The following is a 140,995-nucleotide window of genomic DNA, read 5'->3' on the forward strand; positions in this document are numbered from 1 at the left end:
ACCGACTATACATCTCTAGGAGGTGTGTTCTCAAGGTGAGCATTTCTCATGACAAGATACTTTCAGAAGGCAGCGCTGTGCTGAAGTGCTGAGCTCGGCAGAACTTGTCTGTTCCCATCAGTTAGCACAGCGTCGTCTGGCCACTGCTCTGCGTATTGATGGTGTGTAAACGCGCTTATGTAAGGAAAGGAGAAACAAATATACAACCAATGCAGTGCTGGCTACTAGTGCCCTTCGGAGTATGCGTGTTTTGGATTGTGCTTTATATACAACACAAAATCCTCCCTCAATAAATTTGTACAATAAGTTGCAAGCTCTTTGGAGAGCAGCATCACAATACACAATATGGATATGCATTTATTTCATCTTCTTTAACTGGATCGTCACTTCCTATTACAGGGATCCATCTGTGTTCCAACTAGACACTAATGGTGTATGCTAATGGGACACCTGGTTGATTTTTTTTTTTTGCCTCTAAAACAAAATTATCTGTGTTTGTATGAAAGCCGTGACTTCTCTTTATTAGCATCACAGTTGGAGTTGATTGTCCGAAGTAGCCCCCTTCCGTAGTCTCTTCTCCCCAGAAATGTCCAGACACATCCTGGTTGCTATTACGAACCTTGGCTCTAGGTTTGAATCTAGGCTGTACCTCTTATTAACTGTGCAACTTTGAAGAAGTTACTTAATAAGTTTTCTCATTGGTAAAATATGGATAATAGTGCCTATCTCAAAAAACTGTTCAGCAAATGAAAGGAGATAATGCACAAGTGTGTGGCACGTAGTAGCTAATAAATGGCAGCCACTGTGATAATGGACCACCCAGTTGCATTTGATGATGTGCAGGCAAGGCTGTGTGGTCCACCTAGGGGAGCACTCTGAAGGTACCCGTCACAACACGAGCAGAGGCAGCCACCCAACCACAGTGCTGCCGTCAGGAGGTCAAAGGCCTCCTGTCGTGGTCTGAGCACGGGTTGGAAAAGAATTTCCCGACACAAGGCCCAAAGTAAGGGAGATAGAGTTTATTAAAGAGAAGGGTCACTGAAAGAACAGCAGGCCGACTTCCTGGTAGCCAGGGAAAGTCGACAATGAGCATGGGTTGCTTGTCTATTTTTATAGCCAGGGAACCTGTAAGTCATCTGCTGACTGGGCAGAGTGTGTATACTTTCAGTGTGCTGAGCGGGAGAAAAACACGGCAAATGTCTTTCCTTATATGGGATGGGAAAGGGACAGGGCATGCTGCTGGGGAGGGCTCTGGGACATTGCAGTGGTCACAGTGTGACAGAGTGATAGGAGCCCTGTAACTCTTTGTTCAGGCAATATCGTCCCTTTGAGTTTATCTTGTTCTTTGTCCTTGGAGCTCACCACATTCCCCCCTCTCCTTATTTACAGGGCCAATTCTTTGGCCCTATTGGATACCCTGCTCATGTCTACCTACCTGCCTAGCTCCTTCTCTGGCATTCAGGAGCCCTTTTTGTGAGGAGAAGGGGCGACAATCTCTCTGGCTGCTTCCTGCTGGGCAGGGGTGTCGTAGGGACCCTGGGTCCCAATGCCCATTCTCTGTCAGGGTATGTTTACAGAGGGGATGAGAGCCCACAGAATGATAAGGCGGCTTGTTCCAATGTAGTCCATGTGCCAACTGGCTGGTACCCTTGTTATAGCACCATCTGGAATTAAATCTTTCGAACCTGTTGGGAGATGAACTTAGATAATGTGTTAATAATGCAGGGGTCAAACGACGAAACAAAGGCCATCAGGATTAATGGTCCCAACAAGGGCAATAGCCATGTCCATATCTGGATCCCCAGAGAGGAGACGAGGCTGGAAAGCCAGCTGGGGCCCTGTCCTGCTCTCTCTTTTAAATCTTCTATTCATTTGATGTTTTTCTTTAGAATCTGAAGGTCTTCTTCAGTGTGGCCGGAGGTATTAATATAGAAGCAGCATGTCTCACTTAGTAGGACAGAGACATCCCCGCCTCAGCTGTTATAACATTAAGGGCCCTCCTATTTTGTAAAACCCCCTGGGCCAGAGAGCCTGGGGCTGACTGCTGTTCCTCGGTGGCTGCTACCGCTGCCTTCCAAGGTTGCTGGACCATGATGGTGAGATGGAGAACGCTCCTCTAAGGGGTACGCCTGCAAACCAGAAGAGCCCTCTGAAGACACTGTGTATTATTTCGGGGCCGATCAAGAATTGGGTTATCATAAGCACGTCCCCCTTAATCAGTGGTTTGTTTTTGTCTCTCCCGGGCAGGTCTTAAGGCCTCCTCGAGGAAGGACGCAGGGTTGGGAATGCCTCCTGAGGAGGCTAAATCCTTTGTAGTCATGATGGTAGCCTCTGGGACTGCAGCAGTAATCATACAGGAGCCCCCAAAGTGTGGGAAGATCCAGATAGACCCCGTTGCCGCATAGAGACGAAAATCCAGTGCCCCTTAAGGACTCCCCTGCTGTGGGTCCCCAGAGCCAAGCCCTGACCTTTTGGGAGTTTTCCTCTGGAAATAGACTAGGGTCCCGTGGCCTAGGATTATATTGGGCAGGCCAAACTCCAAGGAAGTAATCATTTATACATAAAGGGGAGAATTCGGGCTCTGACTGATGATGGGTATGACAGGGGGATTGGCATAACAAATTTCTGAATATAGCTGAATTATGTTATATTTTGGAGGAGAATCTTGCTGGGAGGTTAAACTAAGTAAGTGTCCGGTGCTCACACCGACCCCCACATATTTAGTTCCCAGGGCCGAGCTGTTCATGGGGATATGGTCTTCGTTAATATATTTATTAGTCGCATCTCTCCTTGAATTTCCCCAACACAAAGTGAAATGACTTTCATGTACATTATATTTATTTTCCTCTGACCAGGGAATCCCACTCCAGGCTAGTCTGATTAAAATTGAGGGTGTAGTTACACAGAGAGTCATTAAACCAGCCCCAAATGGGTCCCCAACCATCCGGGTTTTGGAGACAGAGCTGTGCCTCGTCTTGCCCAAGCTTGGGCTAATGCCCATATCCTGTTTTTCTCTTCATGAGTACAACAGGGGGTCAGGACTACACATGAATGTCTCACCAGGTCGGGTCAAAGGCTATAGTGAGGGCCTGAAATTCCTTAATAAAAGTGGTGGGATCCTGACGGAAGGAACCTAACTTGTTTTGAATTTGGGAAATGTCAGACATAGGAAAGGGAACATGGACTCCAATAGTGCCCATGTCTCCATTTACTACTTCCCTTAAGGGAAGCATATTAGAATCTGTTTCCTGGCGTTGGGCAGTCCACGACCTTGTGTGGGGAGGGGAGAGGAGGCTTTCTCCCTGATAAGGGGGTGACTGATGGGGAGCTGTGGGTTGAGGGGGGGGCAGGGGCTGAAGCAATGAGGGTTGATGGGGTGGGGGACAGGAAAGGTCGAGTAGAGGGTCGTCTAGGAGATCTGATGGAGAGGGAGACAGAGAGGGTCGGGGGGGGATAAGGCGGGAACAGAAAGACACAGGTGGCATGAGTCCCTCAGATCCGGATTCTGACTAAGGGCAATAAAGGTCTGGACATAAGGAACCTCTGAGTCCTTTCCTTGTTCCCGGCAAAAGAGATGAAGTTGGAGGATCGTGTTATAATTTAGTGTGCCATTAAGAGGTCATTGTTCTTGGTCCCCCACTTTATACTGGGGCCAAGCCGTGTTACAAAAGAAAATGAGCCTCTTCTTTTTGAGATTTTCAGGGTCAAATTTTCCCAGTTCCTGAGGATACAGCCGAGGGGTGAGTCCGAGGGAGGCTCCCGAGACGAACCAGAACCCATTCTTAGCCTGTACGCCGTAGAAAGGGCGTACTGAGACTCACCGGCTGACAGAGAGGCGTCCCCTTTGTCCTGGTGACCTCTCCGTGCGACTAAGGCACAAAATGGGCCGACTGTCCCAACAATCGCATCCGACCGTGAGAGGTGACCCCTGAGCGTGCGACTAAGGCACAAACCATGCGACTAAGGAACCGTGAGACTCGAGCAGAGAAAGGAAAGAAAAGAGAGATTCCCGGGACCCACCGGGTGGCTCACCGTTTGGCGATTCCCTGAAACGTGAAAGGCACTCCTGGGATGGCTCAGAGGCAATGCCTAGGCTCCTGTAAGTCAATCCGGACCGAGAAAAAGGTGAAAGTAACAGAGGAGACAGGCTGAGGAATCGGCCTCGTAGTCCTGCAGGGAAGGCGGCGGCCAAGGGGAGGGGGCCCAGCGTTCTGCTTGAACCAGTGTGTGCCTCACGGTGCACGGAAGTTGCCTTGCTGGGGGCAGACGCTCTAACAGCCTGGTCTGTTCTGAGACCCCCTTATCCTTTCAGGGGAGTCTTCAAGCGGCAGGCGCCCTGATGGCTTTTAAATGCCCTGACCCGTGCCCGCACGATACCAACCGGCCCAGTCTGCAGTCAGAAGGAAGACAGAGGGACCCTCACCCGTTCTGGGCGGCAGTTACTGGGGCGAAGTGAGCCGTGGAGCCTTCGGAACACACCGGGGTGTGGCTCTGGCCAGAGTCCTCTGTTGTTTCCCCGGCAACTTGCCTGTTCACAGAGGGTCCTACGGAATGAGGAGAGGAGGTGGGGGAGGAGATCCCCCCAGGAGATATTCCTGTATGGGCCACCAAAATGTCGTGGTCCAAGCGCGGGTTGGAAAAGAATTTCCAGACACAAGGCAAAATGTAAGGAAGATAGAGTTTATTAAAGAGAAGGGTCGCTGCAAGAACAGCGGGCCGACTTCCTGGTAGCCTGGGAAAGTTGACAGTGAGCATGGGTTGCTTGCCTGTTTTTATAGCCAGGGAACCTGTAAGTCATCTGCTGACTGGGCAGAGTGTGTATACTTTCAGTGTGCTGAGCGGGAGAAAAACACGGCAAATGTCTTTCCTTATATGGGATGGGAAAGGGACAGGGCATGCTGCTGGGGAGGGCTCTGGGACATTGCAGTGGTCACATTGGAACAGGGGTGAGTCCTGTAACTCTTTGTTCTGGCAATATTGGCCCTTTGAGTTTACCTGTTCTTTGTCCTTGGAGCTCACCACACCTCTCTGCTACTTGCCAGGACTCCATTAGTGTGTAACATCATCTTTTTTATTTATTGAGGTATATTGATTTACAATATTATATTAGTTTCAGGTATACAACTTAGTGATTTGGTATTTTTATAGATTATACTCTGTTCAAAGTTATCATAAAATATTGGCTCTATTCCCTGTGCTGTACATTACATCCTTGTATCTTACTTCTTTTCTACCTAATAGTTTGTACCTCTTGCCCCTCCCCCATCCCTCTCCCCTCTCAAACCACTGATTTGTTCTCTGTATCTGTGAGTCTGTTTCTGTTCTGTTATATTCATTCATTTTATTTTTTAGATTCCACATATAAGTGTCTTTCTCTGTCTGACTTATTTTGCTGAGGTCCAGGTCCATCCACATGGTTGCAAATGGCAAAATTTCATTCTTTTTTGTGGCCGAGTAATGGTCCATTGTATACACATACCACATCTTCTTTATCCATTCATCTGTGGACGGACACTTAGGCTGCTCCATATCTCGGCTATCGTAAATAATGCTGCTATGAACATTGGGGTGCATGTATCTTTTCGAATTAGTGTTTTCATTTTCTTTAGCTAAATACCCAGAAATGGAATTACTGGATCATATGGTAGTTCTATATTTAATTTTTTAATTTTTCTTTATGCAGCCTGCACTGGCCTTCACTGCCTTGGCCCCTGACACTAGGGGAGGAAATCATCCCTGGGTAGAAAGCATGGAGGGTCCCTGTGCCCCTGATTGGCATGTGCACCGTGGGTCAGAACTAACTTGATGATAATACCTCCCCTCTTTCCCCTTCTTTCTCACTCGTACCTTTCTCCTAGAGCCCTCTTGTCTGCTGTCCTGCAGGATACCTGGGAGCTTAGCTCTTATATTGGATCAGGTAAACAATGGGTGTTAATCACACTCCTAACCCACACATAAATAAATTGGTGGGAGGCCGTGTTTCTTGTATTTGTCTAGTTTGCTTCCTGGGAAACAATGGCTCTCTCCTTTATCCAGCACTAACTAATTTCCGGAGTCACTGCTGTTAATGATAATCTGTGCTGTCCACGACACTGTATGGCTGGCCAACCACTTATACTTTTACTGCCAGTCTCTCACGAGGACAGGCTATGATAAAAAGAAAATATCCAGGGAGATCACTTTTTCTAGCTGTCCTGTTATTGGTGAAAAAATACTTCCTTTCCTATGCTTTCTAAAATCACACACAGCCTTATTTTATTTAAACATACAGACTTTTTTTTAAATTTTAACAAAGATCCTATTTCAGTGGATAAAACATAGTTTAATCGACTCCTGTTCATCCCATTGGAGAGGGAGGGATTCCTGCCCAAGGGTTCCTGGGATAGCCAAACATGACACCAACACTGGACAGGTGAGATCCACAGCAGTGCATCCCAGCCCAGGAGAGGACACTGCATGCCATGAAGAGCCACCCAGGAGCAAAGTGAACCTGTAGTGTTAAGAGAGTGAGGTGACATCTGGTTCCTTTGGAGGATGTGATTGGCCTGTTTGAGTAATCTACTGCTGGCAGGGAACTGAAACTCACTACTCCAGGTGAAGTAGGATCTTCCTTCGGTTTCCTTGATTTGGAGGCTTACTTGGCTGGGACCTCGTCCATAGGAGCAGAGTGGGGAGAGGAACTTCCTATTAGGACATGCAGGGCCCTCCCAATCTCACCACATATCAAGGCAACAGAGAATATTTCATTTTAATAATTAATTATTAAATTAATGATTAAATTTAACTTAATTTTAAATCTAACACCAGACATGTGAACCTCGTGAACCTCTCATTCTCTTGGTGTATAAAACCAGAGCAGGTAAAAAGACTTTTTCCCCTACAAGCTACCCAAGGCTAGGACAAGGCAATACTGTGAGAAAGAAGCAATTATTTGGTATCTTCAGGCAATGAGACATTTTATTTCCTTTCCTGAAATATGTATACCGTTCTACTCCTACCACCTAGCTTCCAGTCATTGATTAAGAGGGGAGGGAGATAAGTTTATCTGTTTCCCAATTTAGATCCCCTCTCAAAACAACAGAATGATTCATAATTTTCTTATGTACTCCGTAGCCACTACTTCACAACCTCTCTCCCACCCATTGTTGAAAAACGATTTTCTTTTCTTTCATATTTCATGGCACCCTTATTTATATTATTAATATCTATACTTTGGACAACATTATAAAGCCTTGGAAAGTCAGTGCATGCTCTGTACTTTGCAAAGGTCATTATCAGAAGGATAAGAACAAAGGAGTGGCCTCCACCTGCTCACCTCTGCCACCTTGGATTTGACGTCATTAACACCGCTGCCTCTTTGTCAGGCACTGCGGGTGTTGTGATTGGGAGAGAGAGTGTGCTTCCGTGAACACAGGACGTGCAGGAGGCATATTGGATTCCTTTGCCTTCAGCATAACAGAGGAGGTGGCCCCAAACACCGTGGGAAGGCTCCTGATGCTGACCTGGGGGTGATCCCCTTCTCCCTGGAGCTCCGTGGCCTCTGGGCTTGGCCTCAAACAGGTAAGTCCCTTAGGTTCCTCAGCTGGGATGGCCTGGGTTCAACTGTAAGCCTCCACTGATGGTCTTGGGGGCTAAACAAGGTTTTTCCAGTGAGCAGAGCCATCTCTTGCAACTGAAGGGGACACAGCTGAAGGTGAAAAGAGTGGGCAGTGTCTAGTTTCAGGTGGCGCTGTTGTGTGTCTTGACTGTGGATGGCTATCTTTACAAACTTCAAGGGAAGCTGCCTGGTTAGCTCCAAGGTCTTGGTAGGCCCGGGCCTCTTTCCCGGGTGTCTCGCCACACCTGGCGCGCCCCTTGCAGCTGGTTGGGCCAGGAGCATAGCATCAGGTAATGAGAGGCTGGGGCCGGTGGATCCCGGTCACCATTTGCACTTGGCGTGTCCGTGGATCACTTCTCTTTTTGCTGGTCTGGTTGAAGTCGCTCTGAAAGATCGCTGCGAACTTGAATTACCACGTGCTCCCTTGTGCAGGTAGTAAGCAAGCTCACTGCACGCTGCTTTACCCTGGGTAAGAAGGCAAGGCAGACGCGCGGATGCGCAGCACGGCCATCATTTATCAAGACAGCTCTGCATGGCTCCGCATCTCGCGGGCCTCCTGTGTTCCGCAGGCCTGGCCGGCAGGGGGCTGACCCACAGTCTGCGCAGGCCCCACTTCTGCTCCACAGCCCCCGGGTAGGGGGCTCTCAGAAGGGAAGGGGGCGCAGATTACCCTCCCTTCGGTCCTTTGCAGCCAGCTGGGGACGAGCCTGGGGTCTGGATGCGGACTGCGCGCATCCGAGGGCACCGAGCCAGATGTGGTGGCGCACTCGGGAGGGGCCTCCCCTAGCTTCGTAGACAGGCCCGTTCACCTTCGCATCCCTTGACCTGAGCCGAGATGCTCAACTGCTCGCCTTCTTCTGATCCTCCACCTAAACCACCCCGTGGGGCCACCTTTAAGCCTCTGCTGCCATTGTGACCTGGCGCCGTCACACCGCCCTCTGCCCCCAAACCCCGCAACCGCGCTGACACCCTGGGTGGAAGCGCGGTGCGCTTGTGTCGACTCCACCTCCATAGGGAACGGCCCACCCCTCTGGGGGCAGACCCAAGGGGGGTTTCTTAATTACAAAATGAAAAATTTCACATGTGGGCCCAAACTGCTTGGTTTTACGCTGGAAAAGTAAGAAAAGGCAGGCGTCTGTTTGTTCAAAAATGACAGCCTCCCTGAGCTGGAAGAGACTTCAGAAGTTATATGTCACAACCCCCTCATCATACACAGAATTGGAGAAACTGACCATGGGTGTGCACAATCCAGGTGGCTTACCCTCTGGGTAAAAGGGGTTTTGGCCTTATGACACGCAACAGTGTCTTTAAACTCACACCCTGTTGGCCGTTGCAAACTTTTCTTACGTGTTGAGGTGGCTCTATTTTTTTCCCCCAGATAAACACGAAACAACTTTGATTTATCATATAAACAATTCCAAGACGTCCTTGAAGCAAGTTGTTTATGTAAACAGATACAGATGAAAGCTTCATAAACTCCGTTCTTGCTGTGGCTGCGTTTGAGTTAGTTCCATTTGGAGCCAGATAACTTGGCCACATCAAATTGAAGGGAAACAAAAATGAGCTGTTTTGTTACTCAAAATACCCCTTCTGGTTAGAAAGGTTTGATCCAAATCTAGAGAAGCCTGCCTATGGGACAGGCCTTAATTTTTTTAGACCAGAGTTGATGTAATAGGGGACAATGATATCTTGATAACTGGATTAATAAATCTTCTAAGGCCAAAGGCACTTGTAGAAAAATTATCCTGGTAATAAACGTGCACGTGGGAAACTTTGGTTCCCTCCATGCTGGATGAGAAGTATCGTCACCTTAGACCTGAGTCAGAGATTTCAGGTCCTGAATTTTCACAGACAAAAACCAGAGTCAGGATCAGGTTAAATTAGTGGCCAGAATTCTGGGGGTTCCTATGAGTTAATCAGCTAGCAGTGGGAAGGGTCATCAAAACTGACACTTGGGGCTTCCCTGGTGGCGCAGTGGTTGAGAGTCCGCCTGCTGATGCAGGCGACACAGGTTCATGCCGCGGTCCGGGAAGATCCTATGTGCCGCGGAGCAGGTGGGCCCATGAGCCATGGCTGCTGGGCCTGCGCGTCCGGAGCCTGTGCTCTGCAACGGGAGAGGCCACAACAGTGAGAGGCCCGCGTACCGCAAAAACAAAAACAAAAACAAAAACTGACACTTGTATACTGAAACACATTCCCATACGTCACATTTTACTTAGAGCTCTGGTCAAGGCGTTTCTGATTACAAGGCATTTTATTCAAATTGATCACGTGTTTTTGATTTGGTTTCATATGGGAGTTGATGTGATTAACTAAGTAGAGACATAAGAATATGGGAACTAATCCTACTGGGTTAGATCCCTGGACCATTCAGCCCAGTATTCTCTTATCGACAGAAGTACCAAAGGATGGATCATAGGAAAGCATTGTCTTCCTTGACTAAATTAAATTTCGGTAGAGTCTGACTTCCTTTAGTAGTATTTTAATGTACCAGTTCTTAAACTTGTTCAAAACCCTTTAATAATGCATTTTGTTTATTTTTGTGATAACTAGTGTTCCATGCTGGATGAAAGAGTTCTTCATGTTTACTTATTTCACTTGAGTTTGAAAGAATGTCCGTTCTTACTTAAGTTTGAAAGACTGTCCCTTCATCTAGCTTTGTCACAGTTGGAAAGGAAATGGAAAAGAGATGCTTCTCTCTGGTGCAAGGCCCTAAACCAGCCTGGCCTACAGCAGGCACTGGACGCTGAATAAAGATGACCTATAACGCGTATCAGTCTGTGTTGCACATCTTCCTCCTCCGCTTTTTTCTCCTAACTTTCTCAACGACTAACCTGGTTGCTTATTCTACCATTATGTCCTTGTTTTGACTCTCTGATCTGTACGTGTTCACCTCCTGGTTATGAACTCTTCCATCATCTCTCCTTTTTTTGACACTGACCCTGGAGACCGTCTTGGGACACAGATCATCTGACCTAACCTAGTCACTGGTGTTTTTCTACCTAACGTGCATGATTTCCTTCACCAGTTCCAACGCCCTCCCCATACAACCAACATACTTCAGTCTTTCAGATGAAATTCTACAAATATTCACTTTATCCAAGTCACTCATTATTTTATGAATTGCAAACTTGAATTCTTATGATTTATCTAGTAACTCAGATTCAAAAAATGTCACATAGGAGCTGAAAATGAGGCAAGCAAAGGTACACTGCATGCCTTTATCGTCTAAACCAGGTGACAGCCCAGTCAAGCTGTACAATCCTGGGAATGTACAAATGAAACAAAACCACGCGGGTGGGGGATAGGAGCAGGGGCTCCTCTGTATTTGATGGGCGTGGCGAGTTGACTGGGGATTTACCAGTTTACCAGATTCCCAGCACATACATGAACTTTCAAGGAGTCAATTCACTTGTTGTTTTTCCTTTTCAAGTAAGGTGATATTACAACTTCTCTTTCTCAAATGTAATTATAATTTTGTCCAGTCCTTTCCTAGGAAATCATGTTATAGGTCCATTCCGCATCATTAAATCCATAGACTTCGCTCTCCCCTGTAGCTGTGGCACAAATGGCCAAAGCCATCACAAGCAGAAGCTGAGCATCGAAGCACACATGTGTGTATCCTCTGTGTACCGTCTGTATGGAGCACCAGAGTCCTTTCCTTATTCTTTCATTCAATAGCTTTTTTTATTGAGGACCTATTATGTGTTCTAGACACTGAAAATCCAACAGAGAATAAAGCAGTTTATAAAGTTTTCCCTGTACAATTTATATTCTTGGGGGAGACAATAAATAAGAAAAAGAAACCGTGCAGTATATTAAGGATAAATGCTAAAGATAAAAAACAGGAAAAAGAGATAGGGAGACCAGGCAAGACATCACAGGTGCCATTTGCTCAAAAGTCTAAAGGAAGAGAGAAAGGCAGCCTGGAGGATCTCAAGCAGAAGAGCATCCCTGGCCAGGAGAACAGAAAGGACCAAGGTCCTGCGAGGCCGTTGTGTCCGGAGAAGTGTGAGAAAAGAGAGAGCAAAAGAGCTGGGGGGTAGGATAGACCAAGTACTGACTTCTGGGTCATGGTTGGGACTTTGGATTTTCTTCTGAGTTAAAATGAGAAATAGATGCTGTGTTTCGAGGAGCATGCTGTTTATGTTTTGAGAAGATTACGCTGCCTGCTGTGCTGATAACAATGCAAGGGTGTCATGACAAAAGCAGAGGCCAGTGGCAGCAACCTAGGTGAGACATGCTGCTAGTGGCTGGGACCAGGGTGGTGGCAGGGGAGGAGTGAGTTGGAGTCAGAGTCTGGATACACTCTGAAGGTAGAACCAAAAGGATTTTCTGGCCCACCACGTGTAAAGTGTGAGAGAAAGGGAGGAGTTGAGGATGACTCCAAGATTTTTTTGACCCACGTAGGCATCCTACCAGGTCTTCTCAAATGTTCAAAGACTTTCTGATTTTCCCAGGAGTTTAGTAAGCATTTCTACATAATAATAGTAATAATAATGTTAGATCTTATCCAAATGAATAGTGCTTTATAATTTTCAAATTATCAAAGCTTTATTTGCTATGTTAGCCTGTTTGTTTCTTTGTTTTCTTGATTTATTTATACATGTGCACATATATATATTTGCTGATTATAATTTTTCTCTATATCTGTTTCCACTTGCAAAATTTTTTCTCTTACCTAAAGAATACCAAGAACCATTGCGTTATTTTAGGAGAGATGCTGATAGCTTGAGCCAGGGTGATGGTGGGGCTGGCAGGGGTTTGGGGAGCAGCGGGAACAGTGAGAAGGGGTCAGAGTCTGTATATATTCTGAAAGCAGAACTAAAAGGATTCTCTGGCAGGCCCGATGGGACATATGAGAGAAAGGAGAAGTGAAGAATATAAATTGTCCTAGTGTGTTAATGATAAATATCTTTTTATCACTGATGAGAATGAAGAATATTAGGTGATATCATTACTTTGTGTGTGACTCATTCAGCAATGATTATCTAGTGCCCTCAGTGCTAGAGACACCTCAATGAACAAGATGGGCAGAAATCCCAGTTCTCAAGGAGCTTACATTTTAGAGGACAGAAATACTTTGTGTATATATATATATATATATATATATATATATGATGTCAGGTGACAGTAAGTGAGGGGTCGGGGGACAAGAAAGGAGGATAGACAATCCAGGAGACTTTATATGTAGTTAATTCTTAGAACTTCTTAACTAATGTATGGGATTTTTTTCCTATGTCTATTTCTAGTTAACAGCTTGATACTGGGAAATGCATTCATTTTATCAATTTGACTACCAATAAAATAGAATATGGGTTACATAGTATTTCTAGGTTCTTCAGAGTATTAGAAGAATTAAGAATGGTGCCCTTGAGCACTTCAACAGTGTTCCCCAAGGGGATAACAGAATACTTTAATACTGGGTGGTATACTTGGTCAGACAGTAGTCATTGCAGGCAACTGGGTTTAGACATCTACTTACCGTCACCTCTATTTAACCTACTCAGTTTGTCCTCATTAGGGCTCTTCACTTAGAACACCATTATAGCAATCATATACTGTATTTTTAGCATCTTATATAAATTTCCCCACAAATGCCCGTTATATAACCAGCTCCCCTCCCCCCCAGGCTCTCCTCCAGCCTCTCACAGATTTATATAAGGGGCGAGGAGGGGCGTATGGGGGGGATCCCTATCCAGTGACTGCAAATGTTCGTGTCCCAGAGATGGTTCTCCCTCCTCTGGACAGGGCTGGGCGTGCACCACCCAAGTGTGCTTCTGATCCCTCTTCTCAGCAGCCTTCACCTTCTGCTGTTATATTTTCATCAGGTGTCACATTGCTGTGTTCCTGTGTCTGGGAGACTCTCTGCCTCCTCTCACTGTGTTCAAACCAACCCCTAGGACTCAGCTCCAGAGGCAGAAGGCACCTGAAAGAGAGTTCCACTTCTAGCATTTTTCAGATGGCAAACGAGGCTCAGCAAGGCCAGGGGATTTCCTCCCGGATATAGAGGCATAGACGCGGTCAAGACCAGGTCTCTGGATTCCCTTTCTAGTATGACTTCTATTAAAGCAGCATCTTCTCAGGTCTAAGAGTCCTCGTGTATGTAAAACGAGGGGTATGCAAGGTGGCTCTAAAGTCCCTTCCATCTGTGCCTTATGTACTGATACGCTATTATTGGGTATGTACTGATTGTTTCATTTTAGAATTCACTGTTCTCAATGCATTGACTAGAATGTTACCAACTGAAATGAATCAGGAAGAGGACATAATTTTGCTTGGCTCTTTTAAGCTTAAATTCAATTTCTGTTTTTTTAATGGTAAGAATGTGAGGAAACAAATGGTAAATTCACCCACAGTAAAAAAAAAAAGAAAAAGAAAAAGGGGTTCAAATACACACCTTCAGGTGATTTGTGCAGAGGAAAAGCACTATGTTACGTGATTCTTAAATAGTTTATCTAACTATACCAGGAAAAGTCTCCTTCTGGTGCAGTGGGGCGGGGGAAGGCAGGGATACGCAGGGAATGATGGTGATAAGCATTTTCCAAATTAGGAAATAGATATGCTTTTCTTCTTACTCTCTTACATAACTGATCTATTTTAGAAGACAACACAAAAAAACTGAAATGAAATACAAATCTCATGATTTTACTACTTTGTTAGCAAAGACAGAAGTAACGCTGGAAGGGAAAGAGAGGAGAGTTTCACCCCATCCTATTCCTCTTGGCCCGGAGGATTTTTTTTTTTTTTTTTTCCACAGGATTCCCTCTCCTCCATGGCAGCCTGCTGGGTGAGTCAGAGACCAAAGTCCAAATTTTAGAAAATGAATGAAGAAAGATACTAATTTTCTCTCCTCTGAATTTAAAAAGCAGTCGCATCAAAGTACATCTCCTCTTTTGGTGGCATAGCATGACAGACAAGTGACCGGTCTTAGAGTCAGTGATCGTTTTGCCCCAGACTTCCTGATTCAGAGGGAAATTGTGCTGCACACAAAGGCCACAGAGGCAGTACAACCTCTTACATAAATAAGTTACATAAATGAGAACCAGTTACGTAAATGTATAAACGAGCAAACAGGAATTATAACCATTCACAAATGCCAAGGAGAACACGGCAAGATTCCTCCTACAGTCCCATTTTTCCCCCTTCACATTATCATAATTGTACTATTTTATTTCACACCAGAATCAGATATGGCTATTTGTCACATTTATTGGGGAAAGAAATTCCAAAGGATAAATGATGCTTCATATTATTTTCTGAACCATATATTTTACTTTTGGGGGAAATTCCCTAATAAAACCTGATTTGAACTATACTTGATAAGAAACATAAGCATGTTTATCAACTTATACTTCTTTTGTGTAATCATGAACACATGTATTCATTACTATTGTACATTTTGCAAGCGGCTCTTAGGATAGGAATACATCACGAAAGTAAATGTCCATGGGCATATGGATATTTGTTTTACTACTTATGGTTTCAAGTTTCAGATGAGTATGTGGGCATCTGACTAATGTCATTCTTCTGTTTATGGAGGGAAGGCAGTGATTCAGGGGTCTAGAATTAGATTCAAGGTTGTGCTTGTGAATCAATCCCAATACACCACACTTCAGATGATTAGGAGTTGCTCCTTGGGTCTCAGCTGGTAATCTGTTTCAGGTTCAATGTGGATGTTGTCTTGGGGGCAGTGTATCTACGTCTCTGAAGTCGTGAGATTTGCTAATTATGTAGTAGAAACACATGTAACTCAAAGCAGTTTTGAGCCTAACTGCCTGTTCTCTGTAAAGAGGGATGTTGATTAAACGTTAGCCAGTTTCATACATAGTATGCTCAGGTTGAGTCCCTTTAGCTCCGTTTTGAAAATCTCATGTGAAATATTTTTATCTAAGATCTAATAATAGTGGAATGCGAGTAAAGTGATCTTAAAACGTTTGTATATTATTAGCTGTGTGATTTTGGGCAAATAACTTTCCCTCTCTGGGCCATTGTTTCTAACCATTTGAAAAAGGACAGCATTAACAATCTAGTACCTTATAATCAAATCTATAAATATTTTCAACGGAGAGCTTTAAACCCGCTACCACCAAGTTTAAAGGAAATATAACCCATTATACAAAAACCAGATCATTTTCCTTCTCTTCTGTGGGCAAAACTGCAGACCTTGCTTGGGTTGCAGTGATATGACTTTCCTGTGAAAAAGCATTCACCTGGTGTTTTCTCTTTAAAAATGCCAAATATAGGCCTTAGCCAGCTGTTGGGCAGTAAATGAGATGTGGAGAGGAACCTGTGGGCCTCCTCCCTCGAGATGGTGGGGGGGGCGGGGTTAAACCAGAAAAGCAGCAGTAATTTGGCACCAGGGAAAACTGTCTTACACTCTGGAGGGAGTCGCGTCAGGTAGGTGAGTAGAGTTATTTTGTTCCTAAAGTTGACCTACTCTAGACTTGGGGAGTCACAAAGTCATCAGACTGACTTTGCGCGTTCCTAAGCCCTCTGCCTCTACGTGTCCATCTGTAACTTGGGCATAAACTAGAGAAAACGCAGATGAGCACCTACACTACACCGGGAGGCTCCCAGGGGCCAGGAAGAGGGGGCGGGTCCCCACTCAGGTGGGCGTTTATGTCCGGGAAGGGTGGGCAGTTTGGGCCTCAGTCCCGCGAAGCCTGCTGCCCGGCAGGAGAGCACCCACGAAGCAGGGATTAGGGGAGAGTCCGCGGCAGGTGCGGGGTCGTCCGACGGAGATACCAGTGGGGCGAGGGAGGTCTGGGCTCCTTCGGGCTTTGTTCGGTTACAAGCCAGGCCCTTCTTCCGGAGAAGCCAATTAGATCCCCGCTGGGAGATCATCTGACCTCGCGTCTCCCGCCAGGAGGGGCTTCGGGAGGGGCTGGACAGGCGGTAGGATCCTCGGGGACCCGGTCGCGGGGCGGGGGTTGGGGGGGAGAGTGCGGGGGAGTCCCGGGCGCCTCCGCGCAGCCCGGTCCCGCCCCGCCCGCGCCCGCCAGGCCCCGCCCCCGGGGCTTCCCGGGCGCGCGCCGCCCCGCTGTGTCCGCGCGCCACGCCCCCCTGCTCGCGGGCCGCGTGCGGAGCCGCGCGCCCCGGAGGCTCCGGGACCGTGGCGGCGGGCGGCGGCGGCGGAGCAACCCTTTGCGGGCCATGTCTTCTCCGGTCGTAGCGAGGAGCTCCCAGGGAGAGAGCCAGGAGGCGGATCCCCGGCCGCGGAGCCGGGGCCGGTTCTGGGAAGTGGGCGGCGGCGGCGACCGGCTGGAGCGCGCGGCCGCGGAGTCGGAGCGCTGGGAGCTGCTGCTCCGCCGGGGCGAGCTGCTGGCGCTGGGCGGCCACCTGAAGGGAGCGCTGGAGGCGTACGCGGCGGCGCTGCGCCGCGGGGCCCCGGTCAGGCCCGAGTGCCTCGGTACCCTGGTGGACTGCCTGGTGTTCAACTACCGGCTCCGCCACGGGCTGGGCTGGAGCGCGCCCCCGGCGGAGGGCGCCCACCCCGGCGCCGGCGGGCTGCTCAGCTGCCTGGGCTGCCGGGGCTTCCTGAGCGAGCCGGTGACCGTGGCCTGTGGCCACAGCTACTGCCGCCGCTGCCTGCGGAGAGAGCTCCGCGCCCGCTGTCGCCTCTGCCGGGACCGGCTGCCGCCCGCCGCGGCCGCTGATGCTGAGGGGACCTCCCCGCGGCCGCCGCCTCTGGCCGCCGCCATCGCTGCCTCGGGCTTCAGGACCAGCGTCGTTCTCAACCACCTGGCCGAAAAGTGGTTCCCGGGCGAGCGGGAGAGAGCCCGGGCGGCCGGGCGTCTCGGGGAGCTGCTGCACCAGGGGCGCTACCGGGAGGCCCTGGCCGCCGCCTGCGAGGAGCTGCGAACAGGTGACCGCGCGGGCCCCGCGACCCCACCCTCCTTTCCCCGACGGGCGGGCGGCCACGAACTCGTCTACGCCCCCGGGAGGCTTCCCGAGGCCGGCTGCCTCTCGTGGGTCGGGTCTCGGGGTCCTGGAGGGTGTGGGAGGGGGCGGCGCCCCAGGGTGCTTCGGTCACAGTGGGGATCGCCCTCGAGCCGACTGTGACGCGGCGCGGGGTTCCCTCCGCTGCGGCCTGGCGCTGTGGCGGGCGCGCCCGGAGTGGAGCGGAGCGGCGCGGCGCGGGTGGCCGGGCGAGGCCGCCCGAGCGCGGGATGGGGAGGGAGTTGGGCGAGCCTGAGCGGCTGTTCTCTTCCTGCCGCGCTCTTTCCGGTAATTGGCCGCTCGGGCCGGGCCGGGTCCGCCACGGGGAGACGCCAGCCGGGGCGGGGAGAGGATCCCCAGACGAGGCTGGGTGTGCAACGTATACCTTGGTCTCCCACAAAAGTCACCGGGGCAATTGGAAACCGCTGGAGGCAGAATTGCATAAGCGGGGGGCGGGGGGCGTTGTGTAACGGGTGACGTCCGGTGGGCGTGGCAGGAGCTCGGCGCCCGCACCCCGCACCCGGAGGCCCCGTGGGCCGCCGGGCTGCGGAGGTTGCTCCGGGTTGTTCCAGTCTTAGCTGAAAATGCCTGCCGACCTGGTTCCTCTTGATGATTTCCCCGTGTGTGTCAGGGCGTGCTTATTTCAGAAGCACACGTGTGCTTACTTTCGAAAACACCTAGTTCACGGTAAAGATAAAGAGTCAGCCTCTGATCGAGTTCGTTGCCACGCTTGTTTCCCTTTCCCTCTTGATCAAGCTGTGGGGAAAAGGCCTTGAAGAGCTTTTGTCTGTTTCTTCGCCTCCAAGAAGCAGTTTCGGCCTCCTAACTTAGGCTAGCACTTTTCTTTTTGGGCTGTGGAAAGGGACGTTGCCGGAGTTAGTTCGCTGTGTAAAATTAAGAGTTGTTCTTTAATTCGGTGGTTTTCTACCAGGCGGATTTTACTGCCCGCCCCCCAGCCCCAGGGGACATTATCTGGGGCAATATCTAGGGAGATTTCTGGTTGCCACCCCATGTGGGAGTGGTGCTGGTGTATCTAGTGGGTAGAGGCCGGCGATGCTGCTCAACATCCGGCGATGCACGGGACAATCTCCCACACAAAGATCAGGCCCCAAATGTCAATTTTGTCACTGTTAAGCCTTGTGTTAAGTAAGGATGTTTCAAGACTAAGGTCTGTACAGGCATGGAATAACACTTGGGGAAATAATCCCCAAGAAAACAGACTTCCAGAATATAAACTGATGCTAAGTATGAGGTGCATTTATAAACTGTAACAAAGTATCTTGTTGTAGGTCTTTTACACTAAGTGCCCAGTCACTTTGAGCTAGTTAACTGTGTTGAGCTGTTTAATACCTTTAGAGTTCAAAGCACAAACTTGGCATATTTTCAGTATCTTTATGGGAGTAGCAGTTATAAAATAGAATGATAGATCCAAAACAAAAGAGAACTATTTGGAATGCAAAATTCCAATACAACTCAGCCTCTCTGGGTGAATAGAGTATGAATGGTGAAGTACAGACCATCTAGGACATGGTCCTCCTTTTTTTTTTTTTTTCATTTATTTATTTATTTTTGGCTGTACTGGGTCTTTGTTGCTGCGCGCGGGCTTTCTCTAGTTGCGGCGAGCGGGGGCCACTCCTCGCTGCGGTGCGCGGGCTTCTCACTGCGGTGGCTTCTCTTGTTGCGGAGCATGGGCTCTAGGCATGCAGGCTTCAGTAGCTGTGACACGTGGGCTCAGTAGTTGTGGCTCGCGGGCTCTAGAGCGCAGGCTCAGTAGTTGTGGTACATGGGTTTGGTTGCTCCGCGGCATGTGGGATCTTCCCGGACCAGGGCTCGAACCTGTGTCCCCTGCATTGGCAGGTGGATTCTTAACCACTGCACCACCAAGGAAGCCTGGTCCTCATTTTTTAAATGAAGCAGAAGCTGCAGCAGTGAAATGACTTGTCCACAGTCACACACAGCCAGCTGATTGTGGAGGCAACACCATGTCCTCCATTCCTCCTAAATGTTGAACCAGGGTTCATCCTACCGGTATAACTCATCCAATGAAAATGTTTAACATAAATTTCCAAGGAATTTTTTTGTCACTAGTGTAAAATAAAGGATGAAACTTACTGACAGCCCTGTTCAGTATTAACTCCCACTGATTTAGTGGTTTGACCTCTTAAATTAGGCATTTCATAAGAATTCAGGTCCTAATCCATGGAAGAACACGGAGTACATTTACTAATTAAGATTTAGCTTAATGTTCTATGACCAATAATCTTTTAATTAAAGAATATTTGGGGCCTGGAGTTGAGGATATTATTTTTAACAGAAAAAGACTGAAAGATCTATTCTTTCTCCTTTTTTCAGTTTGCATAGCCTGCATGTGGGAATTCTGTCCACTCAGCTGCTTAATTCTACTTTAGCAGGACTAGAACCCAAGTCTCCTGACTTTCACCTCATCAGTCTGTTTTCCCCTCATTTTTAGGTCTTTCAAAAATCATTAATTCCATAATCAAAAATGTGTCTGAATGGTACTAATGAGGATAACTTTTTTCATCCTTTGAATTTTTAGTGCAAAGTAGGAGGGAAAAAATCTTAGAGCTAACAAATTATAGTTGGTAAAGTACAGATATTATGTATTTAACAGTTTATGGGCATAAATAAAAAAGGTTTAGTAGAGTTATAAATGTACTTGTAGAGTTAAGCTTTAAATTTTTGAGAGCCAGGCATTTGAAATGTATTTATATAATTATACAGCTGTAGTTACTTAAGATACTTTCATTATTGTTAACAATGGAAAAAGACCTTCACTATAATTTCTTCGTATAATTCTTACAATGAAACAAATACTATTAACTAGAAAAAATAATCTAGTCTACAGTTAGCCCACACACATCCAAATTTAATCCCTGTCAACAAGAAAGGAAAGTTAGAAAACCTTTGCCAAAATCAGAACGTTCCCATTGAGATTACATAAGTTTCTGTTGAACTGAAATATATTTAGATAACATTTAATCCATTGATCTTTTGGTATTAACTCTCAGATGTTTCATAACTTTGTCTTTTTAGTATTCAAGGATATTATGTAAGTCTTTTCTGCATTGAACCTTTATACTTAAGAGTCTTTTGAAATAATGCAACTTTGCTGTGCTCTCTTTTATTTTTCTTCAATAAAGATTTTTTCCCTTTTTGTTTTTATTATCTTATTTTTGGCTGTGTTGGGTCTTCGTTGCTGCGCGCAGGCTTTCTCTAGTTGCGGCAAACAGAGGCTAACTCTTCACTGTGGTGCGCCGGCTTCTCATTGCAGTGGCTTCTCTTGCGAAGCATTGGCTCTAGGCGTGCGGGCTTCAGTAGTTGTGGGCTTCAGTGGTTGTAGCACATGGGCTTAGTTGCTCCACGGCATGTGGGATCTTCCCGGACCAGGGATCAAACCCGTGTCCCCTGCATTGGCAGGTGGATTCTTAACCACTGTGCCACCAGGGAAGTCCCTCTTCCTTTTATTTTTAATGAATTTTTACCCTGACTTGCCATTCTCCCCCCCAAAAGAACACCAACAGAACAGTATAATTTACAGTTTGAACTGGTTAAAAAAAAATAAAAGTCGTAAGGAGGAGAATATTTTATTTGAAATACTTGGAGAAGGAAGGTTTTGTTTTGAATATTAATTATGTAGTCCTTGACTATTACCAAGTATTTTTAAATTCTTTGTCATTTCATTGTCATAAAGAATCCTGTGGAGTACCATTATCCTCAGAGGGAAATTGAGACACATAGGGTTAGAGAATGCAGTACAGCCTAGTAGTTAGAGCTGTGCATGCTGGTGTCTGATGACCTGGGTTTGAATCACAGCGCGGCATCCACCTGCTCTCTGGCCTTGGGCCTGTGTTTGACCTCCCTGTTTTGCTTTCCTTATCTGAAAAGTGAAAATAGTGTCTACCTCATAGAAAGATAGCAACCATAACAACAGCCTAGGGCTGTTGTGAGAATTAAGAGTCAAAACAGGTGAAGTGCTTTGAATGGTGCCTGATGGATAAATACTCAGTAAAAATTAAAATATTTTTAAAATGTAAAATTTGTGCTCCAGCAAGAAGGTGATTTAGCTAAAATTGAAATCTAAATCTTATAATGTCAAGTCCTGCTCTTTTCTCTCTACCACATTAATATTACCAGAGTGAGGGTTAAATCCTGATTCTCGCCTGCATATGTTAATTAGTAGTAACATTTTAGCATACATCAATAAAATATAGACATTGCAAGGCTTTCGTTATAAAAAGGTAAGTCAAATTATAGGTAGATACTGAATACATTTAAAGAAAATGTAAAGGGTTTTTAATATCTTAGTCAACTAGGTTAACATGAAGAGATTTGAATTTAATTCATCAGTAAACTTATATATGCCCTAACTTATTCTGCAAAGTACCTGAAACAGTAAACATTGACATTTATATGGTGCTTTATACTTCACTGAGTATTTTCACTTCCATTATCTTAACTGATTCTTACAAAAGATCATGCGAGATAGGAGAGCATGTATTAGTACCCCTAATTCACAGATTAAAGGGCTCCAAGAATTTTAAGTGACTTTTTTTAAGGCAAATAAGTAACCAAATTAGAACTGAAGAAAAGAGCTCCAAGAATTTTAAGAGACTTTTTAAAGGCAAGCAAGCAACTGAGTTGCAACTGAAAGCAGAAATTGGGCATGTGAATATTGCTTCTAAGACTGAAGTTGATTTTAAAAATTAGCATATAAAACATAAATCTTAGGTGTTCTTGCTATTAATTTAACAAGTATTTGTTCAGTGCTTACTGCATACTAGGCATTGTTTTAGATGCTGGAAATACAGAGGTGAGCAAAATCAAGTCCCTGTCCTTATAAAGTTTGTATTTCTTGTTTCTTTTAAAATTGCAGCAAATTGGTATTTACAGTATTGAAAATCACCAGAAAAGGGGCTTATTGCTTAACTGATTTCTAACAAACTGAGCCTATATCCAGTATATCTGTGATTCATCTTTCCTTTAATTCAGAAGTCACTTGAAGGATTTTTGCAGTGCCTCAGGGTTACTATAAAGATCAGTTATAACAGCTTATTCTTATTGTTACAGATGAAAAGGGGGGTATATAAATAACCCTTAAGTGCTGTGTTTTAAATAATTTCCATGTTTTTACTTTTTTTAATTCGTCAAATAATGAAAGATTTATCAAAACTCAGTTATCATAGATTTCTCATTATTTTTATATTAACCTTTGGTTTATTCGGAATTGTTTTTCTATTTAGTGGAATATTTCTAAGAGGCTTAGATATATTCAAGTATAATTTTTAACAAATTTGTATAGTATTCTGCCTCTTACATTGTAAAGATACTTTTCAAAATTGTTATGTTTTACTATAGAAGGTGAATGACTTAAGAGAACTATAAAATGCAAGGCAGAAGTTTCTGTTCAGTTTTTTTCTTTGGTAGGATAAGATCATCATTTTCTTTTTTCTTTTTTGCTTCCCCTCCTTTTGTCCAACCTGCGTTACTGATCCCTAAAGATATTTCTCATCCAGCTAAGGTTTATTTGGGTAAAAGAGGTAGAAAATACTTTTCTAATACCTTGTATCAAGAGCTAATCTCATTTATCAATCAGCTTGTTTTGAAATATTTTGTAATATTAACAGTAACTTATTTATTGAACACTCTTGTGCCAGGCACTATGTTAACCGTTAATATGCACTATCTTATTTAGTCCACAAAACAGTCTTAAGATGTAGGTATCGCCAGCATTTTATAGGTGAGGAGACTGAGGTTCAAAGAGTTAGGTAAACTGTCCAAAGTGGATCTGGAGCCAGATCTTCTGAATCCAATGGTTATGATTTTAATTAGTATGCCAGACTACTATTCCTGGACTTTATTAATCAGTCACTAACAACTTGTCAATTGGCAGCTCTTAGTTTAACTGTGATAACCAAGTTCTACCGTACTGAACGTGACAAAGAAATAGAAGCAAAGAAATTTGGTATTTCAGTTAGCCATTGGAATTCCTGAAACAGCTCAACATATAAATATCCAAGAAAAAAGACACTCAAGAGGAATACTTACACATGAACAATCCAAATAGCCAATAAATAGTTTTAAAGGTCAAACTCACTGAAAAAATGCACATTAAAATAATGATGCTGAGTGGCATGGACATATATACACTACCAAACGTAAAATAGATAGCTAGTGGGAAGCAGCCCCATAGCACAGGGAGATCAGCTCGGTGCTTTGTGATCACCTGGAGGGGTGGGATGGGGGGAGGGAGGGAGATGCAAGAGGGAAGAGATATGGAGACATATGTATATGTATAACTGATTCACTTTGTTATAAAGCAGAAACTAACACACCATTGTAAAGCAATTATACTCCAAATAAAGATGCTAAAAAAAAATAATGATGCTATTTTCATTTGTGTTTTCCTAGGAAACAAATACACAGCTTCTGGGCGTGTAAAATAAAGTTTTATAAAAGAAGGGTGAGCAGAATGTATTGAGGACTGTATATCTATATGACTTCCTACACAGTCACTCAACTTTATAGAAAATAAGGAAATAAACTCATATGTAAAAGCTCATAGATATATGTTCATTGCAGTATAGCAAAGAACTATATAGTAATGAATTTTTATATTAGCAAAAATTAGAAGTAATAGGGAATTTTTAAATAGATGGTATACATAGTGGAATAGTTTGCAACCATTAAAAATCTTGTGGATATAATTACATTGACAGAAAAAGCAGATTATACACAGTATATATGGTATATTTTATAAAACTGTACATTAAAAATGTAATCTACACAAACATAAAAAGTACAGGTTATATGCCAATACTGGTTATTTCTCAATTCATGAGAGCATGAAGTGAGGAACTTTAGGGGACAGATTTTAATGAATTTCTTTGTGGTGGGAAAAGGATTTTTAATTCTTAATTTTCTGTATTTTTCAAAGTTTAAATATTTTATAACTTCTGTTATTCAAAACAAGTTTCTTGAAGATGAAATAAATGATGTGTACACTCCTATTACTACCCATCACGTACTGGAAAACAGATGAGGAGTCAGCACTCTGGAGAACTCTCCCTCCACAGCCCATGTGGGGCCTTGGACAACTTAAAACTAGTTTCCTCATTGTAGCAGAATTTTATTTCAGTCTTTTTATTTGCCTAATGACTCACAATATTACTGGGTTGAAGAGAAGAGAAAATGAGGGCATGAATTGAGGAGCTCAAGGGGACAGATTTTAATGAATTTCCCCTGGTTCAGCAAACATTTATCAAAGCCAGGATTTGAGGATACAGAGACAGTAAATACTGGAGGGAGCTCAAAAACAGATTTTTAAAATTAAGTAAATGCTGCTCACAAACAGTAAAGGAACACAATCATAATAGCAAACACTTAAAATAGTGCTTAAAATATACCAAGCCCTGTTCTAAGTACTTTGCACACATTAACTCTCTCTCTCTCCCCTCCCCCTCCTCCTCTCCTCCCTCTCTCCCCCTCTCCCTCCATCCCTCCTTCCCTCTCTCTCCCTCCCTACCTCCCTCCCTCTCCCCCCTCTCCCTCTCTCTCTCTCTCCCCCTCCCTCCCTCCCCCCCTCCCCTCTCTCCCTCTCCCCTGTTATTAGCATAGAGGCGAACAGCAAGAACTCTGGAGCCAGGCAGCTTGGAGGTAGCATCTAGAATCCACCACTTACGGGCTGTTTGATCTTGGGCAAATTACTTAAACTCTCTGTACTCAGTTTCTTTATCTATAAAAATATGGACAGTGTTATACCCACATAGGATTGTTCTGAAGGTTGTAAATTATTTAGAACAGTACATAGTTTGTTGTTGTTATCAAATAACTGTATTAGCTGAAAAAAAAATCATCTCACGTAACTTAAATTCTTGCCCTTTGCTTCTTTGTGTATATTTTTGCATTAAAGAAGTGTGCTTAGTGCATCGCACGGGGAGATCAGCTTGGCGCTTTGTGTCCACCTAGAGGGGTGGGATGGGGAGGGTGGGAGGGAGACGCGAGAGGGAGGGGATACGGGGATATACGTATACTATACGTATAGCTGATTCACTTTGTTATACAGCAGAAACTAATACAACATTGTAAAGCAATCATACTCCAATAAAGATGTTTTAAAAAAAAAAAAGTCTGCCTAAAATTAGTTCAGTTCTTCCCTTTGGGGTAGATTATTTTGTGTGTGTGGTACGCGGGCCTCTCACTGTTGTGGCCTCTCCCATTGCGGAGCACAGGCTCCGCACGCGCAGGCTCAGCGGCCATGGCTCACGGGCCTAGCTGCTCCGCGGCATGTGGGATCTTCCCGGACCGGGGCACGAACCCGTGTCCCCTGCATCGGAAGGCGGACTCTCAACCACTGCGCCACCAGGGAAGCCTTAAATTTTTTATTTTATATTGGAGTACAGTTGATTAACAATGTGTTAGTTTCAGGTGTATAGCAAATTGATTCATTTATACATATATCTATGCTTTTTCAAATTCTTTTCCCATTTAGGGTATTATAGAATATTGAGTAGAGTTCCCTGTGCTATATAGTAGGTCCTTGTTGGTAATCTATTTTAAATATAGTAGTGTGTATATGTCAATCCCAAACTCCCAATTTATCCCTCCCCCCACCTTTCCCCTTTGGTAACCATAAGTTTGCTTTCTAAGTCTGATTTCTAAGTTTCTGTTTTGTAAATTAGTTCATTTGTATCATTTTTTTAGATTCCACATATAAGTGATATCATATGGTATTTGTCTTTCTCTGACTTCTTTCACTTAGTATGATCATCTCTAGGTCAATCCATGTTGCTGCAAATGGCACTATTTCATTCTTTTTTATAGCTGAGTAGTATTCCATTGTATGTATGTACCACATCTTCTTTACTCATTCATCTGTCAGTGGACATTTAGGTTGCTTCCCTGTCCCGGCTGTTGTAAATAGTGCTGCAGTGAACATTGGGGTGTATGTATCGTTTTCTCTGAATATATGCCCAGGAGTGGGATTGCTGGATGGTATGGTAATTCTATTTTTAGTTTTCTGAGGAACGTCCATACTGTTCTCCATAATGGTTGTACCAATTTACATTCCCACCAACAGTGTAGGAGGGTTCCCTTTTCTCCACATCCTCTCCAGCATTTATTGTCTATAGACTTTTTGATGATGGCCATTCTGACTGGTGTGAGGTGATACCTCATTGTAGTTTTCATCTGCATTTCTCTAATAACTAGCCTTTTCATGTGCCTCTGGGCACCTGTATGTCTTCTCTGGAGAACCATCTATTGAGATCTTCTGCCCATTTTTTGATAGGGTTGCTTGTTTTTTTGATATTGAGCTGTATGAGCTGTTCCTAGATTTTGGAGATTAATTCCTTGTCAGTTGTTCATTTGCAAATATTTTCTTCCATTCTGTGGGTGGTCTTTTCATTTTGTTTATGGTTTCCTTTGCTGTGCAAAAGTTTATGAGTTTAATTAGGTCCCATTTGCTTATTTTTGTTTTTATTTCCATTACTCTAGGAGGTGGATCTAAAAAGATACTGCTGCAATTTTCTAAGTTTTATAGTATCAGGTCTTACATTTAGGTCTTTCATCCATTTTGAGTTCATTTTTGTGTATGGTGTTAGAGAGTGTTCTAATTTCATTTTTCTACATTTAGCTGTCCAGTTTTCCCAGCACCATTTATTGAAGAGACTGTCTTTTCTCCATTGTATAGTCTTGCCTCCTTTTTCATAGATTAATTGACCATAGGTGGACAAAAACTCAAGTTTATAGCTGAGGAAACTGAGGTACAGAGGGGTTTGCCAATTTGCCCCCAGTTCACAGCGAGTGAGTGGAGGAGCCAGAAGTTGAACCCAGGCAGTCTGGCTTCCAGCCTCACGCTCTGAATCCTTATGGGATGCTGAGTGGCAGCAGACGCAAAGGAAAGCGTCTTGGAGAAGAGACTGGTGAGCTGAGTCTTACTGGATTAGAAAAAGTTATCCAGACTGAGGGGAGTTGGTTTGAGGTGGTCTCACAAAGAATGATGAGGAAGCTCTGTGAAGAAAGGAGGAGATGTGAGTAGAAAGGCATGCATGGGGCTGAGTGAGCAGCTAGGTCTTGTTGGAGTCAAGTGGGAGGCTCATAATGATGGGAAATAAGGCTGGAGAGGTGGGCAGGACCCAAGCAGGGAGAAACTGGGATGTTGTGCTAAATGCCTATTCATCTGTGGATGGTGGGGATATAGGTAAAACTGGAGGCAGGGGGTGCAGTGAGCAAGCTGCTACAATAGTCTTAATGATATTCTGGAAGCCAAAACTAAGGCGATTAGCAGTAGGATTGGAAGAGACCAGGGATGGATTTGGGAAATATTAGAGGAGATAAAATGGACCACGGTTAAGAGTTTGACTTGGGACGTCAGTGTTACAGAATATAGTGACCAGACACCTTGTTTGGGGGGCGGGGTGTGAGAAGTGTACTGAACTTGAGGAAAAACACAGCAGGCTGTTGGAAATTTGATGCACCTGGAGGTAGAATGAGAAAATTAGATGTGGGATTTAAATCATGCTCAGTACACTTAGCCCAGACCCCATCTTTATACTTCTTCATTTTTCCAACAAATTGAGTCTGTAATGTGCCAGGCACTGCATACCTGCAGCTGTGGACTGAGAGGCAGGCCCGCCTGGTGGCCTATGCAGTGAGGTGACTAGTTCATTTTAGCGTCGGCAGGGCCAGGTAGGAAGCAGACAGTAAATGTTTGTCGCCTGTTTCACACCTGAGTTAATCACACACACGCCAGGCTGATGGCGTTCTTTTTCAGTTGCCTTTTTCGCAAAAGTGGATACGGAGGGCAGACATTCTGTATCCTTAGGATATTCGAAGGGCCCCAATTAGTGCATTTGGCTCTTTTTTTGAATTAAGAAGGATCTGCAGGAAATAAGTGGGGTAGCCCTAATCTCTTTTAAAACATATTGGAGAGTGTGAACTCAATTGATGAGGTGGGGTTTTTCCCACCCAAACAGAGTCATTCAAATGTAGTCCTTTGGGCTTCCCTGGTGGCGCAGTGGTTGAGTCCACCTGCCGATGCAGGGGACATGGCTTCGTGCCCCGGTCCGGGAAGATCCCACATGCCGCGGAGGTGCTGGGCCCGTGAGCCATGGCCGCTGAGCCTACGCGTCCAGAGCCTTGCTCTGCCAAGGCAGAGGCCACAACAGTGAGAGGCCCGCGTACCGCAAAAAAAAAAAAAAATGTAGTCCATTGACATTTGAAGTTCTCAATAAAAACATGACCTATGAGGATTTGGGGAGCAAGAGTTTTAAAATATGATCCTCTTCTCGTCTCTTCATGGGGTCCACCTCTTTTCTAATCCCAGTAGACACTAGCTTTCCAGGGAGTCTGGATAGCCTGAGTGCTTCTGTGTTGAGATGAGAGGGGCACAGTCCTTTCTTGCTTCCCTCAGAGGGGAGAAGCGTTGTAGATTGACTGGGTGCTTTAAAGGCGGAGATCTCCTCCTCCCCTTCCCCAGTGCTGCCCTAGAGAAGCTGCGTAAAGGGCACCACTGAGCAGCGAGGCCTTGATCAGAGGGTGCGTTACTCACGAGGTCCGAATGTGTACTGCGTCAAGTGTCATGCCATGGGGACTTGCTGTAAAAAACAACATGTGAGAAGATAAAAAGCCCAGTGAGGGATCCGTGTGTGGAGTGGGCTGCTTGTTGTGACCGTGAACCCCCTGTCTCTGGAGGTGCTGGAGCACAGGCGGGGTCCCAAGAATGCTGTTGGAAGCACCCAGCTGTGCACGTCCTGGTCGCCGTCCTCTCCAGCTCAAGGGTTTGGATGCTGCTGTAGTGACTGCTTACTCCTTGGACGGCTCTGGTACACATTGCTCTGTTTCCCGAACTCCAGTTGTGCTTGTGAAATCAGGATCACATGGTGCCATTTCACAAGAAAATAGAATTTTCTAATGAGACTGTAAGCTCCTCGAAGACATGGATAAAGTAAAATCTTTTAAACCCCCTCAGGGTCTAGCTTGGACTCTTCATTCTTGATTGAGTAATCACATGGAGCTTTCAGTTTCTATGCATTTTTGTTCAAAGTTAATGATTTACAATTATATTGCTTTAAGAAACAAAAGATGTAATATGCCACATGTGTCTTTTTCTACTGAGGAAGTAAGAAATATTTTCATGAAATATTAATTTTATTCTTGAAAAATTTTCATTGGTATAAATCTGAGGGAACAATAAAATTTGGGTTCTCAAGTACCAGCAACTGAAAAAGGCCTAATTTAATTGTTTAATCTAGATTTATCTGTAGAAAAGCAATGATTTAAAAACTAGAGTAGGGACTTCCCTAGTGGTGCAGTGGTTAAGAATCTGCCTGCCAGTGCAGGGGACACAGGTTCGAGCCCTGGTCCGGGAAGATCCCACATGCTGCAGAGCAACTAGGCCTGTGCGCCACAACTACTGAGCCTGCACTCTAGAGCCCACGATCCACAGCTACTGAAGCCCGTGTGCCTAGAGCCCGTGCTCTGCAACAAGAGAAGCCACCACAATGAGACGCCCACACATCGCAAGGAAGAGTAGCCCCCGCTCGCTGCAACTAGAGAAAGCCTGCGTGCAGCAACAAAGACCCAGTGCAGCCAAAAATAAATAATTTAAAAAAAAATCTAGAGTAAATCAGGGAGCTATTAACGAGTTTTCTTTTATTATAGATTTTGTTTTTCAAATGAGGCATTATGGGTCTTTACACCCTTCCCACAATGAATGCTTTGTTTTATAAGCATACATTTTGGAAGCCTCCAAAGATGAATAGCTTTCAAAGAAGACTCAGGTTATGTCATCTGTAGATGTACTGAAAATTAGTTTCTGGCCTAGACTTCAGTTTTACAGTCTGTGTACCTGTAGTGATTGATTGTAGTATCATAAATGAACCGTCTGAAATTTTGAGTGCAGTTGGATACTAGTTTAGTTTCTCAAGTAGTGATGGAGAACATAGTGAAATTATCAACAAAGTTCTTTTCCCTCAAATATTTGAAATTAAATCTGTCTGAGGACTGTCCAATACTATTTTTGCTAATGGCAGGAATTAAAAATGTTTTTCCTCTTAAAAAAACTGAGTCTTATCAACGCATTTCCTCCAGAAGCAGGATCACTGTGTACTTTCCTAAGACTGTGCCTTGGTCAGTCTTTGTAACTATGGGATCCCATGTGCATTGGTTACACATATGGTCATTTATAAATAGGATTTCAAAACTGGTATAAAAAAGTAAGATTTACCACAAAAAGGCAAATCTTCTAAACATCTAAGACATGAGTCTTTTAAATTTTAACAGAATGACCTATTTTAAGCAAACATTTTCTTAGGGATGATTATTCATATTATAAAAATATTTTCAGTTTTTTTAAAAAGCATAATTTCCTCCACTAAAATAATCTACTCGTAAGGATTTGATATAAATTATAAATCGTAACATACTATTGGGTTGCACCTGTACAGTGCTCGGTTCACTGCCTTTGCTTTGGTGGTTACTGACTAGAATCACTGAGTCAGTTCGTAATCTAGTATGATGTATTTTGTGGGTCATACAATAATCTTTTAAAAATAATCAAACCTTCATAGTATATTTATTTCAGAGCCCAGCGACTTGACTCTGAAAATTTACAGAGCTGAATCATATGCTGGTCTGCGAGAGTTTAAAGCAGCCATAGAAGATTTAAATGCAGTTCTCTTTCAACTGCCAAATTGGCCTGAGGTAAAATTACTGTCTTACATTTGCATACATTTACAAATTTCAACTGCAGGGAATATGCATTCAGTTATGGTTATAAGTTATAATGGAATGGATTGGGTGATTCTTTAAATAAAATATAGAGTTCTAGAAATCTAAGGTCAATATTTTGAGTGGATGAATATCATGACAGTTTTTTAAACTGTAAGAAACCTTTGTCTCCTAACCAAAGAACAACCTGAATTCAAGGCACAGAAAAAAACAGACTTTAATATACAGCATTTCCTCAAAGAGACACAACTGGCCCTATTGCAGAGCTGGATCCAAACTGGTTATCAATGGAGGAGGTTTTATCAACGGAAAGAGAAGGGGTCCTTGTGGCTGAACAGTTGACTGAGGCATTGTGATGGGAACTGGATGATTAGGCTGTGGTTAACTGTGGTAGATGGGGTCAAAGGAGGTTGCCTTGCCCATGCTGTTTTAAAAAAGGACTTGTGGCATGTATATAATATATAATCAGTTTACTAATTCTCCTTTTTATCAAACTGCCAAGGCAAATTAGTCCATCTCCCATATACTTTAAGCTAGAAGTCATTTTTTTATGTGACTTTTTCCTCCATTCAAAGCTGTGCCTTTGAGGACAGTATAGTAAGGATGCTCTAAAAGTTATAAATTAATAAGGAAAATGATTCAAAATTCCATGATGGCATGACTGGTTAGTACAGGTCCAGTGAATGTTAAGAGGGAAAATGATTGTACGGACAGCTTTACAACTATTAAAAAGGAAGAACCCTCTGGACTTATCACTGAAGGGATAAAATGAGAAATGTGGTTTTGAAGTCACTTTCTGGGCCTCAGCTCCCCTGTAGGTGCCTCTCCAGGGCAGGGTGTAAATATGCCTTTAGAATGCCTGGGCCTCCTCAGTCAGTCAGAGTTTGAAAATGAGTATTTCCAAGCAGACTTCCTTTTGTTTTCCCCTTGATACTGATTTTTTTAAAAAAACAATTCCATCCATAAAAGTCATGTATATGTGCTTTTATTGAAGGTCTACTTCAGGAAAGGAAAAGTCCTCCACGATGCTGGTTTTTTAGGTGATGCCTTACAACTGTTTCTTCAGTGCTTAGCGCTTGATGAAGATTTCGCACCTGCAAAGCTAGAAGTAGAAAAGGTAATCAGTTTACCAACTATAATACTTCAAGGTAGGGCTACGACACAGGTCTTTTTACAAATGCCAGTTAGAATCTTGGGTAAGAACATAAGGAGTGTCCGTAAGTCAAATTCAGTAGCAATTTGACAAGTAGTTTTCAGGCTTATATACTTATTAGCATACTGAATTCTTACCGAAATCAAAACATTTCATTCAGAGATAGTTAAATGCATTATTTTTGCCTAGTTAAATTTAGATGTTCTCTAATAGTTTGTTCCATGGGAGCCAGACTAATCATCCTTAATTAAACATTGTTGTCATGATGTTCCTGCTCAGGAATTTTTATTGGCTTCCTTTGCCTTTCATTTCAGGTCTCAACTTTGCTTGCTTTCCGTGGTTGCCAGTGGTATTGCCCCACTCAGTTTGTTTTGCCTTAATATTCTCAGTACTGAATACATCCCTTTCCAAAGTTTGTTCAGCGATGTGTCAGTAGGTGTTAATTAAAAGGAAAAAGGGAAGGGGGGTTCTCCGATCAAATAAATGACTTTGGAAAACATTGGGTCGAACCAAACAGATTTCTTCGGATTTTGTCAAGAGTTTTTGCTTTGCTAGCATGACAACAGCATTCAGCTTTTGCCAGATTTACCCACAGAGCATCTGGGATGACTAGAGTCTTTGAAAAATGTTTTGGGAAAATCTACCCTAATATAATTTCAGTGCCCTGTCATGAGATGCTCCCCTCGATGTCCCCCCAAAGATGCCACATTATTTATTACCTTCGTAGTGTTTCTCAGAGTGTGGCTTTTTTTCAGAATCATCTCGGGTGCCTGGTAAACACAGAGATTCCTGGGCCCTACCACAGACCTTTGGAATTAGAATCTCCGGAATTGGGGCATAGTTTAACAAGCACCTTGGGAGATTCTTATGTACCTTGAAGTATGAGAATTTTGAAATTTTTCTCAGATTCCAAATGCCTTATGAATACAGCTAACATTGCTATATCCTCTATAAGGTTTGTTTGCACGCATGTTCTAGCCCACTGATTTAACAAAAAATGGTTTACTGTTGTGTGTTGTGTGTTTTCTGACTGTTCTCTTTGCTAGAGTGATTGCCCTGGTGAGATTGCAGACTTTTTAAGGGTGTATGATTTTGCATTTTCCATGCTGCTGGATATCCTTATACTTCTGTAAATATTTGTTTGTTCGTTAGTAAGGTCAGGTGAATGCAAAATACCTACTGCCTTGAAATATTTATTTTTCCTCAGTATTTTTTTTGGTAAATTGTGGTATAATGTACATACAATAAAATGCATGGATTTTACAGTTCAGTGAGTTTTGAGAAATTATACAGTCACGTAACAGCACCCCAATCAAGATATAGAACACTTCCATCATCCTAGAAAGTTCCCTCATCTCCTTTCCAGCAAATTCCCAATCTCTCTGCTTGCAGAGGCAACTACCGTTCAGATTTCTATCACCATAGAATAGTTTTGCTATTCTAGAACTTCGTATACATGGAATCATACAGCATATACTCTTTTGTGTCTGGCTTTTTTTGCTCAACATAATGTTTTTGAGATACATCCAGTAATTTTTTTCTTTTTGATTGTTTACCAAGTATCCCATTGTATGAACACACCACAGTTTGTGATATTCACAGTTAGTGGCAATTTTCATTTGGATTGTTTCCAGTTGATGCTATGGACATTCTTATACAAGTCATTTTGTGGACATATGTTTTTATATCTCTTCAGTAAATACCTAGGAGTGGAGTTGCTGTGTTCTAGGATGGGTGTGTGTTTAACACCTTTTTTTAAAATCAGGAAATGTAAAACCATACCCAAATTTTAAAATGTTTGTTCATTAGATGGGGTGTTGCTTGAGCACATACAGATACACACACTTTTGTTTACATTATATATATATTTCCTTTTTAGTTACATTGTAAAGACTCATGAAAAATTATGATTTTTGTGTATTGAGAGACAGTACAGCTGAAAAGCCAAACCTCCAAACTGAGGCTTTAAGAAATCGTCTGCTGTACATATACACACAAAATTTGTTTTGACAAGCAAACATGTGAATCCCTCTCATTTCCTTGTAGCCAGGTTCTTCCTCCGTCTTAACCACCCCCGTTTCTTTGAGAGTTGTAGACATATTCCTGAGAGAAGCACCCAAGATTTTGATACTGCAGCTGCCTCTCATATCAGACAGCTGCCATTTGGTGCCACAAATAATGCTGGGCAGTGGTGACTGACTGTGCAGGTCACTTGTTCAGGGAGAAACTAAATTCAGTGTAAACACATGGAATTTTAGAGTTTAGTAGTTAAAGGTCCAAGTTCACATAAACACTCTTAAGTCCACCTTAAAATATACATTGGGATGAACCATGAACTATTTTGACAGGATAGGACTCACTGATGTTCAAAGGTAATATTTTCCACTTCTCCTAAGATCTCTTCTTTCTACAAACCTCATATTAAAATGTCAACCTTGGACTTCCCTGCCCGTCCAGTGGTTAAGACTCCGTGCTGCCAATTCAGGGGGCACGGGTTTGATCCCTGGTCAGAGAACTAATAAGATCCCACATGCCTCGGGGTGTGGCTAAAGTAAAAAAATCAATAAAACGTCAACCTTTACCTTGGGTACCTTCTCAGGCTACCAAACTCACCACCCCGTGCCTTCCTTTTGAATCATTTATTTGAGGTGATTTGACCCCACTGAGGCACACCTTGGTTTTGCAAGACTTTTTAATCAATATGGAAGTTCTGCTTTTTACCTAACCTGTTCCTTCCCTGCTCATTAAAAATAAAGTTGGCTACAACTTTTCTTTCTTTTAAACTGATGGATAGCCGACTCAGAATATTATATTAGTTCTAGGTGTATGATATAGTAATTTGATATTTTTGTAGATTATACTCCATATGAAGTTATTTGCTACAAATTTCCCCCAAATTCTTAAATATTAGGTAACTTTATATTAAATTATCCTCAACCAAATATTTTATAGTTTTCTTTACTTTTTATAATATTTCTCTTACAGATTTTATGTGATTTATTGTCACCTGAAAACTTAAAAGAAGGCCTGAAGGACTCTTCCTGGAGTTCATTACCGTGTATTAAAAACAAACCTTTTGGTTTTCCTTCAGTAATAGAAGAGTCTCATTGTGCCAGTGAACTTAGCCCAGAGCAGGTAAGGGGGTGAGTAAAGATAATCATGGGCAATCCGTTTAGGTACTTTCAACCTAGTAGGCATTGTCTTAATAGAATTTCATCTATGGCCTTTTATTTTATACTGAAAACTTTTATGTAAAGTATATGCTCATTAATCACAAATTTAGGTCATTCAGTGTCAGAAAACTTTCAGTCTCTTGGAAAATACAGAACATTGTATTTATTTCAGTTTCCTTGGAGTAGGAACTATATTAGCATAACTGCTTTAACCTTATTATGATGTAAGCCAGCTTGATGTCCAGGGCTATCTAAGTACTGGCAAAAATCACTCACTTGCCAGGGTTTTAGAATTTAAAGTTGGTGCTGTTTAAATGAACAATAAAATGAACATTTTAAGACATCAAAATTTCAGTTTGGTTCTGGCGAGAATAAGGATAGTAAAGAAATACAGTTAGTTACCCTTATTTGTTGTATTTTTTTGTAGAATGAAGAAATAGCAGAGGTCACTTCAGAGCCTGTCAAAGGAAGCCTAAACCATGCTCGGTCAGCACAGGCTATAAATTCGACAGACATGCCTGCCAGAGAGGATTGTTTAAAAAGAGTGTCCTCAGAATTTTCACTCTCTGTTCAAGAGCAAGGTGTTCTGCTGAAAAGAAAGCTGTCTCTCTTAGACCAGGATGTGATTGTAAATGAAGATGGAAGAAATAAGCTGAAAAGACAGGGAGGTAAAAATTTCACTACACTCCTATAAAACACATTGATTTATCTAGAATGGCCTTCAGACTTCTTCCTAAAGAAGATAACCCCATCTCTTTGTTTTAATAGAAACTCCCAATGAAGTCTGTACGTTTTCATTAACTTACGGTGACATCCCAGAAGAATTAATAGATGTCTCAGATTTTGAGTGTTCTCTCTGCATGAGGTAAGTATGTACAATTTTATAAAAGATGAATATTTTATATTAATGTAAAGTACAGAGTAGATAAAGGTAATCTACTCTGTAATAATAGGCAATGTGAAGTAACAGAACAGTGGGTTAAAAATCAAAAGATACGAATTTTAGTCCCAGGTTTCCCTTTCACATCTTAGGCAAATAATGTAATCTCTGAACCTTATTTAGCTTTTCCTTACTTAGAAAGTGGGGTCAGGGTTTGCATAGCCTATACTGAAGTCTTGTAAGAATCAGATGACTAAAATATAAAAAGTATCTGGGGAATTGTAAAGTACTATAAAAGCTCTACATGTTATTATTGAGACTCCATGGTTTTAGATTTGGGTAAGAATACAATGATGTATTGTGTGTATAACATTGGATAAGGATTTCCATTATGCAGAATGCTTGTAATTGTAAGACTGATAGTTTAAAAAGAACATTTTCCAGGTACAGAAACTGTGCTGGAGGCAAGGGAACGGTGTAAAGCACCCGGCACTGTCCACACCAGGCCAGGGGTGATGAGAGGTATTTCTGAGCAAGTCCCTTAATTCTGAGTCTTGGCTTCTTCATCTGTGAGGCGAGGGGATTAGACCCAGATGATTTCTGAAGTACCTATACATCTAACAGTACTTCTAGGAACTTCCAAAGTATCATGTTTCAGGAAATAATTATAATGTAAGAAAAATTAGTTTTTCCATATTGTTTGAATATTAAGCCTCCTATTTCTTTAGAATTCAGTGGTGGTAATTTAGTGGATTATTTTTGTAAGGCTTTTATAATCTTGTTAAGAAAACCAATTTTAAAGTGATGATAAAATAAGAATCTGTACAAAAATGAATGAGTAATTATTAATGATATAGTTTACATCATTAATTTTGCACTAAGTCTTTGAAATCTGGTGTGTATTTTAGATGCACTGCACATCTCAGTTTGGACCAGCCCCACTTCAAGGGCGCCATAGCCACATGTGAGTGGTGGTTATGTTAGTACAGCTCCAGGCCCCCAGCGCAGGGTACCTCTGGATGGTGAACTTTTAAACGCTTCAGGAGGATATACTCGTATTTATCACTGCCCCTTCTCTCCCCTCCTGCCCACCAGACCCTCCTTCTTCCTCCTCTACTCTAAAGAGAGATTAGTGTTATGGTTCCATTATTAGTTTGTTCACTTTTTCCAATGGAGTTTATTGTGAAAACTAACATGTATTTTGGTTGATTTCAGGTTGTTTTTTGAGCCAGTAACAACCCCTTGTGGACATTCATTCTGTAAGAATTGTCTTGAGCGTTGTTTAGATCACACACCATACTGTCCCCTTTGTAAGGAAAGCTTAAAAGAGGTAAACATTTTTATGCTTATCTGTTTATTGGTCTTAAGTGTAGCAACATGGTTTGATTTTATTCAGCCATAGCAATGATTAATAGGTTCAGAATAAATTACATTGTATATGCTGAGTGGCCAAAAGGGACTCTGTTTTGTTACCCATATGCTAGTGTTAGAGAAAAGTGAGTTTGGAGAGGGGAGGAGAAAGCAGAGAGGGTCTGAAGGCCAAGACCTCTTACTTAATTTTTTAAACAAAGGAGGTGTGGTCAAGTACCTGGTCGGGAATCTACTGAATTTTAATGATGACAGTATTGGGGAAGCCCAACTGCCCTGCCTCCCACCACCATTTTTAGGCTAGATTTCAGGTCTAATCCAATCCCCTTAACATCTGGAGCAGCTGTGTCCAGTAGAACTTTCTGCATTGATGGAAATGCTCTGTATCTGTGCTGTCCAACATGGTAGCTACCAGCCACATGTGTAGAAGGAATTGTATTTAAAATTTTGTTTAATCTTATAGTTAATTTACATTTTAGTAGGCACATGTGAGTAGTGGCTACCGCATTGGACAGCACAGCCCTAGAAAGAGGTGGCCTGGCGAGAAGAGAGGGAGGCACAGCTTCCCACGTCCCTCCTTGTCTAGGAAGTGAAAAGCACTATTCACTTGCATTAGGAAAATAGCTGCATCTCAGGTGGGTACCTTCCATAACCAGTGGGAGAGCAACACCCTCTCAGTCGTGCTTGAGTGACTTGAAGTCCCCAAAGGTGAGGCCAAAGCCTTCGAATTCTGAGTTCCAGGTGCAGTGGTAGCATTGATCAGGGAGAGTGATTCTGTCCCTGGATTGTTTGAAGAAAAGAAGTGTCTTCCAAATATGAATTAAAAAATTGATAAAACCATTTTGCTATGGAAAATAGTTATTTCCTATACAGAAAACATAGCTCTGTACAGATATCATATGGCATGTATGTATTGTTATAGCATAGCAAGCCTACATGTAGTAAAACAGAAAACCACATAAACAATGTTCAAGTCAGGAAACATAAGATAAAAAAACTTCCTTCTTAAAGAGTCTGTTAGTTATTTCAACTAGTATACTCAGTGTTTTCAGTTGAAGTACTCTAAACATGCTGTCTTTCCTGGTTTTCCAGAGTTTTTAGATACACTCATATATTTATTATGCTTTTTTTCAGATTAACATTTAGATGCATTGCTTTAAATTTAGAGTTCTCTCAGTTTTAAGGAAAACAAAATAAGGATATTATTTAAAAACATAACATACTGTTTAAAAATAACTTTATCCTTTGTCCTGACCTGAAGACACCCTGTATAATATAATTGGTAAAGTCTAAATATATATATTTACAAGGATAAAATTGACATGCTCTCCAGTTTTCTACTTCTACTTGTCATTTCATTTTGCTCATTTTTTCATCTGAATACATTTTAAAGACATGGTTTTTGTAGCAGTATACTAGTCCGGTGTGTAACATTTTCCTGTTGTTGGTATGTAAGTTGTTTGGTTTTGTTGTAGCATACTGTGGTTTGTGTCTTTTGACACTGTGGTTTGTGTCTTTGACTCTTTCCTTAGGGTAAATTCTTGGGAGGAGAATTACTGGATCAAAGGCCGTATATTTATAAGACTCTTATTAAAACCAATTGCCAAATTGCCTAGGTCCCGAGTAATGTACAAAAATAGATTCTTACCAGTACTGTAAGAGAGGCTGTATTTCCCAAATTTAATACATGAGTCTTAAATTTTGAAACATCTTAATTTAATAGAAAATGGTAATGAAACTGCTTTTATAGTATCTGTCATTTGATTAATTTTATAATAAACTATCCCCTGGGAACTTGTTAGAAATACAGATTCTCAGACCCTACCCCAGAGCCACTAAATCAGAAACCCTGGGGTGGGGCTCAGCAGTCTGCATTTTAACAAGCCCTGGTTCATGCTAAACCGTAAAAACCACTACTGTAACCCATTTCCCCACCATTCATATTTCCTGCTCTGTACTTCATCGGATAATGACAAAACTTTTTGCTGGATCTACAGAGAAAAAGGTGCTGGCTTCTCTTTATCTTGTGATTGTCTCCCAGGAGTTTTTCCTCATTACTTTTATTATAAATTGGTATTGGGCTTTTCTGGTTTTTTTTTTTTTTTTAGTCCAAAATCCTGCACACACACTGACCTGGTCCCTGGCCCTATGCAGTTCTTAGTTTAGTTACAGAGATATAATGTATCCCTGTCCATGTAATATAGTGCAGGGTATGGTAACTGCCTTTTATATGGTAAAGGGTTAAGTAACGGACTCTTGGGAGACAAAAAAATAACTAAGGAACACTTTATGCAAAAGGTAGAATTGGAGCCAGACCCTGAAGGATAGTCAGATGGCTTTTGGCAGTTGGAAGAGAGAATAACACAAAAATGCATGAGGGTGGCAGTGTTCAGAGTATTAAGGGAGTGGCACAAATGGACCATTTTATACAGAGGGTGGCTCACGTAGGAAAAGCAGCCTCTTGATAAGGGGATCATTAGTCATAGTGGGATGACAATGGAAGGAAAATCTGAAAGAAAAATTACCTGGAAGCTCTGCCACTGAAATGGGGGACAAAAAAGGAGTAGTTTTGCTTTTCTTAAATAAGGCAAATAAATGCATCATTTTCTTCATTCCTTATCTTACTTTTGTTTCTCAATTCAAATGGTAGTTTCAGATACTTATGCACTGTGAGATGGAACTTGGCCTTTGGTGTGGGAGATGGCAGGGCAGCACTGACTGCTGCTAATAAAGGTGTATGATCATAGCAAGACAAGGGTCTTATATACAGAACTTGGTTCACGTTGCAAGTATGTGTCTTTAATGCTCTTGAGTTAAGCCTCAGGCAGGTTTACCTGTTTAGCACCATCCATTGTAATGGTCCCCCTCACTAATTAAATTAATTCAGAACTGACTGTATAAATATGTAATAAAGGCTTTACTATATCAAGTTAAACTGTTTTGCCTGTTTTATACTGTAGGAAGAAAAGCACTGGAATGTAAAATAATATTGTTTTTCAGTATCTAGCAGATAGGAGGTACTGTGTCACACAGCTGTTGGAAGATTTAATAGTGAAGTATCTGCCTGATGAACTGTCTGAGAGAAAAAAAATATATGATGAAGAAACTGCTGAACTCTCACAGTAAGTTTCTTCTCAGAAAAATTAACAATCAAATTACGGACTACTACCCTTTGAAATAGTAAGGAGAAGCCTCATAGCAAGCTGGGTTCTGTCTTTAGTTCAACCCAGTGTAGTCAAAGGCCTATTTTAAACAAATAGTGGCCAGCTTCCCCTGTCCTCGACAAAAGTTTTTAAAAGTTCATTTGGTAACTTCTAGATGTTCTGTTGGGAGTGACTGACTCAGCTCTTTGCACTGAAGCAGTGTTTTAGGTGGAGGAGGGGTCTCCTCCAGTGACATCAGCCCTGGAATCAATCGGGAATGGAGAGGGGTGAGGTGGTTGCTGGGAACTGCATCCCTCAGGCATCATGGTGGTGCAGGGGGAAGGTGGAGGATAGATGGCCTGGATTGGCAGGAGGGTTAGCCAGTCAGAGGTTTGAAGGGGGTGGGACCTTGAGGCCTGAGACTGAAATTGAAAGGGGTGACTTAGGGGCTAAATTCTCAGTTAATGAAGCTATTGACTGTTAGCAGAAATGACTTAGTATCAGCAAGGTGAGAAACCTGGTGGTAACTTTGGGATTCAGTGGTACCACTAGTAAGAGCACATAAAAGCCAATTGGGGCTGGGTAGGTTGGACATGGTTTTGTTGCTCTGTATAGCTTTCTTTCTTCTACATTTCTTTTTCCTTTCTCTTCCCCTCATGTCTTTTCACCAGTCTCTTCTTGAGTGTCCAAGTTTCTTTCATGGGTTTCTAATTTCTTAACTCTCTTTTTTTCCCACTTACTTTTAACTGGACACTAAAGAGCAAAATTGTAATTTTTATATGCTGTTTCTATTTTTTAAAAATACAGATTAAACATTTTATATTTCTAACTTTCTAAGAAAAAAATAATTGTGCTTGCAGATTTTCTTTTTCAATATCTGTCTACCAGATGTCTTCATTGGGCTAGTGGCCTTCAACAGAAGAAAGGTTTCTAATCTTTTGTTTGTAGAAGTTGATATTGATTTGTCTCCTCATGGAACTGATATTTTATTGTGTGATTTTATGATAGAAAATATTCTGATGTGAGGATTATAAGCCTTTTTGACCAACACTGCAGAAAGCTGGGATATAAGAATGCTTCAGATGTATTTTTGAAATACTAAAACATGGTGAGAGGACCAGACCCCTCACAGAAGAGTGAAATCCATGGATGACAGAAAGAGTAGTGATGTGAGGGAATCTTGCTGTGTACTAACAGGGCTATTCTTTTAAGGGGTAGCTCATCCCCTGGTACTTACAAGTTTTGCTAATTAAGAGGTATACTGGCTCCCCCCCCCCGTTTTTATGTTCATAAGAGTGCTCAATGGTGGTAGAATATACAGTTTTAAAAGTAGAGGAACTAGGACTGGTATGTTAAACGTGTGTATTAAATATTGCCTTTACTTAAGTAATTTGTGGTCTTTTTGAAGAAAGACTAGAAAATATTAGTGGGGGGGGGGAGCCATAATCTGTAACCCGAACGTAATCATCACTGGCATTTCGGCATATATCCTTCCCGATCTTAATGTATATGAATACATTTTAAACAAAGATGGGATCATTTTAATCCTATCATTTCTGTAACTTCCTTTTCTTGTTAATCTGAACATTTAAACATAGTATCATTTTATGGTTACGTCATAATTTATTTTACTGGCCTTCTCTTTTTGCTTCTAGGTTTTGGCTACTATACACAGTGCTATGTTGAACATTCTTATAGTACTTGCAGGAAAAAAGTGAGCCTTTTGGTTCAAAGGATACGAATCTTTCTGAAAGCATTTGATGCATATGGCCAGATTCTTCTTCAGCATGGCTGTGCTGTTCACGCTGCCAGTTTTCCCACACCCTTGCCAAAGCTGTGCACTGCCTTTATCCTTCACATTTCTTGCCAGTCTGGCAATAACAGTGTTGTCATTTTAATTATCTGGAAGAAATGTTATCTCATTGAATTACCTGGTTTTGTTAGTATGAAAATATTTTAATGCCTAAAAATTTTGAACGATTTGCTTTTTTTGTGGGACCTCGTGTTTTCTTATTATCTAAGAGTGAGAGTATACTCTGTCATGTTAGAAATATTTTAAACAGATTTTAATATAAAATAGTAATTATAATCAATTGCTTTGTGATTCATAAAGATACTTAGCTCTGTATGATAACTTCGTATCTCAAATTCAAATTTACTTGTAAGAGGATCACCAACATATTTTTAGGATTAATATTGTATCAATATGAGCTTAAATGAAAAGGATGCTGATTCCTTTTCTTACCAAGAATAAAAATCACCTGATTTTAGAGTGAATTTGCCTATTATTTATTACTGTTGCAGGCTTCACTCATTTTTGTTGTTTGTCCTGATATATAATAATGAAACTTTTTTCTTCTTCAGCTTGACCAAGAATGTTCCGATATTTGTTTGCACTATGGCCTACCCCACTGTGCCTTGCCCTCTTCATGTATTTGAGCCAAGATACAGATTGATGATTCGAAGAAGTATACAGACTGGAACTAAACAGTTTGGGATGTGTGTCAGCGATACACAAAATGGGTATGCTTTTTATGTAAATATTTTTATTGATTTCTGGAATTTTCTTTGAATATTGCTGAGAACTTGCATGTTTGTTGCTTGACCTTTGATGTTAATTGGAGTTTTTCCTTTAGTTTTGCAGATTATGGTTGTATGTTACAAATCAGAAATGTCCATTTCTTGCCTGATGGGAGGTCTGTGGTTGACACAGTTGGAGGAAAGCGGTTCAGGGTTTTAAAAAGAGGGATGAAAGATGGATACTGCACTGCAGACATTGAATATCTGGAAGATGTGAAGGTATGAAAAACTATTCTTTTTCAGCATGCTCTGGTATACTGTGTCCTAGGCATTGTACACGCGTAAAGGCTGATAGGAACATTAACCAGTTCTTCCTGTCAGAGACCCTCAACAATACTTATACAGATTAGCTCCAAGTTACCTTTTCATCTTGCTCTTAACCATCCTGAGTTCCAAGAGAACTTGGGAGACCAGCACCTAGATATACTGTTCATTTCTACTGGCTTGACAGCCAGCACAGTGCCTAGAATGTATGTATTTGCATGGTAATTGCTTAACAATAGCAGTGGATTCAATTGAACTTCCAATCCATGTAAGTTATGAAACCTGCTAATTCCTACCCTTTTAAACTGAATTTATTAGTAGTCAAAGGTGATGTAATCATCAGTAGATTGAACTTTGATGTAAAGGTAAACACATAAAATCCCTGAAGAATTGTTCTATATTAAGATATGCCTAAGATACCCTAAAACTGAACACAGCACCCAACTGTGTCTAACTTTAGGGCAACACAGATAAAGCACTGTCCATATAATTGGTGGTGGTATCTTACCTGTGGAGGGTTACTGTGAAAATTTTCTTGGATAGGGTTAATGCTGCCCTTTTGGTACTTCCAGTACCTACTCTACCATCTGCAGTTCGTTTAGGTACCAGAAAAATGATTTGTGGTACTGTAAATATCAAATGAAAGGCAACTTCCTTTGGAAGGCCATTAGAAAAACATAGATCTTACACTCTCACTTGTTCATTGATCTGTTTGAGCCCTTCATCTCAGTCAGCACTTATTCAGTGTTGGCATTAGGCATTTCTACAAACAGTGGCTCATTAAATTTTCAAAACGCTATGAGATAGCTAGCAGATGAAAGAATTCAGGAGTATGAATTTGCCAAAGATCCTGTAGGTAGTGTAAAAAAATAATTTAAAACCAGCTCCCTGGCTCCAAGTGCTATGTTTTGTCATTATATCATATTGCTTCTCTGCTGATAAACTTGATTAATCTGCTATTACCTGTCCTATCTTATTATAAAGATGTTATGGGGAAACTCTGCTTTGTGCAGTGAGCCAAGAGTATGAGTTGGAATTTTGAGTTGACTGATAGTCTGTGCCTTAGTAATATTTGGCTAATGGAATCATTTGCTAAAAGGTGATGTTCTTTGTAAAACTAATAACCTTATTTTAGTTTTATGTAAATTTACATCTTCATATATTGGATTTGCTGATAAAATTCCTTGAGTATGTGGCTAAACTTATGACTATATATAAATATATGACAGTAAATTAGCATATCAAATATGGATTTGATGTTTAGAAAATTGAATTCTCTATGTCATTGTGGTCTTGTCTAATAATTTTTCTTCTTCTATATAATGATTTCTTGTTCATTCTGGAAAAGCTTCTCAAATTTTGTTTTTTATATCAAAGTTGTTTTTTCCCTTGGTGTAGTAATTCTAATTTCTGTGACCTCTGATGACATTTTAAATTGTTAGTGCAATGAAATTCCTTAACTTCAAAAGCTTGCCTTTAAAACTTCTGCCTACTTCTTAGCTCCTTTTTCTAACTCAGACTTTTATTTTTATCATTCCCTGTTTACTAGAGTTCATGGTTTGGTCCCTTGAATTTTGTAAAGGTAGAAAGCAGATACTTTTTTTTGGTAATAGTTCTTAACAAGTCACAAGTTTATTTGTTGGGGGTTTTTGGTTTTGGATCAAATTTTTTTTATTGAAGTATAGTTGATTTACAGTGTTGTTAACTTCCGTTGTACAGCAAAGTGATTCAGTTATACATATGTAGACATTGTTTTTTTAATATTCTTTTCCATTATGGTTTATCATAGGATATTGAGTATAGTTCTCTGTGCTATACAGTAGGGCCTTGTTGTTTATCCATGCTATATATAAAAGCTTACATCTGCTAACCCAACTTCCCACTCCATCCCTCTCCCAGCCCCTTCCCCCTTGGCAACCCAACCACCAGTCTGTTATGTCTGTGATTGTGTTTGTTTTGTAGATAGGTTCATTTGTGTCATGTTTTAGATTCCACATTAGTATGATAATCTCTAGTTGCATCTAAGTTGCGGTTATTTCATTCTTTTTTATGGCAGAGTATTATTCCATTGTGTATATGTACCACATCTTCTTTATCCATATTCCTCTGTCCACGGACATTTGTTTCCATGTCTTGGCTACTGTGAATAGTGTTGCTAAGAACATAGGGGTTGCATGTATCTTTTCAAATTATGGTGTTCTCTGGATATATACCCAGGAGTGGGATTGCTGGATCATATGGTAATTCTATTTTTAGTTTTCTGAGGAACCTCCATACTGTTTTCCATATGGCTGCACCAACTTACACTCCCTCCAGCAGTACTGGAGGGTTCCCTTTCTCCACATCCTGCCCAGCATTTGTTAGTTGTAGACTTTTTAATGGTCTACACGGGCCATTCTGACCTGTGTGAGGTGGTACCTCATTGTAGTTTTGATTTGCATTTCTCTGATAGTTAGTGACGCTGAGCAACTTTTCACGTGTCTCTTGGCTATCTGTATTTCTTCTTTGGAGAAATGTCTAATTAGGTCTTCTCCCATTTTTCAGTGGGGTTACTTGTTTTCTTGTTGTTGAGTTGTGTGAGCTGCTTATATATTTTGGAAATTAAGCCTGTGTTGGTCACATTGTTTGCAAATATTTTCTCCCATTCTGTAGGTTGTCTTTTTGTTTTGTTTATGGTTTCCTTTGCTGTGCAAAACCTTACAAGTTTAATTAGGTCCCATCTGTTTATTTTTGCTTTTATTTCTATTGCCTTGGTAAGAAAACATTGGTACAACTTGTGTCAGAGAATGTTTTGCCTATGTTCTCTTCTAGGAGTTTTACGGTGTCATGTCTTATGTTTAAGTCTTTAAGCCATTTTGAGTTTATTTTTGTGCATGGTGTGAGGGTGTGTTCTAACTTCACTGATTTACATGCAGCTGTCCAACTTTCCCAACACCCCTTGCTGAAGAGACTGTTTTTTCCCATTGTATGTTCTTGCTTCCTTTATTGAAGATTAATTGACTGTAGGTGTGTGGGTTTATTTCTGGGCTCTACTCTGTTCCAGTGCCAGTACCACACTGTCTTTATATTATCCCACAGCTCTCTTATATTGCTTTCTTTTTTTTTTCATTTGGCTTCCTGTCTGCTTTTCTGATTGGATAATTTCCATTATTCTATCTTGCAAATCACTTACTTTTTCTTCATTATTCATTCTGCTATTCATTGCCTTTTAGCTCAGCTTTTGTCTCTGCAAATGAGTTTTCTAATTTTTCTTTGTTTCTCTCTTACAGTTTCTAGCTCCTTTTTACAGTAATCTGCATTTCTGTCAATAGCCTTTCTTAATTCCTTCCATATTTTCATTACCTCCTTTCTGAACTCGGTGTCTGTTAGAATGAAGAGGTCAACTTCATTGTACTTTCAGGGGAATTGTCTTGGTCTTTTAACTGGGAGTGTGGTTCCTCTGCTTCTTAATTTACTTATATTTCTCTTACTTTGTGAGTTTAGGAGAAACAATTATCTACTGTGGTCTGGGAGGGCTATTTATATGTGGGGTGTCCCTGTGTAGTGTGTGTGGGTTTAATATATTTGGTGCGAGGGTTGTCATATGCCTGTCACCTCTTTCCTCAGTGTGTGCCAACTGTTATCCCCTTGATAGGGGTTGTGCAGATGCAGTCACTGGTGCCTGGCCCTGGGAGGGGAGGCAGGAGGTGGCTTGCACCCACTCCTGGCGTCTGGGAGGAGGGAGGCAGTGGCAACTTGTCACAGAGTCTCAAGCACATGCGGGTAGTATCCTGCCCTCTGCGAGCGCACACACAGGAAAAAGGCTACAATGGCAGGTCCCACCCCTCCCCTTGAGCACCCCCCAAACAAAGCACCCCCTCTAAGGCGGCCCAGGTTTCCTCCTCATACACTCTCAGTTGCGGTTGCACCAGATTCTAGCTACCACCCCCAGGCTGTTTCCACACAGCCAACCCCAGTCCTCTTGCTGGGTCTGATCTCTGAAGCCCGAGTACCAGCACCCAGCCCTGGCTGACACACATCTCAGGCTGGGGAGCCCACAGTGGCAGCACTGACCATCTGTCCTCTCTCCACTCTGGCTGCCACAAACCAGCTGCTGTGTTCTCCAAGGTTCTGAAGCTCCCTACTGTCCTGGTCAATCTCCCTGCCGGTGAAGGGGCTTCCCCAGGGTCTAGGAACCTTTCTTCTTTCCCAGCTCCCTCCCAGGGACACGGGTCCTGTCCTGATTCCTTTCTCATTTTTTTTTTTTTTCTGTCTTCTTTTTTTCCTACCTTGTTACATGGTGATCTTCTTGCCCTTTCAGCAGTCTGAGGTCTTCTGCCAGTGTTCAGTAGATATTCTGGGAGAATCATTCCACGTGTACTCATTCCATATGTAGATTTTTGATGTATTTGAGGGAGAAGGTGAGCTTCACATCCTACTACTTCACCATCTTGATCCCAGCCCCACAAGTTTATTGCTCATATCAAGACCAATGTGTGTTAGCAGAGGACTGAACCTTGGATAGCCAATTCCAAGACCAGAATGCTTGAATCATATGGCTCTTCTACCTTTCTTTTAAAATTTTTCATGTGGTAAAATATACATGACATAAAATTTACCATTTTAACCATTTTTACATATGCAGTTCAGTGGCATTAAGCACGTTCACATTGTCGTGAACAACTTTGGTTTTCTTTTTCATTTCAAATCCTTCAAAAATAAGAAGTATGTTCTTTTGTCTCTTGTGTGCTATAGTCTTTTTATTTATTTTATTTTTGGCTGCGTTAGGTCTTTGTTGCTGCGCACGGGCTTTGTCTAGTTGCGGCGAGCAGGGGCGTGGTGCACAGGCTTCTCACTGCGGTGGCTCCTCTTGCTGCAGAGCACAGGCACACAGGCTTCATTAGTCGCAGCACGCGGACTCAGTAGTTGTGGTGCACGGGCCTAGTTGCTCTGCAGCATGTGGGATCCTCCCGGAGCAGGGCTCAAACCCATGTCCCCCACACTGGCAGGCAGACTCTCAACCACTGCACCACCGGGGAAGCCTCTGTGCTATATATAAGTCTTACCTTTTATACATCAGGATATTTTCAGAGTCCCATTGTTGTTTTTTATTGAGTCACTCTTGAAGTAGGAAAGGCTGACTCAGGCCTGGTATTTGTTCAGTGCGTTAATGTATGTGAAATATAGTGCTCTCTGGCATGGAGTGAGTGGGATATGAGTGTTAATCAATATGAGATGGATGAGTTAATGTTCCATCTTCCCACCTGTGTTTTATGAGACTACTCTTCTGGATCTTAGGCTGGAAGGCTGATGCATTTAATTTTATATTTGCAGTTTGATGAGCCAGTAGTCCAGAGGGCATACACAGGGGATGGAGGTAGCCACGGCCTTGGGCCTTTACAGCAGCAGCAGTTCATCATTGTATAATGAGTGTATAATGTATTGTCTCTCTTTTGAAATTCTGGCTTTATATGCTAAGTTATTTGTTGCAGTTTTTGTTTTGACCCAGTTCCCTGGTTAAAGGTGTAATTATGCTTTCCCTCTGTCCTATTACTGCTTTTGCTGTGGCACCTTAAATCTCCCCCAATCTTCCCTTTCATTGTAGCAACTGTATTCCTGGTTTTTTTGTTCTACTGCTTTCAAAGGCTGTTGATCCATAAAGATGAATTCCCAGTCCCTGTAGACCTTTATCTGAGAACTAACTCTCCATCTTACCCCTCCCAGTTAGGGGCTGTTAGTTGGGTTCTGCAGTGTCGCACTGCTAACTCAGCAAGACTGCTAACTCAGCAAGGCTAGGTCAGCTATGCTGGGAGGTCAAGGCTTGCTGTCTTTCTTAGTCTGGCCCATTGGCACTCTGTGAGGCAGAAATGTATGGTGTTTACTGGTGTTTACTGCATAAGAATAATACTCTGATCCAGCACTGAAATAGGTATTCCCTTTTTTTTTATGGGTTTTTTTTCCATTTCTGTAGGGATGGATGGGAAGATTAGACACAGACACCTTACTGACTGTTGTATTTCTAGGTTGAGAACGAAGAGGAGATAGAGAACCTCCGACAGCTTCACGATTTGGTCTACTCCCAAGCCTGCAGCTGGTTTCAGAATTTAAGAGACAGATTTCGAAGCCAAATTCTTCAGCACTTTGGATCAATGCCCGGGAGGGAGGAAAACCTCCAGGTATGATGGCTTTGATATTGTTTCCAAAAGTCTCACTTTTTGTGTAAACCCAAGTTGGTAGATTTTTTTTTTTGTTATAAATTTATTTATTTATTTATTTTTGGCTGAGTTGGGTCTCTGTTGCTGTAGGCGGGCTTTCTCTAGTTGCCGGGAGCAGGGGCTACTCTTGGTTGTGGTGCACGGGCTTAGTTGCTCTGCAGCCTGTGGGATCTTCCTGGACCAGGGCTTGAACCTGTGTCCCCTGCATTGGCAGGCAGATTCTTAACCACTGCACCACCAGGGAAGTCCCGAAATTGGTAGATTTTTTAAGTTTCTTCATCTTTAGTTTTGCACATCTCCTTTGTCCTGTCTTTAGATTTGTGACCATATTCTCTAGCACAGGGGTATCCACTGCATCTTATATAGGAAGAGGATGGAAACAGTGTCAGCTGAGATGCATATAGGAGCAAGTGCAGGAGGAGAAAGCCCCCAGCTGAGGATTTTCCAGAAGGAGGGATAAGGAATTAAAAATGGGAGATAGGATCAAGATGGCAGAGGAGTAGGACGTGGAGCTCACCTTCTCCCACAAATACATCACAGTTACATCTACATGTGGAACGATTATCACAGAACATCTACTGGATGCTGGCAGAAGACCTCAGACTTCCAAAAGGGCAAGAAAATCTACACAAAAAATCAATCTACACAAAACTGGGTAGGACAAAAGAAAAAGAGAGAAAGGAATTGGGATGGGACCTGCGCCCCTGGGAGGGAACTTTGAAAGAGGAAAGGTTTCCGGACACTGGGAAGTCCCCTCACTGGTGGGGAGATCAGCTGGGACAGAGGGAGAGCTTCAGAGACACGGAGAAGAGCACAACAACCAGTTTGCAGAGGGCAAAGCAGAGAGAGACCTGCACAGATGGTCGGTGCCACCAAGCACTCACCAACCTGAGACACTTGTCCGCTGGGGCAGGAGGGGGCGAGGCTCAGGCTTCAGAGGTCAGACGCTGGGGGAGGGCTGTGGTTGGCTGTGTGGAGACAGCCTGAGGGGGTAGGGTGTAGGGCCCCACGACCGAGGGAATACAGGAAGAAACCTGGGACTGCCAGAGAGGCAAGGTGCCATTGTTCGGGGTGTGCAAGGAGAGGGTCAGGACTGCCGTAGGAGCTTCCGTCTCCGAGCACGCACTCTCAGGCAACGGGGCACTGCCTGCCTGAGCTCCAGGGGCGGGTGCAAGCTGCAGCTGCCATCTCGGACTCCAGAGGCAGGTGCAGACCACTGCTGAGGGTCCCACAACCACGTGCCAACTGTTGCCCCCTCCTCCCTGGCAGCGTACATAAGCCACGCACCGCACACCCCAATCCAGGGGACAACGGCCAGCACACGCCGAGGAAAGGGGCAACAGGCATCCAAACCAAGAACAGCCCTCACGCCAAAAAATTGTTAAACCCACGCAAGCTACGTAGGGACGCTCCCGCGTGTAACAGCCCGCCAAGACCACAGTACGTAATTGCTTCTCCTAAACTGACGCAAGCTACGTAGGGACGCTCCCGCGTGTAACAGCCCGCCAAGACCCCAGTACGTAATTGCTCCTCCTAAACTGACGCAAACTACGTAGGGACGCTCCCGCGTGTAACAGCCCGCCAAGACCACAGTACGTAATTGCTCCTCCTAAACTGACGCAAGCTACGTAGGGACGCTCCCGCGTGTAACAGCCCGCCAAGACCACAGTACGTAATTGCTTCTCCTAAACTGACGCAAGCTACGTAGGGACGCTCCCGCGTGTAACAGCCTGCCAAGACCACAGTACGTAATTGTTTGTTTCTCCTAAACTGACGCAAGCTACGTAGGGATGCTCCCGCATATAACAGCCCGCCAAGACCACAGTACATAATTGCTTCTCCTAAACTGACAGAGTAAGAGACAAGTAAAGTGAAGACACAGAGACCACTCCCAGTTAAAAGACCAAGAGCAATGAAACAGACCTCTTCAGTCTAATAATAGATACCGAGTTCAAAAAGGGAGGTAATGAAAATACTGAAGGAATTAAGAAAGGCTATCGACAGAAATGCAGATTACTGTTAAAAGAAACTAGAAGGAAGAGCCAAGAAAAATTAAAAAATTCATTTGCAGAGATGAAAGCTGAGCTAAAGGCAATGATAGCAGAATGAATAATGAGGAAAGAATAAGTGATCTGCAATATAGAATAATGGAAATTACCCAATCAAAACAGCAGACAGGAAGCCAAATGAAAAAAACAAGAAAGCAATGTAAGAGACCTGTGGGATAATATAAAGCTGGCCAATCTATGCATAGTAGGGATTCCAGAGGGGGAAGAAAGAGAAAAAGGGATGGAAAATGTGTTTGAAGAAATTATGTCTGAAAACTTCCCAAACCTAAAGAAGGAAACATGTCTAGCTACAGGAAGCACAGAGGGGGTCCCAAACAAGAGGAACCCAAACAGACCCACACCAAGACATATTATAATTAAAATGGCATAAGTTAGAGGCTTCTAAAGGCAGCAAGAGAAAAACAGGGTTAATTACAAGCCAACTCCCATAATGCTATCAGCTGATTGCTCTACAGAAACACTGCAGGCCAGAAGCGAGCGGCAGGATATATTCAGAGTCCTGAAAGGGGAAAACCTGCAACCTAGGGTACTCTACCCAGCAAGATTATCAGTTAGGATAGAAGGAGAGAGAAAGAATTTCTCAGACAAGCAAAAACTAAAAGAATACAGCAATACTAAACTTATCTTAAAACAATATTGAAATGTCTTCTCTAAATAAAAAAGCAGCAAGAAGATATAGGAAGGAGGAAATCACAATTGGAAAGTAAATAAACTAGCCAGTATACACATCAAAAAGAAAATTAAAAAACCCTATTAGTGAAAGCAACAATAGACACAAGGAATAGCAAAAGGATACACGTTAAGATGTAAAAAAGGACATCAAAACCATAAAATGGGGCTTCCCTGGTGGCGCAGTGGTTGAGAGTCCACCTGTCGATGCAGGGGACACAGGTTCGTGCCCCGGTCCGGGAAGATCCCACATGCCGCGGAGCAGCTGGGCCCATGAGCCATGGCTGCTGAGCCTGTGCGTCCGGAGCCTGTGCTCCACAACGGGAGAGGCCACAACAGTGAGAGGCCCGCATACCGCGGAAAAAAAAAAACCCATAAAATGTAGAGAAGGAAAGTAAGAAAATGTAGATTCTTTAAGAATGTGTTTGAGCCTACATGACTGTCAGTCTAAAGCAAGCACATATAGGAAGGGGTTAACATACTTGAAAAACAGGGCAACCACATATCAAAAGCAGACAATAGATTCACAAAACCCAAAAAGAGAACACAAGCATAAAATGAAATCATCAAACCACAAAAAGAAAAAAAAGGATCAAAGAATCAACTGGAAAGCAAGGTTTAAAATGGCAATAAATACACATGTATCAGTAATTACCTTAAATGTCAATAGACTGAATGTTCCGATAAAAAGACAGAGTTTCAGATTAGATTAAAAAACAAGAGTCTATAATATGCTGCCTACAAGAGAGCCACCTTAGGGCAAAGGACACACACAGACTGAAAGTGAGGGGATGGAAAAAAAGGTATTTCATACAAATGGAAATGACAAGAAAGCAGCAGTTGCAATACTCGTATCAGACAAAATAGACTTTGAAACGAAGGCCATAAAAAAAGGCAAAGAAGGACACTATATAATGATAAAAGGATCAATATAAGAAAAGGATTATGTGCTCGTCAGCATATGTGCACCTAAATACATAAAGCAAATACTAACAGATAAAGGGAGAAATTGATAGGAATACAATAATAGTAGGAGACTTTTAACACCCCACTCACAATACATGGACACATCTTCTAGACAGAAAATCAATAAGGCACAGAGATCCTAAATGATACAACAGTGAGACTTAATTGGTATTTTCAGGACGTTATATCCAAAAAAACCCGGAATACACATTCTTTTCAAGTGCACATACTAGAGCACAAAACTAACCTTAAAAAATTTAAGAGTACAGAAATTATTTCAAGCATTTTCTCTGACCACAACAGCATGAAACTAGAAATCAACCACAGGAAAAGAAATGAGAAACAATTACATGGAGACTGCTAAACAACATGCTACTAAAAAAACCAATGGGTCAACAAGGAAATCAAAAATTAAATTTAAAAATACCTTGAGACAATGAAAACACAGCCATACAAAATCTATGGGATGCAGCAAAAGCAGTTCTTAGAACAAAGTTAACAGCAATACAGGCCTTCCTCAAAAAACAAGAAAAATCTCAAATAAACAACCTATCACCTAAAAGAATTAGGAGAACAAAACCTAAAGCCAGCAGAAGGAAGGAAATAATAAAGATCAGGGAGGAAATAAAATAGAGGTTAAAAAATATAGAAAAAAAATAAAACCAATAGCTGGTTCTTTGAAAGGATAAACAAGATTTTCAAACCTCTGGCCAGGCTCACCAAGAAAAGAGAACCCAAATAAGATAAGAAATGAAAAAGAAATCTCAACCAATATGCCAACAACTTTGACAAATTTGACAACCTAGATGAAATGGACAAGTTTCTACATACAACCCACCAAAACTGAATCAAGAAGAAATAGATAATTTGAACAGACTGATCACCAGAAGTGAAATAGAATCTGTAATTTAAAAAAACCAAACAAACAGACAAAGAAACTCCCTACAAAGAAAAGTCCAGGGCCAGATGGCTTCACAGGTGAATTCTACCAAACATCCAAAGAAGAACTTATACCAATTCTCAAACTCTTCCAAAGACTGAGGAGGGGGGAATACTCCCAAGGACATTCTGTGAAGCCACTGTCACCCTGATACCAAACCAGATAAAGACACAACCCCCAAAAAAAAAAATTACAGGCCTATATCTTTGATGAATATAGATGCAAAAATTCTCAACAAAATATTAGCAAACTGGGCTTCCCTGGTGGCACAGTGGTTGAGAGTCTGCCTGCCGATGCAGGGGACACGGGTTCGTTCCCCGGTCTGGGAAGATCCCACATGCCGCGGAGCGGCTGGGCCCGTGAACCATGGCCGCTGAGCCTGCGTGTCCGGAGCCTGTGCTCCACAACGGGAGAGGCCACAACAGTGAGAGGCCCGCATACTGCAAAAAAAAAAAAAAAAAAAAAAGCAAACTGAATCCAGCAACACATAAAAAAGATCATACACCACAACCAAGGGGGAGTCATCCCAAGTTCACAAGGATGGTTCAACATATGCAAATCAATGTGATACACCACATCAAGAAAAGACAAAAACCACATGATCATCTCAATAGATGCAGAAAAGCATTTGACAATATTCACCATCCATTCATGATAAAAACTCTTACCAAAGTGGGTATAGAGGGAACATATCTCCATATAATAAAAGCTATTTATGACAAACCCACAGCCAGTATAATACTAAATGGTGAAAAGCTGAAAGCCTTCCTGCTAAAATCTGGAACAAGACAAGGATGCCTGCTCTCACCTCTTCTATTCAACATAGTATTGGAAGTCCTAGCCACAGCAATCAGACAAGAAATAAAAGGTATCCAAATTGGAAAGGAAGAGGTAAAATAGTCACTCTATGCAGATGACATGATACTATATATAAAAAACCCTAAAGACTCCACACAAAAGTTACTAGATCAAATAAATGAATTCAGCAAAGTAGCAGGATACACGATTAACATGCAGAACTCGGTTACATTTCTTTACACTAACAATGAAATATCAGAAAGGGAATGTAAAAATCAATACCTTTTAAAATTGCACCAAAAAATAAAGGACTAAAGAGAATTCAAAGAAATGGAAAGATATCCCATACTCTTGGATTGGAAGGATTAATATTGTTAAAATGGCAATATTACCTAAAGCAATCTACAGATTTAATGTGATCCCTATCAAATCACCCATGAAATTTTTCACAGAACTAGAATAATCCAAAAATTTATATAGACCCATAAAAGACTCAGAATTGCCAGAGCAATCCTGAGGAAAAAAAACAAAGCAGGAGGCATAACTCTCCCAGACTTTAGACAATACTACAAAGCTACAGTCATCAAAACAGTGTGGTATTGGTACAGAAACAGACATACAGATCAATGGAACAGAATAAAGAAATAAACCCATACACCTAGAGTCAATTCATCTTCAATAAAGGAGGCAAGAATATAAAATGGGAAAAAGATAGTCTCTTCAGCAAGGGGTGCTGGGAAAGTTGTACAGCTGTGTGTAAATCAGTGAAGTTAGAACACACCCTCACAGTGTGCACAAAAATAAACTGAAAATGGCTTAAAGACTTAAGACAACACCATAAAACTCCTAAAAGAGCATAGGCAAAACATTCCCTAACACAATTTGTACCAGTGTTTTCTTAGGTCAGCCTCCCAAGGCAATAGAAACAAAAGCAAAAATAAACAGGACCTAATCAAACTTACAAGCTTTTGCACAGCAAAGGAAACCATAAACAAAACGAAAAGACAAACTACAGAATTAGAGAAAATATTTGCAAATGATGTGACTGACACAGGCTAACTTCCAAAATATGTAAGCAGCTCATACAACTCAATAACAAAAAAACAAACAACCCAATCAAAAAATGGGCAGAAGACCTAAATAAACATTTCTCCAAAGAAGAAATACAGATGACTAATAGGCACATGAAAAGATGTTCAACATAGCTAACAGAAAAATGCAAATCAAAACTACAACGGGGTACTACCCCACACAGGTCAGAATGGCCACTATTATAAAGGCCACAGGGCTCTGCTCTGCCAGTGGTTAAGAATCTGCTTTCCAATGCAGGGGACACACAGGTTCGATCCCTTGTAGGGGAACTAAAATCCCACATGCCACGGGGCAACTAAGCCCATGTGCTCTAGAGCCCACGCCCCACAACTAGAGAGCCTGTGTGCTGCAACTGCTGAGCCCGTGCACCACAAGTCCTGAACCCGCACGCCATTACTAGAGAGAAGCCCACGCACCACAATGAAAGATCCCACATGCCGCAGTGAAGGTCCCACATGCCGCAACTAAGACCCCATGCAGCCAAATAAATAATGTTTTTTTTTTTTTAAAAAAAAAAAAGGGAGGGAGACGCAAGAGGGAAGAGATATGGGAACATATGTATATGTATAACTGATTCACTTTGTTATAAAGCAGAAGCTAACACACCATTGTAAAGCAATTGTACCCCAATAAAGATGTTAAAAAAAAAATAAAAATAAAAGCCCCCAGATAACAAATGCTAGAGAGGGTGTGGAGAAAAGGGAACTCTCCTACACTGAAGGTGGGAATGTAAGTTGGTGTGGCCACTATGGAAAACAGTATGGAGGTTCCTCAAAAAGCTAAAAGTAGAGTTGCCATATGATCCAGCAATCCCACTCCTGGGCACATATCCAGACAAAACTATAATTCAAAAAGATACATGCACCCCTGTGTTCACAGCAGCACTATTCACAATAGCACACGTCACAAGACATGGAAACAACCTAAATGTCCATCGATAGAAGAATGGATAAAAAAGGTGTGTACATATATATATACAATGAAATACTACTCAGCCAGGACAAAATAATGCTATTTGCAGCAACATGAATGCAACTAGAGATTATCATACTAAATGAAGTAAATCAGAAAGAGAAAGATAAATACTGTATGATATCACTTATATGTGGAATCTAAAATATGGCACAAATGAACCTATCATGAACCTGAACCTATCTACAAAACAGAAATGGACTAGCAGAGAACAGACTCATTGTTGCCAAGGGGGAGGTGGGGAGGGAGAGGGATGGACTGGGAGTTTGGGGTTGGTAGATGCAAACTATTACATTTAGAATTGATAAACAACAAGGTCCTACTGTATAGCACAGGGAACTATATCCAATCTCTTGGGATAAACCATAATGGAGAAGAATATAAAAAAAGAATGTATATATGTGTATAATTGAGTCACTTTGCTTTACAGCAGAAATTAACACAACACAACATTGTAAATCAACTATACTTCAATTAAAAAAAGGGGACATGGTACCATCTAGTAAATTGTGCCTATAAGACAGCTACGTCTTCGAGCCTCTTTGGCTTTGCTGTTATTCTTTGAGAGTTGAGAGATGTATCATTTTCTATACTTTTAAAAAATCTTGTCACCTTTTCTGTTATCCCCAGCTTTTTACCCTGCCACTTTAATTCATTTTTATCTCTTCATGTTTTATATTTCACTCCTCATGAAACTATCGTTCTTATGGTCTTGATCTGGAATTTAGGGTTTACATTTAAGTTTAATCTAATTAGCATACAGCAGGTGCTTTCTGGTCAAGCAGAGCACTGCAAGAGGCATAAAGAAGAGTTCCTATCCTGGAAAATCTGGAAAAAGACCCACCAAAGCATTAGGCATAAGCATTGTTGAATTGAGTTGGATACAGTGTTTGTGGTTAGATGGGAATAGATGACATAAAGGAATGGCTGTAAATGAATATCAGATGGACAGAGGGCCCCTGTGATGGACACTGTCTCTCATTCCAGTTTTCAAAGGTCGGCCTACATCTGTCTGAATCTCAATTGAATCCTTCAGCTGAACTTGAAATTTCAACATCACATCATCTCCAAACTGAGTTCTCATTCTGTGTCCAGCATATATCAGTTGCCACGTGTTTGTTTTATCCTGGCTACCTGAATCTGATTGAACTTGATAGAAACAGCTTTTGATGAGCACAGAATTGAATAAGTACATTTTAAATGTTAACAAACCAACTTGTAGAAAATTTCAACATTACTTTCCAATCACCTCCACCACCCTCACTTTTATTATGCAGTCCTCTTCCACTGCTTTCAGTTAGTCATACTGTATGAGTCAGGATTCAGTCAGGAAAACAAAAGCAGCCACTCTATATATCCCAGGAGTGAAGGGTTTATTGTCGGAATTAAAGTTGACACCCCCATTGGGAGAGCTGGAGGAGGGAGGATCAGATCAGGCCATCGTCAGCGGAGCTCAGGGACCCTCTTCCTGACACAGTGGAGCACGGGCTCAGGACTTGAGGGGAAGCTGCTGTCATCCTTAGGAATCCCAGGGCAGTCCCCACCAGTATCTCAGTTTGCAGTAGTGGAGCAGGTGGTTTTCACGAATGCTCTGGAAAGCTTCTGCAAATCTCACATCTGCCCACACTTGGCAACAGCCTCCAGAGAACAATGGCTTCCTCTCCCAACTTCCAAATCTTGAAAGAGTGCCTCTCATTGGTCATGTTTAACCTGGAACCACCCCCTCACATGGGGGGAGGGGATCCTGGGAAATGTAGTTTCTGATGTCTCTACGGAAGGTGGCAGTGGTGCCGAGTTGACAACAGGCAGGACACAGATAAGTCCAGTTTGATTCTAGGAGGAGCTTGTTGATATCAACTCATGTCACAGCTCCTTTTGTCATTCTGAAACTTCATGTTTTAGGTTCAGTAAAAAGCAATTCAGTGTGTAGTAAAGGTGGCTTAAACATTCTTGTATATAAATTCCTAATTCGTTCCATAGCCAGTAGTCAGCCCTTGCAACATCAGATGAAGTTCTTTGCTGGAGATATGTTTATTTCTCAAATGAAACTGGAAGCTGAGACTTTTCTTATATCCTTCCTAGGATTCCACAATTCTTTGAAGACATTTAAAAATATCACTTAACTTGTCTTAATATTTTATTTATTTTTTTTGGCCATGCAGTGTGGCATGTGGGATCTTAGTTACCCGACCAGGGATCGAACCCATGCCCCCTGCATTGGAAGCGCAGAACCTTAACCACTGGACCACCAGGGAGGTCCCTTAGTGTTTTAAATATATATTTTAAGAAAGCAGTTCTCAACTTGGGACAGTTTTGCCCCTGTGGGACATTTGGCAATATCTGGAGACGATTTTGACCATCAGAACTGGGGGAGGTGCTGCTGGCAGCTAGTAGACAGAGGTCAGAGATGTGCTAAACATGCTACAATGCACAGGACAGTCCCCATAACACAGAACTGTCCAGCCCCAGAAGCCAGTAGCCTGAGATTGAGATACCTGTTTAGGTCAGTGAAGAGGAAAGAGTGCTGGCTATGAGGCAGGTCTGGATTATTTGAACCTTGGCTCTGCCACGTAGGAGCTGAGATATCTTGAACAATTTGCATTATATTTAATGAAGCTTCAGTTTCCCCATTTTATATGGGCATAATAGTGCCCTCCTTACATGATTGATAAAGGATTTGAGACAGCCATTCTGACAGGTGTGAGATGATAGCTCACTGTGGTTTTGATTTGCTTTCCCTGATGATTAGTGATGTTGTGATATCACCTCATACCTCTCAGAATGGATACTGTCAGGAAGACAAGTATTAGTGAGGATGTGGAGAGAAAAGGAAACACTCATGCACTGTTGGTGGGAATGTAAATTGGTGCAGCCACTGTGGAAAACAGTATGGAGGTTCCTCAAAAAAATTAAAAATTGTACTACCATGAGATCCAGCAATGCTACTCCTGAGTATATATCCAAGGAAAATGAAAACACTAATTTGAAAAGATACATGCACCCAGTGTTCACAGCAGCATTATTTGCAATTGCCAAGATATGGAAACAACCTAAGCCCATCAACAGAAGAATGAATAAAGATGTGTGTGTGTGTGTGTGTGTGTGTGTGTATGTGTGTGTGTATCGACAATGGAATGTTACTCAGCCGTAAAAAAGAATGAAATTTTGCCATTTTTGACAACATGGATGGACCTGGAGATTATCATACTAAGTGAAATAAGTCAGAAAGACAAATACTGTATGTTTTCACTTCTATGTGGAGTATAAAAAAATAAAACAAATGAACAAACATAACAAAACCAAAACAGACTCACAGATACAGAAAACAAATGGTAGTTACCAGAGGGAAGTGAAGGAGGAGGAGGGGTAAAGGGGATTAAGAGGTACAAACTACTAGGTATAAAATAGGTAAGTTACAAGGATGTAAAGTGCAGCACAGGGAATATAGTCAACATTTTGTAATAACTTTATATGGAGGATAATCTATAAAAATACTAAATCATTGTTGCACGCCTGAAACCAACAGTATTGTAAGTCAACTATACTTCAATTAAAATTTTTTTAAGTTAGAAAAAGAATCTGACACCATAAAGTGCTCAATACAGATTAGCTTGGTGGTGGTTTTTTACTGCTGTAATTACATAAATATTTGTTTTATTAACACTATATAATGTGGATTCTTTTTAGGCAATCCCTAATGGACCCGCCTGGTGTTGGTGGCTTCTTGCCGTCCTTCCCGTCGACCCCCGCTATCAGCTGTCCGTTTTGTCAATGAAGTCTTTGAAAGAACGGTTGACAAAGATACAGCATATACTGACTTATTTTTCTAGAGACCAATCTAAGTAACCAACTGCTTGGATCTTCCTCTAAAATTACCCTAATCTGGCTGTGGTGATGGCCAGATTGTCCGCTGCCTTTGCACATCCAGTGCTGGTTTGAGAAATGTAATGAAACTGTTCTTTTTTTTTTTTCTTTTTCCTTCAACCTCCTGAATCATGTGGTTCTGCAAACAGATACCTTCAACTAGGATTTAGACCACTAAGAACTTGCACAGAAAAACACACACGAAATGTGTGTTAAACCTCTACATTGTGATGAAGTTGCACTATGTACCATACTCTAAATGAAATGAGAACTCTGTGTGTGGGTGCGTGCGTGCGTGCGTGTGTGTGTGTGTGCGTGCGCGCATATGCGCGCCCGTGTGGGTAGTATGGGTGCATTTTCTCTGGCTTTAAAATTTTAAAAGAAAAAAAAAAGCCATAGAGAGCAGAACTTGCCGAGGGTCATTTATTGCCCAAGTTTACAACAGTAGCGATACAAGTTTTTGCAAATTGAATTTGCCTCAGATTTCTCTGTCCTGATGCTTAATTTGCACAAGTACGTAAGCTATGGTATTGAGTATCACTTTTTGTCGGAAATACCGCTCTTGCTGAACTGTCTTGACCATTGACTAGGACACAGTTTCTTATTTATGTAAATACTTGCATCCCAATAGCCAACAGGCATCGGATGCAGAACCTAGAGCCAGTTTTCAGGAACAATTGCAAACCTGACTTGGTACTGTGCATCTATTCATAAAACACTTAAAACTGTGAAAATATGGTTTACACTTAACTGTACATAAAGGTAAATGGAGAACTCAGTTCAGTACCAGTTAGTTTGTACATTTTAGGGGGGCTTTTCACATTAACTGCCCATCTATGTAATTTATAGTTTGACATATGTTTGTTTAAAAAAATTACATAGTATAAACCCATTAAGGATCTAAGGGAAGAGAAGAAGCTTAATGTAGAACTAAGCTTTTAAAGTATGTTGGTTTTTTTTTTTTTTAATTCTCGTCTTGGTGCAAATGTTAGTTATGCCTTATTCATATCACAGTTAGATCACCATGCTGTGACATGGTCTGTATTCATGCTGCCCTAGATACTTTTGTAATTATTTGTTGCAGACTTGTGACTGTCCCTCTTAACTTTCTTTTATGTAAGTAATTTGTAAAAGTTTCTTAAAAATTTTGCTTTTGCTTATTTAATTTTGAATAAAAGCTAAATTCATAATACTTTTTTTTCTTAATGATTAGGTTAATGTCAAAAAAAGATCAGCGGACGAATCAAGCTACACAGAGTAGAGAACAAATGAGTTTTGCCTACTGTTTTGTGCTGTGAGATGTAAGCTATAGCTTTCAAAATACTTTTTTTTTTTTTTTTTGGTCATCTTTTGACCAAACAATGAAGTGTCTTAAGGAAAGTTTAGGCCTAGAACCATCCTCTAAAGCAGGGGTCCCCCAACCCCCGGACTGGTACCAGTCCGTGGCCTGTTAGGGACCGGGCCGCACAGCAGGAGGTGAGCTGCAGGCGAGCAAAGCTGCATCTGCCGCTCCCCATCACTCGCGTTACCGCCTGAACTACCCCCCACCCCACCCCGGTCTGTGGAAAAAGTGTCATCCACAAAACTGGTCCCTGGGGCCCAAAAGTTTGGGACCACTGCTCTAAGGCACATTTTTCAACCTCTGAAAAATCCATGTCCCTTTTAGGATAAAGATAAGGCTCTTAGTTACCCCCACTGGGGACACCTCTTGGCTAAACAGCCTCGATTCTTTCAGTCCCTGATTTCCCAGCTAGGATTTAATATTGAATGTTTTAATTAAAAAGGCAGAAATCACTGCCTAGATAGAGAGCCACCATTTGCCCTCACAATTATGCTAGGCACGAATCGTGAATAGTTCTACAAAGAATGGGCCATTCCCCAAAAGTACCTTATCAATAGTTTCTGCAGTGTTAGATTGAACTTTCTTGTAATAAAAAACTATCAAATGCCTGTTAAATAGCTTAAATAGTGTCTGGGTGGTATAAATGAAGAGTTTACCTGTACAGTTCTCTATAGTTCTCAAAATATGTATCAGACGGCAGCAGGAGTTACCTGGTGCTGAATCGACATCCGTGGTATGTACTTGCGTGTGTCCACACATACACACGCACAAAGCAGCATTAAATGGTCTCTCTCTATATACACACACACACTAATGGAAATTCATGGGTTTTATCATTTGACCCTAGTTTTGTGGTAAATGATCTCTGATAGTTATTCTATCTATAGATTTTTTTTTTTTTTAATCTCTGGAAATCTTTTTCCTACTGCACTTTCCATCCAGATTATCAGAAAAAGAAGCGGGGGGGAAGAATCTGACTTTTTTTTTCCCTTAACACTTTAAGTGACTAAGTTCTGTCATGAATTCCATATTTCAAGCCAACGTGGCTGGTGGTTGATCTTCTTTTCTTATACACCTGTCTACATGTCCAGTTCTTCCTGTTTCTCGAGGTCAACTTGAATGCTTTCACTCAGCTAAAACCCTGAATCCGTAGCACTTTCCTTGTGCTCTGCTTATAGCATGTATGGGGGATATTTGAATTAAATACATAAACCCTCTCCTGAGTATCAAGATCAGTGTCCAGCAGTTTAGACAGATTCAATCTCCAAGACACAGGGTGACCACTGAACAGGGTTGAAATAAATGCCAGTTAAGAAGGGAAGTTGAATAAAGATGGTTAGACTGAGCAAATACCTCGTCTTACCTTCCTCCCCAAGTTCAAAACAATGACAGTAAAGAAAATGAAATCTAATGGCGTTGCAAAACTAAAGTCAATGCTTTTTGAGGAATTTTTGAGATATGGAAACGGCATCTAATATAGAAGACCAGAGGAGAGCATAGCTTTACAGAAACGGAGGACTGCAGGGGAGCCCCAGACTGGTAAAGGGTCTTGGAAAACTTGGGCAGGTTCCCTGGGGAGGCTGTATGTGACACGGCTGGATCATTTGGCCTCTCCCCACTTGGCCAGGGCAGCAGGCAGCAACAGCAGCTGTTCTCAGGCCAAAGCACCAAATGAGGGCGTTGGGCCAGAGAAGACCATGAAACCTTCATTAGCCACGTGGGATGGAGGGCCCTCACGCACAGACAGTAGGCTGCTGACTTCGCTCACACGGCAGGCGTTCCAGCGTTCACCAGTCAGCAGAGGCAGGCCACCCAGAACTACACCAGCACCCACAGGAAGGAACAGAGCTCCCACGTGACAAAGATGAGGAGACAGTCAACTCCTACACATTTGAGGAAAAACATTCTAAACAATACAACAAATCCAGTGCCCTTCGATTTGAGGACGTGCAATTCCAAAAATTATCTGGAGATCTAAAATATGTTCCTCAGACAGTCCCTGGCACCACAGAAGCATTCAATAAAAGTTTCTGGAGTCAGTGAATGAATCGTAAAAATAAACTAAGCAAAAATAAATAAATAAATAAAATAAACTAAGCAGACGAGTTAAACAGAAGAATGAATTCAGACAAAGGATGAAGGAATGAGGCAGAGCGTTGAGTTGGGGTCCTTTCCAGAACACAACGCAGAAATCAGTAGAGGCAGAGTAGGAGGGAAATATCGAGATGTGGGGGAGAGATTCAAAGTTTTAACGTTCATCTGAGAGAAGATTCTTAAGAGTAGGGAAGAAACAAATAATGCACGTAATTAGCTCAAGAGTAATAAAATAATTTAGGTGCTTTCTTAGGTACCAAGTTGATCCATTTAAATAGGACAATAAGGCAAACTTAGATGACCAAGGACAGACAAAACAGCAATATCTCAACTGTCTGGCTCATCGATCCACAGGGAAATGACTGCTCAATGAGATGAATTTTCTTCCTAAGCCAGCACTTAAATGCCAACATTTTTTATAGATAGGACATTATGACGTGGCTTAATAAATGAGCTCTCTTACAGGCCTGCCTCCAAATAGCCTTTGGCTGTTCACCAAAATTCAGAAGTATCCTTAAGGACTTTTTTTTGGGGGGGGGGGGCAGGTCACAGTAGGATATTAAAAAGCATACAGACTTCGCTTCAAAATGTGGTAAACACGCACATTTAATCCTCAGAAAAGTCCTGTGAAGTAGGTAGTGTCCTTGTAAGGATGAGGAAATGGGAACACTAAGTAGTTAAGTAATTTGTCAAAGGATTACACAGCTAATGTGTGGTGGAACTGACCGAAGCCAGGCAGTCTGGCTCAACCTTACCACCACCCAAGTTCTAAGGCATCTAAGAAGGTCGATATGTGAAGGGTCTGGAAGTGACTGACGTGACTCCCTGACTTAGTAGGCTTTACACTTGGGGGAGGGATGCATTTTACAGCGATAACATTAGGACTTATTTTTAAGCACCTCACCAAGATGGTGAGATGGCCAAACTGGGCTCAGCCCTATATTTTTGGGAGCAGTGTAAATTGCTAACAACCTTTTTAGAAAGTAATATTGCAGTTATGTATCAAGGATCATTAAAATGTTCATGATCTTCAACCCAAGCTCATACTGTGGCGTCTTCTTATCCCCCATGTTTCAAGTCACAGAGACCCAAATTAAAACAAAAAAACCCACAACAGAACAATGGTATATAACATTGAAATTGGGAAAATCTCATATGCTTATATACCCCATGCTTATAATACCTTCTGTATTCTTTGAAATGCCTTTGTTGCTGTGTACTCAGTGACTTTCAAATCTTAATCCACTTGATTTAATTGTAAACCAGTATTACTGGAATTAGTCAAGAGAGTCAACAAACTCTTCCAAAAAAGGAAAGGAGGGAAGGAGGAGTGTATATGAGATTCCTGAAAAGAATTTTCTTATCATCAACAAATTGAATATGAAGCTAGAGAAATGACGACGTAGCAACATACAGAACAGATCACTGCTGAACAGCCGAACATGCTAGAACACATTTAAGCAAGGACAGCAAAGAAAACAAAATGGCAAGGTGAAAGGCTGTAAGAACTCCTTGTGCAAGCCAAGGAGTGAAAGAAAAACATACCTTTAGTTCCAAGAACATTTCCACATCGGTGGAGTTAGAACAGACTTAGGAATTACCTCTCGTACTCAAATGTCCAAGCCCAAGACAGGATGTTAAGTGGCAAGTAAAAACAGATGTGCAATAACCAGGTCTCTTGGTGTGGAGCAGTGGCGTTCGACTGAGCTCCTCTTAAGTACCAGACCCCATACTAGGCACGTACACACATGTATGTTGCTGCTGAAAGTCTAATGCAAACCTGACTTTTGTTCCTTTGGTAAGTGATCTAGGTTCTTCCCTGGCACCCCAATTTTTAAATAACTTCCCTGTTCTGTCTCGGCATGAAATAATAGTTGAATTTATTCAGTGTTTTGGACTTGGTATTTCACTGTAAATGTATTAAACTATGCCACAGATGCACATACACATATACACACATACGCATCTCCAAATACACATTTTTCTTTTTCTCTTCTTCTTTACCATTACATGTATGTTAGCCCATCTGATATTCTTTCATAGCTCTCTGATGCTCTATTTTCCCTTTCTTTGCTCTTCGTGTTTCAGTTTAGGTAATTTTTCTTTGCTCTATCTTGGAGGGTGGGCATTGGTTTGTGTTGAGGGGTTCACTAAATTACTCCATAATACTGCTGCCTGGGCATCAATTTGTGCGGCCAAGTGCCCAGTGGGGGCCTTGAACTGACACTAGCCCTCCCACAGGTGCGTGCCCTCCATGGCAGCCTCAGAGTCAGGTTCCTGATGTGACTTCTCCAACACCCCGCTGATAAACAGTCTCTCCTGCCTCCTAGCTTTCTCCACTTGTGCACGAGAGCCCCCTGGAGCTTACTTAAACCCTGCTCTTTATGGTTTGAATTAACTGATCCAGCCTTAACCCGGGACCCGCAAAGCACTGCACCTGTGGACCCTAATAAAGCCAGGCGCCCCAGGTCCTGCTGCTCCCACCCTGCCTGCATCCTGCCTTTACCTCTCCATGTGGCCGCTTGAGGCTGCCACGGGCCTCCGCCAGGACCTCTGAGGAATAATCATCTTCTCTATTTCCCTTTCAGTCTTCGTTAAACTGTGGCTCAATATTTGACTCAATACCAAGGTTCTACCTAACAAATGTTAATTTAACAAAATCACAACAGTTTGCCTGAGGTTTTTTCTTTATGTTGGTGTTTTATGCTTTTCCTGCTGCCTGTGCCTCACGGCAGTTTATAATTTTTCAGTGCTTACTTGCCCGGTAGATAAGGGGGTTTCTCTCTTATCATGGGCCCCCCTCCGTTGGAGACACTCCACTCCAGCATGAACTTTGAAGATGGCTCTGCTGGTTTTGTATGTAAAGAATAGGTTCCTACTGTTTAAAGCCACTCGGTGTGTGGTACACCGCAACCTCAGGACCTAATACAGCATTCAATTCAGGCTGACGACAAGGATTATGACGCAAAGGCCACGTGGAAGTGGGTCTGAAACTGGTGGAAAACTTCCTTTTTCAGATATAATTGATTCTAGTAACTGGAGTTGGGAAATTTGTACGTGAAGTTGACAATAATGAAGAAAGGTAGGGAATGAAAGACAAATCAACAGATGAGACTCAAAATAATTATGCCTTGACTCCAGAAACATCTATTCACAAACCCATTCAGACTGTCAAATATGAGACACTGCAGACAAGAAAATCATCCTCCCGATGTGGAGAAAAGGGCACACGACACTGTTGGTGGGGATGTAAGCTGGTGCAGCCACTATGGAGAACACCAAAAATAGAACGACCATATGACCCAGCAATCCCACTCCTGGGTGTATATCCAGAGAAAACTCTAATCCCAAAAGATACATGCACCCCTATGTTCCTAGCAGCACTATTCACAATAGCCAAGACATGGAAACAACCTAAATGTCCATCGACAGATGAATGGATAAAGAAGATGTGGTACATATATACAATGGAATACTACTCAGCCACAAAAAAGAATGTAATAATGCCATTTGCAGCAACATGAATGAAACTAGAAATTATCGTACTAAGTGAAGTCAGTCAGAAAAAAAAAGACCATATGATATCACTTATGTGGAATCTAAAATATGACACAAACGAACCTATCTACAAAACAGAATCATGGACACAGAGAACAGACTGGTGGTTGGGCTGTGAAAGGGGAGGGAGTTGGGGGAGGGATGGAGTGGGAAGTTGGGGTTAGCAGATGTAAGGTTTTATATATAGCATGGATAAACAACAAGGTCCTACAGTGTAGCACAGAGAACTATACTCAATATCCTATGATAAACCATAACAGAAAAGAATATAAAAAACAATGTCTATATATGTATAACTGAATCACTTTGCTGTACAGCAGAAATTAACACAACACTGTAAATCAACTATACTTCAATAAAAAATTTTTTTAAATCCTCCTCCCATCCCAAGCCAACACATCTGAATGATTCTAGCACATCATATGTATACTAGTTACTCAATAAATACCTCTAGAATGACTGCCTATCTGGATATAAATATGAACAAGTGATTTCATGTTACTATTAAGTTGGTTTGATTTTTAAAACTGAGAGATCAATGGGGTCTCTGGGGAAACAGAAATTTCATGAAGTCAAGTTACTTTCATTCTTAATTTTACAGAGTCTTATGCTACTTCTGTACCATATTGTTGACAATATATGAAGGTTAAGAATGTCAGATGGTTAGAAAATCTAGATCTAAGTGAGACAGCACTTTTTACTGTTGTTGGGCAAGGAATACCAACTTTATCTGGAAAGTCCGAAGGCTGAGAAGACAGCAGACTAGCATCCCAAAGAACCATCTTCCCGGAGGTAGAACTCAGGCTTCTTTTATACTAAAAGAGGGGAGGGGGGCTTCCCTGGTGGCGCAGTGGTTGAGAGTCCGCCTGCCGATGCAGGGGACACGGGTTCGTGCCCCGGTCCGGGAAGATCCCACATGCCACGGAGCGGCTGGGTCCGTGAGCCATGGCCGCTGAGCCTGCGCGTCCGGAGCCTGTGCTCCACAACGGGAGAGGCCACAACAGTGAGAGGCCCGCGGACCGCAAAAAAAAAAAAAAAAGAGGAGGGGGTGAAGTCCTGGGTCCCGTCACACTTCAAAGGACATGTGTCAATTTCTTCCTTCCTGCACCCGTTCACAGGATGTGTCAGGATGTTTCCTGTGAGCAAGAGCCTACTTTGTGCCAGGTGCTCTCACAGCGACAAGGGACTTTGTGGAATAATATAAGTAAGGTCTGTGCCCTCAATAAGCTTCAAACACTACACTGCGGGGGAGAGACTAGATTAAATAGTCCAGAGTGGCCACAGGGCAGGTCAAAGGGGACTGATCCGGCACACAGTCCATCACAACCAGCTCTCAGGCAAGGCTCACATCCCAGGGTCTGAGGATACTGAACGGTCTTCTCTGAAGACCTGGGCTTCCTTTGAGGGAAGGAGGGAGATCTGCAGGCTTCCTGGATCCTACTCTAGTCCTTGAAGCCTCTGGCCTGGACAGACACGCCCATGGCTCCCTGAAGGTGGCGCACACGCGGCCCCATGGGACCGCGGCAGAGGGCGTGCCGCACCGGGTCCAGGTCCGTGCGGCTCTTGAGTGCCCAGCAGAGACCAACGGGGTTAGGGGACAGCCGCCTCCACCTGCTGGCCCAGTACAGAACTACTGGGGCCGTCGCACCTTCCACCAAGGCCACGGGGAAGCTGGATGGGGCTAGGACAAGGAGGCTCACCAGCCCTCCCCACGCCAGGCGTGGTCCCAGTGGGGTCTGCGGCTGAACTCCACTCGTGGCAGTGGTCCAGCGTCCACTGCTAGACGCGCCGGAAGTCCTCCCAGATGGGGAAGAGGCCAGTTCTCCGCACCACCGGCCGGCTGAAGCTGGGGGGGCCTCTGAAGCCAGCAGTCCTTAGCTTCTGTTTCTGAAAGCTGCCTTTGGGTCCATAGTCCTGCCTGCTCCGTCCAGGCTGCGAGAGCTACCGGGGCTCGTGGTCCAGCAGCTGCGCCATCTTGACCTCCTTCCCCCTGGTCACGAGGTCCTCTAGCAACGTTGCACTGGGAAGCGGCTGGCTCAGTCTTAAGAGTCAGACTCCTTGGCCCCCACGGCCCAGCCAGCGTCTGAGCAGTAGACGAGAGGTCGTGCTTCGTGTGGGTAGCGGTGCCAGGACGGGGCCGCCTCCCTGCTGCTGCTGGACCAGACAGGTCCGGATACCCTTGCACAGCATTCCTGAAGGCCCTTCAGGGCCGCCACCGCAGCAGCCAGGATGACACTGTGAGGGCGCCACTGCAGACAGAGGAAGGAGTAAGTACAAAACCCTAAGGGGAGATGAGATTGGTGTGTGCAGGTATGAAAAAGGAGGCCAATGAAGCCAGAGTTTAGGGATTAAAGAGAATAGCAGAAGCAAAGGACAGAGTATTAGGCAGGGACCAGATTACATAATATTTTATAGGCCACAGTAAGGACCCTGGATTTTCTGTGAGTTGGTTTGGGAAGCTTTTGGAGAGTTTAAAGCAAGGGAGGCATATGCTCCCAGTGGCTTCCTGCTGTGTGGAGAATAAGAGTACTATTTTCACAGTTAGATCTTTGGTTCCAACAATACTTATTAGCATCTACCATGTGCCCAGAACCGTTACAGGTATTTGGAATACTTGTATCGACTCCTTTTACACTTACAGTTTGGTAGGAAAGACAGATACGTCTGCAAATGTGTTATGTGTATGATCAGTGTTCCAGGGTGGGCTGTGCTGACTGGGGAGTACGTGGCCACTGTGAAGTAAACGAAGAATGAAAACTAAATGGAGAATTGATAGAGACTAGGACTGGACCGGCGAAAAAAATGGGTGTGGGCAGTGGTCCAGGTAGACTGATCAACGTGGGATCAGAGAACCACAGGGAATTTTGTATTGCTTATGGTGTGGCCAGAAGGAAGGTGGGTAAGGGGAGAAGTAGGTCTAGATGAGGCTGAGGTGGTAGGTGGGTGTCAAATCACAAAGGCACAAGAAAGAGCTAGGACTTTATCCAATGGAAAGCATCCCTTATCAAACACTCATTTCAACCAGATTTTTTCATACATGACAGATCACAAAAGGCTGCCTCACTTTAGACCTAACCAATGTTATTCCTGCACTCAAAAGTTTATAACAAAATATCCATGGCCAGAAAAAAAATTCAGTCTGGTATCAAAATAGCTTTAATTAGATGAAATCAATCAATATGCTATTTGTTGAACTTTTACTATGTATACAACATATAAATACTAAAATCTTATGCCTGTTGATTTTAAATCTCTGGGTGGTTCATAGGTATTAGGAAAAAATTATTTACGTATTTTAGACTTTTAAATTCAAAGTATAACGCACATATAGGAAAGTGTACAGGATTCTGGACAAGATGGTGGAGCAGAAGGACTTGAGCTCACCTCCTCTCACGAAAACACCAAAATCACAACTAACTGCTGAACAAACATTGATAAAAAAGACTGGAACCTACCAAAAAAGATATTCACATCCAAAGACAAAGAAGAAGCCACAACAAAATGGTAGGAGCAGCACTTTCACAATATAAACAAATCCCATACCCACCAGGTGGGCGACCCACAGACTGGAAAATAATTATATGGCAGAAGTTCTCCCACAGGAGTGAGAGTTCTGAGCCGAACATCAGGCTCCCCAGACTGAGGGTCTGGCATTGGGAGAAGGAGCCCCCAGAGCACTTGACTTTGAAGGCCGGCGAGGCTTGAATGCAGGGGCGCCACGGGACTGGGGAACAGATTCCACCCTTGCAGAGCACACACAGGGTTTCACATGCACTGGGACCCAGCACAAAACAGTGACTCCACAGAAGCCTGGGCTAGATCTACATGTGGGTCTTGGAGACTCTCCTGGGGAGGTAAGGGTTCGCTATGACTCACTGTGGAGGCAAGGACACTGGTGGTACAGGCCCTAGGGAACACTTATCAGTGTGAGGTCTCCCAGAGGTCACCATTTTGGCACCGAGACCTGGCCTCACCCAACAGCCGGCAGACTCCAGTGCTGGGACACCTCAGGCCAAACAACCAGCAGGGGCAGGGAGAGAAAACAGCCCCACCCATCAGCAGACAGGCTGCCTAAAGTCTTCCTGAGCTCACAGCCACCTCTAAATACAGGCCTTGACATGGTCCTGCCCACCAGAGGGACAGGCCCAGCTCCACCCACCAGTGGGCAGGCACCAGTCCCTTTCACTAGGAAGCCTGCACAAGGCCCTGGACCAACCTCACCCACAAGGGGGCAGACACCAGAAGCAAGAGGAAGTATGATCCTGCACCCTGTGAAAAGGAGACCACAAACACGGAAAGTCAGACAAAATGAGACAGCAGAAAAGTATCTGCTGTCTTGTTCCAGGTGAAGGAACAAGATAAAAACCCAGAAGAACAACTAAATGAAGTGGAGATAGGCAATCTGCCTGAAAAAGAATTCAGAGTAATGACAGTAAAGAGAATCCAAGATCTCAGGAAAAGAATGGAGGCACAGACAGAGAAGATACAAGAAATGTTTAACAGGGGGAAGAGTCAAGATGGTGGAAAAGGAGGACATGGAGTTCACCTCTCCCCACAAGTACATCAAGAATACATCCACAGGGCTTCCCTGGTGGCGCAGTGGTTGAGAGTCTGCCTGCCGATGCAGGAGACGTGGGTTCGTGCCCCGGTCTGGGAGGATCCCACATGCTGCAGACCGGCTGGGCCCGTGAGCCATGGCCGCTGAGCCTGCACGTCCGGAGCCTGTGCTCCGCAACGGGAGAGGCCACAACAGTGAGAGGCCCGCGTACCGCAAAAAAAAAAAAAAAAAGACTACATCTACAAATGGAACAATTCTCACAGACCACCTGCTGAACACTAGCAAAAGACCTTAGAAACCTAAAAGGACAAGAAAAATCCCCACACAGCCGGGCAGCATGGGAAAGGACCTGCACCCCTGGTGGGGAGCTGAAGAACAGATGAGACTCCCATACCCGGGGAAAGCCTCCCTCACCAGCAGAGAGATCAGCTGGGACAGACAGCTGGGACACAATACAAGCAAACCGAATCCAACAATACATTAAAAGGATCATACACCATGATCAAGTGAGATTTGTCCCAGGGATGCAAGGATTCTTCAATATCCACAAATCAATCAGTGTGATACACCACATCAACAAAAGACAAAAACCACATGATCATCTCGAAAGATGCAGAAAAAGCTTCTCAAAAAATTCAACAACACTTAAGATAAAAACTCTCCAGAAAGTGGGCACAGAGGGAACCTACCTCAACATAATAAGGGCCACATACGACAAACCCACTGCAAACATCATTCTCAATTGTGAAAAACTGAAAGCATTTCCTCTAAGACCAGGAATGAGACAAGGATGTCCACTCTCACCACTTTTATTCAACATAGTTTTGGAACTCCTAGCCACGGCAATCAGAGAAGAAAAAGAAAAAAAAGGAATCCAAATTGGAAAAGAAGACGTAAAACTGTCTCTGTTTGCAGGTCACATGATACTATACATAGAAAATCCTGAAGATGCTACCAGAAAACTACCAAATTCATTGATGAGCTATAGTAAAGCTGGAGGATACAAAATTAATACACAGAAATCTCTTGCATTCCTATACACTAAGAACAAAAGATCAGAAAGAGAAATTAAGGAAACAATCACATTTATCATCCCATCAAAAAGAATAAAATACCTGGGAATAAACGTACCTAAGGAGGCAAAATACCTGTACTCAGAAGACTATAAGACACTGATGAAAGAAATAAACGATGACAAACGGAGAAATATACCATGTTACTGGACTGGAAGAATCAATATTATCAAAATGACTATACTACCCAAAGCTATCTACAGAGTCAATGCAATTCCTATCAAATTGCCAATGGCATTTTTCACAGAATTAAAACAAAACATTTTTACAATCTGTATGGAAACACAAAAGGCCCCAAATAGCCAAAGCAATCCTGAGAAAGAAAAACAGAGCTGGAGGAATCAATTCCCTGGCTTCAGATTATACTACAAAGCTACAGTAATCAAAACAGTACGGTACTGGAGCTAAAACAGAAATATAGATGAATGGAACAGGATAGAAAGCCCAGAAATAAAACCACACACCTATGGTCAATTAATCTATGACAAAGGAGACAAGACTACACAATGGAGAAAAGACAGTCTCTTCAATAAGTGGTGCTGGGAAAACTGGAAAGCTACATGTAAAAGAATGAAATTAGAACATACTCTAATACCATACACAAAAATAAACTCAAAATGGATTAAAGACGTAAATGTAAGTCCAGATACTATAAAACTCTTGGAAGAAAACACAGGAAGAACAATCTTTGACATAAATCTCAGCAGTATCTTTTTGGATCCACCTCCTCAAGTAATGAAGATAAAAATAAACAAATGGGACCTAATTAAACTTAAAAGCTTTTGCTCAGCAAAGAAAACCATAAACAAAACGAAAAGACAACCCTTAGAGTGGGAGAAAATATTTGCAAATGAAGTAACTGACAAGGGATTAATCTCCAAAATATACAAACAGCTCATGCAGCTCAATATCAAAAAAACAAACGACCCAGTCAAAAACTGGGCAGATCTCAATAGACGTTTCTCCAAAGAAGACATGCAAATGACGAAAAAGCACATGAGAAGATGCTCAACATCAATAATTATTAGAGAAATGCAAATTAAAACTACAATGAGGTATCACCTCACACCAGTCAGAACGGCCTCATCAAAAAATCTACAAACAATAAATGCTGGAGAGGGTGTGGAGAAAAGGGAACCCTCCTACACTGTTGGTGGGAATGTAAATTGATACAGCCACTACGGAGAACAGTATGCAGGTTCATAAAATAACTAAAAATAGAGCTACCATATGATCCAGCAATCCCACTCCTGGGCATATATTCGGAGAAAACCAGAATTCAAAAAGATACATGCACCCCAATGTTCATTGCAGCACTATTTACAATAGCCAGGACATGGAAGCAACGTAAACATCCATCAACAGAGGAATGGATAAAGAAAATGTGGTCCATATATACAATGGAATATTACTCAGCCATAAAAAAGAACAAAATAATGCCATTTGTAGCAACATGGATGGACCTAGAGATCATTATACTGAGTGAAGTCAGAGAAAGACAAATATCACAATATCACTTATATGTGGAATCTAAAAAAAAGGGGGTACAAATGAACTTATCTACAAAACAGAAATAAAGTTACAGATGTAGAAAATAAACTTATTGTTACCGGGGGAAAAGGGGAGAAGGATAAATTGGGAGACTAAGACTGACATATAAACACTACTATATATAAAACAGGTAAATAATAAGGACATACTGTATAGCACAGGGAACTCTACTCAATACTCTGTAATGGCCTATATGGGAAAAGAATCTAAAAAATAGTGGATATATGTATATGTGTAACTGATTCACTTTGCTGTACACCTGAAACTAACACAACAGTGTAAATCAACTATATTCCAATAAAAATTTTTTTAAAAAGATACAGGCACCCAAGTGTCCACTGCAGCACTATTTACAATAGCCAAGACATGGAAGCAACCTAAATTTCCATCAACAGAGAAATGGATAAAGAAGATGTGGTACATATATACAATGGGATATTTCTCAGCCATAAAGAAGAATGAAATAATGCCATTTGTAGCAACATGGATGGAGAAAGACAAATATCATGACATCAGTTATATGTGGAATCTAAAAAAAAAGATACAAATGAACTTACAAAACAGAAACAGACTCATAGACTTCAAAAACAAATTTATGGTTACCAAAGGGGAAAGGTTGGAGGTGGGTAGGAATAAATTAGGAATTTGCGATTAACATATATACACACTACTATGTATAAAATAAGACAATCAACAAGGACCTACTGTACAGCACAGGGAACTCTATTTGATACTCTGCAATAACCTATATGGAAAAAGAATCTGAAAAAGAATGGATATGTTTATGTATAAATGAATCACTTAGCTGTACGCCTGAAACTAATACAACATTGTAAATCAACTATACTCCAATATAAAATAAAAACAGAAAGAGAAGTGTACAAAGGATAAATGTACAGCTTTAATGAACTATCACAAAATGAAGATATCTGGGTAAAGCAGTAGAACACAACTAGTACCCAGAAATCCCTTCATTCTCCTTCCAAATTACTACCCTCACCTCCTCCCCAAATGTAACTACTACCTTGACTTCTAAAACCATTGATTAATTCTGCCTGTTTTTTAATTTATATAAATGGAATCACATGATATATATTTTGTGCTTGTCTTATTTCAACCAATATTATTATATCTTATTCATTTTCCTTGTTGTATAGTATTCCATTTTATGAGCTTACCACAATTTTTAAATTTTTTCTACTGTTGATAGACGTGAATTATTTCGTTTTTTTGCTATTATGATTCATACACTTGTGTATGTGTCTTAAGACACAGACACACATTAGGGAGGTTAAAAAAGGGTGTGAGGCTAAGTGTGCTGGAATCACTCTCAAGTGCTGTGAAAAGCCAAGAATTGGTTGGCCCTGAATTTTGTGTCATTATGATGTATTAAATTGATAGAATATTGTTTTGCAATGTAACCCAGAGTTAGGAAGGAATCAAATGTTTTTCAGTCATCCTGCAGGGGAGGTAAAGTCTGAGATATGTCTGACTTTTTACCTGCATGGGGTCAACCTACAATTTGGAGTGAAGTGAATATGCATACACCATGCACATTTTTTATTTATTTATTTTTGGCTGCAGTTGGTCTTCATTGCTGTGCACGGGCTTTCTCTAGTTGTGGTGAGCAGGGGCTACTTTTCATTGCAGTGTGCGGGCTTCTCATTGCGGTGGCTTCTCTTGTTATGGAGCATGGGCTCTAGGCAGGTAGGCTTCAGTAGTTGTGGCCAACGGGCTCTAGAGCACAGGCTCAATAGTTGTACATGGGCTTAGTTTCTCCACGGCATTTGGGATCTTCCCGGACCAGGGCTCTAACCCATGTCCCTTGCATTGGCAGGTGGATTCTTAACAACTGCACTACCAGGGAAGTCCCACTCTGCACTTTTTGATTGTTAACCTAATGCCTACAATCTTAACTATAACTTTAGAATTTAGATATGAGGATCTTCAGAATGAAATCAGAATGTCATCTTAATTGAGGAGAAAACAGAATTTCTTACCAAGGTAAAATTTTCTGATCTGTTTATAAAAACGTGTCAAGAAACACCTATACTCCATTTCTGCATGAGATAATCTGGTGATTTGTTAAATATCCTGAATTTCTAAAAATTACTGTCTAGATTGTTACTCAAATCTCTTTCCCTGCAGAGACACACAAGCGTCACCTGGTGGCCAGGAAGATCAACTCCAGTCTGAGATGTCATGCTTTTCGAAGTCTCATTCTAGCCTATTTTCCCGCACAGTCCCGTGGGGGGATGGAGGAAACAGGGGCACTTGCTAGTAAATATCAAGGCTCACACCTTTCCTGCCTCACACTGGTTACCAGAAAGACTTGCAAATGTAGTAAAGAGTATTGCCCAAACCTAGAAATCGAGGGTTAGACTGACTGCTCACCACATGGTGATTTAGATAATTGTTTTGACGGCTTGTTTTAATGTAATTACACATATATAACACATTTCTATAAAAAAATTAAGTAATACAGACATATAATAAGCAACAAGTAAAATTTCCTCCCCATTCCTTCCTAGCATTCCCGTTTTCCAACCCCATATGGGCTCTGGTCACTGTCTGGACATGTTTTTAGATAGAAAAGGCTTGCTGGAGGTCTCTTCATACTAAATTAGTAGAAAGTTGGGGGAAAAAACCAATGTAGCAGGAAGCTCCATCTGCCACATCTCCTCAGTTGTAGAAATAAGTCTCAGTTAAGAGATCTAGGGGGAGGAGTCAAGATGGCGGTGTGGGAAGATGCGGGTCTTCCCACAACTAGGGCACCTGCTGGCTGCTGGTGGGGGACCCTGATGCCCAAGGAGACGGGAGGGAACCCCCAAGTGAACCAGCAGGACGTGCGGGGAAGAGGAGGGAGAAGTGGAGGCCGGACAGGATTGGCACCCCTGAGGCCAAGGAGATCAGGAGAAGTAGGCAGGAGGAGCAGAGGGTGACTGCCCCGCCCACTCGGGTACAGGGAGCCTGCTGAGCTCCCAGGCCGGTCCCCTGCTCTCCAAAGCCCCCTCCAGGCCGTGTGGGTCCTTGGGGACATAGGAGGGAGGCTGAGGGGAGAACAGGAGAGGCAGGTGCGAGGGGCCCTCCGGGACCGGAGGAGCAGCAGAGGAGCGGAGAGCATTTGTTCCGCCCACTCGAGCCCAGGAAGCCTGCAGGGCTCCCAGGTGAGGTCCCCCGCCCTCTGAGACCAGGGGTGGGGCCACGCCTGGGCCCCTTCTGTTCCTTGAGCCTAAGCCCCACCCCCCACAGCCCCCAGGGCCTTTTCCAGCCCTGCGGGTCCTGAGCATAGGCCCCACCCACTGCCTAAACCACACCCTTGCTTAGGCCCTGCCCTCCACAGCCAAGGCCTTCCCCCCCCCACCCCGCTTTTCTTTTCTCTTTTCCCTCCTCCTCTTTTTTTTACTATTGTGGTACTGCTGTACCTTCCAGTTGTTGATTCATCTATATTTTTATTTTTATATTCTTTCTAACGTATCTGTTATGTTCCTAGTCTAACTTTATTTTTTACTTTGTTATTGTTCTCTGTTTTTGTTTTTGTTTTTTTTTTTGCCACCCCATGCAGCTTGTGGGATCTTGGTTCATGAGCCAGGGGTTGGGCCGAAGCTCCTGTGGTAGGAGCTCTGTGCCGTGACCACTGGACTAACAGAGGACCTCAGACCCCAGGGAATATTCATCGGAATGAGGTCTCACAGAGGTCCTCATCTCAGCACGAAGACCCAGCTCTACCCAACAGCCAACAGGCTCCAGTGTTGGAAGCCTCAGGCCAAACAACCAGTAAGACAGGGACACAAATAAATAAATAAATAAGACAGCAAATATGTCACAGATGAAGGAGCAAGGTAAAAACTTATAAGACCAAATAAATGAAGAGGAAATAGGCAGTCTACCTGAAAAGGAATTCAGAGTAATGATAGTAAAGATGATCCAGGATCTTGGAAATAGAATGGAGGCACGGATTGACAAAATACAAGAAATGTTTAACAAAGATCTAGAAGAACTAAAGAACAAACAAACAGAGATGAACAACACAATAACTGCAATGAAAAATACACTAGAAGAAATCAATAACAGAATAACTGAAGCAGAAGACCGAATAAGTGAGCTGGAAGACGAAATGGTGGAAAAAACTGCCAAGGAGCAGAGTAAAGAAAAAAGAATGAAAAGAATTGAAGACAATCTCAGAGACCTCGGGGACAACACTAAATGCACCAGCATTCGAATTATAGGGGTCCCAGAAGAAGAAGAGGAAAAGAAAGGGTCTGAGAAAATATTTGAAGAGATTAGAGTCGAAAACTTCCCTAACATGGGAAAGGAAATAGTCACCCAAGTCCAGGGAGCATAGAGAGTCCCATACAGGATAAACCCTAGGAGAAACACACTAAGACACATTTTAATCAAACTAACAAAATTTAAATTTAAAGAAAAAGTATTAAAAGCAGCAAGGGAAAAACAAAAAATAACATACAAAGGAGTCCCCATAAGGTTATCAGCTGATTTTTCGGAGGAAACTCTGTGAGCCAGAAAGGAGTGGCAGGATATACTTAAAGTGATGAAAGAGAAAAACCTACAACCAAGATAACTCTACACAGCAAGGATCTCATTCAGATTCGACAGAGAAATTAAAACCTTTACAGACAAGCAAAAGCTAAGAGAATTCAGCACCACCAAACCAGCTTTACAACAAATGCTAAAGGAACTTCTCTAGGTGGGAAACACAAGAGAAGAAAAAGACCCACAAAAATAAACCCAAAACAATTAAGAAAATGGTAACAGGAACATACATATCGATAATAACCTTGAATGTAAATGGATTAAATGCCCTAACCAAAAGACACAGACTGGCTGAATGGATATAAAAACAAGACCCATGTATATGCTGTCTACAAGAGACCCACTTCAGACCTAGGGACACACACAGAATGAAGGTGAAGGGATGGAAAAAGTTATTCCATGAAAATGGACAGCAAAAGAAAGCTGGAGTAGCAATACTCATATCCAATCAAATAGACTTTAAAATAAAGACTGTTACAGGAGATAAGAAGGGACACCACATAAAGTTCACAGGATCAATCCAAGAAGAAGATATAACAATTATAAATGTTTTACGCACCCAACACAGGAGCACCTCAATATGTAAGGCAAATGCTAACGACCATGAAAGGAGAAATCGACAGTAACACAACAGTAGGGGACTTTAACATGCCACTTACACCAATGGACAGATCATCCAAACAGAAAATAAATAAGGAAACACAAGCTTTAAATGACACAACAGAACAGATAGATTTAATTGATATTTATAGAACATTCCACTCAAAAGTGGCAGAATACACTTTCAAGTGCACACAGAACATTCTCCAGGATAGATCACATCTTGGGTCACAAATCAAGTCTCAGAAAATTTAAGAAAATTGAAATCATACCAAGCATCTTTTCTGACCACAACGCTATGAGATTGGAAATCAATTACAGGAAAAAAAACTGTAAAAAACACAAACACATGGAGGCTAAACAGTGTGCTACTAAATAACTGAGAGATCAATGAAGAAATCAAAGAGGATATTAAAAAATACACAGAAACAAATGACAATGAAAACACGACGACCCAAAACCTATGGGATGCAGCAAAAGCAGTTCTAAGAGGGAAGTTGAGAGCAATACAATCTCACCTCAAGAAACAAGAAAAATCTCAAACAATCTAACCCTACACTTAAAACAGCTAGAGAAAAAAGAACAAAGAAAACCCAAAGTCAGTAGAAGGAAAGAAATCATAAAGATCAGAGCAGAAATAAATGAAATAGAAACAAAGAAAACAGAGAAATAGCAAAACAAAGAAAATAGCAAAGATCAATAAAACTAAAAGCTGGTCCTTTGAGAAGATAAACAAAACTGATAAACCCTTAGCCAGACTCATCAAGAAAAAAGGGAGAGGATGCAAATCAATAAAATTAGAAATGAAAAAGGAGAAATCAGAACCAACATGGCGGAAATACAAAGGGTTATAAGAGACTACTACAAACAACTATATGCCAATAAAATGGACAACCACGAAGAAATGGACAAATTCTTGGAAAGGTACAATTTTACAAGACTGAACCACGAGGAATTAGAAATATAAACAGACCTATCACAAGTAATGAAATTGAAACTGTAATTAAAAATCTTCCAACAGGGGCTTCCCTGGTGGCGCAGTGGTTGAGAGTCCGCCTGCCGATGCAGGGGACACAGGTTCGTGTCCGGGAAGATCCCACATGCTGCGGAGCGGCTGGGCCCATGAGCCATGGCCACTGAGCCTGCGCGTCCAGAGCCTGTGCTCCACAACGGGAGAGGCCACAACAGTGAGAGGCCCGTGTACCGCAAAAAAAAAAAAAAAAAAAAAATCTTCCAACAAACAAAAAAGTCCAGGACCAGATGGCTTCACAGGTGAATTCTATCAAACATTTAGAGAAGAGCTAACACCGATTCTTCTCAAACTCTTCCAAAAAACTGCAGAGGGTGAAACACTCCCAAATTCATTCTACAAAGCCACCATCACCCTGATACCAAAACCAGAAAAAGATATCACAATAAAAGAAAATTATGGACCAATATCACTGATGGACATAGATGCAAAACTCCTCAACAAAATACCAGCAAACAGAATCCAACAACCCATTAAAGGGATCATACACCATGGTCAAGTGTGATTTATCCCAGGGATGCAAGGATTCTTGAATATACGCAAATCAATCAATGTGATACACCACATTAACAAATTAAGGAATAAAAACCATATGATCATCTCAATAGATGCAGAAAAAGCTTCTCACACAATTCAACAACAATTTATGATAAAAACTCTCCAGAAAATGGGCACAGAGCAAATCTACCTCAACATAATAAAGGCTATTTATGACAAACCCACAGCAAATATCATACTCAATGGTGAAAAACTGAAAGCATTTCCACTAAGATCAGGAACAAGACAAGGATGTCCACTCTCGCCACTCTTATTCAACACAGTTTTGAAAGTCCTAGCCATGGCAATCAGAGAAGAGAAAGAAATAAAAGGAATACAAATTGGAGAAGAAGTAAAACTGTCACTGTCTGTGGATGACATGATACTATACATAGAAAACGCTAAAGATGCCACCAGAAAACTACTAGAACTAATCAATGAATTTGGTAAGGTTGCAGGATACAAAATTAATGCACAGAAATCTCTGGCATTCCTATACACCAACAACGAAAAATCAGAAAGAAAAATTAAGGAAACAATCCCATTTACCATCACAACAAAAAGAATAAAATACCTAGGAATAACCCTGCCTAAGGAGGCGAAAGACTTGTACTCAGAAAACTATAAAACGCTGATGAAAGAAATCAAAGATGACATAAACAGATGGAGAAATATACCATGTTCTAGGATTGGAAGAATCAATATTGTGAAAATGACTATACTACCCAAAGCAATCTACAGATTAACGCTATCCCTATCAAACGACAAATGGCATTTTTCACAGAACTAGAACAAAAAATTTCACAATTTGTATGGAAACACAAAAGACCCCGAGTAGCCAAAGCAATCTTGAGAAAGAAAAATGGAGCTGGAGGAATCAGTCTCCCCAAATTCAAACTATACCACAAAGCTACAGTAATCAAGACAGTATGGTACTGACACAAAAACAAATATAGATCAATGGTACAGGATAGAACGCCCAGAGATAAATCCATGCACATATGCGCACCTAATTTACGACAAAGGAGGCAAGAACATACAGTGGAGAAAAGACAGCCTCTTCAAGAAGTGGTGCTGGAAAAACTGGACAGCTACATGTAAAAGAATGAAATTAGAACACTCCCTAATAGCACGCAGAAAAATAAACTGCAAATGGATTAAAGACTTAAATGTAAGACCAGACACTATAAAACTCTTAGAGGAAAACACAGGAAGAACACTCTTTGACAAAAACCAAAGCAAGATCTTTTTTGACCCATCTCCTAGAGTAACGGAAATAAGAACAAAAATAAACAAATGGGACTTAATTAAACTTAAAAACTTTTGCACAGCAAATTAAACCATGAACGAGACAAAAAGACAACCTCAGAATTGGAGAAAATATTTGCAAATGAAACAACAAAGGATTAATCTCCAAAATATACAAACAGCTCATGGAGCTCAGTATCAAAAAAAACAAACAATCCAATTAAAAAATGGGTGGAAGACCTAAATAGACATTTCACTAAGGAAGACATACAGATGCCCAAGAGGCACATGAAAAGATGCTCAACATCACTAATTATTAGAGAAATGTAAATCAAAACTACAATGAGATATCACCTCACGTCGGTCAGAATGGTCATTATCAAAAAATCTAGAAACAATAAATGCTGCAAAGGGTGTGGTGAAAAGGGAACCCTCCTGCACTGTTGGTGGGAATGTAAATTGATACAACCACTATGGAGAACAGTATGGAGGTTCTTTAAAAAACTAAAAATAGAACTACCATATGAACCAGCAATCCCACTACTGGGCATATACCCTGAGAAAACCGTAATTCAAAAAGAGACATGTACTATAATGTTCACTGCAGCACTATTTACAATAGCCAGGACATGGAACCAACCTAAGTGTCCATCAACAGATGAATGGATAAAGAAGATGTGGTACATATATACAATGGAATATTACTCAGCCATAAAAGGAAACGAAATTGAGTTATTTGTAGTGAGGTGGATGGAACTAGAGTCTGTCATACAGAGTGAAGTAAATCAGAAAGAGAAAAACAAATACCATATTCTAACGCACATATATGGAATCTAAAAAAAAAAAAAAATGGCATTGATGAACCTAGTTGCAGGGCAGGAGTAAAGATACAGACATAGAGAATCGACCTAAGGACACAGGGTGGGAGGGGGAAGCTGGGGCGAAGTGAGAGTAGCATCGACATATATACACTACCGAACGTAAAATAGATAGCTAATGGGAAGCAGCAGCATAGCACAGGGAGATCAGCTCGGTGCTTTGCGATGACCCAGAGGGGTGGGATAGGGAAGATGGGAGGGAGGCTCAAGAGGGACGGGATATGGGGACATATGTATGCATACGGCTGATTCACTTTGTTGTACAACAGAAACTGACACAGTTTTGTGAAGCAATTATACTCCAATAAAGATCTATTTTAAAAAAAGAAATCTAAAAATTCCACCCATGAGTTTTCAAAGATCCAAAAATTGTAACAATTGACACTAACATATGAATAAATACCAAATCTCAAACTTCATGCAGTCTATTAAAACAATACCACTTAAAGACTATATGTAGTGAATTTCCACCCTCACCACAATCTTTTACTAGTTTATCTCCCATTTGGTTGAGACTTTCTTGCCACTGGTGTGAAAATATGAAAAGTCACAGTCCATTGTCAAATCAAACTTTCTAACAGTTCTCTGGTCCTAAAGACATATGCATCTCTGTAAGCTAGTCCAACCACACACATCTCTCCTTTTACTACATTAATCTATTGACTAGATCCTGGTTTTAGGCTCAGGAAGATAACCAGAGGATACTCCCTCAACGATCTATACACTATTATGGTTCTTCATGACTCTTAACGATTGGGAGTGTATGTCACTGGCATTTCCTGTGACCCACTCAACATCTTAAATCCAAGCCAGTCCTTCCCCCACCCCCACCCCCCGCCCGCCCCGCCCCGCAATCTGAGAAGTCACCGGGACCCAGGAGAGCTCTGGCTACAAGCACCTATAAATGTTCTTTCAGAGCGGTCATGAAGCCAAGGTCATGTCTCTGTTTTCATTCACAAAATGAGTGCCTAGTATGTCCTGCCAGATGCTTGGCAACAAAAATGAGTAACACCAATTCCTTGCCTTCAGGGATCTCTCATTATAACAGGGACTTTTTTTTTTTTTTTTTTTTTTTGCGGTACACGGGCCTCTCACTGTTGTGGCCTCTCCCATTGCGGAGCACAGGCTCCGGACGCGCAGGCTCAGTGGCCATGGCTCACGGGCCCAGCCGCTCCGCGGCATGTGGGATCTTCCCAGACCGGGGCACGAACCCGTGTCCCCTGCATCGGCAGGCGGACTCTCAACCACTGCGCCACCAGGGAAGCCCTATAACAGGGACTTTTAACAAAGTTAAAACACAAAACTGATTAGAATAAAACATTGGTAACTTCTAAGATAGAAGCCTCTGTCCAGAATATATTATTAGTTCCTATAAATCAGTAAGAAAAAGACAAATAATCCAATATAAATGTTCAAAGGATGCAAATGGCCAGTTCACAGAAGAAGAAATACAAATGATTAGTAAATAAAACTGTTCAACCTTGATAATAGTCAGGAAAATGCAAATTAAGATAATGAGATGTCATTTTTTAATCTAATAGGCTGGAAAACAGTTTAGTAGGTTATTAGCATCCAGTCTTGGGTATGGGGAGACGGCACCCCAAGCTCAGCTGGTAACAGCATAAACCGGTGTCATGAGGAAGGGGCAACCTTTGGGTTTTAACTTAAAAATATTCATATTCTGTGATCTAGAAATCTTTTCTTGAGGTATACTTCTAAGGGAAACACTCAAACATCTGCAGAGAACGAGGATTACAGGGTGTTTATAGCAGCACTGTTTGTAATGCCAAGACACAGAAAAACACCTAAACGCTCACCAATGGAAAACTGGGTAGTTAAATATGCTAGTTAGTTCTAGATAACAGAGTATTATGAAGCATTTAAAAAGAATAAGCTCTGTTTCTGCTGACATGGAAAGCTCCGCCAGAACATTTGCTAGAATGATAACCCATAACTTTACTGACAGACCTACTAAGTACCCACTGTAATAAATGGGAAGGGCCCTGCCTAGGTATGTCACTGAAGGATCACACAACACCTCTTTCCTCTTTTCTCTTTCTGAAAATTCCGTTAGACAGATTTTCCCCACTTAAGATTTGTTCTCAATTTCTAGTTTTCTTTTGTCTCCAATCTCTATCTACCTTTTTTCTTAATGTTCAACATTCCTGGAATTTCCTCAGCGTCAGCCTTCAAAACTTAGCATGAATTGTTATTTCAGTTACCATTTCTATAAACTGCAAAGAATTATTTTTTCTGTTTTCTTTTTTTTTTTTAACATTCTCTTCTGATACTATTAAGTGTAGCTTTTGTCCCCTTCCTGCATCTTCTGTTTCCACTCAGCCTCTTTTCCCCATTTGCTGGTTTTGGTCTTCATTTTTCATGTCAGAGCTTTTCCTTGCAAGTGTGATGACTTCTGGCCATCCATTCACATTTTAGAGAGACTCATACAGGTAGGGCTGGGTTTGTTAAAGGCTGGTATAAAAAATTAATGAACAGAAACCTCAGTTAAATAGAATCTGGAGACCAGAAGGGGGAGCTCTCAGGCCCTATGACCACAGCAGAGCCCAATAGGAAGAAGAAAGATTCCTCTTCTTTCCTGGCAAGGAGTCAGCTAAGGAAAAGCCATGGACTCTGTTTGCTATAACCCTCCCAACTTCCTCCCCCCCCCCCCAGTAAAAGTGCTCTTCTTCCCTTGCCATGTGGGAAACTCACATGCTGCTCATCACGGTTGCAGCCCCCGAACAGCAATTCTCTGTTGATCCTGAATAAACCCATCTTTGCTGGAGAAATAGCTGTGCATTTGTTTCAGGTCAACACTGCCATCACAAAGGACAGCAGGGAAAGAGTCTTCGCCCTGAGGGACTTCCGTGGCTGTATTTTTCTCCAGCGTTCTTCAGTTTCTCCAGGACGGATGCGGGTGTCGCATGTGGGAAGGAGGCTGCCGAGCCACCATTCAGGGCGCCAATTTTTCTTCAGTTCCTGCCTCTTTATCCTCCTGGCCTATGCGGGCCTGATGTCCCTGCGATCAGCACCTTCGGATCAAATCCTCTTGAGTGTAAACCTCCTGAGCATGGGCAGCAGGTGAACAGATTAATTCGCACCCCCTTCCCACTTTTCCAGCCCTCTTCACAGGTCAGACTGCCTCTAAGTGCTGGTCCTCTCGGGCCATCTTCGGTTATCAGTTATCCCCTCACGCAGGCCGTTGCCCTGAACTTCCTCTGTTCTGTTCAGGCATCACCTTCTGTCCTCTTTCTGTCTTCTTAGTACTTGCTGAGAAATTTTTCCAGGTAAAGGAGGTAAACATATTTGGTCATTTTATTTTGAACTGGAAGCCCCAGATTAATCTGTCACTCTCAAAAACAGGGTTAGTTGTCCAAAGAAGAAAACCATTCACTAGGGCTATGTCTTTCTTTGCCACTAGGTGGTGCTGCCACATCTGAAGATGAAATGGGACCAGTCACCTCAGCTTCAGAGGGAACTGGATCCGTTCTTAAGGATTTGTCTCTCATTTGGACGAAGCATATGCTCTTACATAAGGCCATAGTGCTTTTAAAGTTTTTTTTCTGTTTTAGAAAAATATTCTCTGTATTAGCAGGGGCACACTTTTTTATCCATAATCTTTGAAGCCTGAATGATAAATGATCATTTTTACTAATATTCGCTAGATGTGAAATCTTTGATGAGTTCACTTACCTTTTCCAAGCCTCACTTCTCTCATCTATAAAATGATGAAAATAATAACTATATCTCACATTGTGTAGGACTTAAATATTCATTACATATCTCATAGGGGCATAGGGTGGGTGCACAAAAAAATGCTAAGAATGGCAACACTGTTAGAATAAACGTTAGGCTTTTGAGAGCACTTCAAAAGTCAATTTACAAACCAGGAAGAAACAGAAAATATGAACAGACCAATCACAAGCACTGAAATTGAAACTGTGATTTAAAAACTCCCAACAGACAAAAAGTCCAGGACCAGATGGCTTCACAGGCCATCTATCAAACATTCAGAGAAGAGCTAACACCTATCCTTCTGAAACTCCTCCAAAAAACTGCAGAGGAAGGAACACTCCCAAACTCGTTCAATGAGGTCACCATCACCCTGACACCAAACCAAAGATATGACAAAAAAAATTACAGGCCTATATCACTGATGAACACAGACGCAAAAATCCTCAACAAAATACTAGCAAACCGAATCCAATAATACATTAAAAGGATCATACACCACGATCAAGTGGGATTTATCCCAGGGATGCAAGGATTCTTCAATGTCTGCAAATCAATCAGTGTGATACACCACATTAAAAAACTAAAGAATAAAAACCATATGATCAACTCGATAAATGCAGAACAAGGTTTTGACAAAATTCAACATCCATTTATGATAAAAACTCTCTAGAGGGCTTCCCTGGTGGCGCAGTGGTTAAGAATCCGCCTGCCAATGCAGGGGACATGGGTTCGAGCGCTGGCCCGGGAAGATCCCACATGCCGCAGAGCAACTAAGCCCGTGCACCGCAACTACTGAGGCTGCACTCTAGAGCCCGCGAGCCACAACTACTGAGCCCGTGAACCACAACTACTGAGCCGGCATGCCTAGAGCCCATGCTCTGCAATAAGAGAAGTCACAACAATGAGAAGCCCGCACACAACGAAGAGTAGCCCCCGCTCACTGCAACTAGAGAAAGCTCGCTCACAGCAACGAAGACCCAACACAGCCAAAAACAAAAATAAATAAATTTATATTTTTTAAAAAATCCCCAGGGACTTCCCTGGTGGTCCAGTGGTAGAGAATCTGCCTTACAATGCAGAGGACGCGGGTTCGATCCCTGGTCAGGGAACTAAAATCCCACATGCCATCTGGCAACTAAGCCTGCATGCCACAACTACTGAGCTCGCGTGCCTCAATTAGAGAGGCTGTGTGCCGCAAACTACAGAGCCCATGTGCCCTGGTGCCTGCGAGCTGCAAGGAAGAGCCCACATGCCGAAACGAAAGATCCCACATGCATGCCTCAACGAAGATCCCATGTGCCACAAATGAGACCTCATACAGCCAAAGATAAATTTTAAAAAATTTTTTTAAAAATCCCCTATAAAGTGGGCATAGAGGGAAGCTACCTCAGCATAATAAGGCCATATATAACAAACCCACAGCTAACATCATTCTCAATGGTGAAAAGCTGAAAGCATTTCCCCTAAGATCAAGAACAAGACAAGGATGCCCACTCTTGCCGAGGCAGGAGATAGATGGGCCCCAGGCTGAGCAGCTGGAATCTTCCCCTGTGGACAGATATGCCAGGATAAAGATAACAGCAGGAGCAAGGGGAGCTGAGTCCTACTTGGAGAGAAGATAGAGAGACCACATACTTCTCATTCTTGAGGTCAAGGACACCTTCCCGACTGCACATGCAACAGAAAGGTTCCTCGGAGGTCAGAGAAGGGAGGGGGTGTCAGACCATAATATGTTCTTCTTCCCAGAAACCCCTGCACTGGAATCCGTCTTGGTTAAAAGATGCACGTGCACGCAGGGGAGGGCCCTGAGTTAGACCAAATATGGACTCAGAGCCAGGCAAGCAGGATGACTGGCCAGAGGGAACCAGGATGAACTGCCCCATGTAAGTGATCTGAACTACCCCAAGGGTGCGACTCTTTCTCTGGGCCCTCCCATGTGTGTCTATCCACATGTACTTTCTTTTCCTCCTCAAAAACACTACTTGTTTCACTACCTTCCTTCTCTTTGTTGAAATTCCTTTCTCCAAAGCAGACAACCCAGGGCCTTGTAACTAGCCGCTGGCCCTGGAGATCTAGTGGCTGGGATTTGGCTGGGATTTGGCTGCCGCGGCCTGACTTCAGTCTCTGGTCGGGGAACCGAGATCCTGCTTCAAGCCACTGCAGGCCGAGGCCCCCCGCAATCATTTTTGGTGCCCAAACCTGGGAATTCAACGTAAACCGCGGGCTTGGCCCAGCTGCTGCTTGAGGCCCCTGACTTTCGCTCTCGCCCTGTTTCTCTCGCTCTCTGCTTCGCTTTCTTTTCAAGACCCACGGGGCCTAATCTCGGTCCACTCACTGTGTTATGCCTCCCCCAGGTGACGGTGGCAGCGGACATCCCCCAGGCCATGCAGATCCAACTAACACTGGGGTGACTGCTGCCGCTGTCCTCTGGGACCTGGTGGAAACGTGATTTCTCACCATGAAGGAGTCCAAGGGGTGCCTGCCTCTCTCTCCCCATCTCCCTCCATCCCTCCTTCCCTCCCTCCCTCCCTCTCCCTCTCCCTCTCTCCCTCTCTCTCCCTCCATCCCTCCCTCCTCCCTCTCCCTCTCTCCCTCTCTCTCCCTCCCTCCCTCTCTCCCTCCCTCCCTCTCTCCCTGTCTCCCTCCCTCCCTCCCTCTCCCTCTCTCTCCCTCCTTCCCTCCCTCCCTCCCTCTCTCTCTCCCTCCCTCTTTCTCTCCCTCCCTCTCTCTTTCCCTCTCCCTCCCTCCCTCTCTCTCTCTTTCTCCCTCCCTCCCTCTCTCTCTCCCTCTCTCCCTCCCTCCCTTTCTCTCCCTCCCTCCCTCTCTCTCCCTCCCTCCCTCTCTCTCCCTCTCTCTCTTTCCCTCTCTCCCTCCCTCCCTCTCTCTCCCTGCCTCCCCCTCCCCCTCTCTCCCCCCCATCTCTCTCCCTGTCCCGTATGGAACCCCCCTCTATGCTTTTCTTTCCCACCTCAATCGTACAGCAAGATCTCTTTCTCACTTTGTATCTCTGCACCGTTTCAGGGAAGGATTTTCTGGACCTCATTCCTAAAGTGCGTCCCCTCCCCGCCGCTGCCAAACTCACTGTTGCCTCTGTCAGATAAAATTGGGAAGTGCCTGATGATTTTATCTTAGCCTCCAGATAGATAGGGTAATGGATTGGGGGTTCTTCTGTTGTCTAGTCTTTCACATCTCACTCAATGTCCAAAAATCTACTATGAGAATTTCTCTGCCTCCCGGCCCCTTGGGTCTTGAATGTGTACCATCTTCCAGAGCGCCCACCTCTGATTTCTCCACGGGCTCCTCTCTGCACCTATCTGACCCCCTACTCCAGGCCTCGGCAGCCTACACACTGCTACACAGAAGCCTGCATTATAAACTTTGTAGATGCTTAATCACGAGGACTACACCCCAGCATAGGAAGACCTGTCACAGGGCATAAGCTCTATAGACCACAGATCCCTCCCTAAGGGGAATCCTGGCAACCGTCTGCACTGGTTCAAATGTCCTCCCCTGGCCACATGGGGGACACCCTGCACAAGGTACCAAGGATGCCTGGAAATGTCTGGTTAGGAATCGATGGGGAAGTAGACGATGCTGCAAACCCCATCAGCAATAAGACTGACGGAAATTCAGAGGATGCTCTGAACCTCCTTCAAGCGCCTCCTTGTGATGTTTCTGGGACACCAAATTCCATTTCTAGGACAGCTCTTCTGTGCTCGGTTGCAGGTTACCCAACGTGGGAGGATCCCCTCCCAAGCCAGAAGAAACACCTCTGGAGTGTAACCTTTAAGAACTAGAAACTTTTTAAAATAGACGGGTTAAGACGGGTTTTAAAAAAGACGGGTTTTCTCCATCTCTGGGATGGAGAAAAATGGCCTGAAAATGGGTCTGTAAATTATAATACCATTCTGCAATTGGATCTTTATTGCCGCAAGATAGGAAAGTGGACCGAGGTTCCCTATGTTCAAGCCTTCATGGTCCTTTACCAAAATCCCGCCCTATGCAGCTCTTGCAATCAAAAGCCTGGGGAACCAGAAAACCCTCCCGACGTTTTAGATGATCCCCTCCTAACTTCCCCCGTCAGGGGGCAAACCGAGCTCCCCTACTCCTGACAGTACCCGACTTCTTCAGAGCCACCCACTTCTCTGGTGTCACCTACCTCTCCAGAGCCCTCTGACCGAGCCCAAACTCCACCTCCCCATGTCCCTCTATACCCTCCGATACTCCAAGAAAGACAGACTAGTCCGTCCGGGGTAACTCGCAGTGGAGCTTCCTGTCACCCAGGATCGGGGAAATTATCCCCTCTTAGGGAAGTGGCAAATAGCAAAGGGACAATCAGAATATATGTGCCCTTCTCTTTAGTTGACTCAGCCCAATGCAAACAAAGACTGGGCTGATTTGCTGAAGACCCTAGTTTGCTGAAGGGTTTCAGGCCCTAACTCTGGCCTTTGATGTAATTTGGAAGGATGTCCAAGTTGTCCTATCTACTTGCCGTACCCCTGAGGAGAAACAGAGAATTGGGGGGCAGCCCAGGGGCACGCTGACCAGCTTGCCAGGGACCAACCCAAACATTTTGTTATGGGTGGAGTCGCAGTCCCAAATCAGGAGCTCTGTTGGAATTATGATTCCTGGGAGGGAACAGAAGCCAGCAAGCACATGATCCAATGTGTATCAGAAGGGATAAGAAAGTGTATCAGAAAGTCAGTTAACTATGGAAGGGTTAAAGGAGTGACCCAAGAAGAAAAAGAAAATCCAGCCCTCTTTTATGGATGGCTTGTGGAGGCTTTTAGAAAATATACTAACATTGACCCCTCCACTCCCGAAGGTCAATCCCTGCGGGGACAACCCTTTATCAGCCCGTCTGCCCCTGATATTAGGTAGAAACTCCAAAAGCTACAATTAGGCCCACAAGCCCCCACGCCCCAACTCCTAGAGGCGGCCTTCGGGGTATTTAATAATCGAGATCAAGCTGAGGAGGAAGAAAGAACCAAACGTGAGGAAAGACAGGACAAGGCTCGTGCAAAACTGACAGCCGTTGCTGTCAGCCACGCCTTGCAACCTCAAGACAACCCAAGGGGGCCAAGAAAGTTCAACTATCTGTCTGGAAGTAAGACCAACGAGGGGGAATGGTCCAAGTGCAAGTCAACAGGCCACTGGGCCCAAGAATGGCCCTAGGCCGCGCCCAGCCCGCAAACAAACAGGTCATTGGAAGTGGGACTGCCGTCGGTCCCAAAGGGGAAGGGGGATCCCCACTCCTGAGATTGCCATGCTGGACGACATCCCATGAGATGTCTTGTCTCCATCACGGAGCCCCAGGTGGTCCATGATATGGCAGGTGAGAAGATCGATTTTTTAACGGACACGGGAGCCACTTACTCTGTCCTGATTTCTCATGCTGGGCCTCTTTCCTCCAGAAGCTGTACCGTGACTGGTGTCCAAGGAAAGCCTCGTGCCCATTACTTGACTGGGCCTCTCACGTGCCAATCTGAGCAGCGTTTGATTTCACATGCCTTTTTAGCTGTCCCTGAGTGTCTTACCCCACTACTGGGAAGAGACCTTCTGGGCTCCCTCAGGGCCATATTACAGTTAGGAGGAGAGTAGCCCCTTATCTTGACCCTGACTAAGGTAGATCAAGGGCCTGTTCCCAGCTGTATTCTCCAACCAGTGAACCCTGCAGTTTGGGACAAAGGAGTCCCTGGGAGGGCCATAAACACCCAACCTGTAAAATTAACTTTAAGCCAGAAGCTGCCTACCCTAACAAGAGACAATACCCCATAAAGTTGGAAGCAAAAAAGGGGCTTTTTTCTAGATAAATTCTTAAAACATGGCCTCTTGGTGTCCTGCCAGTCTCCACGCAATACTATTTTTCCCGACGTTAAGGCATATGGGGAATATAGAATGGTACAAGATCTTAAAGCAGGAAATGATGCTGTGGTCCCTATTCACCCCCTCGTGGCCAATCCTTATAACACATTAGCCCACATCCCTGAGGATGCTAAATGGTTTACTGTGCTCAACTTCAAGGATGCCTTTTTTGCATCCCAGTTCATCCCTCCTCACAGTATCTGTTTGCCTTCCAGTGGACTAATGCCCTCTCAGGCCAAATGCAACAATACACCTGGACAGTATTGCCTCAGGGACCGCCCACACTTGTTCGTCCAGGCCCTAGGAAAGGAACTAAGGGAGATAACACCTAAAAGAAGGGGCTTTTCTACAGTATGTAGATGTTGATATATTAGTATGCAGCCCCTCCACGGAAGCCTCAAATCAGAACACAACTGAAGTCCTTAATTCCCTTGGGGCCCGAGGTTAGAGTCTCTCGGACACAGGCACAAATCTCAAAGCAACAAGGTAAACATCTGCACTATATTATAAACCTCGGAAGTAGACCGTTATCTCCAGATAGAAAACGGGCTAGATTAGGCCTAAGCTCTCTAAAGACAAACACCTTTTTTGGGCATGGCAGGATTTTGCAGAATTTGGATCCCAGGATTTGGGATAATGGCTTAAGCCCCTGTATGAAGCCACTAAAGGCCCAGATACAAAACCATTACTTTGGACTGGGGAACAGGAAAAGGCTTTTAATCCTATCAAGCAGGCCCTCACCAGAGCCCCTGCTCTGGGTCTCCCCAGTTTGAAAAAGCCATTCATCTTATACGTGACTGAAAAGCAAGGGACAGCTTGGGGCGGTCCTAGTACAGAAGCTAGGGCCAGTTCCTCAGCCTATAGGCTATTTTTCCAAACAACTAGACTCGTGGCCCAAGGTTGGCCTGGCTGCCTTCGGGTAGTAGCTGCCTCTGCTCTATAGGAAGAAGCTAACAAGCTTACCTTTGGACAGCCACTGGAAGTCCAGACCTCCCATCAAGTACAAGGGATCCTGGAGATCAAAGGCCACCACTGGCTAACTGGAGGCCGCTTTACTAAGTACCAGGCTTTGTTCCTCGGCTCCCCAGAGGTAACCCTCAAAACTTGCTGCACCCTCAACCCAGCTCCACGGATGCCTGCTGACAGCCCAGAGCTAATATATTCCTGCCTCGAAACCCCTGACCAGGTCTATGCATCTAGGCCTAATCTAACAGATCAAGCCATAGAAAACCCTGAGGAAGAATGGTTTACTGACGGCAGTAGCTTTATTAAGGGCGGGGTCAGGAGGGCAGGGTATGCTATCATGAGCGCTCACAGTGTCACAGAAGTGAAACCTTTGCCACCCAACACTTCAGCACAGAAGGCTGGACTGATAGCTCTAACCCGAGCCTTAACCCTAGGGGAAGGAAAAATTGTAAATATATACACAGACTCAAAATATGCCTTCCCTGTTCTGCATGCCCACATAGCTATCTGGAAAAAAAGAGAGAATTTTTAAATACAAGAAATTCCTCTAAAAACTGAGGCTGAGATTTTACATCTCATAGAAGTGGTTCAAAAACCAAAACAGGTAGCACTCATTCACTGCTGCGGGCACCAAAAGGGAACTTCTCAAATTACCCAAGGGACCAACAGGGCAGATCGGGAAGCCAAGAAAGCAGCCCTGATACCCACAACAGAAATGGCATTGATCCCATCCCTTGCCCCTTCTAACGTTGTACCCAGATACTCAACTTCCGAAGAGACCTGGCCGCGAGACCAAGGGGGAACTAAGGGAATAGATGGCTGGTGGCACATAGATCAAAAATTGCTCGTACCTCTTTCTGACCAATGGATAATTATTAAAGAGCCACATGATTCCTCCATCTGTGGAGGGATGCCATGTCTGCTGTGGTTTTCCAGATTTTTACAGGAAAGGGCTCCCAGGGACAATCAGAAGGGTTACTGGAGCCTGCGTCCTCTGTACCACCCATAATCTGGAGGCAGCCTCAAGCCGCACCCCTCCCCCTCTCGTTAGCCCAGCCCAGTGACGTGGGACTTACCCAGGAGAGGACTGGCAAATGGGTTTCAGTCAGGTGCCCTCTTTCCAAGGCTTCAAATACTTATTAGTATTTAAAGACACTTTCACTGGATGGGCAGAGGCCTTCCCCAGTAGGACGGAAAAGGCAACCAAAGTGGCTAGAGCACTTCTATCAATACAAGAAATCACTCCTAGGTTCAGGTTACCCCGCCACCTCCAGAGTGACAGTGGACCCTCATTCAAAGCCAGGGTTACCCAGCAGCTCTCGCAGGCCTTCGGGACCAGATACCACCTGCATTCGTCCAGGAGACCTCTGTCCTCATGAAAAGTAGAACAGGCTAATCATACCCTAAAGAAAACCGTGGGCATACTGTCAGGAAACCAGAACCGTGGTACCGCCTGCTGCCAATAGCTCCCTTATGGGTCAGGGCAGCCCCTAAAACAACCACTAAGTTAAGCCCCTTTGAAATGACACATGGAAGGCCATTCCTTCCCTTGGACATGCTAACTGGCCCAGAAACCCAAGCCCACCTTAAATACATTATAAACCTACGCGAGGTCCAGAGGGCTACACAAGCATATGGCAACAGAACCCAGCCCTCCCCAGGCAAGAGCCCCAGTCACTCCACTGTAAATCCTGGGGACTGGGTGCTCTTAGAGACCCCGGCGCCCAGCTACTCCCGAAGTGGAAGGGTCCTTAACAAGTCCTGCTGAGCACCCCTACAGCAGTTAAGCTCCAGGGAGTCACGAGTTGGGTCCGTCTGTCCAGGATTAAACCTGCCTCCACTGATGTTACAGGAACCCGAAGACCCACATTCCAGCCATTCCTATGAATCCACCCCTTTCCCCCAAGTCTCCACAGGACACGGAGGACCCTGGACAGCCTGAAAAATCCAGGTGGACGAGGAAGCCTCTGCAAGACCTAAAGCTCTATTCAGGAAGGACAGAGACTTCTTGGACCCAAGGCTAAGTACCCACAGCCACTATCTTCCTCTCTGCCTTCCAGTGCTCTAGTCCGCTTACAGAGTAACTGGCACGCTCTGGGAGAGTTAGATGATAACTGTCCCCCTCGCTCTCGCGTTTGCTTTCGCAATTTATCACGAGTGCCGCTGTAGCCCTGCGCCTATACCCGAGAGAGAACTCCTCTACCCATGCTGGGCGGTTTAGTGTGACTCACCTGAAACCTCAGGACCCATACTTAACCACTGGCTTTCAACTCCCTACAACACTTCTTTTAATGCTCCTGCTTTCCAGTCATTTTTCAAGATCAAAACTCTAATTGGTGCAACTATGAAGGTATTAATTACTTTAGATTTTCTCTACCTCTTTCCCTTGTCCACAGGACAGATGGACAACTCCCCGGTTCACACCGTGCAAACTCCTGCTTCCTCCCCTCAGTTGATGGGATGCTGGATTTGCTTCCCCGCGAGCTCAGTCCGTCATCGACCATAGCGACCTCTTTGTCTATCCCGTAAAGAATTTTCGCCAAGTTCCTGAGGGAAAATGGACTTTCAAAGACCCAAGACTCAGTGCCGTGATGTACAGAGTCAAATTGTTCATCTTTCCACAGAAAACAATTCTCATGTCTCTTGCCTACCTCTTCCTTAGCAGCAGAAAGAGAACATGAGGTCGAAACTGGGGAATGAAAAACTGGCATTAAGACACCCCAGCGTTTCATGATGCCCCTCGCCCAAGCCAGAGGTCCAGTTGCCCGTCTGTGCTCAAACCCTAACCCACTACCTGATGGAAGAAGGGTCCATACTGGTGGAGCAATTGACAGAACGGAATGGATGGAGCGCATTGGGTGTATGGTTGGAAAATATTTCCACAACGACAGGATTGGATGGCTAAGCTTTAAAACCTTAGGCCAGTTAGTCTATTGTGCCCCAACAGGATATGTCTTTGGATGCCACGCAGATAAACAACTGTGGGCTACTAACTGCCTACACAATCATTCCACACCCACGCAGTGTAGGCTGGGAACATTGATTTCCCCTTTCTCAATCCACTCCTCAAATGAATCCAAGCACTGGGTCAGTTCATTAAAACCGTTCACTGGATTGACTCGAAACTTACCCGGGAATATCCCAGATGGAGATGCCTATTTCATTGGGTATGCACTGTTACCATGCCTGGGGGACAGCTGCCCACCAATACGTCCTTCACAACTTGCATCGCACTCTTACCACCACAGCCAGTGAGACTACTAAACCTCTTATTAATTTACAGAGTCTCTAGATTCCCTGGCCAAGGTGGTACTTGACAACCGATTGGCCCTGGATTATCCACTGGCAGAACAAGGAGGAGGATGTGCAACCGCCAATACTTCCTGTCGCACGTACGTTAACCCCTCTTCCCAGGCAGAAACCAACACTGAAGCAATTCAACAATAAGCCACCTGGCTTCAGGAGACAATTAACCATCAATCCTCGTTATTCAATATGGGCGGGAAAACTGAAAACTGGTTCTCTAGTTTGTTCTCTTGGATCCCACAAGGTATTAAAAACTTTCTGACAGGCTTCCATTTTCTTATACCCCTCCTCTTTTCAGTCATACTGATTTATGTTATACTTCGCCTAGTGCTTTGTTGTCTCCCGTACTGTTATAAATCTATAACTAAGACCTTTCAGCCCAAGTAGGAGGACTGGGACCAACAGGTTCAGAACTTCCATTTTAGAAACGGAGAAACATGCTAAATTTTAACCCTGATTAACAAAAATATGCTGACCACGTATAAACGGATTCTTACCCCTGCTTGAGTCTCGGATTATAACTGTCTTCACTAGTCTTTAGCCCCCGCTCCTCTCATCTCCCTATTCAGTTTGCTTCCTCGAGGGCACAACAGGGTAATGGTGATGCATGGATTCCAGCTGCTCCCCGAAAAGACCCTGCAAGAATAACAGAAGTCACCCCGGGGTCCCTCAGCAAGAGCTGCATGGCTCCAATTAGGTAGGGTCTGTAAGCCCCATGCCAGCCTGAAGAAGCTACAGAAGACAGACCTTCGGTCTTTATCTTCCCAGTAAAGATTTCTTGGGGTCCACGTCTCTCAGGGGGAATTTGAGGCAGAAGATGGATGGGCCCCAGGCTGAGCAGCTGGAATCTGTCCCCTGTGGACAGATACTCTAGGATAAACATAATGGCAGGAGCAAGGGGAGCTGAGTCCTGCTTGGAGAGAAGATAGAGAGACCACGTATCTCTCATTCTTGAGGTCACCTTCGCGACTGCTCATGCAACAGAAAGGTTCCTCAGAGGTCAGAAAAGGGAGAGGGCGCCAGATCATAATATGTTCTTCTTCCCAGAAACCCCTGCACTGGAATCCACCTTGTCTAAAAGATACACACACACACACACAGGGGAGGGCCGTGAGTTAGACCAAATATGGACTCAGAGCCAGGCAAAGCAGGATGACTGGTCAGAGGGAACCGGGAAGAACTGCCCCATATAAGTGATGTGAACTACCCCAAGGGTGCAACTCTCTCTGAGCCTGCCTGTGTGTGTCTATCCACACATACTTTTTTTCCTCCTAATAAACACTTTACTTGTTTCACTACCTCTGTCTCTTTGTTGAAATTCTTGTCCACAAAGCAGATGACCCAGGGCCTTGGAACTAGCCACTGGCCCTCGAGGTCGAGTGGCTAGGATTTGGCATTCTCACTGCCACGGACTGGCTTCAATCTCTGGTCTGGGACCTGAGATCCTGCTTCAAGCCACTGCAGGCTGAGGTCACCCGAGATCATCGCCACTTCTGTTCAACATAGGTTTGGAAGTCCTAGCCCCAGCAATCAGATTAAAAAAAGAAATAAAAGGAATCCAAATTGGAAAATTAGAAGTAAAACTGTCACTGTTTGCAGAGCACATGATGCTACACACAAAAAATCCTAAAGATGCTACCAGAAAACTACTAGAGCTCAATGAATTCAGTAAAGTTGCAGGATACAAAATTAATACACAGAAAGCTTTTGCATTCCTACACACTAAAAATGAAAGATCAGAAAGAGAAATTAAGGAAACAATCCCATTTACCATCACATCAAAAAGAATAAAATACCTAGAAATAAACCTACCTAAGGAGGCAAGAGACCTGTACTCAGAAAACTATAAGATACTGATGAAAGGAAACAAAGATGACACAAACAGATGAAAAGATATAGCATGTTCTTGGATTGGAAGAAGCAATAATGTCAAAATGACTATGCTACCCAAGACAATCTACAGATTCAATGCAATCCCTATCAAATCACCAATGGCATTTTTCACAGAACTAGAACAAAAAAATTTTTAATTTGTATGGAAACACAAAAGACCCCAAACTGTCAAAGCAATCTTGAGAAAGAAACACGGAGCTGGTGGAATCAGACTCCCTGACTTCACACTATACTACAAAGCTACAGTCATCAAAACAGTATGATACTGGCATAAAACCAGAAATATAGCTCAATGAAACAGGATAGAAAGCCCAGAAATAAACCCCACACCTATTGTCAATTAATCTACAACAAAGGAGGCAAGAATATACAATGGAGAAAAAATAGGCTCTTCAATAAATGGTGCTGGGAAAACTGGACAGCTACATGTAAAAGAATGAAATTAGAACATTCTCTAACACCATGTACAAAAATAAACTCCAAACAGATTAAAGACCTAAATGCAAGGCCAGATACTATAAAACCCTTAGAGGAAAACATAGGAAGAACACTCTTTGACATAAATCACAGCAAAATCTTTTTGGATCCACCTCCTAGAGTAATGAAAAAAAAAAACAAAAATAAACAAATGAAACCTAATTCAACTTAAAAGCTTTTGCACAGCAAAGGAAACAATAAACAAAACGAAAAGACAACCCTTAGAGTGGGAGAAAATATTTGCAAATGAAGCAACCAACAAGGGATTAATCTCCAAAATATACAAACAGCTCATGCAGCTGAATATCGAAAAAACAAACAACCCAATCAAAAAATGGGCAGATCTCAACAGATGTTTCTCCAAAGAAGACATACAGATGGCCAAAAAGCTCATGAAAAGATGCTCAATATCACTAATTATTAGAGAAATGCAAATCAAAACTACAATGAGGTACCACCTCACACCGGTCAGAATGGCCATCATCAAAAAATCTATAAACAATAAATGCTGGAGAGGGTGTGGAGAAAAGGGAACCCTCTTACACTGTTGGTAGGAATGTAAATTGGTACAGCCACTATGGAAAACAGTATGAAGGTTCCTTAAAAAACTAAAAACAGAATTACCATATGATCCAGCAATCCCACTCCTGGGCATATATCTGGAGAAAACCATAATTTGAAAAGATACACGCACTCCAATATTCACTGCAGCACTATTTACAACAGCCAGGACATGGAAGCAACATAAATGTCCATCAACAGAGGAATGGATAAAGAAGATGTGGCTTCCCTGATGGCGTGGTGGTTAAGAATCCTCCTGCCAATGCAGGAGACACTGGTTCGAGCCCTGGTCTGGGAAGATCCCACATGCCGCAGAGCAGCTAAGCCCGCATGCCACAACTACTGAAGCCTGCGCACCTAGAGACCGTGCTCTGCGACAAGACAAGCCACCACAATGAGAAGCCCGTGCACCGCAATGAAGAGGAGCCCCCGCTCAGCAACAAAGACCCAATGCAGCCAAAAATAAATAAATAAATAAAAGAAGATGTGGTACATATATACAATGGAATATGACTCAACCATAAAAAAGAACGAAATAATGCCATTTGCAGCAACGTGGATGAACCTACAGATTGTCATACTGAGTGAAGTAAGTCAGACAGAGAAAGACAAATATCATATGATATCACTTACACATGGAATCTAAAAAAAAGGGTACAAATGAACTTACCTACCAAACAGAAATAGAGTTACAGATGTAGAAAATAAACTTATGGTTACCAGGGTTACGGTAACAGAGCGGGGAGGGATAAATTAGAAGATTGGGATTGACATATACACACTACTATACACAAAATAGGTAACTAATAAGGACCTACTGTATAGCACACGGACTCAATACTCTGTAATGGCCTACTTGGGAAAAGAATCTGAAAAAGAGTGGATACACGTATATGTATAACTGATTCACTTTGCTGTACACTTGAAACTAACATGACACTGTAAATCAACTATACTCCAATAAAATTTTTAAAAAAAGAACAAACATAACAAAACAGAAACAAGCTCATAAATACAGAGAACAAACTGGTGGTCGCCAGAGGGAGGTGGGTAGGGGGGGATTAGGAAAATAGGTGAGGGAGGTTAAGAGGTACAAACTTCCAGTTAAAAAATAAATGAGTCACAGGTATAAAATGTACAGTGTGGGAAATATAGTCAATAACTACGTAATATCTTTGTATTGTGGCATATCATAACTAGACTTATTATGGTGATCATTTTATGATGTATAAAAATATCGAATCACTACATTATACACTTGAAATTAATAAAATATTGTACTTCAATAAATTATACTTCAATAATAAATAATACTTTATTACAAATAAATATTACAAATAAATATTTATTTGTAATAAATATTACAAATAAAAAAATAAGTATTACAAATAATACAAAAATAAGTAAATTATACTTCAATAAAAAAAATGATACAAATGAACTTACTTACAAAACAGAAACAGAATCACAGACTTAGAAAACAAACCTATGATTACCAAAGGGGAAAGGTGGCAGGGGAAGGGATAAATTGGGAGTTTGGGATTGACATATACACACTACTATATTTAAATTAGATAACCAACAAGGACCTACTGTATAGCACAGGGAACTCTATTCAATATTCTGTAATATCCTAAATCAGAAAAGAATTTAAAAAATAAATATATGTATATGTATAATTGAATCACTTTGCTGTACACCTGAAACTAATACAACATTGTAAACCAACTGAACTCCAAAGTAAAATAAAAATGTAAAAAATAAAATTTTAAAAAAGAAGTTTTTTGTTTGTTTTTGTAAAGCAATGACTTTTTCTAAAAAATTATTTATTTATTTTTGGCTGTGTTTGGTCTTCGTTTCTGCACGAGGGCCCTCTCCAGTTGCGGCGAACTGGGGCCACTCTTCATCGCGGTGTGCGGGCCTCTCACTGTCGCGGCCTCTCTTGTTGCGGAGACAGGCTCCAGACACGCAGGCTCAGTAGTTGTGGCTCATGGGCCAAGCTGCTCCGCGGCATGTGGGATCCTCCCAGACCAGGGCTCAAACCCGTGTCCCCTGCACCGGCAGGCAGACTCTCAACCACTGCGCCACCAGGGAAGCCCCGCAATGATGTTTTTAAAAATTTGAAAATGATTATACATAAAAGTGGTCTGTGTATGTGATATATCTTATAGTCAATGACCCACTTGAACTCTTATCTCTTTGAGGAAATGGACTCAGATCCTGTGGGGCTCAATAGGTCATCTTACAGAGATTTCTGAGGGTGCCTGGCTAACACGTGTGGATTTCCCCTCCTGGGGCAATTGTCTTTGATCCTCGGAGATATGTGTTTTTACTATGAGACACAGGTAGTCTTCTCTGAGTTCCATTAGAAAGCACAGTATCCTTACGATAGATTCCTAAGCCAGCTTACCTCAGCTTCACGTGGATTCTACGACTCATAATCAAATGAGCCTTAACTAGTGCAGCAAGGTGAAATAATAAATGATTTTAACAGCGCCAGAATTTCCCTTAGGGCTGGAACTTTTTTTTTTAACCTGAGAAAAATACCTTGAGATATAGCTTAGAACTTATGGTGAAATTCCTAAGGCAGAACTTGGCAGGAGACAGCTGAACTGCTCCAAAAGGAACGAGCAGAAATTTGAAGGTGGAGAGCAGTGCAGTGTGTGTTGGCTGCAGCTGAGGACAAAGAACACTCCGAGCTCCCACTGAACGTGGAGTAGAGTTAAATCAGTTTTACTTTGATTTCAAAGGTTAGGCTACTTCTGACAATCGAATTACACTACCAAGACACCCAGAACTATCAACATTTCCGAACACCCCCTACGAGGGTGAAAACCATGAGAACTGTCAACCTGTGTGTGTTGCTATGTGTAGCAATAAGGGCCAGGTGTGGGTGAGTGCATGATACACAACAGGACACGGCGGTGAGACCACTTACCACACTGCTCGTCCGCCCCATCCGGGCACTCCTGCTCGCCGCTGCAGAGCCAGGCCACAGGAATGCATCTCCCACCACATGCAGCTTGCCTTGTCATCTGACACTGTATTTCATCTGCAGTGAAGGACCAAGAAGCAAAGCCATCAGAGTTCCTGGATTCCTTGGGTCCAGGAGACCTTTTCATGATGAGCTGAAGTCACTGTTCTCTTTGGAAGACCTTCCTTCAACTATCATCTAGGAGAACGCTAGGGGGTTCAGTACCCTGAAAACCCATGCAGGTTCTCCAGTGACGATCCTTGGGGACCATCCTTTCTGAGGCTGTGGAGTTGTTGCTGGAGAGCTGTCATTCGCCTCCCCGTTGTCTTGTTAGAATGGCTCAGACTTACACTTGTGCTTAAAAAGATACTTCTTTCAGGTCTGATTTGGTCTTACAGACTCAAGAGTATGAAATGTTGCAAGTTTAGAGGTCTAGGCTCAAAGCACTTGACTTTGGTTTCCTTTTAAACATGGGTCGATACAGCTTCAAATGAAGTTAGGGTTTGGGGTCCTACATGCCATCTTTATAAGAATACCTCTAATAGCCTGGTTATAAATACTTAAGTTTTCCATTATTTGCAGGATACTGATTTATATTATCAGCTTTATTCAAATCATGAACTTGTGTTTCTCAACCCTGAATGATTAATGGTCAAAAATAAGCCTGTTATGGATGTGGTGCTCAGAGAAGGCCTGGTTGTACGTAGTTTACTATTTTGCCTAACTTTCAAAGAGAAAAAGCCAATCCTTGGTTCCGAGAAAACACAAGCCACATGTCCCATTTGGCAGAAGTCTCCGTAAGACACAGTGAAGACCCAGCAATCCTACCCCAGGGACAGTGTGTGCATACGGGATGGAAAGTCGTGTGCAAAGCTATGTGATGGGAGTTGACAATGGAAGCCCACTGTGTAGACTACACCTTCTTTGGTAAGGAACCAGACCTCAGTCTTACTTGCATCCCTCCAAGATAGTGCTTTTAGCATAGTTACTCAATGTTTGATTTTAAAAGGCTGGCTTATAATTTGCATTATAAATGAAAGACTCAGGAGGCACTGGTTATTAATGAATAGCTAACAACTTTGCCAGCTACTCACATACCATCCGGGCAATCCCACTTCACTTGACCAAAACCATTCAATTGCGAGCAGGTGAGGTCAGCAACCCCTAAGATGGGACCCCAGGCTCAGTCGTCAGGCTAATTACTAGGTTGGAGTTCTGGTTAGGCCACGTACTAACATCACCTCGGGAGAGTTACTGCCTCCCTCTGGACCTGTTTTTCCTGTCTGTAAAGTGAGGCTAGTAAATAAGTGGTTCTAAGAGGAAAATGCAAGGATTAAAAGAGTACAGAGTCACTGGGCACAATACCCACCAAACAAATGCTCCCGAAGTGTTAGCTCTTCCGCTACCTCTTCTAGCAGATCCTTCCAGAAGGGTCCCAGTTAGGGCTGCAGTCAACCCGCAAAGACTCACACTGCTAGGCGAGTCCCACCTGGACCACTATTTGCCCTGCTGATTCTCAGTCTGGAGACCCAGTGTGCACATGGATTCTGAACACCGTCTGTAGATGGGTCTCAAACATTACTTTTCAAATTTAGGTACATACTTGCTGTGAATAAATTTAAAATGTATTTATTAATCTATTTACATATTAAGTTCATGGTAGCTTTCTCCGAGTCTGTCAATATACAAAGTGTAATGATCACAGGCTGTTCTACAACAGACATCACAAAGATGTCTTCATACCAGAAGGCCTGGGCGAACACTGCTTAGTGAAAAAGGCAAGTCACTTTATACTTTTTTTTTTTGTTTTTTTTGCGGTACGCGGGCCTCTCACCGCTGTGGCCTCTCCCACTGCGGAGCACAGGCTCCGGACGCGCAGGCCCAGCGGCCATGGCTCACGGGCCCAGCCGCTCCTCGGCATGTGGGATCCTCCCGGACCGGGGCACGAACCCGCGTCCCCTGCATTGGCAGGCGGACTCTCAACCACTGCGCCACCAGGGAAACCCGGCAAGTAACTTTAAACCCTGTTTCTGGGGTGGAGCAAACAGACCACCCAGGGCAAGGGCTTCCTGCCGCAGAGACGCCCCACCAGGTTAGGCAAAAACCCTGAGGGTCAGAATCCCTCCTGGAGGGCAAACAGCTCAGAGACTAAGGGACATCTCCTCCAAACCAGTTAACAGTACCTTGACCAACAACGTGTCTGCATAAGTTAAAAAAATGAGTTAAAATCTCCCTCCATCCATGAGGGCCAATTGGGAGCACCTGTCAGGAGAGATGGGCAATCCTGCAGGCCAGGTCGTTTGACAAACACTGGGCACCTCCTGCACCTGCCCAGGTCACCAGCCACCAACCCTACGGGAACTCTGGGTGTCTCAGTCACCCTGGGACCCCGACTCAGCTCTCCTCTGCCTTGGGGTCCGCCGACACCTGAGTGGTATTAACAAGCGCCGCTGGAAGTTGCTTGCTAATCGCACCTGGGCCCAAGCTCCGTTTCCCCCGGGCTGTTTCTGGAGGGAAGCACCTCTTCCCAAGGTCCCGGGCCTCCAAGAGGCTAAATTTGCTGTCTGGTTAAACCTGGGCTGCGGGCCCATCAGAGACCAGGGCTAGAAAGCCAATTCCACTCCCTTGGATGTTGGGGAACGGAAGAACCTAGAAGGGAGCGTGCGTCCTGCACTCAGGTGCGGAATGAGCTTCCTTTCTCACCGGCCTGAGGGCCAGAGAGGAAAAGACATCCAATCCATCCGCTGAGCCCACCCACCAGGCAGGCTTGTTAAGGAGTAAAGGGCTGAGAAGCAGGGGGCCCCTCAAGACAGTGTACCCTCGCCCTCCCAGACAAAAGGTCACCGCAGGACGGGGGACAAGCCGCGCACACCCAGCGAGGGCACCCCAAGCTCTCCTCCGCCCCCGCCCGGCAGCCGGGCAGCCCCGCGCCCCGCAGCCTGCAGAGCGGGATGCGGTCCCTCCCGGGGCGCCCCACCCGCGGGCCCCACTCACCGGTCGCTGAGCCCCCGAGGCCGCCCACCGCGGCCAGCACGGGCGGCGGGAGCCGAAGGAGCGACCAGAGTCCCATGGCCGCGAGGAGACAGCGCGGGGACCCGGGCGCGAGGCGCGAGGCGCGCTGCGCGAAGACGCCACGGGCAAGCGGAGCGCACGGGCCGCCCGGGCGGCTTTAACTCGCGCTCGCGCAGCGAACTGGGGAAGCCGGCGCCGGTGGGCGGGGTGGGCGGGGTGGGCAGGGCGCACTGGGAGTTGGCGCCGCCCAATCACTGGGAAGAGCCGCGGGGAGCGAGAAGGGCTGCAGACCCGGCCGTGGTGCCTAGCATCCCTCTCCCTCCGGGTTCTCACTGGGTACTAGCGCCTGAGACCCCGCGCCCCTCCTGTAGTGGGACAGCAGACGCTCAGCCGATTCAGGGCCCCTGTCACACTCATGGTCAAGTTAGGGTTGGTCAGCCATACGTAAGGCTTCTTAAATTTTAATTTTAATTGAAGTATAGTTGATTTACAATGTTGTGCCAGTCTCTGCTGTACAGCACAGTGACTCAGTTATACACAGAGACATTCTTTTTTAATATTCTTTTCCATTATGGTTTATCCCAGGGGATTGGATATAGTTTCCCATGCTATACAGTAGGACCCTGTTGTTTATCTGTTCTAAATGTAATAGTTTGCATCTACCAACACCGAACTCTCAGTCCATCCCTTTCCCTGCCCGCTCCCTTTGGCAACCACAAGTCTGTTCTCTATGTGAGTCTGTTTCGGTTTTGTAGATAAGTTCATTTGCGCCATATTTTAAGTGATATCGTATGGTACAGTACGGTATGGTATCTTATGGTATTTGTCTATTTCTGACTTACTTCACTTAGTGTGATAATTTCCGGTTCCATCCCTGTTGCTGCAGATGTTACCAAACTTGGGTCTGCTTGCCCATGGGCAGTAAAGCCAAGTGGTGGAAAGCGTTTGTTGCAGGGCGAAGCAAGGAGTCCAGGGCAGCCAGTGCTTAAAAGACTCAAACTCCCTGAAGGCTTTCAGGGAATGGGTTTTAAAGACAGGATGAGGGGCTTCCCTGGTGGCGCAGTGGTTGAGAGTCCGCCTGCCGATGCAGGGGACGTGGGTTCGTGCCCCGGTCCGGGAAGATCCCACATGCCGCGGAGCGGCTAGGCCCGTGAGCCATGGCCGCTGAGCCTGCGCGTCCGGAGCCGGTGCTCCGCAACGGGAAAGGCCACAACAGTGAGAGGCCCGCGTACCGCAAACAAATAATAATAATAATAATAATAATAATAAAAATAAAGACAGGATGAGGGAGGGGCGTTGTGGGGTGTGTGATCAGCTCCTGGACATTCTTCTGATTGGTTGGTGGTGAGGTAATCAAGATCAACATCATCAACCTGGTTCCAACTGGTCTGGGGTCTAAGTGCTTATGGGCAGCATACAGTTAACTTCTCCCACCTGACAGGGATTTCAGTAGCTGCAAAACAACTTAAATGGTGTGGCTCAGAATAGGATCTATAGCCCTTCAGATTTGGATGCCTTTTATTATGTTTTAAGTTTTAGAATGTATACCACGTTCATGCCTGTGCAGCCATCTCACTTCCCCACCTCCACCCCAGCAAACACAGAGGCACTAAGCAAGCACTAAGTTGGTCTCAGTCCACCTCAGGCCTCCTGCACAAAGGCTGCACTAATTATGGGCATGTTTCTGTGGCCGAATCTCAAACGCAGCAGGCAACAATTTAATTAGCCCCAAGTCAATAAAACGCCATGAACCCCATCAAGTGAACCAAGCCTCACTAGTAATTATCAGGAAAGGATTTTTCATGTGGAACTATGATGCGTAACATGTGACAGTACCCAACGCAGAATATTTGTAATTTTCTGACAATGACTAACAAGGAAGAATGGCATTAAAATGCATTAGAATTAATTCTGCTACAATCCTGGATTTAGAAGGAACTCCCACAAAAGGCTATAACACACGGGAAAACCCCAATTGATATACGGTCAAAGGACAGACAATTCACAAAATAATTTCACAGATGCTTTATAAACTTTTTCTCAAATAAAGTGACTGCATGAATATTTTATGTAGAAAAAGGCTAATGTTGGTGGGATGGGTCACAGTGCATTACTCTTATCTGTATTATATAGAACTACCCATCATATAATTCCCTCACTTGAATAGTTCCTTATATTAAGCAGCCCTTGGAATCTGCCACCGAATCTCATTTATGAAGCTAATCACTGTTTGGGGTTAAGAGGTGATTTTTGGGCTTCGATTTGAGAATTTGTGAGAGTTTCAGTCAAAGATATCTAATGAGAGAAGCCAGATAAGCATGTGGAACGGGCACCCAGGCACCTCCCTCAAGGTACACAAACTACCCCACTGCCACCGCCCGTGACACAGGACAATGCAAATCCAGCAGTGCACCCAGTTCTTCAGGGCCAGCCCCTTGTCTACCTATAAAAAGTAGAATGTAGGAATTTTCTCTACAAAGTCATAAAAATAACTTCAAATTTTCAAGGGTGGTAGGCTAATGGAGCGTTATTTTTCCTGCATTCTCATAGGCTTGGTTATTCTCACTGTCCGATCTTTTTAGAGTGTTCACAGCCTAGTCCTGCGGACCTTGCTAGTCGGTATGGATTAGGTTTGGCTGTGAGCGATGGAAAACTCAAAATAACATTTTCTTAAACAAGACACAAGACTCCAAGTAGGTGGTAAAGTGCTGTGTCGTTGTCCACAATGGCTCCGTCGCTCTGCAGGACCTGACAGCCTTCCTCTGGAGAGGAAGAAACGGGTCCTGGATGCTTGGGAGGGTCTGCTCTAGAGCATGGACGGATTCAGTGAGAATCACATGTAAAGTGTTTATTCCTGAGCTTGACTTCTACCAATAATTAATCAATATTAACTTGGTGAAAGGGCAGTGGGGGAAGCTTCTGTAGTTCTGGAGAAACAGAAAGAACCAGTGCATTCAACTCAACTCAGTGGCATTTGGTATAAAAATCCACTGTACTCGTTCCCCAGGAGTACCCCACTCTATAAGAATAAGCCTGGCCGAAGGCAGGCGCTCGGGGCGCGGCAGCAGGAGGACTGTGACACCCGGAAAGACCTCTGGAAAACCCTTTAGTATGCTGAGGGTCAAAATACGTCATAGGGACTTCCCTGGTGGCGCAGTGGTTGAGAGTCCGCCTGCCAATGCAGGGGACACGGGTTCGTACCCTGGTTCAAGAAGACCCCACATGCCGCGGAGCTGCTGGGCCCGTGAGCCACAACTACTGAGCCTGCGCGTCCGGAGCCCATGCTCCGCAATGGGAGAGGCCACGGCAGTGTACCGCAAAAAAAAAAAAAAAAAAGTCATAAACGGATAGCTGTCCAGCCCTGAAAGAGGACATCTCAGTGGAAGATGCCTGGGTCTCCTTCAGAATCTTCCAGACCGAATGCATCAGAAACCAGAGGTCCACTCGGGCCCTTGAAGCTTCACCCCACGGCCTCCTGTCCTCAGCTTCCATCCCGACCATGCCCCACAGATTCCTGCTGCCCCCAGCCTGCCACAGACAGCCGACCTTGAACACCCGATCCCCATAAGGGCTCCGGTAGCTAATCCACTGTGACCACGGGAACCTCCTGCCACCTTAGAAATGCAAGCTCCAGACTTCTCCAGAGCCTTCCACCAGGCAAATCTAGGGAGGCCCTGCAGGAGAAAGCCTGGGGGTCGGGGGTGGGGGGTTCATTCTGAACCACTTGAGTGCTTCGCAGTGCAGTCAGCCTGACCTCAAATCGCTGCCTCCTTGGGCCCTGCCTGATACTCCCGTTCAGCTGTTCTCTCTTGTTTTGCTAACCCACTTGGCGCCTTACCTTAGCTCCCACTTGTTACTTGGCCCCCAGGCTTGCTGACCCGGCTTAGAATGTTGGTTTGGGCTCTGACTTGCATTTCTTCCGGGACTTGACTTTCAGCGTTTACCTGTCTGTGATTGCATCAGAACTTCCAGCGACAGAAAACCCTCATTCCTCTGCCCCATCCCAGCCCCTGCACCAAGTGGGGCCCTTTGCCGGCCCCGCCTGACCCAGGAAGGCGATTACCGAGGAGGATTCTGGTGGAGAATCTACCTTCCCTCCTTGTACCCTGTGCACACCACTGGTCCTGCAGGGCTCTGGAGAGGGTGGGGAAAGGGATCTGATTGAATTGATTCCACCTGCTGTGTGAATTATTACTACCCATTTAACCCTCAAACATATCTTAGATGTATTTCTGGTTTTTAGAAGTAAATAAATGTAATGAAACAAAGTGAAGTACTCAATATTTGGGGTACGAAGAGCCTCAGGCTGGTGTCAGCCCCTTCCTCCTGGAGGTGGAATCGCCCCGAGGCTGCCCTCAGCTGCATCTTATTTTTATCTCTTTCCCTATTCCAAGTCTGAAATCACAGATCCCATAAATACTTCCATTTTTCAAATGACTGCTATGGCTGTCACAGCGGGTACACAGATACGGGAGAGTATACATACTTTGTTTTTTGTGCGTGATTTGGGTGTTTTGGTAGCAAATCATATATTTGATTTATATTTGATTCTTTCCTTTTTCCTTTGGGTGCTGACATATGGAACTATCTGCTTCCAATTCCACCTTGAACAGTGGCTCCAATGATTACCTTTGGGTTTTCTGTCCCCACTCGATGGAAGAGCTCCACAGACTGAAAGACAAGAAGGGGATATATTTGACTTACCTTTATAAAAGCAATAAATTAGGTTTTAAAAAGTAAGATAACTGGGACTTCCCTGGTGGCGCAGTGGTTAAGAATCTGCCTGCCAATGCAGGGGACCCTGGTCCGGGAAGATCCCACATGCTGCAGAGCAACTAAGCCCATGCGCCACAACTACTGAGCCTGGGCTCTAGAGCCCGCGAGCCACAGCTACTGAAGCCCACGTGCCTAGGGCCTGTGCTCCGCAACAAGAGAAGCCACCGCAATGAGAAGCCCACACACTGCGATGAAGAGTAGCCCCCGCTCGCCGCAACTAGAGAAAAAGCCCGCGTGCAGCAACGAAGACCCAACGCAGCCAGAAATAAATAAATAAATAAATTGGGGAAAAAAACAAAGATAACTGGTGTCTTGAATTTTAGTAGATATCAAGTAAGGTTCTATTCCTTTCTTATACCTTGTTACAAAGAAGTGTTATGAACTGCAGGTGAACAAAATCTGCTGCTGGCCGGGCTAACATGAGGGCAGATATTCCTAATGTAGTCTAACTGATGAGGTGAGTGCAACACTGTGATACGATAATAAACATATATTTTGGTCTTTGTCCTGGGCTCCTGGCCAGAGCTCCCCAAATCTTTGTAATTTCCTGAGTGATAAATGTGCTAGGAACATCTCTTTTTTTTTAAATTAATTAGGCTGCGTCAGGTCTCAGTTGCTGGCACATGGGAATCTTTGTTGCCGTGCGCAGGCTTCTCTCTAGTTGTGATATACGGGCTCCAGAGCACGCGGGCTCAGTAGTTGCAGTGCTCTGGCTCAGTTGCCCTGCGGCATGTGGGATCTTAGTTCCCTGACCAGGGATCGAACCTGCGTCCCCTGCATTGGAAGGCAGATTCTTAACCACTGGACCACCAGGGAAGTCCCTAGGAGCATCTTGTATCCTCATATTTGGCCTCTGACCCCAGTTCCTGACCCAGAGCTCCTAAATCCCTTGGAATTTCCTGGGTGATGGGAGTGTCTTTTGTCCTAATAAGGTGACTCTTAGTGGCTTCCTCCAGAGGCTGGGGCTGGTCACCAGGAAGACCAAGCGATGGTTAGAAGCTTCGAATTTTCATCTGCACTCCTCATCCACCAGGGACGGGAGAGGGGCTGGAAACTGAGTTAATAACCAATCCCGTTTTCATGATGAAGCCTCTATAAAAATCCCTAAACTACCATGTAAAAGAGCTTCTACACATCCACGTGCCAGGAGGGTGATGCACCCTAAACCCACAGGGACAGGAGCTCCTGAGCTTGGGGCCCTTCTGATCTCACCCTGTGTATCTATTCATCTGGCTGTTCATTTGTATCCTTTACCATATCCTTTATTAGATAATAAACTAGTAAACGTGAGTGTTTCCCTGAGTTCTGTGAGATGTTATAACAAATTATTGAACCAGAGGAGGGAGTCTTGGAACCCCCAATTTGTAGCCAAGTTGGACAGAAGTGTAACTGACCTAGGGACCCACTACTTAGGACCGGCATCTGAAGTGGGGTCTGTTTTGGGAGACGGATCCCTTAACCTGTGGCTCTGATGCTGACTCCAGGTAGACAGTGCCACATCTGAAATTGAATTGTAGGTCACCTACCTGGCGTCAGAGAGTTGGTCGATGTGGGAAAAAACCCTACACGTCTGGTGTCAAAAGTGTTGTGAGTAGAGGAATAGTTTTTTCTCTCATTTAGTGAGTTAAAGTCATCAGAGGATTTACCAGGTAATGTCTGGTTATATATACAAACCACATGTGGATCCCTGAGTCAGAGATGCATATGAAATTTTGTGTAGTTTTGGAAACGCTAAGGATATGGAAATACTTGTAATTAACCATTACCTGCACTTCCCATCAAAACTTTACTGAGAAAGCCTGCCCAACCTCTAAACCCCAGAACAGGACTCTTTGAAATGATCTGCACAGAGAGTTCTCTCGATAACTGTCAAGTCCAGGTCATTAGTTGTAATAATTCTAGATGGTTTTATAAAGCTGATTAACAAAAGGTTTAAATAATCATATATAACTTCCTACAATATATAAAATCTGTATAACTCTTATAACATAAATGGATGTGATGACGCTGTGGAAGCCAGCAAAGGAAAAGACCTGCTTTGGGGTTTCATTTGGTATCCAAATGCAAGGTCACTGGAGCATGACTAAACTCGGAAAATTTCCATGAGCCAATGGACAATTTTCCAGTAACAGCTCAGGACTAGTGATACTGAGTTGTATATGAGGCCAGAGGTTTATAACAGTATCAAGTTGGTATTAATATCAACTTGCAAGTTTGTTTCACTTTGATGAGCTTCAACTGTGAGAATAAGCACATGGTGGTGTAGGATGTTTATCTTCCTTCCTAGAGTGATATTACTTGTGTTATCTGAAAAAAAAGGATAATTTCTGGAACATTTATCTATTTACTATGGCAAAGCCAGGAAATGTGTCTATTGACATTCAAAATACAAAATATACTTGTAGTTCAAAAAAAAATAGAAAAAATGGTTTCCAAAATTGGATACCTTTCAAACATTTGTAGATTTTTGTTTAATTTGAGCCACTGACAATAGTTAGTCAAACAACATTGTACTTTTTATTTTCTGTTTGACAAACATAGACAGAGAGGAGCCAAAAGACTGAGAAATTGAAAACTACTATAAAACTGCCCTCATTTTTCCTGATTAAAGAGTAGGCTCGGGGTTTCCCTGGTGGCGCAGTGGTTGAGAGTCCGCCTGCCGATGCAGGGGACACGGGTTCGTGCCCCAGTCCGGGAAGATCCCACATGCCACGGAGCGGCTAGGCCCATGAGCCATGGCTGCTGAGCCTGCGCGTCCAGAGCCAGTGCTCCGCAATGGGAGAGGTCACAGCAGTGAGAGGCCCACTTACCGCAAAAAAAAAAAAAAACCTGCCCTCATTTTTCCTAATTAAAGAGTAGGCTAGGCACTTCCCTGGTAGCGCAATGGTTAAGAATCTGCCTGCCAATGCAGGGGACACAGGTTCAAGCCCTGGTCCGGGAAGATTCTACATGCTGCGGAGCAACTAAGCCCATGTGCCATAACTACTGGGCCTGCGCTCTAGAGCCCGTGAGCCACAACTACTGAGCCTGTGTGACACAACTACTGAAGCCCGCATGCCTGGAGCCTGTGCTCCGCAACAAGAGAAGCCACCGCAATGAGAAGCCCGTGCACCACAACGAAGAGTAGCCCCAGCTCGCCACAACAAGAGAAAGCCCACGTGCAGCAACGAAGACCCAATGCAGCCATAAATAAATAAATAAATTTCTAAAGAAAGAAAAAAAGAGTGGGCTAGTCTGATTCAGAAAAGAGCCTGAATCAGTGAGGACTTCCTAAAAATGTAATTTATGGCAACCCTTGACAAGGATAGGAGAATCAAAGTTAAAGCCTTAGAAAATTTTAAAAATTGTTTTAATAAAATAAAGACTAATCATTTGTAACTCCTTGGTTTCTTCTTCTGTTTTAATGCATTTGCTTTAGCACTTAATGGACTAAACACACACACCCCTTCTTTGATTATTGCTGGCAATGTGGCCTCTCTGGAATGACACAAAATTCCAGATTAATAGAGTCCAAATTAATAAACTATCTTGGCTTTGCCTTTATAATGTCAGTTAGAGACAGATCAGTTGCTGGCTTTTGGGGGGGTATTTTTTTAACATTCCCAGAAAAAGAAGTTACAGCTGTATGACAAAATGATTGTACATTTCTACTAATGGCCGCCAGAGGTCTACTCACCACTGCAAATCCTCCAGGCCTTGCTGCTAAAATGTGAACCACGGACAAGCAGGGTGGGCATCCCTGCTGGTAAGAAATACAGAATCTCCAGCCCTCCCCCAGACCTACTGAATCAGAACCTACACCATAGGTGATTCGTACGTAAAGTTAGAGAAGCACTATCCTAGGTTATGGGAAGAAAACATTTTATATTCAATATATGATCAGAATTAAGAGATCTGAAAGCTTGGAGGATCTCGCCATCCAGTTCCATGCTCAATCTCCTATCTTCTGATTTGTTGGTTTTCATAAAAGCATTACAGCTCAAAAACTTTTTTTTCTCAAAAACAGTCGACCTAAAGTGTTCCTTTCATGACACATTCTAATCCCATGAATTATCATAGTCGTGAATATGTTTTATCTAATCTCTGATTTATAGATCTGGGGAGTTGAAAGAGCCCTTAAATATGATCTAACTCTAGTCTAAATTTTCTCATTTTACAGAAAGAAACCCTTGGGCAGCGGATTTTCAGAATGTGATCCAAGTGAGATTCCCTTTCCCTCTGCTCCCAAATCCAAGAGACTTGCCTCTTAAGAGCCAGGACCTACAGTGGGAGTATATGAGGGCTTGGGCTCTCTGTATGGGTCACTCCCCATGCCCGCTTCTTCTTTGCAAAAGCAGTGGTGCTGAGCTGGGTGAGCTTGGAGAATGGAACAGAGCTTGTCAATCAAGATGTGCAGAACCCTAGCATGTATTCTTTCCTACTTGACTGTGCCAGGATTCCCTAAAGGGACGTAAAGGTTTGGACAAGCCCTCCCTGCCATGGGCGCCGGGAGAGCCCAAGACGATGAGAGATCAAGGATGCTTCCTCTGGATGTCTTAGAGGGGGATTGTCAGTTTCTATACCAGGACCACAGGGAGGGGATCTAGAAGAATCTTGGATCTAAAGGTGTCTAGAAGCCAAAGAAAACACATAGAAACAACATTCAGATCTTACACCCAATGGAACAGACCTACTGGAGCAGACAAATGGGTTCCTAAAAACTAAAATTAAAAAGAGCACTTAAGAACAAAACTATAGGACAACAAATAAAATTTAAAAAGTCTTCCTAGAGCTCAAAAAACCTTACCAATTCAGCATATGAATCAAGTGGGTAGATGGTAGCTGACGAGGATTGTATTCGTGGCCTAGAAAGTCAAGGACCATCAACATCACAAATCCCAGAGCAAAACATGCAAAGAGATGGAAATCATGAGGGAAAAGGAGAAAGATTTGGAAAATGGATGCAGGATTCCTATCATTTGAATAATATACATTCTAAAAGAAGAAGGACAGAAGAAGTAGAAGAAATAATTTTAAATAACAGGAGAAAATTTTCCCAAGCCAAAGAAAGACCTGAGTTTTCAGAGTAAGAAGGCTCAGAATCCTTGGCTGGATTGAGGCGACAAGCGCACACTTAGGCATAACCTGGTAAAACAAGTTCCAGGATTTCCCTTTTTTGACTGCTCTTGGATCTCTTACCTGCAACACCAGAAGCTAGAGGTCTGTGGATTCGTACATTTAGGCTAGTGCAAGAAACTCCCAAGAATCCTATATCAGGCATTTCAGTCGTTTACCTGTTAGGGTGAAAGAAAGATATTGAGGACATGCACTAATTCAGAGAATAAATCACTGAGTTTCCCATCTTAGGTAAGTAATTGAGGAAAGGACCTTTCCAAAGACCAAATGTTATATACGTCTAGCAATCATCTATCTATATACACATCTATGCTTATATAAATATACATCTAGCATTTTTAGGTAAGTTATACTTAAAAAGGTGTATCTGAATATCCCATCTGCCATATTACCAGAAATGGAACTGGTCTGTGTGTGCGTGTGTGTGTGTGTGTGTGCGCGCGCGAGCGTGTGTATGTGTCGGCTCTTTTGCTCCAGGAAATCTAACCCTTCACAGGGCCTTACCTTACTGCATGAATGACTTCACTGTCTCAGCTGGGCTGCCTCAGCCTCAGAGACTCTCTTCTACCTTATCCGGCTACCCTGAAAGCATTCTAAGACAGATTTTTGCTCTGACTGGACTTTTGTCATATCTGGTAGCAAGACTTCAAAGGTTGTTATCCAGTGGAAATGTAAGATAAGAATCACATGCTTCAGTGGATTTCTGGGCTACTGAATAATTTCATAATTATGCCAACTAATAAATGCCTGCCAACTACAGAAATAAAGGCAGGAAAAGAAGAGGTAGGTACATGTCAGTAAATGAGAAAAAAAAAAGAAATCCCTAGGTCTTGTGGGACACTGGGATACTGATCATGGATGACTGATCATGATTGGTATTAGATAACTTTAAAATTACACTCAGCTAAGGTCATCTGATGTAAACTTGAGCTAGTGGAAAGCAGCTCCCGTCTGGATTAAGAAACATCTTTCAACCCCTACAGACTCACACTCAATAGCAATTCCAGCATAATATCTATAGCTTGTTCGATAAAGTCATTGTTTGAGTTACACTGAAGGCTTCACTCTTAATTCCTTATTTCATTTCCTTACTGTTTGTTCTCAGCGCTCTCACGTTCACAGTCACTTTCTGTCTGAAGCCACCTCAGAGTCTTCTTTTTATCCAAATTGCGCCATCTACTTAAAAGAATGATAATTCTATGTGTACAGCTCTGTCTTAATTTCGAGGCAACATTTATTACATTTTCCCCACTTTCTTGAATCCCGTGTTGTAACGTGCTTGTCTTCAGATGACTTTTTTCCCCCGAAGACACTGAACTTTCAGTATCATTCTGCTGATTCATTTGTGTTGCATCATTCATTGCATGCCTTCTATGATTAATAGTCAAATCTAGGAAATTAAGGAAAGAATTTCCAGGAATTAAATCGCCTCAGATCAAATGAAGACATTATCATGGGTAAGTTTTGTTTTCCTAGCGGATGTATTAGATGCGTGGCAGGGTCATTCACTGAAGCATTTAAAATGGGTTTCTGCTAAGTGTTCAGTGACAGATGAGTGGATAAAGAAGATGTGGCACATATATACAATGGAATATTACTCAGCCATAAAAATAAATGAAAGTGAGTTATTTGGAGTGAGGTGGATAGACCTAGAGTCTGTCATACAGAGTGAAGTAAGTCAGAAAGAGAAAAACAAATACCATATGCTAACACATATATATGGAATCTAAAAAAAAAAGGATCTGAAGAACCGAGGGGCAGGACAGGAATAAAGACACAGATGTAGAGAATGGACTTGAGGACACGGGGAGGAGGAAAGGTAAGCTGGGACGAAGTAAGAGAGTGGCGTGGACATATATACACTACCAAATGTAAAATAGCTAGCTAGTGGGAAGCAGCCACATAGCACAGGGAGATCAGCTCGGTGCTTTGTGACCACCTAGAGGGGTGGGATAGGGAGGGTGGGAGGGAAACACAAGAGGGAGAGGATATGGGGATATATGTATAGGTATAGCTGATTCACTTTGTTATAAAGCAGAAACTAACACAAATGGTAAAGCAATTATACTCCAATAAAAATGTTAAAAAAATAAAAAAAAATACAACGGGTTCCTTCTTTCGGTTTCCCGCTGGTGTTCCTAGCTGCTGGGTGCTGACCTTGCCTCAGGCACTTTGGACAGAGCAGAAAGCAGAAGCTGATGGAGGACAAGGTTGCTACCTTCCCTTCACAGGGGTTGGCGATCACTAAAGGCAATGTGTTCTGTGTCCCAGGGAGGGAAGAAAGAGACACTTTCTGTTGTTCTTATTGTTTTCTCCTCCGTCCCTCCCTCCCCCCCTTCCTTCCTTCCTTCCTTCCTTCCCTGTGTTTCTGTAGTGAGATCATTCCAAGTGTCCCGGAGACCCACACCTCAGCACCTCTGGAGGAATCCACGTGATGTAACTAGACACACCAGGCTTCACGGCAAACGAGGAAGGTGGTCTTCTTGGGTTGAGAGCGGGGAGCAGCTCACCTCTAGGGACCACGGGCTCAGAGAATTATGTCACGAGGCAGCCAGCATGCACTGAGAAGCACGTATGAATCCTTCTCCCTTCTGAGTACCATTCTCAGTACTATTTGTGTGTCAGAGAGGGGAGGGGGACATTTGTAATGATAGAAATGGAACTTTCTGCTGGTCCCCTCCAAATGGAAATCCCAAATCAGAATTAAGCTAAAGTAAGAAAACAGTTACATTTCTTGGATACATACATGGATTAAGGTTTGCAAACGCACGTCCTCCACAAATATCTATCACAGGAGAGCATCACTGTACTGGCCCCACTGCCGTGACAGAGTTTTGATTCTTGAGACTAAGATACCTGCAGACCATGTTGATTCTACCCACCTTTGAGAAAATATATGTGGAAATCTGTGCAGCGTAGAAAGTGCTGGAAGCGATTATAATTACTAAGTAAAATGGCGCCAGGTATGGCTTGAAGGACTTGGCGTGAGAATCCCTGTGAAGCAGTATTGAAAATTTGAGGAAAAAAATTGAAAAGTTCCTTTAGAGATTTATAAAACTGAATTTTAATACAAAACATCACCCAAAAAATCTTTAAAATGATTTCAGAGTCGCCTATAACAACACACTCTGAATCTCAAGTCTGGCAATCTCGCTGCACTTCATTTGTCTGAGTTTGGTTGAAACTATGAAATTGCCATTTTGTGGGACAAAAAATTGTCGACTGTCAGTGATTTCATGTAGTTTATTTACCCAAATCAGTGAGGGGGCTTCTGGTTTCTGGTCAGACGTGTGAAGAGTGTGAAAGTCCTCATTCCTGTCTTCACAGCAAGAAAAAGGTTGAACAAAGTGAAGGCTGACAACTCTTCTTAGATCCATCAGAGAACTGAGGTCACAGGCCAGCTATCGCCCCTAAACCTGGAAAGACAGACAGGTGGAGACAGTGGGTCACATCTTCCTGGGAACCGAAGCCCAGGAGCAGAAGGCTGCAGTCAATATGGATACGAACACTTGAAGGGGTAATTGGCAAGTTGCTGGAGGCTCAGTGTGGGTGCCTTGAGGGTTAGAAACTCCTGGCATCCCCGCCTCAGGGAGACCCCCCCACTTTCAGGAGTTTTACCTCCAGGAGCTCTGCCAGGTTCTTCTGTGAAGATTGGAGAAAAATCCCCTTGTGTTTCTGGCAGGTGGAGGGGAAACAAACATTCTGAAATATACCCAGAGCATTCTGTTCTCCTTAGCAAGGACCACACTCAAGGGAAAGCCTCAACGACCAGGCTGAAGAGAAGTCCCAACTCCAGCCCCTTCTAGTCCTCAACGTGGGGAATGGGAAATGCCCGAGACAGGCTCAGTAAAAGACTGAGACCTAATCGTAGGACTGTAGATGCCTCCCTTCCCCACACCTCACCACCACGGGACAGAGCTCCTGGGCCATGACAGGGGAATATGGATTAAGAGCTGCAAGCCTCAAGACCCTTTTTTTTTTTTTTTGCGGTACGCGGGCCTCTCACTGTTGTGGCCTCTCCCACCGCGGAGCACAGGCTCCGGACGCGCAGGCCCAACGGCCATGGCTCACGGGCCCAGCTGCTCCGTGGCATGTGGGATCTTCCCGGACCGGGGCACGAACCCATGTCCCCTGCATCGGCAGGCGGACCCCCAACCACTGCGCCACCAGGGAAGCCCTCAAGACCCTACTTAAGGAGTCTTTGGGGAAACGCAAAGACAATGGGGAGACAAAAGCAACGGCACTGGAGGACACTTTAGCCTTGGACACCACAGCTATAGGAAACAGTAAACAGACTAACTCCTAGCCAGATAAATGTGAAACCTCATGCATAGCCTCTCTACCTCAGCTCCTTCTAAGGGCAAAAGAGAGGCATGGATAGTCAGGAAGCACCCAGGGAATCTCTTAGAGGTGAGGGTGGGGATACACTGAATCATTCCCACAGCGTTTATATACAAGTTACCCCAAGGCTATAGCAGTTATCCTGTGCAACATTGCCAAAGATTCACAAAGAAACATGACCCTTCTTGAAAGATTTACAGATTACCAGCACTGAAAGGATTCATCTAGGGCTGGTCCAACCCTTATTTCGCAGATAAGAACACTGAGCTCCAAAAACGATGAGCATTGCCCTGTACAATATAAATAATGGGAGAGTCACATCTGGAAGCCGGCTTTCCTCACTGAAGAAAACAAGCAAATATACTGAACAGGAAGGACTCTTGGGATGTTATGTTAGAGCTGAGTTTATTTTTTGTCTCCCACTGTTCTGGTATATTTGCTCTGTAGTGAAAGTTCTTCCCTTACCTCTGAAGGAAAAATACATCTACTGTTAATCAGCAGGTTCTTGATGTAGTAATTTACAGTGTTCAGACCTACATAATGAGCAAAATTGCAATCAGACTTAGAGGAAACATCTCACACTGTCCTTCCTTCCGCTCATATACCCAAGCTGGGCCTGCTGAGGACAAACCCCTTCAAATAGGAAAGGAGGGAGGGGTCATTCCCTCTCTTTTCTCCTCCTCCAGCAACAGTGTCTGTCCCTGTGATGTTGTGGTTTATAATAAAAAATATATATTTGGTCTTCATCCCTGGTTCCAACACAGAGCTCCTAAAACCCTTGAAATCATCTCCTAAATGATGAGAGTGACAAATGTGTCTTTTATTTATTCATTTAATCTTATTTTTGGCTGCATTGGGTCTTCGTTGCTGCACACGGGCTTTCTCTAATTGCAGTGAGAGGGGGCTACTCTTCGTTGCGGTGCACAGGCTTCTCATTGCAGTGGCTTCTCTTTGTGGTGGAGCACAGGCTCTAGGTGCGCAGGCTTCTGTAGTTGTGGCATGTGGGCTCAGTAGTTGTGGCTCACGGGCTTAGTTGCTCTGCGGCATGTGAGATCTCCCCGGACCAGGGATTGAATCCATGTCCCCTGCATTGGCACGTGGACTCTTAACCACTGCACCACCAGGGAAGTCCCGACAAATGTGTCTTTTGTAACATTGATCACATAACTTTTGGGTGCATCTAAGGATGGGGACTGGTTGCCAGGGAACCAACCATGTGGTTTGAGGATTGGCACTTTTGGCCCCCCCCATTTTCCCTACCCCAAAAAGGGGAGAGGGGCTAGAGATTGAGTCAATTGTCAAAGGCCAGTGACTTAATCAACCATGCCTACGTCATGAAGCTTCCATAAAACCCCAAAAGGATGGGGTTCAGACAGCTTCAGCGTTGCTGAACACGTGGAAATTTGGGGAGAATGATGCAACTGGAGAGGGCATGGACGCTCCGAGCCCTTTCTTCCTACCTGGCCCCGTGCATCTCTTCCATCTGGCTGTTCCTGAGTTAAATCCTTTTATAAGAAACAGGTAATCTAGTAAGTAAAATATTCCTCTGAGTTTTGCGAGCCGTTCTAGCAAATTAATTGAACCCAAGGAAGGGATTGTTGCAACCTCAGATCTACAGCCGGTGGACCAGAAGCACAGGGAACAAACCGGACTTGCTGCTGGCATTTGGGGGAGGTGGGGCGGCAGTCTGGTAGGACTAAGCCCTCAGCCTGTGGGATCTGACACTGTCTCCGGGTGGATAGGGTCGGAGCTAAGTTGAATGGTAGGACACGCAGCTGGCAATGGAGAATTGCCTGTTGGTGTGGAACTCACCCCATCCCCTGTTGGAACTGATGATCAGAATTGTTTAGACCTGATTAGGTGGATGCAGGGAGAGCAAGAAGTAAAATGCGATGGAGAGTTTTTACTTGAATGGTAATGTTTTTATAAATTTATTTATTTATTTTTGGCTGTGTTGGGTCCCCGCCGTGCGTGCGTGGGCTCCCTCCAGCCGCGGCAAGCAGGGCCCACCCTCCGTCGAGGAGCGCGGGCTCCCCACTGCGGTGGCCCCTCCCGTAGAGCACGAGCTCTAGGCGTGCGGGCCTCAGCAGCTGTGGCTCGTGGGTTCAGTAGGCGTGGCTCACGGGCTCCAGAGCACAGGCCCAGCGGCCGTGGCGCACGGACCCAGTCGCTCTGCGGCATGTGGGAATCTCCCCGAGCCAAGGCCCGAACCCGTGTCCCCCGCACCGGCAGGCGGACTCTCAACCACTGCGCCACCAGGGAAGCCCTGAATGGTAATGTTTTAAGGTGGTTTCATGCTCTCTGAGTCCACTCTTTCCCTCCTGAGGCACTTCTGAGAGTTTCTGAGACTCTTTCCCAGCGGTCAGCAAACATGTTCTGTAAAAGGCCGGGTAGCAAATGTATGAGGCTTTGCAGGCCCTACGGTTTCTGTTGCAACTCAACTCTGCCATTACAACGCCATAGACAACATGTCAAAGAATGGGTGTGCTGTGTTCCATAAACCTATACAAAACAGGCAGCGGCCTGCGGGCCTCAGTTTGCCAGTCCCTGATCTCTGCAACCCTGGGAAGCTCCCACTGAAGTGCCTTTGACCTGGGCAAATGGACTTTATTTTGTGGCTGTTCACGCCCCCCTCAGGCCTTTGGGAAGAGCAGAGCCCGTCACCTTCTCCTCTCCTGAAGCCTGGTGCTTTCCTGAAGGCCACCCAAACAGGTCCTAAGGCAAATCTTCATTCCTTCTCTTGGTCGTAGGCTCACCAGATCAGGCCCACGGGAAACACAAACCATCCCCCAATCTCCCCAAAACTGAGCAGCCAACCCTCAACCTGGCAATCTACTTCACTCTGCCATCAAAACAGCTGGCCAGGCAGTTCTGGACCTTAGATTCCTCGGGCACAAGTCAAATCCAAGCCCACTCTGTCTATCTAGATGTAGGGCACAAGTGTTCTGAGTGATCCTTCAAAGACCCCCTGCCCATCCTCTCTGCTTGAGGTAAGAGGCATAGGTAGAACTTGTAACACCCTGATAGCCACCTCCAAATAAATACAATCTCCACAAACCCCTTCCACCTCCAACAAAGCGACCTCCTTGACCCTTAGTGTAGATGAATCATCTGACAAGCTTTCCCATTTCCATGGGAGAGTCAGTCTCACAAAGCACCTGGAACACATCATCTATTGTCTTCATGCCTCGGATAAACTGAGACAGGAGATGCCAGTTTCACATCGTGTGAATAAAGCACCATCCCCTGACTGTGCCCAATGATTCAGTCCCCGTGTTTCTCTTCCCTCCGTCTGAGTTCCGGTTCTCCAGTGTGTCTCAAACTGGGGTCATCTAGCTCTCTCACATGAATTTTAATTTTTTTGTGATGAAACTCTAAAAGTTGTGATGAACACACACAGCAAGTTAACACATGCATGTTCACAATCTCCCTTTTCTTTCACTGCACTCCTGAAACAGTGGGGAGGAGCTGCCAAGAGGGAAGAGGACAGATTTGAGGGGAGAATGAGGAGGAAGAGAGAGTGAGGAATCGCAGGGAGCTGGGGACAGGGAGGCTGCTGCGGCGGAGACCCTGGGGCGATGGACACGGGGAGGAAGGATTTTAGGATGCTTGGCTGTGTGTGTGATGCACCCATGTAAAGCACTGAACCCTCCTTCAAAGAAAAGCCGTAAGAAATATCTATATTAATCTTTGAGGTTTCTGGAAGAGTCTGCTTCCCCCCCCCCCCGCAACCCTTTTCTTTGTTATTATTGGTGGGGAAGATTGGCATCAGCAGGCAGAATTATGCTTCAAGATGGCCCAGCTATATTCAGGCTGCATTCCAGGTTGGTGGATAAATACAAGTATTGCCACCTGATTTCAGTGCCCATGTCTGTCTTACCAATTACAGACCACCCTTAGGTAGGATAACCCTATGGCCGGATTACCCAGAGCAGTCCCTATTATTGTTTGTTGTCCCAGCATAATAAGAGGGTGTTATTACACCCCCTTTCACTTTCAAAAGTGTCCTGATTTGCATGATACATTATCTGGTCACTTTGAGTGACAACTTCTAACTTTACTGCAGTGTTTCTCACTGCTCGTATTGCTGAAGATTAAAGTATGTTTTATACTATGAAAAAATAGAAGTCAGGGCTTCCCTGGTGGCGCAGTGGTTGAGAGTCCACCTGCCGATGCAGGGGACGCGGGTTCATGCCCCGGTCCGGGAGGATCCCACATGCCGCAGAGCGGCTGGGCCCGTGAGCCATGGCCGCTGAGCCTGCGCGTCCAGAGCTTGTGCTCCGCAACGGGAGAGGCCACAACAGTGAGAGGCCCACGTACCGCAAAAAAAAAAAAAAAAAAAAAAAAGAAGTCAATTATTTCCATTGACAAAATCAATCCGGGACTTAAAAAAAACAACTGTTCAGAGAGTTAGTCACACATTGGATCCTCATGGTTCCAGAAATGAGGAGTAATTTAATTAGCCTCTGTTGCACAGGAAGCAATGGCACCAATGTTGTTATGGTTCACCAGCTTGGCTATCCGTTAACATCGGTACCCAGAGAATTTATTCTGCTCACCTTCTACGCATGGGCAGTTCTGGGCATGAACACCTCCTGTCTCCCTTCCTCCTAACCAATATATTTCTGAGACTTCCCAAATAACCAGACTGTTCACGTCAGAGCCCCCAAGACATCTGCCATATTCTTCATCTCCTCCTCTTGTTTTTTCCTTTTCCACATCTGCTGCTTACAAACGTACTTGAAGGAGCCAGCTTCTTGCTACCGCTGATGGAATCACAAATAAGGCCCAAGGTCAGTGCAAAGGTGATCTGTCCTCGAGGGGGCGCTGCAGAGCCAGCTCCGTGGAGAACTCAGGATAGGATCCCTGCTGGCTGCAGTCGGTCCCTGGGTCCAAAACCCAGCCCATCCTATCGCATAAGGACTTTCTAATAAGTAGAACTGTTTGAAAGTAGAAAGACGTGCCTGGTTAGGTCATGATTTGCCCATAATACAGGCAATATTCAAGGAGTAACTGGATCTGGGTCATTCCCAGGCTGTTACAGAAGGAGTCTCTTCATTGGGTGAGAAGAACTTAGACGTCAAGCCCACCAGGATACCTGCAATTCTGGGTCTGCTATTCTGAAATTAAGTTACTTACTGTCCATCGACACACTTAGAGATATGAAAAGAGTTTTTTCAACCATGGTACATTGTTCAGATCATGCGATTTATAAACTAGAAAAAAAGCATGGACAAAAGATGTGTTCTCTAAGCAAAGCTACCTTTTTGGTTTACGTGATTATTCTTCTCCCCTCTTAACTAATATTTTGGTTTGGGACAAGACATTCATTTTGGACTCTATATACTCTTGGCTTACCTACTTAGATCCGAATGTCAAACACTTTGATACCTACACTTTATAACAGAGCCGAGGCTGTCTACAGCTGTTAGTGATGACTGGGCCCAGACCCGTGCTGTGGTGTGTGTGGCAAGGCACCTGGTGAGCAATCACTCAACGCCCCACCTTCCCCTTCAAGGAGATGGGGTTGGTAGGTCTTTTATCGCTTCCCGGCTTCCTGTCACGCACTATGCGTCAGGGCAGGATAATTGACAGGATGTATACCGAGTTATGAGTAATAGTCTTTCCCCAGCAGTACCTAATCTTTTATTTGGTTGCTGTTGCCCTATCATTAGCATTTCTTACAAGGACAAGAGGTCTGCCTAGCGGAAGAGCTGACACATCTGTGGGGAAATAAAGTTGCAACCAAGGTAACTACTTTCATTCCATTTGCCGAAAAGTTAGGACTTAGGAGAAGCAAAAAGACAAACAAACAAAATCCAGGGAAACCAAAAAAAACAAACCCCAAGACAGTCTAAATCGTTTTTAAAGGCTTAGTTATGCTCTCATATTTAAAAATACAATGTTACATAAGCCATGCATATGCAAACTATATGTGATATCCGAATCCATTCCCTCCTCTGTAAATAAAGGGGTGTATACAACCTCTGTGCTCTCTCTCCACCCAACAATTTGATATGAACCCAAGCATCATGAACATGGGAATAATTAATTTGAGAAAATGTAACTAAACACATTTAAATGTGTTTATGTAGACACATATTTGCATTTACCCTGCGAAAGCAATACAGTCAAATATTAAAGAATACATTTCCTCTCATAGGGAAATAACCTGGGAGAGTGACTTTGCCTCTGCTGGTGCACAGTGACATGAAAACCTTTCCAGCGCGGCCGGATCTGGCCAACTAGCCTACTGTTGCTTGATGCAACTCTTCCTTCCTGAACCTTCCCTATTACACTCTTCCATTCCCCACCCTGTTTCTAAACCTTCTGCAGTTTGTAACTTCATAGGGCTACATTTTAGAATCTTGCAGCTCTTTTTATGGTTTTATGACCTCTTGGGAGAAAAGCTCCTCTAAAGAGAGAGAAAGATGAAACCATACCCTGTAACTTACAAGGCCCATTATTAGGTAGAAACAAAATGATTAACTGACACCCCCCACAGGCTTGCCTCCAAGAGTACCAGGGAAAGTGCAGGAGTGGAAACAACTTGCTAACCGCGCATTCAACTGGGCACGGCAAGGGAGCATTGAGGGACTAGAATAAGGACAGGGAACTTTGGATGTCACAGGCTGAAAAGCCACCGCATGTAACACATGGAACACCCTTGCCCCCCAAATTGCACACACGACCCAAGAAGAGGCATGAAGGCAGTCGCACCTGCGCATTGAACTCTTGAAACTTACACTTCCCACCAGTCATTTCTTTCTTTTTTTTTTTTTTGTGGTCCGCGGGCCTCTCACTGTTGTGGCCTCTCTCGTTGCGGAGCACAGGCTCCGGACGCGCAGGCTCAGCGGCCATGGCTCATGGGCCCAGTAGCTCCGCGGCATGTGGGATCTTCCCGGACCGGGGCACGAACCCGTGTCCCCTGCATCGGCAGGCGGACTCTCAACCACGGCGCCACCAGGGAAGCCCCCCACCAGTCATTTCTTAGACCCCTCCCCATCTCGCTCCCTACGTCCACGGTAAATACCCCACTCAAAACCTGATCACGGTAAATACCCCACTCAAAAGCTGATTGGGGAGACAGATCTGAGCATTGCCCGCATCTCTTTGCTCGACTGCCCTGCAATAAAGCCTTTTCTCTCTCTGAAAAAGGCCATTACTTCGGAACCTGGTCTTTCCGTTGTGCAATGGGCAGTGACCCCGCTTGCTCCATTACAGAGAAAGAGTGACAGAGTTATTCCCCTTCATTCCTTTTATCTTTATTACCATGGATTTCTTTCTCCTTCCCTGTTTCCCTAACCTTGCTGTCTCTTTAAAACTGTTAAAACGATTTTATTAAGTCTAAATACATGAGAAAAATGTATCTTATGGTTCACGACTTATGCAAAAATATTTAATCGTTAGCCAACTAGTGGGACTGAGACAGAGAAATATTACCCTGTATATTTTTTCTCCTCTGCCCACAAGTTTCTATCACCATTTGGGTAAAACACAGGGTACTGCAAAGAGCATTAGAATGGGTCTTAGAGGACCAAATTTGGGATTCCTGTTGAGCTCCGACTAGGTCTGACTTCCTCATTTCATTTGTGCTCTATGCAAATTTAAGATATATGCAAACATACATAAGTATGCACACACATACGTAGATATACACACATATTTTTATTTGATCATGTAATCACTACAAACTTCATTCTCTTTTTTTGCTTTTTTCAGTATAAATTGATAAAGACTTGTCTTGCTGAAATTTGTACACAACGGAAGTTGATTTTTTGAGGGTATCGTAATATTGTTTTTCATTTGGCTTTCAAATAATCAATATTAGGAATCAGAGGTGTATGATATGTATAAAGATGTGCTGTCTACAGGGGATGTCAGACGTATGCTAACTCTCCATTGTGTAAAGAGATCATCTCTAAATCCCTTGAGTGACTGTTTAGCTAACGTTTAGAGTCTCTTAAGCTTATATTTGATGCTAAACCAAATAGGCCCTTAGGGAAGAATTAAGAACAAGCCAGACAGTATAAAACTCTTATTTTGTTAAAGTTGAATAGTATTTGTTGCATTAGGTATAGCCAGGGTGATTACTCTGAGGGTTAGTTGAGTACTGTCTGCCCTCATAGCCTCTAAAATAAAGAGACCCAGGTACACATGTGGACTAAACGGATTAAATGCTTTTATCTTATTATTTGCCATTCAGAGGATGCCCTTTCAGAAACCAGAATGTCATTCAGATTAATAGACAAGGTCATGCCTCCACTACCACAATGAATCAAAATTGTGGGGGCAGGGGTGGGGCTGGGGTGGGGGGAGAGGTAAGGAACAAATCTTGACCTAAAAGCCATGAACTTTCTTTTTGTATTCTTGAGTCTTGGATTTTATCCATAGAAACACCAATGTTATTCAAACAATAGGAAGTAGAAAAGATTCATCACTATTTAGCAAAACTTTAAGGAAACAAAAGTCAACAAACATTCCTAAATAAACAGATTTTTTAAACACTAACTCTCCTTTGGGTTAATATTGTGATAACCTAATATATGTTCTTTCATTTCAGGAAAATTATTCATGAACTTTTTTTTGTTAAAACACAGATTTTGCCTAAATTCTAAGTTAAAGCAATGCAAATACTTCTCTGTAAGTCTAGTTGAATTTTTTTTTTTTTTTTTTTTTTTTTGCGGTACACGGGCCTCTCACTGTTGTGGCCTTTCCCGTTGCGCAGCACAGGCTCCGGACGCGCAGGCTCAGTGGCCATGGCTCACGGGCCCAGCCGCTCCGCGGCATGTGGGATCCTCCCGGACTGGGGCACGAACCCGTGTCCCCTGCATCGGCAGGCGGACTCTCAACCACTGCGCCACCAGGGAAGCCGTTTTTTTTTTTTAATTAGAGGTTACATGTTCAGTAATCACTTGTATTTATTGCTCTTGCCACAGTTTTTTTTCAGGGATTCTTTGGAGTTTTTTCGTATATTTATTCATGAATAGGATTATTTCTCTTTTTCCCATTTCTTCTGTTTGGACATAGCTCTGCTGGATGCTTCAGTAACTGCCAGGTCCCACCATCGCTTCCAGATACCACAGCAGGTTTGGTACCAGGGTTCTGCTCGGGACCTGCTGCCTGTCCTAGGCAGCATGCTTTGTGCACTGGGTGCCCAGCCACACTCCCGCTGAGCTGCCAGGTGCTACGGTCTCTGCCATCCTCCTGGCACCATTGTTTCCCACTGTTCGCTTTTACCCCCCAGACACCCAAAGCTGGATGTATAGGCCCTCTGTATCCGCAAGCTCTGCATCCACGGGTCGAAAATATTACCCCAAAAATTCCAGAAATTTCCCAAAAGCAAAACTTGAATTTGCCTCCTATCTCATAGCATCATTTACATATCATTTACATTGTATTAGGTATTATAAGTAATGGAGAGATGGTTTAAAGTATATGGGAGGATGTGTGTAGGTTATACGCAAATACTACATCATTTTATATAAGGGACTTGAGCACCCATGGGTGTTGGTATCCGAGGGGCATTCTGGAACCGATCCTCCCGTGGGTACGGATACTGAGAGAGGACTGTACCTCAGGCTTAAGCTGGCGTACACTCTGTATAACGTAACTTCCCTGGTAAGAACAGCAAGAGAATGAGGGGAGAATTTTCCCAAACCCCTTAAGTAAACTTACTGATCGTGAACTTCTGGTATAATATATGTAGACTGTTAATTCTTATCCGTTGCATGTAGCCGTTCTTTACTTCTTCAGTTCCTTTACTTCTCTGTGCTTCAGTCTCCCCATCTGTAAAGTGGGGATAATAATAGTCTTCATCTCATAGGGTTTCCGTGAGGCTTAAATGAGTTAATAAATGTTTCATGCTTAAGAAAGGGCTTATAGAGCGACTGCTATTTAAGTGTTGGCTGTGATTATTTTCCAAGCTTACTGTAATTCATTTTGTCATATCCTGTATTTCATTAGCTAACTGAATGGTTTTCACAGGTGACCTAAGTTTGCTTTTCCCTTTCTCTTTTTTATTTTTGTCTCCCTACTTCCAGTGTGAGGATTTTCCTTTGAAATATCCTTCCTGCTTTTGTTTAGCGCTTTTGCTAGGATTCCTGATGTGGTTGATTTCTCATTCATTTACTGGCTAATCTCATTCAGATTTTCCATCCCTTCCTAGGCAAAAATGGAGGGGTAGGTGGTGCGTAAGAGTCAAATCAAGGAGAAGCCAGATTTGTGACAAGTGAGTCAGGATCCAGAAGAGGGGGATGTATGAATAAATTATCCCAGAGGCGGAGAGGGTGACGGGGGATGAGAGGAAGGTGCCCCTCGCTCCCCACAGCCTCCTTCCAATTCAAGGACTGTATGAGCCTTTCAAGGCTTGATGGAGAATCAAGAAATGGAAGTCCCTTCTGCCACCACTCACCCGGTCCCCCGTCACTTCAGCCAGCTCACAGTGCCCTCAGCTGCTATCACTCACCAAACGTGACGTGCTTCTCAAATCCCAGGCCTTTGTGCACCCATTCCTTCTCCCCAGAATGAGCACCATTTCCTTCTTGGGGAAAACCATCCTCCACCTCTCAAGACCCAGCTCACGGCGTGGTCCTAACTAGCCTCTGGGAAGCCTTCCCCTCCCCCCATCTCCCTGACAGGGGCCCTGACTGTTTGTCCCAACTCTTCCTCCTGTTGCCACCAGCACAGAACTTACTGGGGTCTTCATGATGAACCGGGCTTATTTCTCCAATTTGAAAGTGAGCCCTTGGAAGGCTGGGACTTTTTATCTACAGGCCTGCTAAAGGGCCTGGCACCCAGTAACCAAACCAAACCAATGGTGATTACATGACAGACTGAATGACAGCAGAGCGAGGAGAGAAGAGGAAAGCTGCTAAGAGGTGAGATTGTCCGAAAACTCCCTGTAAGTACAGGATAGTAAACTATGGCCAGATGGTAATAAGTAAGGGAGAACAGTGGGAACAAGAAATTGTTAGGAAGTATTCAATATCCTTCCTTCTGTGAATGAGTCACTTGACCCAGCTGTACCCTGCGAACCTTTGTCTACCTGGCTAGTTCAGCTGGAGCTGCTACACCTCACCCCCAGGGCTGGACATGATTGAGGTCAAGTTCATGGCTCCCCATTCACCCCTTCCTGACTATGCAATTGGCCACTCCCAGGAGGGTGAGGGATCCTGAGAATGGAGCATGTAAAGTGCTGTGAGCATGGAGAGCTAGGGAACCAGCTGAACTCGCCAGCCATGTGCTGCTTCTTTCCCTGTCTCTGGGCGCTGTCCTTCACGTCCTTCACAGCGGTGACTTTAGAGCCCTTCAGAACTGGGGGCCCCCAGCTCAGTGCTGTAAGCAGCCTACTTGCTTCAGCTCCAGGCTTCGGGGCCCCCCAGCCTCACCCTGGTCCGAGGTCTCAAGTTCAAGGTGGGGTCCTGTCTCATTCAGGCCTGTGGCACCTCTGTGAAAACTACTTCTTTTAAAGTCACAGGCCGGGTGCCACAATTAGGCCTCTGCCGTCCTCTCTAAGCTGCTAGATCCCGTCTTTGGAAGTGCTGAGCACATGGGTACTATTTCTGAATCTGTGAGTTAATTGTCTTGAGTTCCAGTCCATTCTGTTGAGAAAATGGGCCCCTGCAAGTGTTTGATGGGAGACACTTCTGAAAAGTGGTGCAAGAGCACACCTCCCACTTCTCAGCCCAGGGAGCGAACGTCATTGATGGCCTGCTATGTGCGGGGGACAAGGCACAGCCTCGCCTAGTCCTCAGCAGAACGGCATCTTCCCTCCCCGTGGAGGTGGCTGGTAGAAGCAAGCCGCTTCCTCCCACTCCTTCCCAAGGAGCCCAGAAGAGCAAACTCATCCAAGGAGCGACCAAACGTTTAGTTTGTTCCAAGAGGAGGATGTGTGGGACTCGGTGGAAGAACCTGTGCTGAGTCCCCTGCCCGCACCCCGGGGCCCAGAGCAGAGCGAGGGACCTGGCGGGGGAGGAGGGCCGCCCAGCTTCCTCCCTTCCTTGGCGCTCGGTGTGCAGTCTTGCTCGCCTCTAAGTCTCGGCATCTGGATCCCTCTGACTCACCTCTTGCTCTGACTGGGAGGGTGTTTCCAGAGCATTCCATCGGCCTGACCTCAGCGGCAGCCCCGGCCTCACCCACTGCCGGGGCGCCCAGGGCGCTGCTTCCTGAGCAGCCTGTCACCCCTTCGCCCCCTCTTTCTGCGAGGAGCCCACTTTCCTGGGAGCCGGGCAGGTCACGCCTTCCCAGAGGCCTTGGCCCGTCCACACAGAGGGAGATTTTGTGCAGAGCCGCGAGACCGAGCTTTCTCTGAGCGTCCCCGGAACAGGAAGGGGAGAAATCCCGAGCTGGGCCTCAGGGCTTCTGCTCCACAGGGATCATTTGTGGAACAAGAGGACATCTTCTCGGTCGCAGGCACCCGTGTGGTGCCGAGAGGCTGCCAAGGGACCCTTCCCTTCAGCCAGGCTGGGAAGGACACCGGGAGGCAAAGCTGGCCGTGCGGAAACGGGGGTGGGGGCCGCCTGGGGCCGTTTCTTCTCCATCTTCAGGAGTCGGTGTGGAAAATTCCCGTTCAGACATGAAAACGGAGCCCTCGGAGGGGCCGTGGAAAAATGTAGATTGGACCAAAGGACATAATGAGATCTGATTCAGATGCAACTTCCAAAGAAAGCTAAAGGTTTAGGCCTTCACTGAGTCCTGTGTAACCGGATGATGTGGTGACTTTGATGCCCTCCAGCTCCCTTCTTTTTTGAAATGGAGTTACTTGTATGTCTTGCCATCCCCCAAAAGACACAGCAGGAGCATAAGCACTTAGACGGTGGTGACATTATAGTAAAAAAAAATCACTAGTGTTCAGTCATCGCAAAGCAGGATTTGGAGCGCCTGGGAGAGACCAGGTGCGGAGACCAGGTGGAGAAATTCCTCTCTGAGTTTTAACTACTGGGTTCGGGTTTCGGGTCTGAGCTCTGCCTGGGAAGGTGGGCAGACTCAGAAGGGAAATGAAGGTGTCCCCTGAGGGCTGACCACCTAGACGGGGTGGGTGGGTCAGCTGAGAAAGTCTTATGGATGGGGGAACTCTCGGGGCAGTATTTTAACAAGTGGCAATGTCTCCCCACTAATGGAAGGTGGAAATCAAGAAAAAGCCAAAGAGGGTGAGAGAGAAAGATCATGTGAGACGAGGAAAGAAGAAAGAACCAATGGGTAGTGTAGAGGGACTCAGTGTCAGGAGAAAATGAATGTTAACTTTCCAAAGAGTCTCTGCTACAGTAAGCCTTTCAGCCACCTTGAGAAAGCCTTAACCTCTTGGAGAAGTGCTTCAGCTAAATGCAAAGACTGAGGATAAATACTCCAAAGGAATGACGGTAAGAAAGAGAGCAGGGTAGAGGCCCTGCTTTAGTGACCGTAATTGCTAATAGTGGCAGTAGAAGATCTTAACCATTCATATATTTTAATAGCTTTAATCATAAGTTAAAAGAATAGTTGTACCTATTAACAGCTTATCACGTACCTCCTCATTTTGACCCAAAACAAGGCCCTCAGAGCACTTACAAAGCACAGAAAAGAACGACTCAGGTGCCCGCCCAGGACCACAGAGAGGGCTCCAGTCAAAACAGCCAGATTCTAATTCTAATTCTCATCAGTGTCCCTCGGATTAGAGTCGCCCAGTGAGCCAGGATGGCTCGTCCTTTGTACACGGTCCTCAGCTGCGTCTGGCTGGTGTTTAAAGACAACAGTCATGTTCAGTCCCCTTTTCGGTTGGAGTGAGCCAATTGTCCGAGGAGACAAACCCCAACCTACTGCCAGACTGTCTAAATGAAGAATCACAGTTAAAACTTGACAGGGAAAATAAATCCCGGAATTCCTAGGCTAAATGTCCAGGTACCATGCTGGGCCTGCATTAATAATAAAGTTCCTGACATCTGTGAAAGGGCGGAAACCTTCACTGCTTACAAAACAGACGCAGTCATCATTTGTTTGTTTAAGGGGAAATAGCCTCTGGAGAACCACAAAACTGGAAAAGACATCACAGATTATCTTCTAAGGTAACCCCTGGGCTAAATGTTTCCCCAAAAGATTTTAAATGGACTGATTATAAAAAAATAAACATATTTATAAGTGATTACCGATAGTGAGGTCGTGTTTGAGAGACGGAAAAAGGAAGGCTGTAGTTTTAACCAGGCTTTAAGAAACTGCAAGTATAAAGACAGAAAGTAGCTCCGGAGTTGTCCGGGCCTGGGAGGAATGGGCGCTTGAGAAGGGATGGCGAAGGCGCAGTGTCTTTATGGAATAATAAAAATGTTCTAAAATTGATTGTGGTGATGGATGCAAAATTCTGAATTTACTAAAAGCTATTGAACTGTACACTATAAATGGGTGAATTGTATAGTATGTGAATTATATCTCAATAAAGTTTTTAAAAAGTAAAGCATTTGTATGATAATTGCGTATTTTGCCTATAGCCTGGGGATCTAGAGAACTAAGAGGTGTACAGCAGCACTTCCCAAACTTTAATGTGCGAACAAATCACATCGGGATCTTGTTAAAATGCAGCGTCAGATTCAGTAGGTCCTGGGTAGACCCTGAGATTCTACATTTCTAGCAAATTCCCAGGGATACAGACGCTGCTGGCTCATGGGTCACGTTTTGAAGGATGTCAAAGATGTAAAGGATAGTCATTTTCCCTGAAGAATTTGAACAAGAATTGGTGAGACAAGGTGCCCAGAAACTACTGATTAAAAGAGAGGTGTTTGAAAGAGGGGTGTGTGTGTGCAAACTTTAAGTGCTCTACAATTTTGTGAAAATTATCCAAATTCCAGCCCTTAGAATGCTCTAAGAAAATGAACATAACTTTTTTCAGGCCCTGACTATCCCCATCCTAAGCCCATAATCCTTTCTTCGTGTCTATGAGTCTCATGGATAAAAGTCACAGGACGTGGTCATGTCACTGATCTGTTTTTTTCCCATATGGCTACCCTGTTCCTTACAAGGATGCTGGACAAGTGAGTGGGGGTTCTCACCCGGGTGTAAAAGCGACTTAGCGAAACTTTCTGAGATTAGCATGGCTCTTAGTTGCTGAACAGTGCCATATATTTCTATCAATCAAAAGAGCAATGACTTGAGGACATTTCTTAGGGCTCGGGGCATCCAACAGGGATTGCATTACAGCTCAGTGACTGACAGAGAGAAAACATGACTTCTGACCCTAGGATTGTGGCCTGTCACATGTTTCGTTGACTTTTTTTTTTTTTTTTTGGCCGAGCCAAAAAACCCTGCAGGATCTTAGTTCTCCAGCCAGGGGATCTTAGTTCCCCAACCAGGGATCGAACCCATGCCCCCTGCAGAGGAAGCATGGAGTCCTAATCACTGGACCTCCAGGGAATTCCCTCATTGACTTTTTTTAATGCAGACAAATTTCCTGAGGAGATCTATGGATGCAAGAGTGAGTTAAAGAGGAGTTGGAAATGTTTGTACCTCTCTGGTGTTCTTAAAAAAAAAAATCTAATTTCAGCATTCTGCAAGATCCCAGATTTTACCAAGGGCTGGATATTATCAACTCAGAAGCTTAAAAAAGGTTTTATGATCTTTATGGCACACGCGGCAGCCTCTGCCCACTTTGGAGACTTTCAGTTCTTGTCAGGGCCCTTGTACTGTCTTAACTTCCTCCACCCTTTCTGGATGACGGGAGCTGGGGAAAAGGCATGGCACCCACAAATCCACCCGGCTACAGCCAGAAAGGGTCCGTTGCAGTCACCCCTGACTCCGGATGCAGAGAATATAGTCATTCTCAGCTAAAGCAAACACTTTCCCATCTGGGAGGCCCACTGAGCGACAAGCAGCTTTTGATGTAGACATCATTCCCCCAGAGAGCTATTTGTCTGGAGGCTTTGGTGGGGGGGAGAGGAAAGAAGCTTGTGTGCCAAGATGCCGTGCTATCATAGTTTTGCTTCCTGCAATGCGATCCTCATGGGTTTGGGTAGAAGCGGTTACCCTGGCACTTTCAAAGGAAAGTTGCTTCTGAAACCAGATTCTTCCTGCCAGAGCCCTGACATGCCTTTATTAAGGCTGATGAAATAATCTGCAGAGGATTGAGCTCACAGACCTTTCTGGCCAGAAATGGACAGAAACCAGGCATAGGTCTGAACTCCACCAAGTGCGGCTGTCAGGGACACTGGGCTAGGTTCATGGAGCCTTTATGCCAGAAAGACTGAGAAATTATTTTGGAAAACTGAATTCCTGCTGTAAGAACATCACACTGAGAAGCAGCTCAAAGGGAAGGCACCGTTGGGCCATTGCCAAGAAATAGAACTGTGTCTTAAAACTGGTCCGAATTTCGGGAAACCCAAACAGAGCACGACATAATGGAAATTTCTCTCAACAGTATTCCTTAAAAATCACTGATAAACATTGAAATGATTTGTAAACTTAGGTACACTTATGAATTCAGGTGATTCTCGTTAAATTTCATCCTACATTTTACCTAAGCATTGAAGGAAAATGCTCCTCATATAGAGGAAGTCGCATGAAATTCTCTATTGCAAGTAACTAAGGTGACGCATACCCAGCCTTTCAGCCCTGCGCCCCATCTCAGAGGCTCAGTGCTGGGGCTACTGGGACAGCCTCATTAGAAGCCCTATGTGCCACCAAGCTGGCGTCTCAATGACGCTCAGACTCAGCCTTAAGGAGAAAAATCTCCCAATGCAGAGTGGAAAATAAGCAGCTTGAGAAGTGTGAAAACTCTTGCTTCCTTTCTGCCCAGGGAGCCTCAGTTCGGGGCAGAAAATGGAATTTGGTGTTTGGAGCCATCTGGCAAAGAAACCACACTGCTCTCTCTGTCCAGCTGTCCTTCCTGGAGCTGGGCGCCAGGGTGGCAAGCCCGAGGTAGGGAGACACCTCAGGAGAGCGACTGTGGAGTCATAGCAGTTTCAATGTGAGTACCTGCCTGGGACATCCCCTACGTGCCCGTCCCAGGCCCCTCACCCCCCGAGGCCTCGGCACAGCGGGGCGGCAGCTTGGCAACTGGTCAGGGCTGAGCAGAGGGTCTGAGGAAAGAGAATGTCTTTCTCTGCGTACCACGGAGGGGGGCATCATCACTCTGGGAGCGCATAAAAGGTAATTCAATTGAAAATGGCGCTAATAAAACTTGTGTGCATCTGTTACTACCCACCTCATTCCTACACATTTTAGAGGGACAGATAATGTTGGCATGACGTGCCAGAGAAATTGTAAAATGTTCCTTTGAATTTAATTTTTAAATTTGTTTTATTTATTTATTTTTGGTTGCGTTGGGTCTTTGTTGCTGCACGTGGGCTTTCTCTAGTTGCGGTGAGTGGGGGTTTCTGCGCGGGCTTCTCATTGCGGTGGCTTCTCTGGCTGCGGAGCACGGGCTCTAAGCATGTGGGCTTCAGTAGTTGTGGCACGTGGGCTCAGTAGTTGTGGCACGTGGGCTCTAGAGCACAGGCTCAGTAGTTGTGGTGCACGGGCTTAGTTGCTCCGCGGCATGTGGGATCTTCCCGGACCAGGGCTTGAACCCGTGTCCTCTGCATTGGCAGGCAGATTCTTTTTTTTTTTTTTTTTTTTTGCAGTACGCGGGCCTCTCACTGTTGTGGCCTCTCCCATTGCGGAGCACAGGCTCCGGATGTGCAGGTTCAGCGGCCATGGCTCACGGGTGCAGCCGCTCCGCGGCATGTGGGATCTTCCCGGACCGGGGCACGAACCCATGTACCCTGCATCGGCAGGTGGACTCTCAACCACCGCGCCACCAGAGAAGCCCCGAATTTAACTTTTGATATTAGTCATGGAGCTCAATGTAGTCACTATTGGAATGGAAAACCAGAAAGCAGCTTAGGTGTAAAAGACAGAGGCTTTTCGGTGCGGATGGTCCCTGTGTGAACAGGAGTGAGTCGTTCTTCAGAAATGTGGAGGCAAGATCGATGGGTTTGACCACAGAAGACGTGGTTCCAGTCTGGGTCCTGTCACTCACCAGCCATAAGGACTCTCCGGCAGGTCAGTTTCTCTCTCTGAGGTGCACTGTGTGGACTGTCCTTGGGGAAGCTGTACCTCCTTGGAGGGCTGGTGTGAGATAAGACATGTGAAAGTGCTTTGCAACTGTACGGCCCTGGATGATGAGCGGAGCACCATTCTCCCCAAGCAGTGGTCCCAATCATCCACTGTAAGCTGTGCATCATAATCAATTCCATCAGCACATTTATTAAGCACCCACTATATACAATATAAGGGGCTGGGGTCGTTCCAGACATGGTCACTGCCCTAAAGGAGCTCATGGTCTACTTAGTGAGAAAGAATATATACTCCATCGCCACTCTTATTACAATGAGATTAAAAAAACAGGCCCTGCCTCTCCATGAGTGTGTCAGGAGTGAGTCAAGAGTACCTGGTCAAGAGTGACCCAGGAGGGACTTCCCTGGTGGCGCAGTGGTTAAGAATCCTCCTGCCAATGCAGGGGACACGGGTTCAAGCCCTGGTCCGGGAAGATCTCACATGCCACGGAGCAACTAAGTCCGTGTGCCACAACTACTGAGCCTGCATGCCACAACTACTGAAGCCTGGGAACCTAGAGCCTGTGCTCCGCAGTAAGAGAAGCCACCACAATGAGAAGCCCACGCACTGCAACAAAGAGTAGCCCCTGCTCGCCGCAACTAGAGCAAGCCCGTGCGCAGCAACGAAGACCCAACGCAGCCAATCCTCCTAAAATGTAGATTTCCTGTCTTGATTCCTACATACAACAGAGAAATGTTCTACGGAGGTAAAATGATATTTCAAACACCAGGACTTGAAGTCTTTTGGAACAGAGAAATCAGGTAAACAAGGAGACTATTATTATGTCATTCATAGTTTTCCAATATTTTCATTAGACACCAAACTGGAAACTTCTGTTTATACAACCCGGGGAGTTCACGAATGAAACGTTGCCCAGATGAAGCCATTCCTTTCTCGGTGCTCAGACCACAGGGGTGTGTGAGTGAAAGCTGGACAAAGAACCTGGATTACATGGCCGGTTTCTGTTCACTAAACATCGGGGTGTCCACTTACAGACAGACACACTGACAGCAAACAGAGTCCTGCAGTAGCATTCCCAGGGCTTGTGACATGCTCTTAACAGAATCATTCCAGGGATATTAAGTGTCTCTCTCCGACAGCCTTTCTTTCCCTTCACGGTAACGTTAGAGGTACCACAGAGGAGAAGTTCCAGACCTTCCAGGGTTTGTGCCCTGGAAGGCGATAATCCTGACTCTTCAGCAAACTGCTCCCAGAGAGGAGCTCCCAGAGAAAGCTCCTTTGTAGGAGCACTTGTGAGCTGGGCATTGCTCAGCAACGGTTATCCTACCCAAAGGACATCAATCCCCATGTCACAGTGCCCTTGGTTTTCTTCATTCCAATGCTTTCTCCGATGGGCTGCTGTCTTCCCAGAGTTGAAACAAAGGGGGCTGCCCAACGATCAGGCAGGGCCCGGCAGCTGGCTCGGGGCTGTCAGCAGGCTGAGGGCTGCAGTCAAATGTGTGATTCATAGCTGGGAGGAG

The 140,995-nt window shown here is 43.9% G+C and overlaps 1 protein-coding gene and 1 pseudogene across 1 annotated transcript; one reads left to right on the forward strand and one right to left on the reverse strand.

Moving 5' to 3' along the window:
• Positions 1–16,693: 16,693 nt before the first annotated feature.
• LONRF1 (LON peptidase N-terminal domain and ring finger 1) lies at positions 16,694–62,595 on the forward strand. Its single transcript, XM_030832198.2, has 12 exons — positions 16,694–17,465; positions 31,143–31,261; positions 32,283–32,405; positions 35,427–35,576; positions 36,042–36,282; positions 36,383–36,479; positions 37,710–37,824; positions 40,863–40,984; positions 43,370–43,528; positions 43,642–43,804; positions 49,852–50,004; positions 61,237–62,595. The coding sequence occupies exons 1-12, from the start codon at positions 16,754–16,756 to the stop codon at positions 61,393–61,395; spliced, it is 2,313 nt and encodes a 770-aa protein (XP_030688058.1). The 5' UTR covers positions 16,694–16,753; the 3' UTR covers positions 61,396–62,595.
• A 7,402-nt stretch (positions 62,596–69,997) lies between these two features.
• On the reverse strand, positions 69,998–87,211 carry LOC132594416 (alpha-ketoglutarate-dependent dioxygenase alkB homolog 4 pseudogene; annotated as a pseudogene).
• Between the last annotated feature and the right edge of the window lie 53,784 nt (positions 87,212–140,995).

The sequence above is a fragment of the Globicephala melas genome, chromosome 21 (genome assembly GCF_963455315.2).
Source record: "Globicephala melas chromosome 21, mGloMel1.2, whole genome shotgun sequence".
NCBI lineage: Eukaryota > Metazoa > Chordata > Mammalia > Artiodactyla > Delphinidae > Globicephala > Globicephala melas.

Bases quoted from the DNA above. Each gene is read 5' to 3' on its own strand.
- LONRF1 (XM_030832198.2), top strand. From the start codon at position 16,754: ATGTCTTCTCCGGTCGTAGCGAGGAGCTCCCAGGGAGAGAGCCAGGAG. The intron at 17,466-31,142 runs GTGACCGCGCGG...TATTTATTTCAG, and splicing joins CTGCGAGGAGCTGCGAACAG to AGCCCAGCGACTTGACTCTG. The intron at 43,529-43,641 runs GTATGCTTTTTA...TTTTTCCTTTAG, and splicing joins GTCAGCGATACACAAAATGG to TTTTGCAGATTATGGTTGTA.